Source organism: Sorex fumeus, unplaced genomic scaffold, assembly GCF_029834395.1.
Source record: "Sorex fumeus unplaced genomic scaffold, SorFum_2.1 ptg000008l, whole genome shotgun sequence".
Taxonomy (NCBI): domain Eukaryota; kingdom Metazoa; phylum Chordata; class Mammalia; order Eulipotyphla; family Soricidae; genus Sorex; species Sorex fumeus.
The window spans coordinates 76,100,935-76,245,113 of NW_026606065.1; the positions used below are offsets into that span (position 1 = coordinate 76,100,935).

The 144,179-nt window shown below is 41.5% G+C and overlaps 1 protein-coding gene across 1 annotated transcript; it reads left to right on the forward strand.

Annotated features, from left to right (window-relative positions):
* The first annotated feature begins 4,546 nt into the window (after nt 1-4,546).
* On the forward strand, nt 4,547-72,820 carry DNAJC15 (DnaJ heat shock protein family (Hsp40) member C15). Its single transcript, XM_056109875.1, has 6 exons — nt 4,547-4,742; nt 32,991-33,042; nt 43,861-43,934; nt 49,186-49,262; nt 53,958-54,028; nt 72,567-72,820. Exons 1-6 carry the CDS (start codon nt 4,638-4,640, stop codon nt 72,635-72,637), a joined length of 450 nt encoding a protein of 149 aa, XP_055965850.1. The 5' UTR covers nt 4,547-4,637; the 3' UTR covers nt 72,638-72,820.
* The last annotated feature ends 71,359 nt before the right edge of the window (nt 72,821-144,179 follow it).

Here is a 144,179-nt window from a genome sequence, read left to right on the forward strand (position 1 = left end):
ATCACCTTGTATATGTTTATTTAGAGACAAAGTCTGGAGGTGTCACAAGGAAGTGTACAGCTAGGAAGAGCATGATTGAATGTTACCTTTTGCACTGACGGGAGCTGGGGAGATGACATCATTCCATACAGTGAGGAAGTGCCTTGCTGGGACATTTTCTTTACACATATGTACATACACATTTCTTGTAAATGTCTCAGGAAAAAAAGATCTCATTTGCCTTTGTTAGGGTTTGGGGTGGATAATTTCTTCCTCTCTGAGCCACACAAAGACTCCAACCAGTAATGCAAAACACAGGCAGAGTTTATCTAAGCCAGCTAACTGGGGTCAAGCTCTCAGGCACGCAGGCCAGAGCAAGACCCTGAGCAAGAGAGATGCTTCAGGTTTTATAGTCAGTGCTTACGTCATAGCCCACGCTTATAAATTCAAACAAAAACATAAGTGAAAAATGCAAGTTTCATTAATTCAAAAGGAAACATGATTTCAGACAGTACAAACAGTCACGGACAGGTCATCTGGACACTTTCCAGGACAATCTGATGGTTACCCATCCCCTGCCCACGTCAGGGTGGCTTCTGATGTTTGGGTTATGAAACTATTTGTCAAGGCTGAGTTTTCAACCCAGATATCCTTCCCTTACAGAGGGTCAGGGAGGGGTAAGAGCCGCGTTTTAAGAAAGCAAGACAGATCAGGGGCAGGCAAAATGGAGTTGTTCTTAGGCCGCTTCGTGTCCAACACCTTCAGAGCTCTTCCATTGAAATATACCTTATGCCAAAGAGACACAATTTGGAGGGAGAAGATTTGCTCTCTTACAGGATCAAGTACTGCTCTAAAAGCTTTACTAATATCAACTAATTCATCTGCATAGGGAGAGGCTATTATTAGCTTCCACTTTACTGATGAGAAAACTGAGGCACAACTGATATCTTTGCCAAGAATCCCTTTGTTGTTGTTAATTGTAGGGGCCAAACTGGTGGTGTTCTGGGTCCCAGTATTTCTTGGGGGCAGGAACATGTGGTGCCAGAGATCAAATCTGGGGGTCTCACACATGCAAGGCAGATGCTCTGTTGTTAGGTAGAGGTGAATGAGGGACTGGATTGCCAGGCAAGCTAGTTAAACACAATTATTCATTTTCAACTGGTCTTTAAAAATGTTGGGGTCCATGCCTAACATTGCTCAAGGTTACTCCCGGCTCTGTGATTAGGGCTCTCTGATGTAGGCAGGTAGACAGGGAAAGACCCTCAGCAATGAAACTTAGGTCAACAAAACCTCTGGAAGGAAAATTCTAAGACTGATCCACCCTGTGGATACAGAAAAGAGAGACCTGATAAGACCTTCAGCAGCAGACCCTGAAGAGGTTGGATCCTCTCTCCGTGAAGTTCCTCAAACACTCAGACATCTCTCTTAATCCAATTAACTAGTGATTCAGCCCCGAGAAGACTCCAGAACTTCCAGATCAAGACAATCTCAGAAGAGACTATAAAAGCCTTCTTGAACAAAGGTAGGGCACGCATATGCTGCCTGAGCCCATGTGCTGCTTGCGCTCATGTGGCTGAGCACATGTGGTGCCTGAGCACATGTGTCGCCTGTATCTCCCCTCTTGAGATGTGTACTTTCATGTTTTCCTGTCTAATGTTGGGATGTGTTTAGGGGCTCTCTCCACCCTTAGAGAAGCCCGTGTTCTCTCTCTCTCTCTCCACTCTCTCTCCACTCTCTCTCTCACTTCCTCTCCCTCCTTCCCTTCAAAACCTCCAAATACAATCTGTCTTACTTCACTGCTTGTCTACTCCTGAAATTCTTTTCTGCGAGGTGAAACAAGAACTGAGTAACCCTGGGTCCCGGATGGCAGAGGCAGATCGGGAGAAAGTGACCATCTTTCTCTCCTCCTGACTCACGTGAGTCACCTGTGGGGTCCGCCTACATCAACTCCTGATTGTGCTCCAGGGACCGTATGTGGTGCTGGGCATCAAACTGGAGTTGACTCTGTCCAAGGCAAAAAAACAAAATACCTTAACCCCTCTACTCTAGCCCCTCAGTCATTTAAAACCTCAACTATTTGAGGAAGAGCCTGTCAGACAGATCAAGGAAGTTACCAAAGAATGGAGATAGCAAACACTTAAAAGGGGAACACAGGTCAGGCTTCATTGACCCCTGGCCTGCACAGTGGCAGAGGACAGAAAAAGCAGCATTTCTCACCCATGTGCATAGGGCTGGAGAACAAAGAAAAACTAAAGGAGGGGGCGGATCATGGGGCTATGGACCTGAGAGGCAGCACTGGAGTCCCAGAGACAAGACACAGCAGAGCTCAGACCAGGAAAACGGCAGGGCACAGGTCCTGCGCCGGGAAAGGCGCCGGAAAAGGACAAAGTGATATTGTACACTAGACATCAGAGGGACATAGTCCTACCTACTTAAACTGTACAATAAAGAACTTTCAACATCATAAACATCTGGAGTCCTGTAATTTTACACAGACTATCTCCACAACAGACCTAAGTCCAGCTTCACAGTAATATTCCCACTTGAGTCACATTCCCAGTCCTGGCCCCAAATCCTGTGAACAAGACACAGTTAATTCTTTTTTAAAACTGAGGATGTTTCAAAAATGTATTGCTAGCATCTGCTTTCTTTTACAAGGTTTATTGAACATAATGTAATCTGTCTCTGAAGTGGTATAAGTAATAAAAATAGGCCGATGAAAATTTAATGTGGCTTCCCTTTTGAGCTTCACAAAAAATTATTCCTCTTTGTTTTCAGGGAAGCCAGACAGGTGAGTTCAGCTGTCATCTCTGGGGGAGACAGAGGACTTAGTTGCTGCTTTTTCCATCCTTTCCTTGTCTGTAAGGATGACCTTAGCAAAGAAGGAACCAGGTATTTTTTTTTAAATATATATTTTTATTTAGGTAAGTGGAGAAGAGAGAGAAAAAGGAGGGAGGGGAGAAGGGAGAGAGGAAGAGAAAAAGAGAGAGAGAGACAGAGATAAAGAGAGACACACAGAGACAGAGATTAACAGAGACAGTGACTAAGATCCATAAAGAAAAGGGAAGAGAAGTTATACACTATGAGCTGGTAATGGAGTATGCCAAGACCTGAATAGATTTTATAGAAGATTTTTCTCAAAAAATGGCTGCTGGGGCTGGACTAATAGCACAGCAGGTAGGTTGTTTGCCTTGCACATGGCTGACCCGGGTTCGATTCCCAGCATCCCATATGGTCCCCTGAGCACTGCAGGAGTAATTCCTGAGTGCAGAGCCAGGAGTAGACCCCCCCCCCGTGGATCGCCAGTTGTGACCCCAAAAGCAAAAAACAAACAACAACAACAAAAAACCAACCCCAAAATGGCTGCTGCTGAAGGCACAGATGTCTGAGGCAACTGTGGAGCTAGGATTGTTGCAGAAATTCCCACCAAGAGCTCCTGGAAGGGAGGAAAGCTGCTCATGAAATCACAGAAAAGTTCCCTAAATTCTTCACTGGCATCTGCAAGGTTGTAGTTAATCAATTACTGAGAAGTCCTTATAGCTGCAACTTGCTTATTCCTGTGTCTTTCTCAGGGGCCGGAGAAAAGGTTCTGTCTTACATTATCTCTCTGTGTCAGTGCTCTCTTCCTACTAGATTATAAATACCTCCAGGCTCTAAGCTCTTAGGCTTGCTAATAACATCAACTAAATAAGTAAATGACCCTCGAAACTTAAATTAAGGTACCAAGAAGAAAAAAAAAAACCCACACCCAAATAATGTTCTCCTTGTAAGTCCTTGTAAGCAGCTTTTGCAATGTGTACAAAGGGCAAAAGAGCTGCCAAGCTGGTACAACGGGTCATGAAAACACGATATGGGTTTCACATGTTGATTAATTTTAGCTCCCCAAGGGACACAAGTTAAGAATTGAAAATAAAACTGGGCTCTTGGTCTAGATCACCAGGTAAAATGATTTGGGGTGAAGGGAGGTTTTACATGCTTTACAACTTCCTTCATGGTAATTTCATCTTAAAACGCCTATTGCCATTCCTAGGAAGGCAGGGTCGGGTGGAGAAAGCGGGTCATCGTCTCTCCTGTTGCCTCTTCCCGCTGATGGCTGGGAAGACAGGGCAAGTGTGAGTCCCACGTCTTCAGCCACTCACTTTGCCAGGTCTCACATGTTAGAACGTAAAACAGGGCCCTGCAGCACAGCGGGTAGGACACTGGCCTTGCAGGGAGGGGCAGACCCAGCTTCCATCCCCAGTATCTCCTTTGGCACCGGGAGCACCGCCTGGAGTAATTCCATAGTGCAGAGCCAGGAGTCATCCCTAAACATCCATCTCCCGGTGTGCTCCCCAGCACTAGCAAAATCTCTAGTTCTCCGTTTGATCCGCTGGGGCAGGCCGAGTCCAGCCCAGAGAGGCTCCAATTTTGCCTTGAGAGCAAGCAAAATACCTCCCTGACTCGGTGCTGGGCAGGTGTCAGCTTTTAAGACTGCGGGTCTGCGTCGGGGTCAGAAGCGGGCCACCGTCCGCGTGTCTGGGTCCCGCCCTCCGGGGCAGGCCCGCGGCGGTGGAAAGCGCGGCGGCGGGCGCGAAGGGGCCCGGCCCTAAGTATTTTGTCCCGGCGGCGCCCCGTAGGCCGCGGCGCAGCGCTCCGGAGTCCGGCCCGGCCGCATCGCCATGGCTGCGGGTGGCGGCGTCGCCCCCTCCGCCGAGGGGCTGCGCTACCCCGAGTACGCGCCCCACTCGCCCCGACGCTCCGACGCGGACATCGACCGTGGTCTGGTGAGTCTTGCTGTTGGTGACTCCGTGCTCTCGGTGGGACTCTGGCTGCCGGGCCTGCCTCCCCCCCCCCCCCCCCACCTCCATCCCCCGGGTTCTCGTGATCCCGTTTGCCCCTGGCCCTGCGGCCTGGGTCGCAGCCACCGCCACCGCCGTCCCCTCCCCGCTCAGGGGGCTCAGGGGCTCAGTGCTCACACGCGGCCCTCTCGCTCGGCCCGATCCGAGAGTTTCTGTCCCTGCGAGGAGCTTGCATTCCAGAATGCCCCGTGCAGACGTGGGCCCTTGCACATGCTGTTTTAGAGCTCCTGGGTGCGTTCCCTGGGACACCTCTGTCCAGACTCGCGGGGGGGACAGGTTACGGGGGAGACGCTTTAACCCATAGTGATGGTTTAAAACGAGGGGAAAAAAGAAAAAGAAAACCTCAGTGAACAGTTGAGGAATAACTGCAGGTGATGCAATCAGACTTCCAAGTGCCCAGCAGAAACATAATGCGTGCTGCGTTCTATGTTTTTTTATTCTTATTTTTTATTTTTATTAGTGAGACACCATGAGGTACAGTTGTAGATTTTCTGTATTCAGCTTTAAAAACAGTAAATTTAAGCTAGCAAATTTTATTTGAGCAGTGCGTATTATTATTGCTAATATTTCACCATGTAATCGACATAAAGGCTAATAAGGTATCTAGATAGCTTACCTTTCCTGTTCTTTTTTTTTTTCCCAACTAAGCCTTTGAAATTCCATGCGTATTTTATATTTATTGTTTTGTTGTTTGGACTAGATTCATTTCAAGTATTCAGTAGCCACATGGGACCTTACTGACCAGTGTAGTTCACAGGGACAGAAGGGGCTAGAAGAAAGGAAGCTTCTCACAAGCCATGTGGGAAAAAAGTTGCTATATTTTTAGGACAGTGTTTGCATTTGGATGAGTTTTATGCAGGAAAGTGACAAAATGTCCTCTCAAAATTTTCTCAGCCTTCACATAATGACTTAGTTGGAGAAAGTCTGCACTTGACACTTTTTTCCCTTTTCTGCAGTAAATTTGATGCTACTTTTGCCTGCAGTTATAAATAGCTTGGATGGACAACACTCTCAGCCATACATTTTGTTTTCTAGTCATACACTCTCCTCTGACATCTCTTATGTGGACTGGCATTTACAAACAGTGCTTTTCTTAGTTTCCTAATAACAGAGACTATATATTTACTTGTAGTAGGGCTCAATTTATGAGCACTCAATTCAATACATTTCTGAAACAGAAGAACTTTCCTTGAAAGGTTTCAAAAGCCAAATGTGCTTTTATGGGTTCTAATAGGGGTACTTTTTAGGCAGGAGGCCTGGGTTTCATTAGTGCTGTCAGGAAGATCACTGCCCCCCTCCCCCCCCCCCATGGAGTGAGGAATGTTGCCGCTGAACATTGCGAGATTTGCCTCCTTCTTCCCCCAAAACTCTCCAAAATGAGACAGACACTCAGGCAATGGTATGAAGCTACTCAGGTTCATTTACTTCATTAATGCCACAGCTAGGATTCCAAATCCTATGCTCTTTCTGCTGTAACTTGCTGCCTATCTAGACATAAGATTTAGGAGTGTTCCAGACCATCAGAACTGGAAAAGAGGTTAGATAGAAGGAATTGCTTTATGAAGAGTGGTAAAAATCTCAGCAATGGCCAAGTACTTGGACAATCTGTGGTATTTTGAAAAGCAGAATAAATATTGATATTTTTACATCTATTTGCAGGCTGGGGTGATAGCACAGTGGTAGGGCATTTGCCTTGCGTGCAGTCAGCCTGGCCGAGCCGGATTCGATTCCTCCACCCCTCTCGGAGAGCCCGACAAGCTACCGAGAGTATCTCGCCTGTACGGCAAAGCCTGCAAGCTACCCGTGACATATTCAATATGCCAAACACAGTAACAACAAGTCTCACAATGGGCCCGCTTGGGCAAATCGATGAACAACGGGAGGACAGTGTTTGTTTTTGTTTGTTTACATCTATTTATAGGTGATTTGGGGAGAGTATATAGAACGCAACATATGAGTTAGGAGACTTCTTTAGGAGTTGAGATACTTTAGGAAGACTAAAGTGTGAGCCGGGGCCCTAGAATGTGACTCAAGTGGGACAGCAACCTGCTTTATGCCGTCTGAGGCCCAGCACTCACCCACACCATCGATTCATGGAGTGTGATCCTGTTGGTACTGCTGTTGGGGCCACAATGAGCACTACATACGACTAAATGTGTGGTTACTGGACATCACAAAAATACAACAAAAATAAAGGGAAGGGAGAGGGGAAAAAAGTGTAGAGGCCAGTCCTACTTTCCACAGTCCACAGCTCCTTTCTATAAAAATCTCATCTACTGTCAAGCAGGAATAAGTGTTTTATTAGAAAATATCATGTCTACTGTTGAAAAACATGAATGGTTTGACTTGACTGCAACATTGTGAAGAAATTTGTTGCACTAATACAGAAAAGCACTGTGAATGTCAGTTACAGTTGCAGGCTGATTTCAGCTATTTTATATATTGTCAGTTCAAATACCATGAGGTCCACAAGAAATGGAGTTTTCTTCTATAAAATTTTCAGCAAAGTGGACTCTCCTCAGTCTACATAGTAGATATACTTCTAGGCAGTTCAGTCTAGGGCAGGCAGTGTGGCTCAGTGGTAGGGTTGACTGCCAGGAGGTGTGAGACTGTGGGTTCATTTCTAGTACTGCCCCCCAGTCTGCCTAGTTCTATCCCAACTCTGCTAGTTTTCAAGTATGTGAAACCCCACGTGCACTGCAACCAAGTGTGTTACATTTGGCACAACCAAAATAATAACATTGAACAACAAAGGGAACGGAAGGGAAAAGGTTATGTTTATAGTAAAATAGTGCAAAATTGATAAATACATATAGATAGATAAATAGATATAAAACAAGTTCTTGACTAATCATCAACCAGTTCTATGCTTGCTGTTGTTTGTTAGAGTCTTTTAAAATCTTGGGGGATGTAGATCTTTTTTTGTTGTGTGGTTTTATCTCATACATTTTTAAGACTTTGGGTCAATAATTGTCCCCCATTCACCAAATATTCTTTTACGTATCCAAATTATTTGAAGCATCACATGGATTATATATCATGTATCTATATTTTAAAAATTTGATTAATTCCTTTTTATATTGTAAGAGTAGGCCAGAATAGTTTTATAGACAGGAACTTTGATTATAAGTTAACTACAAATTAATGACATTTATGAATGTCTTGAGTTCTTTTTGTTTTTGGTTTAAGGGTCATGCTTGGCTCTGTGCTCAGAGATCAGACCTGATGGGCCGAGGGCCAATTTGGAGTTTTGGGAATAGAACCCAGGTTGGCTGCATGGAAGACAAGTACCACTGTACTATCGCTCCGGCCTCTCCCGTTCATATTTACACAAGCAAATGGTTGAGCAAGTGAACTCGCACTTAGTGAATGCTGTGCATAAGGCACTATGATTATCTCATGATAATCTTTATGAATCTTTTTAACATTTTACATGTAAGAAAACTGAGGAAAATAGAGATTAATTAGTTGTTTCAGGGTCACATAGAAAGCTTTGGGACTTGGATGAAAAACCAATTTCAACCTCTAAAACCCTTGGCTTTTTTCTTTTTTAGCAAAATAGTACTGTTTTGAAAATGTGAGAGAGGAGAGCCAACTTAAGAGAAAAGAGTTCTGATTATGCACCATAAGTTGGGGTGCAGGCAACCCCAGAATAAGTTTACCTAAAATCTTTGACTCTTTTACTGTAACACATTATTGCTCCATGTTTTAAATACCAAAAATTGAGGAAACCCAACTCCAAGATATGGTATGTAGTCGTGGGTTTGATGGTAATTTTTGAAATCTTTCAGATGATTCTTTTAATTTCTTAACTTCACAGCAGAAAATTTGGTTTCATCTTAAATTTTTAAAAAAGAGGAAGGAAAGAATACTGTGTTACTATCTTTAAGCTATAAGCTTCACCCTCCAAGAAATTGCTGCCTTGAAACTATTGTTAAGGGAGTAAGAGTAGCTTTCAGAAAATAGGATGATTTGCCAATTATGAATAATAAGAAGAGAGTTATATTTGTAGGTGATGCGCACATCAGATGAGAGAATTCAAAAGAGAGTTTAAGCAGTACTTGCCAGGGACTGCAAAATCTGTAATAAAAGCCTGTGAGAGGAGTACATGACAAGGAGGAGGGAGATAAAAAGAGATCAGAGTGCAAAATTAAACATAAGAATAGTAGGGAGATAGCAAACATTAGGTGCATTTGTTTTTATTGAAGAGTGTCAGGAAGAATTTGTTTTCAAAGTTTATTTTAAACTTGGTCAGAGAATTTTCTGAATCAAGAAGTTTAAAGTTATGAGCTAGAGAGATGGTACAGTGAGCAAGCCTCGCACGTGGTGGACAGAGGTTCATTTCCCAGCACCTGTATAGTCACTGGATCCTTGCCCGGCGTGAATCCTGAAGCTGGATGTGACCCCCAAACCAAACCAAACCAAACCAAACCAAACAGAAAGCCCCCCCCAAAACTAATTGAACTCCTTTCTTCACATGGGATCTTCCCAAGATGTTTGTCAATAACATTTTACATGATTTTTAAAGAAACAATTGCACAAAGCCATACAGTAACGTCTCATTTGTCCCTTATCCATGCTAGTGTAGCCCAATGGCCTCTGCTCGCTCCAGGAACACGAAGAGCCTCAAACTGTTCATTCAGGGTCTTGATGAAGAAGTCTGACCATCTTGTAACACATCATAAGACACTTAATACCCATTTTTCATTACCACACCATATTTGATGTGGTTAAAATATAGTTTGAACCATGGGAACACCTGCAAGGGTGATTAGAGGCTGCCCAAAAGCCTCTATCCCTCTCAGAGAGCCCGGCAAGCTACTGAGAGTATCTGGCCTGCATGGCAGAGCCTGGCAAGTTATTTGTCGTGTATTCGATATGCCAAAAACAGTAAATGGGTCTCATTCCCCTGACCCTGAAAGAGCCCCCAATATGGCAGCATTAAGAAAGATGAGCAAGGAGAGGCTGGTAAAATCTCAAGACCCATCTAGGCTGCCAAAACGAAGAAGGACTAAAATGACTATCTGTACTTTCAATGCATGTATGCTGGCATCGGAAACATCCATTGAGGACCTGATGGTGCACACACAGGTCAAGTACCTCATCATTGGTCTGAAGAGATGAGAAGGCATCAACCACATCATACCACTTTTGACACTGGAGAAGAACTGTTCCTCGGAACATGCGACAAAAAAAGGCATCGGTGGTGTCGGTGTCCTTGTCAACACGACCTTGGCCATGAGCATTGATTCATTTGAATGCCTAACAACCTGAACAATTTATATAATTTATATAATTGAATGGATGTGGCTTACTGCTGGCAGTTTCTATCTTCGTTGTCTATGCACCAATACCCAACTATGATGAAGAAGAAATTGAGAAGTTCTACATGGAGCTGGAGAAGTTCTATAAAGACCACACCTTCTACAAGATCATTGTTGGTGATTTTAATGCCAAGATAGGACCGAGAAGATCGGCCGAAGAATCCACATCAGGACCCATGGCCTAGAATGGAACAAAAAGGGTGAGAGACTGTTTGAGTTCATCGTATCGACCAAGACCATCCATGGTAATTCACAGTTCCAGAAGGCTGAATCTAAACGTTGGACATGGAAGTCTCCTGGTGGACAATTCCACAACGAAATTGACCACATCATAGTCAGTTGACGGTTTTGCCTGACCCATGTCTCTGTTGTCCCAAAATTTCAAACTGGATCAGACCACCGTCTCCTTTGTGCAAAATTCTACTTCACGGAGTGGGGAGAAAGGGCTGCAAAGTTTAAGAAGAGAACTCCCATAATGACCACCAACTGGGAGCTCTTTGGCACCATTGTGGCAACATGGGAAGATGCCGTCATTGACGACATTGATGAAGAATATGATCGACTGGTTACGTTAATTAGTACATATTAATAACTAAAGATTACAAAATCTTTGTAGTTTCAAAAACTACTGAGTATATTTCTTAGGTCTTCCTACTAAGTTGTACTACTAGAGAGTTACAAACCTTATAACTATTAAGGTTATACTACTAAATTTCTAAGGTTCTTTGACTAGAGAGTCAATTTAGAGATGTTTCATTGTGTGTAAACTCACAGTAGAAAGACATTGAATCATTTTCATAATGTATTAGAGAGAGAGAGTGTGTGTGTGTGTGTGTGTGTGTGTGTGTGTGTGTGTGTGTAATTTGAGCGATTGCTTTGATTTCTGGGCTTTGGTCTGAATTAGTATATTACATGGTTACAGTACAGACTCTGATAGTCAACTTTACAACTTGGGTGATACATGTGGCTTTTTAGGACCTTATGTTTTTCTTCCAAAAAGTTTGGATTTTGGCTTATTGGTAGTGTATTATTTCTTTTAGCGTTCTAACTTTTTGATATATCTTATTGCAATCAGAAATGTAAACAATTTATATAAAATATAAATACCTTTTATCGATAAAAAATATTTTTATAAAATAATAGTTTCTCTAGTCCTAGAATATTGTTCATCCTCTTCACATCTTTCAAAACATTTATTTAGAAATGGAAAATATTTGGAAAAAGATAGCAAGTACATGAATCAATGGGAGAAGTGTGTGATGGAATTATGTGTAAGAAAGGGACTAGGAAAGGCTATTTTTGAAGGTAGGTTGAAATAGCTTATATTTTACATATGTACACACACATATATACATACACACATACATATATATGTGTGTATATATATATATATGTATAGGGCTGGAGCAATAGCACAGCAGGTAGGGTGTTTGCCTTGCATGTGACCTACCCAGGTTTGATTCCTCCGTCCCTCTCGGAGAGCCTGGCAAACTACCGAGAGTATCCCGCCCGCATGGCAGAGCCTGGCAAGCTCCCCATGGCATATTTGATATGCCAAAAACAGTAACAACAAGTCTTGCAATGGAGATGTTACTGGTGCCCACTCGAACAATTCGATGAACAATGGGAGGATAGTGCTACGGTGCTACATATATGTATACTGGTTCAATGCTCTGGCACTGCTGCTTCATCACTATGTGGTGTTTGGGAAACTGGGTCTCTGGCATGCAAAGCACACTCTCCAGCATATTGAGCTATCTCTCTGACCCAAAAGAGTTTAGAACTCTTAATTCAGTAAATTGTTGAACTAAGAGATATTTCAGCAAAAGTCAACAGAACAATAATATGATAAAGGATACCCATTGGGTTAAGAAAAATCTAACTAAAGTTTGTGAATTTGAAAGCGGTACATTTAGGGCGACAGTATCTCGCCCACACGGCAAAGCCTGTAAAGCTACTTGTGATGTATTCAATATGCCAGACACAGTAACAATAAGTCTAACAATGGTGACATTACTGGGCCCGCTCAAGCAAATTGATGAACAACGGGAGGACAGTGACAGTGACAGATGTTTAGGGCCAGTGAACTAAATAGCAGTGATGAACACATTAAAGAAAACAACTCCTGAGCCCGAGAGGTGACTCAGGACCGGAGACCCCAGTTCTATTATACTGTCCCTGTCTCCCCTGTGGCTCCCTGAGCACTGGGTGTGGGCCCCACTGTCCCCAGAAGGAACTGACTCCCAGATCTCATGAACTTTGTAGTTCCTGTTAGCTTGTTTGTTTGTTTTTGATTTTGGTCACACCTGGCAGAGTTCAGGGATTACTCCTGGCTTTGTTCTCAGGGATCTCTTCTGGTAGTGTTCACAGCACTGTATGTGCTACCAGGGATTGAACTCTGGTAAGCCATGTGCAAGGCAAATAAATACCTTTCCTGCTGTCCTCTGTCTCTCTGGCCCCAAAATTTTTGAGAGCAGATTAAGCTGAAAATTCAGTTCAGAGAAAAAATATCATAAATATCCCAGGTAGTTGTCACATCTGACTTCCAGATTACATACAATGGAATGATGCAGGGCTGCTGTAGCCAGGAAGTGTTTTCCCAGGGCTGAGATATTGTTCTGGTATCATTTGCCTTAAGTTTTCTCTTGGAGTTTTACTTTGATATTCTTGCCACTGTTTGGGCTGTCTGCTTCCGGTTATTATTTTGAGACATTTACATTCTGTTAAATAGAAGAGGAGCTTCCATTTAACCAGTTTTCTGGCCCAATCTGTGTTTAATTTATCCTTCAGGTGATTAACTGATCTAATCTGCATTTAACATTCTCTGAATCCTAACTTCTGACTGTGGCTTGTGACTCTCTGGGGTTGTATAACTGAATGTGAGAATTATGAAAAATATTAAAATTTATTTTGAAAGGAATTTCCTTATGATTTATCATCAGTAAATATTTGATATGTCCACCTATTTTATAAACCTCTGTATCCCAGAAGGAAATGGCAGAACCAGGCCCTAAGCAGACCAACTGAGTCTGGAGGAGATGTAATTCAGGTGTCCGAACTCCATTATTCAGAGTCAGCAGCTTCAAGGAAGGGAAAGCTTGTATGAGAGAGTACCATTGGTCAGGGAGGAACCAGCTGTCAGGGAAAACTGAAGAGAAGGAGCAAGTTTCTAGTTGATAGACACTGTTAAATATCTTCTAAAATGATCTTTCAGCCTCTCACCTGTTCTGCTACCTACTTTGCCCGAGTTACTAACTCTAAGATCTGTAACTGGAAATTTCCCCTATCAAGTTAACTCTTGTATTAAACAAAAGTCTTTTTACAATTTTTGTGTAAACTCCAGTGACTATATTATACATTTATACACTTAGAAAAGTTTTTAGTTAGTGCATCCGTGTTCTGAATTGTCCCATCTTTAACTCAATGGTCGTGCTAAACCTAACAAAATCTGTGCTCTTGATCAGGGCTTCTTCAATTTTTTTCTACTCAAGACCCCTTTGTGCCCAAGGAATTTTTGTGCAGCTCTAGGTAAAGAAAATGGGTGTACAAATCAAATATTTGCTAATAATAAATCATACATTTACTTAAAAAACTTTCTGTACCCCCCTGAAACCCCCAATCCGCACACCTCCCCCCAGTTACAAGATGCTGTATGGGGTCATAGCCCACAGTTTTAGAAGCTACTAGATTATTTGCAGTACATTAAGAATTATCTGATTGTAATTATATAAAGCTGTGAGTCTTTTTTTCTTTTTTTCTTTGGTTTTGGGTCCATACCTGGCAGTGTTCAGGGAGTAGTCCTGGCTCTCTGTTTAGGAATCACTCCTGGCAGTGCTCAGGAGTACTGGGGATGCTGGGGATCAAACTCAGGTCTGCTGCTCCCCAGCTAAGTGCCTTTCCTGCTGTACTACCTCCCCAGCCCCAAAGCTATGTATGAGTCTTAAATCCAGTGTCTTGACAGTAGGGTGGCAACCTGAATGTACCACAAGAAGGGAAATTCACCTTGGATCTTGGCTTAAATTTTATTTGTGTCACCATTTTACTTAAAATCTGGGTTTAAGAATGGAAGTACCTTTTGTGTCAGTTTTTTTTCAGTATAATTGGCAATCAAGGGCTGGAGTGATAGCACAGCGGTAGGGCGTTTGCCTTGCACGCAGCCAACATGGCCGACTCGAGTTCGATTCCTCCGCCCCTCTCGAAGAGCCCGGCAAGCTACTGAGAGTATCTTGCCCGCACGGCAGAGCCTGGTAAGCTCCCCGTGACATATTCGATATGCCAGACTCAGTAACAACAAAGTCTCCAATGGAGACGTTACTGGGCCCGCTCGAGCCAATCGATGATCAACGGGAGGGCCTTTACCTTTACCTTTACCTAATATTACCAAAGATTTATTATCCCAAGAAATGTTTTTAGCCAAAAAATAGAATAAGTTGTAAAACAGAATTTATTTGTTAAAAGAAAATAATAAAAAGCAAATGAGTAAGTTCTAGAGGATGTGTATTTTGTTTGGGGATTGTAACTCAGAATGTAATTTGTGAAGTCATTTTGCTAAAGCTCTATCTCTAGGGAAGTTCTTAGCCTATAGGAAGTGCCAGATTAATTGTTAAAAAAAATGTTTAACTAATGAATAATGAATGGCTCAAAGTTATATGCCTGAGAGTATTGTTTTCTGGTCTAGAAATGTCAGAAAATGATTACTTTCTAGAGAACGAGCACCAAGCTGTATTCATCTGTTATGTATCTATTTTATTGTATGCCATACTTGCGTTTGTCTATTATTTATTTCAAGGAATTGATATGTGTGATGTGGTGTTATATGCTCTCAAGTCTAAAATTTGTCAGTAGGCCTGCAGGGCTGAAACTTTTGGACGGAACTTGATTAGTTTTAAGATACCATTAGATTCAGCAAGGATTTAAATTTAGGATAAAAAAAATTGTTAGAGAATGTAGATGTCCTCATTTGCCCTTATTCTAAGAATTTTATTTGTCATTTGTTTGGATTTTGCTTTATTGTGCTTTGTTTTAGTTTTTCCCTTTTGTTTTCTAGTCCTTCTCATCTGCAGTTTAAAATACATTGACTTTAAAGTGAAACAAGTATAGATGTAGTTGCTTTTGCTTTTGCTTTTTTGCTTAATTGAAGTTTTCCGGGAGAATTAGTGCTCTGAGAGAAGCTCAGTGTGTTTGTTTCTGGCAGTGGGACCATAACAGTAGAGCCCAGGTAGATTAAAGTGGTTTGATCCAATTTAGATTGGAAAATCAGTGAAATTCCTGTCAGCTTGAAGAATTTGGAAAGATAATTATGAAAATGTTCTTCCTAATGTCATTTTGTGATGTCTGACACTTTTTCTTCAATACAAATTGCTCTCCCCTCCTCCTTTTGTTCTGCTTGTGCAGTGCTGCTTTTAAATTCTGCTGATTTGCCAGAAGTCTTTCTTGTTTCCATTCTTTTTTTTTTCTCTCTTTCACTTGCTGTTGTTTAAATTCAAACAGCTTTCTTTGTAGAAAGTGAACCAAATAATAAGGCGGCATAAAACTCTGAGTTCAGCAGAAAGTGATTTGCTTGTGATTAACCCTTGAGAATTGTCACTGCAAGATAACCAAGAATGTTCTTTGAGACAGTCTACTCATTCTTTTTTTTTCTATTAGTGGGTAAGAACCTTTACCATCCAGGTATTAGCAGTTCACCAACTGCTTTATTGGAACTTAATTATCAAGCTCATCATGGCATGATTTTAGAAAACTTGGAGAACTTCTGACAATCTCTCCTACATGCCCCCAGTTCTTTTTCAGCAAAAGGCAGCTCCGTTCTTCCAGATGTTTAAGCCCATAACCTTGACATCTGCTCCAGCTTTAAGATTTTAATTGGCAAGTAAAATTTGTTCATATTTGAAGTGTACAGTATGAATTTTATATGCATCGTGAAATTATTACCACAGTCAAGCTAATTAACCCCATCACCTCAGTGTGTGTGTGTGTGTGTGTGTGTGTGTGTGTTGAAAGAGATTATGTGTATGTATGATGAGATCACTTAAGATCTATTCTTTTAGAAAAGGCCAAATATTAAAATTTATTTTTCTTGTGCTCTTTGGCAACATATACACTAAAACTTGTCTTATAACTGACCAAAATTACCTTAGTCCTTCTACCTCTTGGCCCCAGGCAACACCATTCTTATCTTTGATTCTGTGGCTTCAGTTTTAGATTTCACATATAAGTAAGATTATATAGCATTTTTTTCTATTTGGTGTTTTGGGGGTGTGGAAGTACTCCACATTTTCTCTATTCACTTATGTCCACTGATTGACAGTGATTTTTTGCTCTCTCTAATGATTACATTCTCTTGCAACAAGTCTTTTTAGCTGTATCTTTAGAAAATATCCAGAATCTGGCTGCTTTTTCCAATCTCTATCACTAATCATGGATCCAAGCTATTATTATCTCTTTCTTGAATTTTAATAGACTCCTAACTCATCTTTATACCTCTGGCTTTGACATGTCTCAACATGACAACTAAGGATTATTTTAGACTTATTTTAGGTCTCTGTTCAAAATAATCATGTTTCATATCACTCAGGAAGATGCAAAAGCCCTGATATAATCCCCGTGGCCCCACAAAATCTGCTACTCATGTTACCTCTCCTCTCATTGCCTCCTTCTCCATCCCTCTCTTCTCACTTTTTGCTCCTTGGATACTGACCTCTGGGTATTCAGACACACCTGGCATACTTCCAGGCCTGCTTGTTCCTTTTATCTGCAGGAAGTTTTCTTTTTTTTTTAACTATTGACAAAGCTTCATTTTTCTTTTTATCTAGAAGTCTCCTTTTAATGAAGCTTCCCAGATCATTGTAAATTTGTCAGTCTCAATGTGCATATACACATATTTCCTTTACATGCCTTTTTTACACATGGTGTGTTTTTATTTTAGCATTCTTTATGTGTTTTTATTTTTATATTGTTTCTTGCCTGACTCATGCTAAATTGTAGTTTTTCAAGGACTGGATTATCCTTTGATATAGCCCTAGGATTTAGGTCTCTGACTGGGACATAGTAGGCATGCATTCTGTATCTCTTGAAACCAGCTGACCAGTTAGAGATGGGAGACAGCCTTCAAAGGGCAACTTGATAAATTCTGTAAATCTCTGGACTTCCTTCCTTCCTTCCTTCCTTCCTTCCTTCCTTCCTTCCTTCCTTCCTTTTTTTGCTTTTTGGGTCACACCCGGTGATGCACAGGGCTTACCTGGCTCTGCACTCAGGAATTACCCCTGGCGGTTCTCAGGGGACCATATGGGAAGCTGGGAATCGAACCCGGGTCAGCCACATGCAAGGCAAATGCCCTGCCTGCTGTGCTATTGCTCTAGCCCCTGGGAGTTTCTTTATTTCTGATCAACAAGTCACTTACTCCTTGATGTTTTCCCAAATGGACCTATGGTTTATCTTTATTTTATTTTTGTAATAAATTGTACCTGATGTAAGGCCCTTAACTTCATTTTTTTCTTTGAGACTTTTGAGTATATTTACTTGGTTCAGAGTATTTTAAGGTATAATCTTATATTAGTTCTTTTGGAGGGGATGCATAGCTCAGGAACCTACTGAGGCACTTCTGGCAGTACTTGACCAACTGTGCAGGGTAATTCAGTACCAGAGCCCCACAAAGTGATGCTGCTTGGTTTTGACATGTCCAGCAGCACTTGGGGTCACCAAGGTGGTACCTGGTGCTCAGGAGGTCATGACTTGCTGGGGAACAAACACAAGTCTTGTTCCTGACTCCTCAGCTTTCTTTCTGGTCCTTTGATAGTTTCTCAATTTATTTTGAATTCAATCTCCATTAAATTTTCCATTTCAAGTAACAGCTTCTGTGTATAACAACACAGTACACAAAATAATACATGCAACAAGGACTCTAAATGGTAGGAAATCCTTTAAAGATGATTTCCATCACATTTATGCAAACTTCTGAAAAGATGCTGTATACCAGTTACTTTGCTAAATTGTAGAAATTCAGAGAGAGAAGCACTTTCTTCTGATTCTAAAAGCTCACATGTTAGAGATTTGAAGTACAAAGGTGAGCCATTTATTAAATAAGTATCATATAATACAGAAATCTGCTAATGGGTACTGGAGAGTGAATAAGGGAATGAAAAGGGAGTTTTATTTCTTTCTAAGAGAAGAACAGAAAAGGAGAAAATAAAGGTGTGCAAATGAAGCAAAGATAGCTTCTGCCGTGTTTTCTCAGTAAGCTGTTAGCTTATTATAACTTTATTTCATTAGTATTTATGAGCATTCTATGAGATATGAGTTCACAGTCTTCCTTTTATAAATGAGATCACAGAAAGGTCAGTTTAGGGTTGCAAAACTAAGTGTTGAGTTGGAATTAGTCTTTGAAGTCCATAGGCTAACCTTGGCAGTGTACCTCTCCAATGTGAGGAAATTCATGCACACAACATGAATGAGAAAGATCAAAATTTCAGAAAAAAGGTAAACGTTTAGAATAGAAGAGTGGCAAGGGATATCAGTTAAGGATGAAAATTATGATGATTCAAGAAGAGTAGAAGGCCCAGAAGACAGACACTATTAGGAGGTTTTTCAAAAACTGTTTCTTATAAAAATGAAGTTAATTTTGTAATAATGCTACTTGGTGTGGACGTAGACTTTTTACTTCAGCTAGACTTAGCCCAGTAAAAAGTTTCCCACTGATAATGCGCTAACCATTTTGATAGCACTTTCATGGAAATTTGGCCATTTGTTGGTTTTTCTATAGCATTAAAGAAATTTATTTGGTAGCACAAGGATTGACCATGAAGCAAGACATGCGTTCTACCTCTGAGCTACATCCCAAGCTCAATTTTTTTTAATTTTAAAATTTTATTTTCATAAAGTTGTTCACATTAATTGATTACATTCAGTATTTCAACACCATTTCCACCACCATTATTTCAAAATTTCCCACCACCATTGAAGTCTGCCTGCCACAGGCAGATGCTAGATAATTTATTTTCTATTGCTTATTATGAGTAGTATCATGAGAGGTCACGGCTGCGCACTATGGAAATTCTGAAATTGTAAATGATTTGGGTATGGAGACATCTCCATAGCTAGCTAGTCTATTCTGAGATTCATTTGTGAGTATCTGCATCAAGTCTGGTGACTTACATGGTGCCCAGAGGCAGTCCTTGGGCTTGACAGCCAGGACCCTGAGGGGTGGGTGGGGAGATGGGAAGGGGCAGCCCCTCTCTGCCACCACCACGTGGCCTGGAGTCTTCAGTCCGTGGTCCTTCAGTCCTGGTTTTTTCTTCTGGAAATTTGTGGCCACTGGGGTTCATCTGGAGTGGGCCGAGAAAGGACACCCACTCCATCTGAGGTACCCCGGTGAAGTCAGCTCGACCTGGAGTCTGGAGAAATCTCTGGCTAGCTGCAGTCTTCCGGGATTCACTGCTGAGTCTCATTTTTTTAAAGTTATTATTCATGCATTATGTACTGTCAAAGGGAATACAGTGAAAAATAGGCTTTTTGACATTTTTGACAAAAGTCTCATGAATTTCTAGAAATTAGGTCATTGTTATCACATAGATTTGTTCTGTACATTCAGTCATCCTCATTTTCCATAGCAACCATAGTAAGTTTGTTTTAGTTTTTAGGTTTGGGGGCCATACCTGTTAGTGGTCAGGGATCACTCCTGGCTGTGCTCAGTGAATCATATTGGGTGCTGGGGATTGAACCCAAGTTGTCCGTATGCACACAAAGTAAACACCCTACACACAGTGCTATCTTTCTATCCACCAGTTTGAGATTTTTAATTTTTTAGAAAAAAAGAATGATAAATTTCATGTAAATAAAATGTTTTCTATTTTCTTTATATATGCCCATTCTCACACATTATTGCAAAATTATTTTAAATTTTATAATTTAAAATATAAATTATAATTTTATATCTTAATTTTAAATTTTATAATGGATTATTGGCTGTGGCTGGAACCGGAGGTCTTCAGTTCCTGGGGCTCTGCTCGGGACGGGGAGGGAAACTCAACCCACCCTTCTCCAAGGGTCCCTGGTGAGGACAGCCAGGCTTGGGGGCAGGATACTGCACTGTTCTCTTCCAGGAGCTGGGTTTTATAGTCTCTGGGTCTTGGCCATTGATGGGATTACACGGCGCTGGGGGCAGTTGGTCGGTGTAACGCCTACATACTGCAAGGTGGGGGATCTGTGTGGAGAAGGCCCAGTCCCGATCCAAGCAGGCTTGGAGATCTAAGCCCCGGGTTCCAGGGGCTTAGATCTTAATAAGATGTGTGTGACATCTTACTATCTAGTTCTTACTCTGGAGAACCTGGCAGGCTACCGAAAGTATCCTGCCTGCACGGCAGAGTCTGGCAAACTCCCCATGGCATATTCAGTATGCCAAAAACCGGTAACAATGATGAGTCTCATTCTTCTGACCCTGAAAGAGCCTCGAATGTGGCACTTTCTAAAATCTTAGGAGATGTTACTGGTGCCTGCTCCAGGAAATCGATGAACAACAGGATGACAGTGATACAGTGATAATGGATTATTATAAATAAAATTTATATTTATGTAATGTTATATATAGTATTTAATATTTGTATGTAATTTTTAATGTATATAACACAAATTATCAAATAAGTTTTTAGTGAAATTTTTAAGTGATTTGTGAATGATTTACTTTTTAAGTAAATTTATTTAAGCTGATTTACTTTTTAAGTAGAAATATATAGAAAGATGAGTTTATTATAAGTATGTTCTGGTTTAATTTTACATAGCCAAAAACAGATGTATCCAAGAGTTAATTTAGATCTTTTGCAGGTCTACAAAATGTTAGCTGCATTTCAAACCCATATATGTATGAATCTTCAAAGAAAATGCACCAAAATGGAAAATTGCCTAAGGTAGCCTCATGAATATTCACAGGGAAAAAACAATTCGTATTTGCTATCTACTATTTCCTACATACATATACACTAATGACACTTTTGGTTCAGGTCAGCATACAGGTAAATGCAGACCTTTCTTTTTAAGTCATGCTACTTGTTTTCCTTCTTTCAGCACAGATTATAAATTTCCTAAGTCAATGAAATAGTAACATTTCTTTAGCTTCATTGAAGTCACCGATGTACCATGATGTCTATCTACCTATACCACCGATTTTAGACGTTTAACCTGGTTATTACCTAGTTGGTAGAAAATGACTGTATTTGTGGTACTAACAGTATAACTGATCCACTGTTTTGCTTTAAGATGGTCTTTTCATGTCATTTTGTTACTGGCAATTTAGTTTTAAAGTATCATTGTTTAAAAAACGTTCAAAATACAAATTGATGTCTGCCTTTGTGCTTGCTACTGGATCATACATGGTGTAGCATATATAAAAGAAATAAAATAGACCCTCTTAGCCTGAGGATACCATATTGAAGTTTAAATGTGAAATAGCATGGTCATGAGGTGATAAAGCATATGTAAAATTGCTTTCAATAGTAGTAGAGAAGAGAGGATGTTGATGAAATTCCCTGATATTTACCCAGTTATGCCAAATGAACCATGGTCTTTTTAAAAGCTCCAGTAGGTTTTAGAGGTTATTTTACTTGTAAAAATTGAGGTCAGATAAAGATATGGTCAAGATTTCTGTGTGAACTTCTTAATCTCGAAATAAAATCTCTCCTGTACTTCCATGTTTTATATCTTCAATTAGTTTCTTTTTCTTAATTGGGCTTTTAACATGTGAAGAGCTGGGGCAAGCTAGAGTTTTGGGCTTTATAAATTTGTGTCTGAAAAAAATTTTTAAAAATATTCTTATTTTGGAGTAAGGTTAATCTCTAACAGTTGTAGTATTTCTGTGAAAAACTTAATGAGAAAGACCTTTATTATTTTATAGTACCAAATGTGGTTGTTTGAGATACATGAAACTTAAATGTATGTTTTTAGAACTCTCTAGTTAGATACCTAGAAAAGGTAATAGAGGCAGAAAATAAGACTCTAATTCTATGCTATAAATGTGAAGTACAGATCTCTGGGAGATGAGTGTAAGTTGTGTAAGTGCCCCAGGCACACAGTGTTCACCGTCCTACACAGTCAGGGTATGGCATGGGACTTTGACTTATTCCAGGCAGTCTCTTAATTTCCCTTTGCTTCTGATGGTTACAGTGAGTCACCCCCTTGATACTTTAGGTGTTTGCTGGTGTAGTGCATATACCCGGTCCCACACATAGGTGTGGTGAAGGTGCTCACACATGTCTTTATTGCAATGCACCAGAAATCATACACTTGAATGTGGCCATGGCTCCTGGATTGCATGCATCACGTGCAGGACAGTGTCATGGCTTGCTTGCGCTGATGGCTGATGATCCCTGACCCCTGACTTCTCTCTCTTCTCCCCCCGCCCCCACACACATATGCAAGACAAGTGCTCTCCTGCCAAGTCACCCAGACAGAGGGGCAAGTGGATGAGGATTATATCCCGGAACCTAGTATGGTGGAGGCGTAGGCATGGAAGAGGTATCACTGTATCACTGTCCTCCCGTTGTTCATCGATTTGCTTGAGCGGGCCCAGTAACATTGTGAGACTTGTTACTGTGTTTGGCATATCAAATACATCACGGGTAGCTTGCCAGGCTCTGCCGTGGGGGCGAGATACTCTCGGTAGCTTACTGGGCTCTCCGAGAGGGGCGGAGGAATCAAACTCGGGTTGGCTATGTTGGCTGCGTACAAGGCAAACTCCCTACAGCTGTGCTATCACTCTAGCCCATGCATGGAAGAGGAGCTGCAGCTAAAAAGGTACCACAGCAGGGAAAAATTGTACTGTTCCTCTTTTCCACTCTGCTTTTTGGCTAATGCTTCCTATTGAGAAAGCCCTATTCTACAGTCCTTTTCTTCACATGACCACTTAAGCATAGACCTGGAGTTAGGGAAACTTCTCCAAAATGAGGACCCTTCCCTTGTCCCCACTGCTTGCCTGGTCTGCCATGTGAGAACCCTTGTTTTAGACCTGGAGGCTTTCCTTTGTCTGCTGAAGAGTATAATCAATCCATCACCCCAGCTCTCAGCATTTTAGACTCTTAAGTGGGATGTAGAGAGGGAGGATTTTTTCCTGCTGCAGCATAAGAAGAATGCTCACAGGCCTTTGTTGATTGCAACTGGGGGCATCCACTAACCATAAGGGTCTGATGATGAACGCAGTTGGAGCTCATCCTTCTTTTCTTTATGTCAGTAAAGCAAGGTTCTGCCTAGTGCGTCACTGTGGTGGCTTTTTCTTGACAATTTTAGTATCAAGATGCATGTGATGGGCAGAAATATTTAAAATCCTCTCTTGGGATTAGAAATTTGAGCAGGATATTGATTTATGCTTCCTTTCCTTGGATGTACCCAACCATAAAGAAGGGGGAGATGAGGATTGAATTTGAAATTCAACTATTCAGAATATAGGAAAAAGACAAAGAGTTGCCTCTCCAATTCCAAAAAGATTTTTATTTCAAGGGATTTAGTTTGTTTTTCCACTAGCCTAAGAATATATAAGACTAAATTATTTTTAACAATAAAAATCCAACTTAATTCAACAAATAGGTATTGAATACTTTATCCATCCAGATCCATTTTCCACTTGTCTGCCTTGCTCTGTCATTCTACCTCCCCTCATTGCTAAGGACCCTGATATATATATAAATTACATATATATTTATCATTGTTATGTATGGCAGATGATTTCTCCCATTCTGTAGCAGATTTTAGTTAACGTATTAAAGAAATAGTTTCAAGCAGAATAAACAAGTTTACAAGAAATGAAAATTAATTCACATGAAACGCTTGATAGCTTTGTTGGACTTGAGTATCCTTGTAGAAGGTAAGAGTGAAAATAAAAAATATAGAAATAGAGGAACTCTGCCATTTTGGAAAATGGCAAAAATAGCACTCAATATTTGACCAGTACTCACCTGTCTTGCTCAGAAATAATGGTAAAATTAACTGTAAAAAACCTTGAGGATTGTTTTGCTTTTCTGGATGATAGCTGTAGGCTTTCCCCCTTTCTATCAGAGACTAGATCTTCCTCCACCTCATTTCTGAGTTTCTGCCTGCTGGAAAGTCATGTTTAGAACTGGAGCCACGGACAAGAATCCTACACAAACTTTGTTCCTCATCTTGTCTATGAAAGCTCTAGAATCCTAAGAGACTCACCAGGGTATTGAAACGCAGGCAGTGGTTTCTGTCACTGGTCCTCAGAGCTCAACTGTTGGAAACTGTGGTTTTGAAGCTCCTCTTACAGCTGCTCAGCTCTTTGTGATCTTTGGGTTCCTGGCCCCCATCTTTTTTTTTTCTTTCTTAAATTGAATCACTGTGAGATACAGAGTTACAAAACTGTTCCTGGTAGATTTTCAGTGATACAGTGTTCCAGTACTCAACCCTCCAACTGTGTACATTTCCTACCACCAACGTCCTCAGTTTCTCTCCTGCCACTCTTCCCCCAGCCTACCTCTATGGCAGGCACTTTCCTTCTCTTCTCTCTCTTTGTCTCTCTCTGTCTCTGTCTCCCCTCTCCCTCTGTCTCTGTCTCTCTGTCTTTCTGTCTCTCCCTCTGTCTCTGTCTCTCTCTCTCTCTCTCTCTCTCTCTCTGCTCACAAGTCTTATCCAGAGTGATTATTGATTATTTCCAACTTTATTTATTTGTCACAGTGATCCCTACTCTATCCACCAACTTCACCCCCAGCACTTGAGGCAAGTTTCCAACCGTGGATCAATCCTCTTGGCCCTTGTTTCTACTGTCTTTGGGTATTAGTCTCATCTTAAGGTTTTTTTTTTAGTTCAGTCATTCTATATCTATCTTTCTCCTTCTGCACTCATTTCACTCAGCATGTGCATCCATTTATAAGCGAATTTCATAACCTCATTTTTCCTAACAGCTGCATAGTATTTTATTGTGTAGGTCTTTAGCCAGACACCTATTCTCAGATACTTGGGTAGTTTCCCGGTTCTGGCTATTGTGAATAGAGCTGCAATGAGCATGGAAATGCCGATAGCATTTCTGCTTGTGGGTGTGTGTGTCTGAGTGTGTGTGTATGTGTGTGTGTTTTAAATGTAGGAGTACTGCTATTTATCCAGCCACTGATTAGCTGATTGAATTGGGCATGAACTCCACCTTACTTTTTTTTTTTCATGATTTTATTTTTTTTCTTCTTATATTTATCTATTGAATGACTGTGGGAAAAGTTATAAAGCTTTCAGGTCATACAATGATCAAAAACCTTTCCCTTCACCAGTACTCATTTATCACCACCAAGAACCCCAATGTACCCCCCTCCCACCTCTCCCAGTGCCTGTGAGGCACATGATTTCAACTTAAACTCTACATTGATTACATTCATTATTTCGACAAAAAATGCATCATTATTGTTCAGAATTTCCCCCCCCAACAATCAGAATTGCTGAAAAGGCATTGTGAAATACTTTGTTTTCTATAGTTATGAGAATCATATAATGATTTTAGATTTCTGCAGAGAGCCAGATAATTATGAGATTGGTTTCTGTGCATCTGGCGTTATGGCTGTGCTGGAGAGCCGCTCATGGGGGGCAACTTGTGACCTCCGTAGGGTGTGAAGGATGAGCCGGTACTGCCCCCCTTCCCATGAGACTGCAGTTGCCCCGTCACTGCCAGCTCATACCTGGCTCTGCAATAAGCTCTGAGGCAGCGGCTACCTTGCTGCCTGCAGGTGGGGTCGGGGGGAGGCAGAAGGGAGCAACACCCTTTCCCTCCTGGGGAGACATGGCACCGTAGTTTAACACATGGTCCATTCACTTTTCTGCCGCAAGTTGCTGGGCTCTGGATTAAGTTCTTTTGCCTCTGGAGCCATGGCCATGCTGGAGAGCCGCTCGTGGGGGGCAACTCTTGACCTCGTTAGGGCATGAAGGACGAGCCAGTACCGCCCCACTTCCCATGAGATTGTAGTTGCCCCGTCACTGCCGGCCATACCTGGCTTTCCAATAAGCTCTGAGGCGGCAGCCACCTTGCACCGGATGCATTTCTGCCAAAAGCTGCTGGGTTTCGAGATTTGTTTCTGAGTCTCTGAGATCATGGCCTTTAAGCAGCTTGATCAGGAGCCAGAGAGGCCGTTTGTAGGCGGCAACTCAGGGTCTCTGTGGGATGTGGAGGAAAGGGCTGGTTCCACCCCCATCTGGTGAGGCCCTGTGTGCTTCGTCACTGCAGGCCCAAACCTGACTGTCCAGTGGCCTCTGGAGGATGGCAGTCACTGGGCCGCCAGGGGGAACAGGCCAAGGCACGAAACCTATTCCCACGTGGAGTGACCCAGCGCCAGTAACCTACTGCAACCTACAGGATGCATTTCTGCCAAAAGCCTTTGGTTTCTGAGATTCGTTTCTGAATTTCTGGGATCATGGCTATTAAGCAGTTCAATCAGGAACCAGAGAAGCCATGCCTCCAATTATATAATTGGCCAGAGGTGGTTTGTGGGTGTATCTCCCACATACCTAACTTTTGGCCGTTTACTTTCTTGGTAAACTTTGCCCCAAGTTTTTGGGCAGTAATTTAGGGGTATCTGAAAGTCTGACGGTGCCTTTAGGCTGCTGATACACTCGCCTCACAGGTACAGATTGACCTTCTGGCAGCACCATACCTCCCCTGCTTGTGTGTTTTGGGCTCCTGGGGTATATTCCCTTAAGAGGTATTGCTAGGTCATATGGTAGGTTTTTGAGGAATGCCTATATTGTTTCCCCAAAAGGCCAAACCAGCTGGCATTCACACCAACAATGAAGAAGTGTCCCTTTATCCCTGCATCCACACCAGCACTGGTTGTTCTTGTGTGCCAGTCTCTCTCTGGTGTGAGATAATATGTCATTGTTGTTTTGATTTGCATCTCCCTAATGATTTGATATAGAGCATTTTTTTTCATGTGTCTTTTGGCCATTTGTATTTCTCCTTTAGGAAGTTTCTGTTCATTTCTTCTCCCCATTTTTTGATGAGATTGGATTTTTTTTTTTTTGCAAAGTTCTCCCAGTGGTTATATTGCCTTAGGCTTCCCTTGAGTATGAGTATGACTTTGGCTTCCCTAGACTTGATCTACTTGCAAAGGCTGAAGGGGTTTTGGCTTCAGCATCCTATTAGTGCCAGTCTCCATCATAGAACTTCTCCTCTAATGTGAAATGAACACTTCTGGTTTTGTTTGTTTGTTTTAGTGATTTGCTCGAGCGGGCCCAGTAACGTCTCCATTGGAGACTTTGTTGTTACTGTGTCTGGATAACTATTTTAGCTTTTTTAAAAACTTCAGGATCTCAAGGATTTACTTTTTTCAGTATTACTTAGGCACTATGTTGTCTGCTTCTTCTGTTTGCTATCAAATTTTGCTGTGGCTGCATGTGTCTGAGAGTTGAACACTGGAGTGCCTCAAGAGAATGGGATATTTTTATTTTATCTCTCATAAATAGGGAAGGGCAGTTTAGGGCAGTAGCATGTAGGCCACAGGCTCCTTTCATCTCATTTTTTCCCTTCTTCATCCAAGTTCACCGCTTCCTGTATAATGTCTATAGTGCAGCTAGCCGTAGGAGGAATGGACAAGGTTATTCAATCCTGCCACATGAAGGACTCTCAGAAGCCGCACAGTCTACACAGATCCTATACCCACACTTAGTTAATGCAGCCAGACCTTCTTTTATTTTTTTTTAATTAATTTTTTTTTATTAGTGAAACACCATGAGGTACAGTTGTAGATTTACAATTTTTTGTGCTTGGGTTTGATTATAGAATGATCAGATACCCATCCCTCCACCAGTGCCCATTTTCCACCACCATGGATAATATCCCCCCCACCCCCATCCTCCCATCGCCCCCTGCCTCTGTGGCAGGGCAATCCCCTGTGTTCTCTCTCTCGTTTTGGGTGTTGTGGTCTGCAAAAGAGGCATTGAGTGGCAAACATGTTCAGTCCATAGTCCACTTTCGACATGCATCTCCCCTCCTGGGAGGATCCTCCAAACACCCTTTCTTTGGTGTTCCCTTCTCTATCTGAGCTGCCCTTTCCTCTAGAATGCCCGACTGGCCACTAAGCTATGGAGTAATCCTCCTGGTGCTGATCTCAGCTATTCTTGGGTATTAATCCCATATTTTGCTACTTTATATCCCCCAGATGAATGCAATCTTTCTATGTCTATCCCTCTCTTTCTGACTCATTTCACTTAGCATGATACTTTCCATGTTGTACCACTTGTATGTAAATTTCATGACTTCATCTTTTCTAAGAGCTACATAGTACTCCATTGTGTAGATGTACCAAAGTTTCTTTAACCAGTCATCTGTTCTTGGGCATTCAGGTTTCTTCCAGTTTCTGGCTATTGTAAAGAGTGCTGCAATGAACAAACAAGTGCAGATGTCACTTCGACTATACATTTTTGCCTCTCTGGGATATATTCCCAGGAGTGGTATTGCTGGGTCAAATGGGAGCTCAGTTTCTAATTTTTTGAGAATCGTCCATACTGTTTTCCAGAAGGGCTGAACCAGTCGACATTCCCACCAACAGTGAAGGAGTGTCCCTTTCTCGCCACATCCGCGCCATCATCAGTTGCTTTTGTTCTTTTGAATGTGGGCCAGTCTCTGAGGTGTGAGATGGTATCTCATTGTGGTTTTGATCTGCATCTCCCTGATGATTAATGATGTAGAGCATTTTCTCATGTGCTTTTTTGCCATTCGGATTTCTTCTTTGAGAAAGTTTCTGTTCATTTCATTGCCCCATTTTTGGATGGGGTTGGATGTTTTCTTCTTGTGGAGTTTAACCAGTATTTTGTATATCCTGGATATCAACCCCTTATCAGATGTGTATTTGGTGAATATCCTTTCCCATTCTGTAGACTGTCTTTGTATTTTGGTCACTGTTTCTTTGGAGGTGCAGAAGCTTCTTAGTTTAAGATAGTCCCATTTATCTATCTCTGTTTTCACTTGCTCGGCCAGTGGCGTGACATCTTTGAAGATATCATTAGCTTCAATGTCATGGAGGGTTTTGCCAACTTTATCTTCAGTGTACCTTAGGGTTTCTGGTCTGATGTTGAGGTCTTTAATCCATTTTGATCTTACTTTTGTACATGGTGTTAGGCAGAGTTCTGAGCCTATTTTTTTGCATGTAGCCGTCCAGTGATGCCAACACAATTTATTAAAGAGGCTTTCCTTACTCCACTTCACATTACTTGCACCTTTATCAAAGATTAGATGATCATATGATTGAGGGGAGATGTCAGTGTATTCAACCCTGTTCCATTGGTCTGCAGTTCTGCCTTTGTTCCAGTACCATGCTGTTTTAATTATTACTGCTTTGTAGTACAGTTTGAAGTTTGGGAGGTTGATTCCTCCCATTTTCTTTTTCCCAAGAATTGCTTTAGCTATTCGTGTGGGCTTATTGTTCCATATACATTTCAGGAGTGTTTGCTCCATTTCATTGAAGAATGTCGTGCGTATCCTTATAGGGATTGCATTGAATTTATACAATGCTTTCGGTAATATCGCCATTTTGACAATGTTAAGTCTCCCGACCCATGAGCAGGGGATATCTTTCCATTTCCTCATGTCCTCTTTTATTTCCTGAAGTAGCGTTTTGTAGTTTTCTTTGTACAGGTCCTTTACTTCCTTAGTTAAGCTGATTCCTAAGTACTTGATTTTCTGGGGCACAATTGTGAACGGGATTGTTTTTTTCATGTTGCTTTCTTCTCTCTCACTGTTTGTATATAGGAAAGCCATGGACTTTTGGGTATTGATTTTATAGCCTGCAACTTTACTATACTTTACTATAGGAGTTTTTTGGTGGAGGTTATTGGGTTCTCTAAGTAGAGTATCATATCATCTGCGAATAGTGAGAGCTTGATTTCTTCCTTTCCTACCTGAATGCCCTTAATATCTTTTTCTTGCCTAATCGCTATTGCAAGTACTTCCAGTACTATATTGAACAGCAGTGGAGATAGTGGGCATCCTTGTCTCGTCCCTGATCTTAGAGGGAAGGCTCTCAGTTTTTCCCCATTGAGGATGATGCTTGCTGTAGGCTTGTGGTAGATGGCTTTAATTATGTTGAGGAAGGTCCCCTCTATACCCATTTTGGCTAGGGTTTTCATCATAAAGGGGTGCTGGATCTTGTCGAATGCTTTCTCTGCATCTATTGATATGATCATATGCTTTTTATCTTTTCTTTTGTTGATATGATGGATTATGTTGATTGATTCCCGAATGTTGAACCATCCTTGCATCCCTGGGATGAATCCTACTTGGTCATGGTGTATGATCTTTTTGATGAGTAGTTGGATTCTATTTGCTAGTAGTTTGTTGAGGATCTTTGCATCTGTGTTCATCAGGGATATCGGTCTGTAATTCTCTTTCTTTGTGGTATCTCTGTCTGCTTTTGGTATCAGTGTGATATTTGCTTCGTAGAAACTTTTTGGAAGTGTTTTTGATATTTCAATTTCGTGGAAAAGCTTAAAGAGGATTGGGAGTAAGTCCTCTTTAAAGATTTGGAAGAATTCACTAGTGAATCCATCCGGGCCAGGACTTTTGTGCTTGGGGAGACTTTTTATTACCATTTCAATTTCTTTGATGGTGATAGGTCTGTTCAGGTATTCCTGGTCTTCTTGGTTCAGCCTTGGGAGTCTGTAGGAGTCTAGGAATTTATCCATTTCCTTGAGGTTTTGATGTTCCATGGCATAAAGTTTCTCAAAGTACTCCCTGAGGATCCTTTGAATTTCTGTAGTTTCTGTTGTAATGAACCCCTTTTCATTTCTGATTCGGTTTATTAGGGTTTTCTCTCTCCCTTTCTTTGTGAGTTTTGCTAGAGGCTTATCAATCTTGTTAATTTTCTCGAAGAACCAGCTCTTGGTTTCATTGATCTTTCGAATTGTTTTTTGGGTTTCCATCTCGTTAATCTCTCCTCTGAGTTTTATTATTTCCTTTCTCCTGTTCGGGTTGTGCTCCTTTTTTTGGTCCTTCTCCAGGCTCTTAAGCTGTGAGGTTAGGTTACTTATGTGTGCTCGCTCCTCCTTCCTGAGGAATGCTTGTAGAGCTATAAACTTTCCTCTTAACACAGCTTTTGCTGTGTCCCATAAGTTTTGGTAACTCGTGTTCTCATTTTCATTCGTTTCTAGGAATCTTTTGATTTCTTCTTTGATTTCCTGTCTAAGCCACTCGTTGTTCAATAGAGCACTGTTTAATTTCCAGGTGTTTGATTTAGTTTTCTGTTTTTGTGTGTGATTTACTTCTAATTTCAGCGCATTATGGTCTGAGAAGATTGTTGATACAATCTCTATCTTAATTTTATGGAGGCATGTTTTGTGGCTCAGCATGTGGTCTATCTTGGAGAATGTTCCATGTACGCTTGAGAAGAATGTGTATTCAGTTTTTGTGGATGAAGTGTCCTGTATATATCTACTAAGTCCCTTTCTTCCATTGTTTCCCTCAGATGAAGTATGTCCTTAGTAAGCTTGAGTCTGGTTGATCTATCAAGAGGTGACAAAGCAGTGTTGAAATCTCCCACTAGTATTGTGTTGCTATTGATGTCTTTTTCCAAATCTATGAGTAGTTGTTTTAAGTACTTTGCTGGTCTCTCATTAGGTGCATATACATTTATTATTGTAAGTTCTTCCTGTTGTACAGATCCTTTGATCAATAAGAAATGGCCTTCACTGTCTCTTATGACCTTCCTCACTCTGAAATCAATGTGGTCTGATATTAGGATGGCTACCCCAGCTTTTTTATGGGAGCTGTTGCTTGTAGGATTGTTTTCCAGCCTTTGACTCTGAGTCTGTGTTTGCTTTGACTATTGAGATGTGTTTCTTGCAGGCAGCAGAATGTTGGGTTCAATTTTCTAATCCATCCTGCCACTCTATGTCTTTTAATTGCAGCCAGACCTTCTTAAGGGAGGCTTGGGAATTCATGGCTGGCTCAAAGCTAAGAATTACTGTGACCAGAGAGATAGTACAGGGGGCTAGGTGCTTTCTGGCACCACTAGCTGAGGCCCCCCAAACAAAACAGAACAAAGTAATTTCTGATCCAATTGAAGAAATGGAGTGTGTATATTGGCACTGCCTGTTGATTTCTGCTGTGTAAACTTTTTCTGTGGTGACTCATTTATTTTCCTGACATGGTTAGGGGATATAGTATAGAGCCAGTTTAAAATGAAACTGCACAGTGCTAAGGATTGAACCCAGGTCTGGAGAGAGAGCTCAGCAGGCTGAGTTCACTGTTGCCCTGAGGAAAGAACCAAGAGCAGCCCCCCTCCCACACAGAAACTGCTGTGTGTAACCCCAAAACAAGACAATCAATAAAACAGGCCTGCCAGAATAATACTTTAGACTCTAGATCCTTGAATAGTTTTTTAATGTTTACCTTATTTTAGAAAGACCTAAATAAACTAGCTTTTAAATGTGATGTTATTACTAATTTTTGGATGTTTGACTTGTTTACTAAACATGCATTTAATGTTTTATGTTTTTAAATACAGCAGATGCCATTAAAAATCTCCAGTGTAATAGAGGAAGAAATCTGTGCCTTTTATCTTTCTAGAAGATAAATACATTTATTTCACTATTAAGAACAGCTGATAGAAAACATTTTAGCAGTAGGCAATGTAAAAGTTCTTGGTTAGAATGAATTAAATATATGGAAATAAAATTAAAATGTAGAATTATCTTCACTGACAATTAAGTTACTGGTGTGTAGCTAATATAAACCATAGACATTACAGGTTTTTTAAGGTTTGACTCACAGCAGAACTTGAAAAAATTGTAGCATTTAATATAATTATGATCACGATTTAAGAATGATCTCCTTTGAAAACTCATTGTGTAACTTTGTGGTTGATAATAGTGTTTTCTTTCGCAGGCAAGAAGTTTGATAGCTGTTGGACTGGGTGTCGCAACTCTTGCATTTGCAGGTAAGATAAAGGTTATGAACAATAAATGTTGCTGGAAAATTTTTCCAGATAGCTTTATAGTGATTCGTAAACTGACTCTCAGCAGACTGAGGTATTTGACTTTAAGACATTATATATGCCCACTCTTTGATCATTTATAGGCACTGAACATCTGTCAGTGTAGCAGAATCTAGATAAACGTTGTAGTGAAGAAAATAATACAAAAACTAGGAAAACTAGCCCCAATAATAGTTCATCTTCCAGACATTTCCTAAGTTTGAGCAATAGTTTACTATAACAGAAATCTTTAATATGAAGCAGTATAAGTGATACAGGCGTCCCTTATTTTCCGTTGTTTACTTTTTCTTGCAGATAAGATGAGACATTTCCTGAGCTGTCAGTTCTTTCTGATGAGCATAGTTGTTCCCTCCTGTGTATGTCTTACTTCATTTTTAACTTATTGCTGGAACTTCTTTGATAAGCTTGGGAGATCTTTTTCTGTTAAAAATAAGCATTTTTTAGAAAGGATTGTTATACAAATTTAACAGTCACTTTCAGTGATTATCTTCTAGTTTTAAGTCACATAACTATCTACTAATTAAGTGTTAATCTGAGAGCATTTCCATGTTGAAAAAGAGACTGTTTTTTTGTTTAAGCATTTATGTTTCTAAGTTTCATGTCTTGGAACTTGTTTATTGAACCCTTTTTTCAATGAAGCTATATTCCATGCTGGTTCTAGGGAGTTTAGATGTGGTTGAAAAATAAAAGATTATAGTTTTATTTGTAAAGTATTTAATTTTACATTTCTCATTTATACCACCTTAACATTAAGAACCTAAAAATTAGAACCAGTGGTTTGTATTTGCCTTGTCTTTTTTCCATTAAGGTCAGTGTCTGCAGCATCAGAGAGATTGTACAATGGGTAGGGTGCTTGCCTTGCACACGGCTCACCCTGGTTAGAATCCCTGGGACCAGTTCTGGTCCTCTGAGTACCACCAGGAGTAAGCCCAGAGCAATGCTGGGTATCGTCCCCAAACAAACACAAACAAAAGGTCTGTATCTACTAACCATAGTTAGCACTTATTAACCAGTGTTTAAGAAGAAGACTCTCATCTAAAAAGGAATTCTGACAAAGTTGCCCATAAAGGTAGAGAATTTTACTGTTATTATAGCAGAATCAAAAATAGTTGTTTCAGATTTAAATATAAGATTTTAAAGTTTGAAACTGGAGAAAAATAATGTATTTTTGCCAGGGATTTCTTTCTTTCTTTCTTTCTTTTTTTTGAGTACTGCTATTGCTATTTATTCAGCCATTGATTAAGCTGATTGAATTTTCATGAATTCCATATTACTTTTTTTAAAAAAAATTTTAAGTTGGATTGTCCATGAGATAGACCATTACAAAGCTGTCCATAATTGGGTTTCAGTCATACAATGATCCAACACCCATCCCTCCATCAGTGTGCATTTCTCATTACCAGTGTCCCCTGTTTCCCCACCACCATCCCCCAGTCCCCCACCACCCCTGAACCCAGAGGGAGGCGCTTTCCTTCTTGCTCTTTCTCTCCTTTTCCTTTTGTTCATTATGGTTTGCACTACAGGTGCTAAGAGGACATGGTGTTTGTTCAGGGCATTCAGTATTTTTATTGGGAAAGTAAGGCTGGAATACCTTTTCAGTTGGGTGGCCACTTTGGGGTGTTGCTATAACTGCCGAGACTTCTGGAAGTACAGGGAGGTAGGGTGAGGTAGCCCATTTCGACCTGGAGATTTAAGTCACAAAACCCACATACCAGAATTTTCAGCAGATTATATCTTGGTGAGGTCAGTCCTGAGATGGTAGAGTTAGGCCAGGGGTATGGTGGTGATTGTGGGTTGTGGAAGCAAGTGGCTGCCAGGAGCTCTGTTTTGGTGGGCCCCAGGTTAACCCACCCCCTCTGATTTACCCCTGTCTGTTCAGCCATATGTGGGTCCAAGATTAATAGCAGCTTTTGATTTCTTTCGAGATTTATCTATGGGTCTTTGAAATAAGGCCAGTAAATGAGCTTGTATAGCTGAGCTGGAGATGGTTTGTGAGAATGGCTCTCACTGTCACTGTAGCACTGCATCTCATTAATCATTGATTTGCTCAAGTGGGCGCCAGTAGCGTCTCCATTTGTCCCAGCCCTGAGATTTTAGCATCGTAAACTTTATGCCCTCTCTCCGCGGATGTGGCATGCCAACTGGATGTCCTTGGGCATAATCGTAACGCGCTTGGCGTGGATGATGCGAAAGTTGGTATCCTTGAAGAGCCCCATCAGGTAGGCCTCGCACACCTTCTGTAGAGCCACGATGGCCAAATTTAAGGAGCACAGGTTGGTCTTAAAGTTCTGTGCGATCTTGCGTACCAGCCACTGGAACGGCAGCTTGCGGATAAGCAGCTCGGTGGACTTATGGTAGCGGCGGATCTCTTTCAGTGCCATGGTGTCGGGCTAGTAGTGGTGTGGCTTCTTCACGCTGCCCATAGGTGGCCGCCTTGATGACTAGCTGCTTTCGGGGCATCCTCCCGCCTGTTGACTTGCGTGTCATCTGCTTAATACGAGCCCTCTCGTTCTTCCCAACTCAGCTGGAGACTCTTTCAGGGTTAGGGAAATGAGACCCATTTTAGCTACTGTTGTTGGCATATTTAGTACATCACTGGCTTGCCAGGCTCTGCCGTGCAGGCAGGATAACCCTCAGTAGCTTGCTGGGCTCTTGGGGGGGGGATTGAGGCTTTTGGGGTGATCTCTAATCGTCCCTGCAGGTATTCCCAGTCTACTGAATGTAAGCTGCTGGTGACGGACCTGCTATAACAATTTGCTCGCTGACAACAGGCACCTGCCTGCGTCTCCAGGCACACCTGGGGCATCTGTGGCCTCAGATTGATCTCCTTGAGGTGGATGTAGTGCGCCTGGAGGTCATTGAATAGCTGTCAGAGCAAGATCCCATTGCACAGGGTCTGTGCCAGGTCGAACACCTGTGCCGAGTCCCAAGTCACTCAGTGATTGGCAGACAGCGTCCTGCAGTGGATAAGCCATTGTGCACTCTACTGTCACTGTTCCATGCTCAATAGTGTTGACTTGGCCTGGCCAGGGGAGGTGTTGATGCTGCGACTGCCCCTGTGGTTTTTCATTGCCCTGCCGACTCCATTCTGTCTTAATCCCAGAAAGCAGCTGGTGAAGTCCAGCAGGAATCATGTGCAGAGTTCCAGCAGGGATCACACACGGAATTCCATTCCTGACTTGCTGAGTTGCACACCAGCGAGAGTGAGGTGATGAGCTGTGTTCAGGAGAGCGTGAGGGGTTCGACTGGTGTAGGCGCCATCTTGCCTCCAACTCCCACATATCTAACTTTTGACCATTTAATTGCTTGGTAAACTTGGTCCCAAGTTGTTGGGGTCCAGCCAAAGGCACAGCAGCAATATTGGGGTATCAGGAACCTGAAGGCACCATCAGGCTCCTGATGCACTCACCCATCAGGTACAAGTAGACCTGCTGGTGGCATTATACCCCCACCAGGGGGGTTATTTCTAACATGAGAAAGATTGGTGGATATATTTTGAAATCTCACAACTGTTGCCAACGTCGTGTTACTAACTATGTGCTGAATGATAGGCAAATCTCTTCCATTCAGAAAGAGGTGAGTAATAGAATTTAGGAGAAAGGGCACTTAGATTGCTTGGAATTAGGTCTTCTGGCATAAGGTTAAGCTTCCAGATGTCACCACTTTTTCTTTTAATTTTTTTATTTTATTTTTTTTATTTATTGAATCACTGTGGGAAAGGTTACAAAGCTTTCAGGTTTAGGTCTCAGTCATGCAAATATCAAACACATTTCCCTTTACCAATACTTATTTTTTTCCATGAAGAACCCCAATAAAACCCCACCCCCCCACCCCTCCCAGTCCCTGTGAGGCAGATGAATTCTAGTTAACACTCTATCTGCTTTGATTAGATTCATTGTTTCAATAAAAGATTCACCACTATTATTTAGAGTTTACCTCCCCCCCCCCAAATCAGATATGCTGAAAAAGCATTGTGAAGTGATTTGCTTTCTATAGCTGGGTTCAAGAATTAAATGTTGGTTTTGGATTTCTGCTATTTTACTTATTGACCCTGGAAGTATTTCTACTGAAAGTCAGAAATTGGTTTCTGTGCTCTGGAACCATGGCTGTGCTGGAGAGCCGCTAGTGGGGGGCAACTGGTGGCCTCGGTAGGGCGTGAAAGACGGACCAGAACGCCCCCCTTCCCATGAGGTTTTAGTCGCCCCCACACCCCCAGCTCATACTTGCTGTCCACAAGGCTCCCATGCGGCCGCCATCCTTCTTTCCAGAGAAGAGAGGGCGAATGGGATAACACCCTTTCCCCTCTGGACAGACATGATGGCCTGGATTAACGCATAGTCCGTTCACTTTTCTGCTCCAAGCTGCCGGGTTCTGCATTAAGTCCTTGTGCTTCTGGGGCCGTGGCTGTGCTGGAGAGCCGCTCGTGGGGGGCAACTGGTGACCTCGGTAGGGCGTGAAGGACGGACCGGAACGCCCCCCTTCCCATGAGGTTTTAGTCGCCCCCACACCCCCAGCTCATACCTGCTGTCCATAGGGCTCCCATGCGGCCGCCATCTTTCTTTCCAGAGAAGAGAGGGCGAATGGGGCAACACCCTTTCCCCTCTGGGCAGACATGATGGCCTGGATTAACGCATAGTCCATTCACTTTTCTGCTCCAAGCTGCTGGGTTCTGCATTAAGTCCTTGTGCTTCTGGGGCTGTGGCCGTGCTGGAGAGCTGCTCGTGGGGGGCAACTGGTGACCTCGGTAGGGCGTGAAGGACGGACCGGAACGCCCCCCTTCCCATGAGGTTTTAGTTGCCCCCACACCCCCGGCTCATACCTGCTGTCCACAAGGCTCCCATGCGGCCGCCATCTTTCTTTCCAGAGAAGAGAGGGCGAATGGGGCAACACCCTTTCCCCTCTGGGCAGACATGATGGCCTGGATTAACGCATAGTCCTTTCACTTTTCTGCTCCAAGCTGCTGGGTTCTGCATTAAGTCCTTGTGCTTCTGGGGCTGTGGCCGTGCTGGAGAGCCGCTCGTGGGGGGCAACTGGTGGCCTCGGTAGGGCGTGAAAGACGGACCGGAACGCCCCCCTTCCCATGAGGTTTTAGTCGCCCCCACACCCCCGGCTCATACCTGCTGTCCACAAGGCTCCCATGCGGCCGCCATCCTTCTTTTCAGAGAAGAGAGGGCGAATGGGGCAACACCCTTTCCCCTCCGGGCAGACATGATGGCCTGGATTAACGCATAGTCCGTTCACTTTTCTGCTCCAAGCTGCTGGGTTCTGCATTAAGTCCTTGTGTTCCTGGGGCTGTGGCCATGCTCCAAACTTAACTCTGATTTTCAGGGAGAAACGTTGGGTGGTTTACTTCCCATGGATCACTTTGTATATAGAGAGATGTCGCGCAGCCGCATAAGCGGCCGCACGGTTTGGGGTAAAAGTCCTAGTTCCCGCATACCCGAGCTGTGCTTGTAGAGGCTTTTGGTCACCGGGGTTCCATCTGGGGGAGGCGGGATGCGGTACCTACCCCATCTGGGACTTCCCGATGATCTCGTCTCTTTTTGGAACCTGTTTTTTTTTTTCCCCCTTCGGGAGCTGTGAATCCCCGCCCTCCATGTGGCTCTTCTCTTTGGCTGTATCCAGATGTCACTTCTTGAAGCCTTGAACTGCTTTTATTTTTTTTGAGACTGTCTGATCAAGGTTTTGAAGAAATTTTGATAAAACTTAAAAAATTTATGTATTTATTCTATTGTAGGATCAAAAGGAAGTTGAAATCTCTCAGATTTGAGTGAGGGTTTCAGCATCATTCAGATTCACCTTACTTAATGTTCTCCTTGATCTAAAGAGCGTTTTGTCTTATACTTAACTTATACTTGTAAACACTACTTTGTATTTCTCCCTTTCTAACATCCTGTTTTTCACTGTAACATTTTTGTTTGCAGAGGAATAATCATATACTTTGCTTATAATTTTAGAAATATCTATGTCTTAAACTGTCCCAGTGCAAATCTAGATTTGTAAAAAACAGTCAGTGTTGGAAATTGAATTAAAGTTCATAGTGTCATACTGTTTTTTTTTTTTTCTTTTCAACAAGACTTTTGGGAATAGAGTTACTATTATTGGTAGACACGTATTCCAATTAGGGTACAAAAAGGGAATTAACCATATATTTTATTCTTGTTCTTTGCTGCTGAATCATATAGAATCTGTTTTGCTATTGATCCTTAAATGTCAAGACTTGAATTTTTGATTATTAGCATGTCTAAAGAAAGGAAACACCAAAGTAAATTGTTTCTCGGAGCTAGTCGTCCCTAGTGAGAAATCAGTAGTAAACATCTTTGATAAACATTTTCTGCCTAGTTTTAGTTTTTTATTTTAAAGGTAACCCCTTAAGTCACTCCTATGTTGTATAGATTATAAACAATATTTTATAATTTTGTGCGTGTGTGTGAGACCCGGGGCTGAGATCTCCAAGCCTGCACGGTTTGGGACTGGACCTGTCAGTAGCTAGACAGTTACACCCTCCAACTGCCATGTAACCCCAACAACGGCCAGGATCCAGAGATTATCACAACAAGCTCCCGGGAGCGTGCGGCCGCATTTGCGGCCACGCGACTATTTATTTACTTTTCTCTAAGTTTTCAGGGTACCTTAAATATCCAACCCGCACGGCAGAGCCTGGCAAGCTATCCGAGGTCTATGCCAAATAGACCAAATTGATATGCCAAATCCAGTAATAAATGGATCTCATTTCCCTAACCCTGAATATGCAGAGTCGAGAAGGATATGGAAGGAGAGGCTGATAAAACACCAAGGCAGACATAGGCTGCCAAAATGCAGAAAAACAAAAATGATTGTCTGTACTTTTAATGCTCGTATGCTGGCATCTGCTGCATCCATTGAAGACCTTATGGTACAAGCACGAAAAATCAAGTACGACATCATTGGTCTGACCGAAACGAGAAGACATCAATCCCATCATGCTGTTTTCGACACTGGAGAAGAACTGTTCCTTGGAACATGTGATAAAAGAGGCGTCGGTGGTGTCGGTATCCTTGTCAACACAAACTTAGTCAAGAGCATTGATTCATTCGAATGCCTAACAACCCGAATCGGATGATTACACTTGAATAAATGTGGCTCACTACCGGCAGTTTCTATCTTTGTTGTCTATGCACCAACATCCAGTTATGGTGAAAGAGAAACTGAGAAATTCTACATGGAGCTGGAGAAGTTCTATAAAGAAGATCACACCTTCTACAAGATCATTGTCGGTGATTTTAATGCCAAGATAGGACCAAGAAGATCAGTCGATGAACTCCACATCGGAACCCATGGCCTGGAATGGAACGAACAGGGTGACAGACTGTCTGAGTTCATCATGTCAACCAAAACCTTCCATGGTAACTCACAATTCCAAAAGGCTGAATCTAAACGTTGGACATGGGAGTCTCCCGATGGACGGTTCCACAGTGAAATAGACCACATCATATTCAATCGGCGGTTTTGCCTAACCAATGTTGCTGTTGTCCCAAAATTCCAAACGGGATCAGACCACCGTCTTCTTCGTGCAAAATTCTACCTCACAGAACAAAAAATGCAAGATTTAAGAAGAGGACTCCCAGAACAACCACCAACTGGGAGCTCTTTGGCTCTATTGCGACAACATGGGAAGATGCCGACATTGACAACATTGATGAGGAATACGATCGAATGATTCAGCACCTCCATGATTGTACAAGGAATGCCAAGAAAGAGTTAACCACAAAAAACCGTCTTTCTTCGAACACTCTTGAACTTATTCGCCAACGTGGCTTGGCACATGCCTCAGGCAACCACAAACGAACATCCGAACTGGCAAAACAGTGCAGAGAAGCCATCAAGGATGACCTCAAAAACAGGAGAGCAGCAGTACTGATAGATGCAGCAGAAGCTGGGAAAAACATTCGTAATGCCCGCCTGTCCTTCACCAACTACAAAACCAAGATGACTGCCCTCCGACATCATGATGGATCTATCACATCTTCCAGAAGGGCAATGGAGAAGATTATTCATGACTTCTACTCAGATCTCTTTAATAGCCACATCCACTTGCCCACATACCACATACCACATGATGGATATGTCGTTCCCAATGTTCTCCCTTCTGAAATCCAACATGCCATCTCGTCGGTAAAGAAACAAAGAGCACCTGACCCAGACAAGATCAGCCCTGAACACCTGAAGAACTTACCATCAGTACTCATCAATACATTGGCTCGACTCTTCACACGCTACCTGTCTGAATGCAAGGTTCCATCCCAATGGAAAACCAGGAGGACTGTACTACTATTCAAGAAAGGAGACATCCATGACATTGGCAACTATCGCCCAATCTGCCTATTGTCTGTCATCTACAAACTATTCACTCGAGTCATCCTGAATAGGATTAGCAGAACACTAGATGAAGGACAACCATGTGAACAAGCTGGATTCCAAAAAGGATTCAGTACCATCGACCATATCCACACAATAACCAAGCTCATTGAGGTATCTCGGGAGTTCAAGATGCCGCTCTGTCTAACGTTCATTGATTTAAAAAAAGGCCTTTGATTCTGTTGAGACGGAAGCGGTCATGGAAGCCCTAGCCAATCAGGGCGTACAAACTCAATACATCAGGATCCTTCGTGAGCTCTATTGCGGATTCACTACCAAGATCTCACCATTCTATAAAGAAGTAATCATCCATATCAAGAGAGGGGTTCGGCAGGGTGATACCATTTCACCAAAACTCTTCAGTGCCACCCTCGAGAACATCATGCGACGACTGGAATGGGAGAACATGGGAGTGAAGATAGATGGTCGGCAACTACACCACCTCCGCTTTGCTGATGACATCGTTCTAATAACACCAAACATCACCCAAGCGGCACAAATGCTGAACGACTATGACCATGAGTGTGGAAAGGTTGGTCTACAGCTGAATCTTACGAAGACAATGTTTATGAGAAACAACCTTGTTCCTGACGCTCCATTCGCTCTCAATGGAACCACCATCTCCGAATGCAACAGTTATATATACCTAGGTTGAGAAATCAACATGATGAATGACCTGGCACCTGAGTTGCGCAGGAGGAAGAGAGCGGCTTGGAATGCCTTCAAGAGCATTGAAGAAATAACTAAAAGGACAAAGAACCTCCAGCTACGAGCACATCTCTTTGATTCCACTATTCTTCCTGCATTAACATATGCCTCAGAGACCTGGACCCTACGAAAACAGGATGAGAACACTATTCGGGTCTCTCAAAGAGGAATCGAAAGAACTATGCTTGGAATATCACGATTCACTCAAATGAGAGATAGAATCCGGAGTTCTGATCTTCGTCAACGCTCAAGAATCAGGGACGCTGTCTCATTTGCCAAGACATCAAAAATCAGATGGGCTGGACACGTAATGAGGTTTACATACAACCGCTGGACTAGAGCCATTACTGATTGGATTCCACGGGACATCAAAAGATCACGTGGACGCCCACCTATAAGATGGTCAGACTTCTTCGTCAAGAACCTAAATGATCGGTTTGAGGCTCTGCATGTTCCTAGAGCGTACAGATACCATTGGGCTACGCTAGCACGCAACCGGGATGAATGGAGATGTTACTGGCACCCGCTCGAATAAATCGATGAATAACGGGGATTAAGTGATTAAGTGATTCTTTTTTCTATATTTTTCAAAGTGAAAAGTATCCTAGGCCTGAGAGACAGTACAAGGGATTATAGTTTTTGTTTTGCATGTGACCAACCCTGGGTCAGTCCCCAGCACCAATTATGGTTCTCTGAGCACTTCAGGAGTGATCCCTAGGCCTACAGCTAAGTGTGGCTTAAACCCTCCTGGCCCCCAAATCAAAATGAAACACAAGTGTTGATTTGAGATTCAGTGAATAATTATTTTCATTCATGTATATCTTTATATGAAAATAATTTAGCTACAGTTTGTTAGCACTGTCCTCTTGTTGTTCATCAATTTGCTCGAGCAGTCACTAGTAATGTCTCACAACAAATTGTGAGAGTTGTTGTTACTGTTTCTAGAATATCGAATACGTCACGGGTAGCTTGCCAGGCTTTGCCTTGTGAGCGAGATACTCTCAGTAGCTGGCCGGGCTCTCTGAGAGGGGCGGAGGAATTGAACACGGGTCGGCCGAGTGCAAGGCAAATGTCCTACCCGTTGTGTTATTGCTCCAGCCCACAGTTTGTTACAGAATGTTATTTTCTGTATCTATTATATACATAAGCTATACAATATATATATAATTTATATGTAATGGAAATTTCTAATTTGATAATCTTTAGCTAGAATTTGATAGATCTAATAGATATGTTGATGATACTTCAACAACATTCTGGCTTTCCTTTAAAAATTAAAAATTATTGGGACTGGAGAGATAGTACAACGGGTAGGCGTTTGCCTTGCACTCGGCCGACCCGGGTTTGATTCCCAGCATCCCATATGGTCCTCTGAGCACTGAGTGCAGAGCCAGGAGTAACTCCTGTGCATCGCTGGGTGTGACCCAAAAAAGAAAATTAAAAATTGTGACTGGAACATTTTATCGTTATTAGTGTTTTTAAATTTCTTTTGTAAAACTGAATTTTTTTTTGTTGCATCACCATGAGATATGCAGTTACAAAGTACAAAGTTGTTCATGATTGGGTTTCAGTCATAATATAGTCCAACTCCCATTCCTTCACCATTCGAGTTTCTGGTGGGTATTAACAATGATTTTATTCTTGTTCCTTTCTAAGGTCGCTATGCATTTCAGGTTTGGAAACCTCTAGAACAAGTAATCACAGAAACTGCAAAGAAGATTTCAACTCCTGTAAGTTAAAGGTGCTTTTAGTTATAAAGCTCATATATTGATTTAGTTTAAATTTTTGGTGGTCACGAGGGCTGGAGCGATAGCACAGCGGTAGGGCGTTCGCCTTGCACGCAGCCAACATGGCTGACCCGAGTTCGATTCCTCCGCCCCTCTCGGAGAGCCCGGCAAGCTACCGAGAGTATTCGATATGCCAGACACAGTAACAACAAAGTCTCCAATAGAGACGTTACTGGGCCCGCTCGAGCAAATCGACGATCAACGGGAGGGCCTTTACCTTTAAAGGGCTGGAGCGATAGCACAGTGGGTAGGGCGTTTGCCTTACAAGCGGCCAACATGGCCGACCCGAGTTCGATTCCTCCGCCCCTCTCGGAGAGCCTGGCAAGCTACCGAGAGTATTCGATATGCCAGACACAGTAACAACAAAGTCTCCAATGGAGACGTTACTGGGCCTGCTCGAGCAAATCGACGATCAACGGGAGGGCCTTTACCTTTTACCTTTTGGTGGTCACATTATTTCCTTTGTTGTTGTTATTTTGGGGGGACCACTCCCAGCAGTGCTCAAGGATTACTCCTGCCAGGGCCCAAGGATTCATATGTGGTGCCAGGGACTGAACACGGGTCTGCTGTGTACAATGCAAGTGCCCTATCCACTGTACTAACTCTTCAGCCTCTGATCATATTCTTTCTATATCTAACCTTATTCCTGATATTGACATCGAATTATCCTATTTCTTTTATAGCATTATATCCATTTTTAAGACCATTAAGTTTTCTTTCTTATTTCATATGCTGGCTGGAATGATAGCACAGTGGGTAGGGCATTTGCCTTGCACACGGTCAACCCAGGTTCGATTCCTCTATCCCTTTCGGAGAGCCTGGCAAGCTACCCAGAATATCCTGCCCACATGGCAGAGCCTGGCAAGCTCCCCGTGGTGTATTCAATATGCCAAAAACAGTAACAACAAATCTCACAATGGAGACATTACTGGTGCCTGCTCAAGCAAATCGATGAACGCAGAGACGACAGTGTACAGTGCAGTGCTAGTTCATACACATTTATTTATTTAATGATTGTCTACCATATATCAGTCTCTGGCCATGATATAGGCATAGCTGCTACAGAACATTCCTGCCCTGATAGAGCTTTCCCAAGAGCTTATTTTAGCTTGAAATTTGAAGCTAGTTTCCTTGTATAGCCGTATCCGGCCTTTCCAAACATAACATTATAAGATCTCAACCCTAAAATTCTGTTGGACTTAATGCATTCTTCTTGCAGCTTCTCTGCCGAGCTGAATATAAGTCAAGAATGAATGATACCAGGTGCCTGAAAAGCTGCAGTGTGATGAACTGTGCTTTTGTGACCACTGGAGACAATGCAAAGAAAAACCATTGTGGCAGTGTAAAAGAAACATTGACTTCTGAAAATAGAGGCATGTCTGGAATAGAAGGTTGGCTTGTACCAACCTATCTAGTTTAAGATTGAATCACTTATTTCAGCAAACACATTATAGGCTTGCAAAGCTTAATTATCCATGACCAATGGCCATACTTGAGGTCACTGGTCAATTATACATCAGCAAAGGATGGCATACTGGCACATAATTAAACTTAGGTTCAAAAAAATTGCAGGTAATTTTGCAGACCTGTAAGTGCATGTCTGTGATTAGAGGGAGCATGTGTTTATTTTGTATGTTTTTAATTTTGTTTCATTTGGTTAAATTATTGATAGCTCTTTAGTATTCATCCACTAAATATTCATTAACTACCTCTGTGTGCCATTTTGTGGGGTGTGGGTCGTTCTCCTCTAGGAATATACATTTTAATAGAAACAAGAAGCTCTGCAAATGAACAAGGAAGATTGTTGGTTAATCATATTCGAATAGTTTAGAGGTAAAGAACAGCCACAGCAGAGAGGATACTGTTAGATCGGCCAGGGAAGGGCAACTCTTAGAAAGGAGAGGATTGGCTGCACAAGCAGCGGAAGTAAAATATGTGTTACGCCCTGTGAGGGCTGCACATGTCCTAAGGTGGAAGTGAACTTGGCAGCAAGAGTTAACACCGGTGGCTATACAGAAATATGTTGAAGGACGGAAGTAGCGTTAGTTTGGGCCTAGAGCACATTGGGCCTAATTGGCCAATAAAAGCATCAGATTTTACTTTCTGTGAAAAGCCTCTGGAGGGTTCTGAGCATGGGGCAGTGTGATTTGCAGATGACGAGTGTGTCAACTGCAGCAGGTACTGAACAGAGTGAGCCAGAGTAGCAGTCTGAGTGTGCTAAAGAAGGTATTGAGAAACAGCAGATAATAGATGATGGGGGCTTGAAATAGAGTAATCAATAGCCGTGGAAATCCTGGCATAGTTCTTTAAGTGAATGTTACTTCTATCCTTTCATTTTCTAATAAATAAGAAATAATTTTAGGAATCATTTTCTTCTGTTATGGTGATCCTTAGTAAAATCATTTACACTGTATTATTTAACATTGTAAAGGAAGCGAGAGCAAAAGAATGAGAGCATTTTCACTGCTCTGTGGAGGCTTGTAGATAAGGGGTTTGAGTGATTGTCCCATGTAAGGTGGACCTGGCATCTGCATTTCTTGGAGAGGAAAATGATGCAGTTCCCTCCTTTCCTTTTCTTTTTTTTTTTTTTTTTTTTATTAATTTATTTATTGAATCGCTGTGGGAAAAGTTACAAAGCTTTCAGGTTTAGGTCTCGGTCATGCAAATATCAATCACATTTCCCTTTACCAGTACTGATTTTTCACCACGAAGAATCCCAATAAGCCCTCCCCAAACCACCCCCCCCCCCCCAATGTCTGTGGGGTAGATGAATTATAGTTAACACTCTGTCTACTTTGACTAGTTTCATTGTTTTGATAAAAGTTGCACCATTATTATTTAGACTTCCCCCCCCCCCCCCAAATCAGCCATGCTGAAAAAGCATTGTGAAATGATTTGCTTTCTACAGCTGGGTTCAAGAATTAAATGATGTCGCTATTGTGGCTGTGCGGTTTTGGATTTCTGCTATTTTATTTATTAACCCTGCAAGTATTTCTACTGAGAGTCAGGTAATTAAGAGATTGGTCTCTGTGCTTCTGGGGTCGTGGCCCTGCCAGAGAGCCGCTCGTGGGGGGTAACTGGTGACCTCGGTAGGGTGTGAAGGACAGGCCGGAATGCCCCTCCCCCCCGTCTCATGAAGTATCCATCGCACCCCCACCCCCAGCTCAGACCTGCTCTCCACAAGGCTCCCATGCGGCCACCATCTTTTTTTCCAGAGAGGAGAGGGCGAATCTCCTTTCCTTTTCTCTGTGAACTTCAAGTTAAGAAACATCGCTTTCAAAAAATAGTGTCTTCCATTTCACAAAGTACTACTCTTGGATTTGCAGTGAAACATCTTAGAATGCCTTTATCATAATTATACTTCAGTGAAGCTGAGTTTTTGAGCAGTTCTTTAAATATTAATCATTCCTGGGAAACAGAAATGAAAGTGTCTCTTGGCACTACTGATTCTAAAGAGTTTGGCTTTATAAACAGCATGTTTTGGTTTTGTAAATATGATGCTGGATGAAATAAAATAGAGTTATGAAAAGTAGGGACCATAAACATGTTATGTCACACAAAGTGGAATGTTCAAAATACTAGTTCCTAAGGGTTCTCTTTTCATTTTTCCTTCAATTTTTATGTGTTGCTTTTACATTTAACCATCATCTTGGTCTTAAATCTCATCTTTGTTTTCTTCATACTTCTTCCCCCCCACTCCCCATTTTGTTGGAATACTGCTTAAAGTAGTGGTTTTCACCCACTTATTACTGAGTACTATGTATATTTAGTTTCTTGATGTAACTGTTATAACTACTCCCTTTCCTGCCATTTTTGATTCCAAAATGTGATTTGCTGGCACTTCCATTTCCTTCTCTTGGAACCTACCACTAACACACAATCTGATGGATTCCAGGCTCACAGCTCTCTTTCTTAACCCTTAGTGGCTAAGATTATTCACTCCTCTGTTGTTGGACACTTTCGGAAATCCATTTTTATCAGATTCTCCTTCCTACTTCCTTCAGCTTTTGTTAGTCTTTGATCTTTTTGATATAACTGGTGGTAAATTTTCAGCTCATGTGTTAGCTTGACCTACCAAAAGCACTTGTATTTTTTACTTCCTTACTTTTGATCTCTTCTTTATACGCCTGCTTCATTCCTGGGCTCTCTGCATTTCTTGAACGGATTCTTCTCAATTTTTATACCACCAAACATTGCAGTCTCTGAGTCTCAGTCTTTGTACTAAGCAAAATGATCTCAGTCTTTTGTCTTTAGATAATCCCAAATGTTATCTCCAGCTCAGACTTTCCCATTTCAAATTTAATGTATCTCACACCAGTTTCTGGTTTCTGTTACCTGGAACAATCCACCGGTTGTTCTCTAAGTTATTAAATGGCAGTATGGTAGTCTAGGCCAGAAGCCTTGAAGTCATTTGCAGTTTAAATTCTCTAGAAAGCAGATTTAAGAACCAGCTGTAAGTGGTTGAGGAGTGTTAGGATCAGTGACTCCAGAATGTAAGAAAAGAAGGAAGGCTTGAAGTATAATTTGGACCATAGTACAGTTTTAACCATGTCCTCAGCCATCTACCTGGGGAGTCCTGGAGCTTGAATAGAGAGATAAGAAATCCAGGGACTGAAAGTTCTAGAACTGCAGTGTTCATAACTCCATTGCCAATCATTTGTTAGGAGACTACCCCGGAAAGGTGTAGTTTCTTATTGTCTAGTTTCTTATTGTCTCTTGGTCCAGACATCTACTGTCCTGATGTCCTCCACACTTTGTCAGCTCTTTTCAGCTAGTCTATTAGGTCAAACAGATGTCTGTTTTATGCTTGTATTAGTATTAACATTAAGTGATTTGTTCAAGGTCAATGAAAAAAAATTACTGCAGAGCTTAAGAAAAAAAGTTTAACTTTTTGTTTCCACCAGTCTCTTATTTTTTTGGTCATAATTATATCTCAGTGTAGAAAAATTAATATATCTGAAGGTGAGAAATTGTTAGTAGTTTAAAAGTTTTCCTCTTGGTCATTGTATCTTTGTATTTTGTAATATATCATTGTTTAATACTTAATACTTCCCCTGTGGATCACCCACTCCCCCCATAATTTCAAGCTGACTTTTAATAAAAGGCATTTCTGTGACTGCAGCTATGTGATGAGATTGAGGTCATGCACCTAATATGTGGAACTAATTATTTCTTTTTTTTCTTTTCTGTGCAGAGTCTTTCATCCTACTATAAAGGAGGATTTGAACAAAAAATGAGTCGGAGAGAAGCTAGTCTTATTTTGGGTATAAGGTATGTATTCTGCATAAATATTATTTTGTTCTGTCTTTGTCTTGAAAAGTGGAAAAATATCATGATACACTTATCCTTATATTTTAAGATTATGAATGGAAGAGGAGAAAATTAATTTTAACATTTCAGATTTAAGAGACAGTCTCGTTACTCCTAAAAAAAATCAAAGTTGTGGTATTTATTCTATTAAAAAGGGCTATTATATTTGAATAGTGCAATTTCAAAGTATTCCTTATTTGAAATGGATTCATCTTGAATCCAGTTCTGTAAGTTGTCTGAATCGTCTTTTAAATTAAAGGATTTGCTTCATGATTCTTTTCTAATTTTACAATTTAACATATAGAATTTTGTTTGTTTTACCTTATTTGTTATCTAACTCTGGTCATTAGAAAGTTAATATGTGTGTGTATATGTGTGTGTATGTTTTATCATTTAATACTTACATTAAGACATCTGTTATTAGACTTACCAATAGTAATATTTTCATTTGTTCACTAAAATTTTTGTAGAGTCTGGTTATCTTCTGCTGATTTAATCAACATAGCTAAGAAGACTTTTGATGGGAATTATTTTAATTCCATGAGACATAATATACATTTAAAAAAATTTGATTTTCTTGGCTATTTTTACTGAGAGACTGGGATTTCAATACTACTAATCATGTTTTTCATGCACACGTCATTCCAGCATCAGAGTCATCATCACATTAAGAGCCCTCTTCCCTCTGCCAAGGTCCCTAGGGCCCTCCCAACCCCCGTCCACTCCTGCCATGTAAGCTCTATTCAGTAGAATCTTAAGTTCCGAAGACTGTGATCATTTGCTTCTCTATTCTCTCTCTCTCTCTCTCTCTCTCTCTCTCTCTCTCTCTCTCTCTGTTATGTGGAAGTGGTGACACACCCATTTAGATGAATAGAACTCATCTCTTGAATTTCCACAGAATTGTAAATCAGTGATAAGTTGATGAAGTAAATTTTTTTAAAAAAATGTATTTCTTAGAGGTATATACATTTAAATAATTAATATTGCGGACAATTCTGTGCAATGCATTTTAGAGTTTACATGAAATAGATAAACCCTACAAATGTAAAATTTAATAAGACTGAAGAGAACCAAGATAATTCTGAGAGCTCTTAGCTATGATTTTTTAAAACTGTTCGTTCTTCATCAATGTGCCTTCCTGATTCAGGGACTCTGATGATTCTTATTTTGTTCCTTTTGCTCCCGTTCCATAGTTCTCTGGTGTGGTGTCTTTTCTTTTCACTTATTTCCATCTTTTGTTGTTTTCTAGAGGTTTCTTCCATTTCATCTTGGAGCATCTCCACATTTTTCTAAACTATTGTTATTCTGCTGCTTAGAACTTCAGATGAATTTTTTGTATCATCTACCACACTCTTCCATTTTCTTTTCATTTCTACTTGCAGGTCTCATTTTGGCTCTCACATTTTCTTGTACTTTGCTGACTACCTGTGACTCATTTTTTGGGTGTCATTAACATCTTCATCCTTGTGTCATGAAAGTCATTTTCTGCCGATTTACAGGTCTGGGTGGTATTGGTTGTGCCTCCCATTACTGTTTTCATTCCTTTAGTTTAATGGGTTTCCCATGAGGTTTCTCCATTGGTTTTCCACTGTTCCTGCTGTGCTGAGGCTGACTCTGTGTAGTTAGACCCCTGGGATATTCTGAGGGATTAGGCTATGCATTGCTCTCTTCCTTCACTGCCTGTCTTCACTTAGTGACAGAAAGTATAATCGAGCAGTGTGGAATTTGCTGAATAGATCTGTATGCAACTGCGCATTTCAGGAGTTGTGGTGCTGTGCCTATTAATATGATGGAGGTCAGATGTGACGGCTACTGGGACCTAGCCAGAAGGAGGGGATCTACTTCTGTTCTGAATAGAGCCAGGGATGTTGACAATTCCTTTTTTTTTTTTTTAATCTCTTCTGGATTAGCAGATTCTTAAGGTGCAACAGGGTATATCTGGTAATTTAACAAGAAAAAAAGGTAGATGTGGCAATGTGGAGCCGGGGAAACTGCTCAATTTAGCTTTTGTGCTTTAATTAAGTATCACAAGAAATGAGATCTCTTGTGGAATACAAAAAATGGAAATGATTTTTATAAGCAGGGGAACCAAGTTAGAAAGAAAACTATTCCCAACTTTCCTTTAGTGTTTTTCCAAATGGCATTGTTGTTTGATCAGATCCCCCACCTTATAACTGCTCTTTTAGTCTAAAAATGTGAATTTAAAGCATGACAATTCAAGCAAAGGTGTTTGAGATGTTATTTATTGTCACCATAGTAGACTGGATCGATAGCACAGCAATAGGGCATTTGCCTTGCACGCAGCCAGCCCGGCCGAGCTGGGTTCGATTCCTCTACCCCTCTCAGATTGCCCGGCAAGCTACTGAGAGTATCTCGCCGCACGGCAAAGCCTGGCAAGCTACCTGTGACATATTCGATATGCCAAACACAGTAACAAAAGGTCTCAAAATGGAGATGTTACTGGGCCCGCTCGAGCAAAATCGATGAACTACGCGAGGACAGATAGACAATATCATCCAATGCTCTCCTATTAGGAAAGATAATTAGGTGCTAACTTAAAGATAGAAGGATGGAAACTTGATCACATTGGAAACAGCAAAATTTGACAAGTAAAATGTAAGCATAGACTTTGACAACAAGTAAGTCTGGGTGAATACCAATTTTACTACTGACCATATTACCTCTTTTATCAGTCATAAAATAGAAATAATGCTTGTTTCTGTTGCACAAATGAATTTACATATAAATTCTTTTCTTGGGGGGAAAAAAGTGGTGGTCAGAGCAAGACTCGTTTTCCCAAAAGATACATGCATTTGAGTCTGCAGAATGTGTATAAATATATGACATTAGGAAATTAGATCATTGTTACTTAAATGAATTAATTTAATGACTTGTGCCCCCTCAAACAATTCTTTCCTGGGGGTAGTTTTATTGAAAGAAGTTCAGAGATGTGTGAAGAGAACAAGAGAGAGAGATACATGTTCAAGACAGAACATGGGCTTCTCCAAATAGAAAGAAAGTGTTGCTCTCCATTCTAGGGGAAAAGGCAGCTCAGCTAGAGAAGGGAGCACCAAGTAAAGGGTGTTGGGAGGATCCTCCCAAGATGGGAGATGCATGCTGAACGTAGTTAATAGACCGAACATGATTGCCACTCAATGCCTCTTTTGCAAACCACAGCACCCAAGAGGAGAGAAAATAAAAAGGAATGCCCTGCCACAGAGGCGGGGGCGGGGGGATGGGAGGGATACTGGGATCATTTGTGGTGGAGAATGGGCACTGGTGGAGGGATGGGTACTAGATCATTGTATAACTGAAACCCAAGCACAGGAATTTGTAAGGCTACAACCTCATGGTGTTTCACTAATAAAAATTAGAAAAAAAAAGTCTTGCTCTCTGTGAATCAGTTTTTTCTATTCTTGCTTTTCAGTGAGAAAACTGACAAAATAGTTGCTTAGAAATTTGACTAAGATTACCCAATCCTGTTTGCAAAGCTGGGCAGTCTGGTAACTCTGGAGACCAAGTACCTATTTACCTATGACTATATAACTCTCCCCCCAAATAACTCGAAGGATCCACTGTCATTTTCACTGTCCTCCCATTGTTCATCGATTTGCTCGAGTGGGCCCAGTAATGTCTCCATTGTGAGACTTGTTGTTATTATGTTTGGCTTATCGGGGAAAAAAAAAAAGTCTTGCTCTCTGTGAATCACGGGTAGCTTGCCAGGCTTTGCCGTGTGGGTGAGATACTTTCGGTTGCTTGCCAGGCTCTCTGAGAGGGGCAGAGGAATTGAACTCAGGTCGGCGGTGTCGTCTGCGTGCAAGGCAAACGCCCTACCTGCTGTGCTATCGCTCAAAGTATCAAATGTCTATTATAGTTCACAGATGTACTGTCCCACCCTATATATTGTTTTAATTTTTTAAGTTGATTGAGAACAAGGACTGATACTACAAAGGACTAAAGTAAAATGCAAGTAGTATTTGTTATATAGGAATCGATGAGGGAGGAGCCAGGTAATCAAGATCTAGAATTTGCATTATCTATCTGATTCGTCAGTTCCACAAATCCTCATTTATATAGTGTGTTACCAATCAGATAACAGAAACCGGTAAATAGAGAGATACAGTAATACATAAAAGCTCAGGTTACCATGTAGTTGGTTGCTATTATTGTACTTGAAGTTTTACAGTTGGGGTTTTGCGACTACTACTATTGTTGTCAATTCCATTAAAGAGTTAGTCCATGAATATATATATACCTATGAGTGTTTACACAGATATATATACAGATATATATATACACACACACACGCACATATATGTGCATACATGTATGTGTGTATGCGTGTATATATGTGTTTGTATATGCATACGTATCTCTAGAGAGATTTAACACTCAAGTGTTGATCATCTGGTGGTCAGCATGCTATTCTTCCTTGTGTCCACAAGTACCTGAAGCTACTCAGACCCGCTAAAATATATTGAGTGATAGTTTATTTTGGTGTTTGGTAGAATTAAAGGGGTAAGCTGTAGTTTCATATTTATCCACAAGAGGGTGAAATGCTCATTAGTTTTTAATTTCTTGAAATCACATAAATTTTTAGCTTATAAATATATACCATTTATTATAGGCACTTTAATTTTTTTTTTTCTGTTACAGCCCATCTGCTGGTAAGGCCAAGATTAGAGCAGCTCACAAGAGAATCATGATTTTAAATCATCCAGATAAAGGTAGATAAAATTTCTGTTTTTCATGTTATCTGAGTTCCCTGATTTATTTCAGTTTATTTAGACTAATTATAAGTGATATATGATTGAGATAGAAACTTATGTGCTGATTTTGTTATAAGTATTCTGATTTTCTTATAAGAAATAAATGAGTCAATTATAAATAAATGAGTCTTTAGATTGGAGTTCAGTGAATTATAACAGTAGTGGATATAGGTCATCAACTTCTAAGAACTTAGGTGCTAATTTCTGTAGTTATTGTATTTAGGTTCTGACTTTTATATACAAGTTTGTAACCACTGTTTGTGATTGAGGAACAAAACATGATATGAGGGTTTCTTAGATAAACTAAATTCTGAGTTATATTTTGTTAACCTTAAACACAGAAACAAGTTTTTAAAAGATACCTTCTAAATCTATAATATGTCACAGATGATTCTGAATTTCTTTTATTCTGGAACGGTCTGAGACTGGGCTGCTTGTTTTTAACTGACCAGGTTTTTAATGTAAATTTATCTTATAGAAAGACAATTATTATAACTTTAACTACACTACAGCTGCTTGAAAGAGAAAGCCCATATGTTCATTACTGTCTCTTCTCTAAAATAACAGATGGTAGAAAGTTGCATTGTATTTTAAAAGTCAAGGGGTGGGAGTGGAGAGTGAAGAGTTTTTTTAATTCTTATTTATGGATCTTCGGTTTTCTCATTCTGAAAAAAAATTAAGCAAATTTTGGATTCCTTCTCATCCTTATACCAAAATAGGGTGTGCTTTCTCACTTAATTAGTTACTATGAAAATTCTTACTAAACATCATCTCCTTTGTGTTTTTGCATTTGCTGTTTATTACTGTGAATAAACAAGAGAATCATCTTTGAGAAAAGGTTTTGCTTAAAATATTTAAGATGCTTCAACAGTTACAGAAAGAGCGCTCTACTAATTTTCTTTGTATTATGGCTTTTAGAGTAATTGACTCAGAAGGAAATGTGTTTAAGTGCCTCCTTGAAGCCCTCTGTCTTCTAAACTTCCTTTGTCCCTTCCAGGTTAAGTATTTGCCCTTCTATCATTGATTGCTTAGGATCAAGCACTCCTGTCTTTCAGATGATTGACAGGTTGTGATTATGCCTGCTGGCGGGGAAGCAAGTTCTAAAAGAAATTTGTATTTTTAGATTCCTTTATTATATAAAAGAAAACATTTGATAATTTGAGCCCATATTACCTAAAATTATATCTTGATTTATTCTGAGTTTGTATATCTATAGATACATTGTTGTTGACTGCCTTTATTGTGTTTCTGCCTTCTAGCTAGTAGTGTAGCCTTTAACCCCCTTAACTTTCTCTAAATGTCCATTTCATTATCTATAAAAGGACTGGCATTTTTTGTGTGTGTTTTTGTGGGTTTTGTTTGTCCGTTTTTGTTTCAGTGTTTTGGGGCCACACCTGGTGGTGCTCATGCTCTGGCTCTGGCTCTGTATTCAGGGATCACTCCCGATGGTCTTGGGGGACCACATGGGGGACCACATGGGATACCGGAGATCAAACCTGGGTTGGCCATGTGCCAGGCAAGTGCTCTACCTACTGCACTATCGCTATGGTTTCTAAAAGGATTGTTTTTATTTTTTTGTTTTTGTGGGCCACACCCAGCAATACTCAGGTGTTACTCCTGGCTCTGCACTCAGGAATTACTCCTGGCAGTGCTTGGAGGACCATATGGGATGACAAGGATCAAACTCAGGTAAGCTGCGTGCAAGGCAAGTGCTCTACATGGAGTACTATTTCTCTGGTCCCAAAGGATTATTTTTAATAACCTTTTTGTCATATGATACAAGTATTAGGTTTATTGGTCTATTAATGAATACTGTTCTTTATATTCACATTCATTCACATTTTTGCTGTAAGAAAGGTGCTTTTAATCTTTTTGGATTATTACACCCTCTGGCCAACCCAGGTTCAATTCCTCCGCCCCTCTCGGATTGCCCGGCAAGCTACCGAGAGTATCTCGCCGCATGGCAAAACCTGGCAAGCTACCTGTGACGTATTCGATATGCCAAACACAGTAACAAGTGTCACAATGGAGACGTTACTGGGCCCGCTCAAGCAAATCGATGAACAACAGGACAGTGACAGTGACACCCTCTTAAGAATGCATTGATATGGGTTGGAGAGATGGTATAAGAGTACTTGATTTGCACATGACTGATATGGGTTCTACCCTAGTACTGTATCATGGTGTTACCATGAGCACTGCCAGGAGATTACCCCTGAGCACAAAGCCGAAGTGAGCATGGAGCCTGAGTAAGCCCTGCTTATAAGTTGGGTATGACCCCAAGCAAAACGAAAAGTGTTGCAGATATCTGTGGGCACATTTAAACAAGAAAAAGACCTTGGTGTTTCAGAGTTTATAGACTACCTGAAACCTCAGAGCTCAAAGCTCCTTCTTATAAAATTATGGTAAATTAAAAAGAAAAAAAACATTGCTACTACTGAGTTAAAACTTTGTGTCTGGTGAATTTGGGAGATGGTAACTCCTAAGAAATGTTGTTAAGAAATTTGTGGGGTTTTTTTTTGTGTTTTTTTTTTGTTTGTTTGTTTTTTAGTGAAAAGAAGATAAAGCACATGCCTCATTGTTCTTAGAGAAAATCCGAAGCATTTAGGGGTGAGAAATGTCATTTTTGTATAAGAAACCTTTTTTTTAAATTCATATTTGCTTTGTTTGGGTCACCATTGAGTACTTCAAGTGGCTGCAAAAATTTTAATTTTTTATCAGGTGCTCTTGAAATTCTTAAATGTTCTTTCTATCCCAGTATATCAGCACAGTTATGTTTCTGTTTTTGTTTCTACCCATTGGTAAAACAAAGTAAGAACTTCAAATGTGTGATCAACTATAATTTGTTACACATTTCATTATCAGCTTGTGCAAAGAAAGTGACACCAGAAGATTAGGTGTGAGAAATGGCTAAAAATTAACTTTTTGTATCCAGTTTTTAAAATGAGCATTCAGATATGGTTTTGGTAAAAAATAAAAGTTTGACATTTTAATTTAGTGAGATAAAACATGAATGCTGTAAGAAATTTGAGGTCTTTGATCTCATGCTTTCAGACATAACTTCTAAGAATATGCTTTTTTAATTGCTATAGAAAAGGTTAGTTGTTAAGCAATTACTGGTTTGATATTAATATTCAATGAAAGGAGGACAGTGAGGTAAATTTGAAAAACTGTAGAATCTCAGAGTTCTCTTAAAGGCTTTTTAATTCTGTGATACTCGAATTGTATTTCAGGACACAGTGTGTTACCTGACTGTGCTAAAAATTGAAATTAAAAGTAAGCCTTTAGACAGTTGGGATCGAGAAGGGACCATTAAGTCAGTGCTGGTTGGAGGGATCGCTTGGAATGGGAGATGTGTACTGACAGTAGACAAAGGATCAAACATGATGACCTCTCAGTATCTGTATTATAAACCAGAATGCCCAAAGAGTAAGAGAATAAGAGAGAGTAAGAAGAAAGTGCCTGCCATGGAGGCAGGGGGCGGCGTGGAGTGGTGGTAGCGGGGGGAATACTTGGGACATTGGTGGTTAAGAACACTACACTGGTGGAGGGATGGGTGTTGTATCATCGTATGACTGAAACTCAATCATGAAAGCTTTGTACTGTGTATCACGGTGATTCAATAAAAAAAAAAGTAAGCTCTTAGAAACCGTAATTTGACATTTCAGTGTCACAAAATAACAAATGTCACATTTGTGTTTTGTAAACTTTTACCAAAAAGAAAATGTATACAGAATTATACCACCACATTGGATTTTCTTTTTGGAGCCCTGTCTGCTGTGTTTAGAGATAATTTCTGGTGGTATTCAGGGACCATAAGTGATGCCAGGCATCAATCCTAGGTTAGTTGTACAAAAGGCAAGTACCTTATCCATTTTACTATCTCTCCAATACTGCTTTTTGGGGGGGAGGTGGGGAGTGGGGAGGGAATTCCAAGTGGTACTTAGGTCCCGTAGTTTAGTTGGGGGGAAGTTTCCAACCTGGAACCAGAATTTTTTAAGTGTTTCTTAGCGTAGTTTGAGATCTACTAGCATAGATTTAATTGATCTGATTGAACTACCTGTTTAGCTAGATTGTTTCTGCTTAATCTTGGGGGAAATGACTTGTAAATTTCCTGGCGCAGTGGGTAAAGCATAGGGAGTTTGCCTGGCATGCACCCACTTTTATGGTCTCCTGAGCACTGACTGGAGTGATCTCTGAGAACTGATCCAGAATTAAGTCCTGAACAGGACCAAGTATGGAATATGCCCCCCACCCCACAGAAAGGGACAACTTAGCAGTTGAGAGCTCCTGCTTTGTATGCAACTCTAGTTAAAATTCTTCCTAACATTTAGCTGAAATATTCCTGTCTTCAGTCAACAGACTTTTACATTTATGACCGAATAAACATATAGTATACCCACTCTTCTTTAATAGTATTTGACATGCAAATTAAATTAACTTTTTGTATTAAAAAGAAATCAGAGTAATTAAACTGTTGAGTGAATTTTCCCTAATTACTTTTATAGTAGAAGCAGCCAAATTTGACATGATGCCTGGTAAGAATATACTATAATTTATTATGATATATTACATTTAAAAGATGTATTATAAACATTTAGAAAAAGATATGAGCCCTCCAAAATAAACATGGATTAACTAATGAAAAGTGATGCCTAATTAGCTTGATTTCTTTTTGATAAATGTACTGGACTATTATTTGCTTCTAAGGATTTATCATTCTTTCATCCATATTTCAGTGTTTCTACTCAACCTAAGTCTTTGATTTAAGTAGTTTTTGATAAAAATATAATTTAAAACTTATCAGATGTTAATTTTCCTTAATAAATAGTAAGATGTTTAAAAGTAAAGTGACTTATTCATATTTGTATCTGGGGCTGACAATACACTCTATAATAAACTCTAGGGTTTTTTTTTTCCGATTGAATGAATAAGCAAAAAGATAAAAGAATACATATAGATAAAATAGTGTGATAAAATTGAAAATAAGGTAATGATAAAAATTTTAACGACTTGTTTAGATTATTATAAAATGATCATGACTATACGTTCATTCATTCAGAGAGATTATTTTTCAGCATCTACAGTGAGTGTGCTGGGTACTGTACTAAATATTGGGGCTTTACATATATAACATATATAACATAAGACAGCTAGATCATGGTCGTCATAGAACATATATTCTATTAGAAGGATAGACAATAAATGAATAAGACTATTTCAGGATGTGAAATTAAAGTAGCACTGTAGCACTGTCCTCCCATTGTTCATCGATTTGCTCAAGCAGGCCCAGTAATGTCTCCATTGTGAGACTTGTTGTTACTGTGTTTAGCATATTGAATATGTCACGAGTAGCTTGCCAGGCTTTGCTGTGCGGGCAAGATACTCTTAGTAGCTTGCTGGGCTCTCTGAGAGGGGAGGAGGACTCGAACCCTGGTCGGCCGGGTCGGCCACTTGCAAGGAAAACGCCCTACCGGCTGTGCTATCGCTGAAATTAAAGTAAGTAAAATAAAAGAATGTGAAGGAAAAATACAACAAAATGACCTGACATACAGAATATGAAAGAGACAACCTTAAATCGAGGAGGTTTTTCTAAGGAAACCTAAAAGATGAAAAGAACCCGTTGTGACATGTGCTTGGGAACAAAATATTATTTTTATCCTTTATATATTTATTGAAGTTTTTTATGGCATAGTATACAGACTTTCTTGAAAGGAATGTTTATTCTGTTGTTGCAAGGTGTGATCTATAGATGTCCATATAGAGTAGTTAAAGTGTTGTTTACAGCTTTTATTTTCTTGTTGATGTTGTCTGTTTATTCTATTGGTTGGTAACAGTGTGATAAGTTTCATTGTTGAAATGTTTATTCCTGTTTGTTTTTGTTTCGTACTTTTTTTGATCTGTTGTCAGTTTGTTGTCTTTTTACTTGATTGACTCTTCTGTCCTTTTACAAAAGATTTACAGTGTTCAGACTTACAGTGTTCCAATACCACTCATCACCCCAGTGTCAGTGTCCTTCACCAGTTTCTCGAGATCTCCTTCCACTCTTCATCCACCCCACTCCCTCAGTGAACAGTTCTGTAGGCTGACTCTCAGAAATTGTTTCCATTGACAATGTCACATTCCCTTACCATCTTTCTTTTTATTCCACGTAGAGAAAGAGACTCACATAGAGAAAGAGATTTTGCCCTCTCCTGACTAACTTCATGCAGCATGATACCTGCTAGTTCCATCCACATAGTAGCAAATTGTATGATTTCATCTTTTTACAGTAGAGTAGAATTCCATTGTATACGTACCACTGTATAATCTCTGGGCGGCTAGGAGAAGCCACAATGGTACTCTCTCTCTTTCTCTCTGTTCGGGTTCGGTGGACTTGGGCCACTCTCCACTCCTGGGGTGGCCCAGGCCGTGGGTGGATGAAGGAGGAAAAGAGGGCTAAGCTGGTTGGTGATCAGTTGCCATTTATCCACTCTCCCAACAGGCCTGTTCCAGTCTCACTAAGCTCCCCATTCTAGTCTCACACTGTCCCTCATTCCCATCTCCTCCTGTCTCTCCGGCTCATCTCTGTCTGCTCCCTCTCACAGCCGCGTCTCTTATTCTCTCTGTGCACTTGCTCCTGTATTCTTCCCCTACATTCTTCTCCCCACGTCTCCCTTGCTAGTCTCTCCGCGCTCCATCGCGCTCCATCTCTCTCTCTCTCTCTCTCTCTCTCTCTCTCTCTCTCTCTCTCTCTCTCTCTCTCTCTCTCTCTCTCTCCAACTCGCCAGCATTGGGAGTAGGCACACACCCTGTCTGGTAGCAAAATCAACATATCAAAAGCCTGGGTTTTTTTCTCCTCTCCTTAGTTCAGTAACTCAAGTAACATCTTACTTAACATCTTAATTCTATTTTGTATGGACACAGAAAGAGATGCAGCTTGTAGGGTGGCTCTCGTGGGGACATCTTGCCACAGACTCAGACTACAGTGCTCAGGCCGGATTAATCATTCCTGACCCTAGCAGGTCCGAATCTAGTTATTGCTTTTTCTCATGACAGCATTTGTCCATGACCATGATCTTAACTTATGGCACTTTGGCCAGGCCCATTTTGATGCCAGAGTAGCACATAGCTCACATCTTGCCTTGGGTCCATCCAGTCCCTCATCAGGACTCTGCCTTTTGGGTGCTAGGAAGTAAGGGCAACTGAGGCTTAGGTTGAGTAATAAAAATTAATGTTTTTATTCATTAATCTGTTATTGAATACTGGAATTGCTTCCTAATCTTGGCTTTTGTGAATCATGCTGTATTGAATATACAAGTGCAAATATCTTTTTGAATTATCGTTTTATGACCCTGGGATTAGATGCCAAGAAGTGTACTATTCTACTGCTCATTTGTTTTGTAGTGCAGAAGCATCTTAATTTTCTAACCACTGTTGTAGCCACAGCCACATGCTAGGGAAGTGTCTTAACCTTTGCGCTCTTTCTGAACCACAAGTTTCTTAATTTGACATGGTACCATTTGTTTGTATTTTGCTCTTGTTTGTTGGCCAGTTTATTGAGTCATTTAATTATTGGCTGGAGCGATAGCACAGCAGGTAGGGCGTTTGTCTTGCATGCGGCCAACCTGGGTTCGATTCCTCCACCCCTCTCAGAGAGCCTGGCAAGCTACCGAGAGTATCCTGCCTGCACTGCAGAGCTGCAAGTTCCCTGTGGCTATTCGATGTGTCAAAAACAGTAACAATAAGTCTCACAGTGGAGAGATTACTGGTGCCCTCTTGAGCAAATTGATGAACAGTGATACAGTTTAATTATAATATACTATTGGTGTGTGTGTGTGAGAGAGAGAGAGAGAATTTTGTTTGTGGATCTGGGTGTCTGACTGGCTTCTCAACTTTGGAAGTTCTTGGCTACTGTTTCTTCAAATAAGAAATGTATAGATTTCATCTCCTTTTTCTGGAGTTCTGTTGATGCAGCGAACACTTACCTTGTAACCATTTCATTTATATGGCTCTTATATTATTTTTGTTGTTTTTAATTTTTTCCCTTCTTGTCTGTTGGATGGTTTCCACTCCTTTGTGTTACAGCTTGCTGGTTGGACTTTTACCCTCCATTCTGCTGTTGAGCCCCTCTGTTGCATTTGTTAGATTAGCAGTGACATGTCTTAATTCTGTGACTTCCTTTTGGCCCTTTCTCACGCTTTCACCATGTCCTCTGCCTCCCCGTTCATGATGTCTGGCACTCCACAAACATCAGGGAGGGGCTGTGTAGGGCAGGGCCTGTGTTTAAGTGAGCCTGACTGTGACCAGGGCTTCAAGACGAGCAGAGCCCAGCAGTCACCAAGTTGCTAAGGTCTTGCAGCCCAAAGCAGGGTCTGGGAATCTGTCAAGAGGAGTTTCAGAGGAGTTTCAGGGCCTCTGTCTCAACTGGTGAAGGAGCGTGACCACAGGGTGGGCTGCCAGGGGAGCACAGTAGGGAATGGTACCCTGTGGCTAATGAGCTGTTCTCTGGGAGGACCAGGGAGTGTGTTTTGACTCTAGGAGATGTGTCTAGTTCAGACTGTAGGAGATGGGGCTTGCATGTGAGTAGTCGAATGCGGACTGACAGGGGCTAAATCCGTTTGTCTGGCTAGAGAAGACATTCTTGACAGTTATCTCAGCCCCTGGCTAGTTCATTATTTGCTACAGTTGAATGGAACTCCCCTTAGAGATTTGCCCGCAGCCTTTGTTATTGTGGAGAGATCCAACTTGGCATTGACCAGCAGTGTTATCAGCGGGGTGTGTCTGTCAGTGAGCATCTTCTGTCAGCTCTAACCCTCAGGTCTCCCGTTCCATTCTTAGGGTCCAGTACAGGATATGCTTAGGTGTAGGACTCTCAGATTGGGTGCTGAGTATTGAGCATAGTCGCCCAGCCCTCTCTCAGGATAAAGTTTCACACCTTAGAAATCTCTTTTTCATTTAGCTTTGTTCCCTGCAGTGGGGATGTCTTTTTTGTCTCCTACTTTATGGCTTTATTCCCCAGGTGTGTGTGTGTCTCTCTCTCTCTCTCTCTCTCTCTCCCCCCCCCCCCCCCCAGAAACATCAGACAGCAAGTGAGATATGTGTTCAAGGGAGAACATGGGTTTGAAGAGCAAACCTCGGCTTAGTTTCCATACAGTTGAAGTGATCCAGGAGAGCGTAGATGCAGGTTCTTGGTCTGCCCAGCCAGACCTTGCCCCAGGAATGTTTTGTGTTATTATAGAACTTTCCCCTGTTTCACTGGTGCAGATTACTGTCCTCCTCATCAAAAACATGTAACTAAAGTCAGTTTTCTGTCAGCCTCCACATGAATTTAACATTGTCCTTTAAAAATGAGGGATGGGTGCTCGATCATGTATGACTGCAACTTAATCATGAAAGTTTGTAACTATCCCACAGTGTTCCAATAAAAAATTTAATTTTTTTTTAATTTAAAAAAGAACTGTAAGAAAGAAAAACGAAAGAATGTTTGTGGGGTCCAGAACATTAGTACAGCAGGTAGGCACTTACCTTGCACATGGCTTCTCCAAGTTCAATTCCCCGGAACCCGATTTGGTCCCTTGTGCTCTGCCAGGACTAATTCCTGAGCACAGTGCCTGGAGTAAACCCTTCTGAGAACCACCGGTTGTGAGCAAAAAAGAAGAAGAGAAAAAGAAATGTGGGTGGCTTTTAAGACTTTCTTTTTATATCAGCAGATGGCAATACTTCTTACTTCTAACAGACCTGGAATCTAGGTATTCATATATGTTTTCATAGAAATGTAGGGATATAGAAAAGTCAATTATGAATTCTTCACTGACCCAAGGATAAAAAATAACTTGTGTCTTAGTCCTTAAATTGGTGTGCTAACTAAAAAACTCAGAGTAGTAAATTACACCAAATTTTGAAACAATTATTAATTGCAGAATTTGTTTATTTTTCTATGGTTATTTTAATAACTATAAATCACCTGAATTTTATTCAGGTGTTTTATATTTATTTATTTTCAGAGCACTCCTAGTATATTTCCTTACCTGTTTTTTGTATTTCTCCAGTGTGTTTATTTCTGGGAAGTTAGTATTTGATGCAATAAAATAATACAAAAGTGTCTCAGTATTTTCTTCCTCCTCATCAAAAACATGTAGCTAAAGTCTCATCCATTTACTTGGGAGTCATGTTGATAACCGTAGAGAGATCTAAAGGATAATCACTCTTCAGGTTGTTATATAATGGAAACATAGTCCTATACTCAAAAATAAATTACTCAGAGTGACTTAATCTTCTCAAGGAGGAGGCTCTGGATTGGGATTAGAGACCTGAAGTCAAAAAGGTTTTAAAAATAACCAGGTGTTTAATGTGGCAGGAATCCAATAAGCAATAAATCCTATAAACAAAATAAGAAGCGTTGTGTTGTGTTGTGGTGATTAAGGAGAATACAGATTCAGGAGCCAGACCTCTTGGGAATCATGGAAATTTTCACTTCATCCTAAATCTGTCATTTTGGTCAAGTTACTGAAAATTTTGTGACTCGATTTCTTTATATAGTGAAAAGAAGAATGGAGGGTAGGGCTAAGATGGCCCCCTGAGAAGGGTCCCCTGTGAACTGCACCAGTTCCAAAATGCAGTGAAACACAGAAGTGACCAAAGGATTCTGCGAATGGCCCCAGAGAGGGGGAGTACAGGAGAGAGTGGCACAGCTCTTGGAGGGATTTTTTTCATGAGGAGTAACTGCTTGCCCAGCGTTGGCCGGGGTGGGGACTAAAGCGAATGGACACAGCATGACCAAGGGAAGAAAAGGTCTGACTGAAAATTCGCCAACTGACCTAGAAATCTCTGCCCACAAAAATGCCTGAGCAGGGGGCAGGGCCTGGCAGGGTCCCAAGCTGGCGTTTGTATATGTAACCCCAGACAGGGAGGCAGCCTACCAGCACTCCAAACTGAAGTTGCAGGAAGACAGCCCCTGGGGCACCAGGTGAGGCCCTGTCCTCCCGGAGCACACTTGGGCTGAGGCATTTACTTTACTTTGTTTCAGAGAGCAATGTGCACTGAGGAATAAACAGAGCTGGTTCTGGAGGGCCAGCTTCCCCAGGGCAACGACTGTGCGGCCACAGTGAGATGTCAAGGACTGCAGAAGCAGGGAGGTGGCACTGATTGTACAATGAAGTCTCAGCAGTGGTCGGAGATGACACAAACAGCACCACGGGCTCTGTGTGAAATGGGGAATTGCAAGCCTGCATAAAAGCAGACTCACCCATAGCCCGCACAGTACAGTAGACACCAAGAGGAGTGGAGGAACCCGTCAAGAGTATGGAGTGCAGACACAGCCTGGAATGGTCTCCAAGCACCAGGAACTATACAATATCTCAGATGAAGACTTCAAACTGACTGTGGTAAATTTGTTCAAAGAAGTGAGGGAAACAACAGTCCTTTACAAAGAAGAAGCGTGAGAAGCAGATGTTTTATCAGACTGATTTCAGGGGCATCTTCAGTGATTCAGTGCACCAGCAAAGAAAATGAACAAAAATAAGCAGATGGGATCACATTAAATCAAAATATTTCTGTATTGTGAAAGAAACAATGACTGACATATGAGAATATCTTGGAATAAAAGAACAAAATATTCACCTACAATTCATCGGAAAAAGTTCTGGTATCCAAAAATTATAAGCAATTTCAAAACTTAACAATCTAATAAAAAATATATAGGAAGAGAAGCTGACTAGGTATGTCCTCAAAGACATGCAGATAACTAATAGGTATATGAAAAAGTGCCCATCACTTTTCATCTGGGAAGTACAAATTGAAATGGTAGTGAAAGTCACCTCACATCAGTGAGAATAGCTCAAGATTGGACACAAGCCATGCTCCATGGTTTGAGGTGAAAAGCGAACCCTTATGGGAATGTCTGACTCAGCCTCTTTGGAGTATAGTATGGAGATGTCTCAAAATATTAAGACTAGAACTTCCATATGACTCAGCAATTCCACACCTAGGTATCTAAAAGATGTGTTTACTTTTATGGTTATTTCAGTCTTACCCACAGTAGCCAGTTGCCAAGATCTTGAAATAATCCAAGTGCCTAAAAGCAGATGAATGCAGTGAAAGAAACTGGTAAATATACACAGTGGAATACTACTCAACCATTAGAAGAGATCTGATCCTTCAGTGTGCTGCAATTTGGATAGAACTAGAAGGCATATGTGAGTCAAGGGGAGAACAATACCAAGTGATTTCTTTTGTTGTTTAAAGAAACATAGTAAAGGAAAAAATAATGGACAATGATATCAGACCTTCAGAGTCTACATATAAAACTGAGTTCAGTCAGTGATGGTGGGGTGGGAAGGCACCAAGAAACATTGGTGGAGAGATGCAGGTTCTCAAGTGGTGGAAGTGGAGTAGTAACTTTGTATTCCTAAAGCATTAATATTAACAGTAATGTAGATCATTGAGCTTAAAAAGAGAATTGAGAAATTGTAAGAATACTTGGAAAAATCAAATTATATATTGGAGTGACACCCAGTGACTTTGCTCATCATCATTGTCCTGATCATATTAGGACTATTCTTGCTTGGCTCAGCCCCAGTGACCTTCAGAGTATGACCTTCAGAGTATCCACATTTATCAAATTGCATGAATTCAACGTATCTCTAGTTTTGCATTTTAGGGCCTGCTCGAGCAAATTGATGAACAACAGGAGGACAGTGACTTACAGTATTTTAAATATAATATACAAAATTATGCAGATTATAAGTGTCAACTTAGTGAATTGTAATTCACATTGCACATTAACAAATAGAATCAGATTAAGAAATAGAACCATGACAACAGTGATTATTTTGAGTGTGGGTATGGGTAGAAAAGGAACCCTCATTGCTCTTGGGAATGTCACTTGGTTCAACCCTTTTAAACAGTGTGAATGTGGACACTTCTCAAAAAACTAAAAATTGTGCTCCCATATGTCCCAGCAGTTCCACTTATAGGCAAGGGCCTGAAAACTTATTCAGAAAAATCTATGTTCATTGAAGCACACTTCAGAATTGCCAAAACTTGAAAACAAATGTCCAAGAACAGATGACTGAATAGTTATGTTCATATGCACAATAGAACACTACTTGACTATAAGGAAAAGATCTCATGTAATTTGCCTCTGTCTGATTAGAACTATAGGGTATCATGGTGAGTTGAGTCACTCAGAAGCTTCTGAGAGACAGATTCAGAATAATCTCTCTCAGTTATGGAGTATAAAGAAGCTTTGCATTGGATGTAGCAAATGGCCAAAAGCAACAGAATCTAAAGATTAGTCTGCAGAACTGGGTTTATCACGGTGGGGAGACAATGGTGTGTGTTGTGGGTGGCACCCAAGGTAATGGTGGCTGGAAATGGACGTTCCGGTGGCAATGTGTGTTGTATAAAACCCTGTCATTGACAATATTCTAAGTCATGGTTACTAAAAGTTTTTAAAACAAATAGAACTATACAAACTTTCCCCTTATTAATTTTTTACTCACTTCCCCATTCCACGATGATAAGCATATCTGGCTTTTATTATGATAGATGAACTCAGCTGCTTTTTGAACTGAAAGCAGAATTATGTTTTGTATAGTGTTCCATATTTATCTTTGTGTGTGATATATTCATCTAGCAGTGAATGTTGTAGTGGTGAGTTGCTCTTATTACTATTTAGTATTTCATGATACTTATAGGCTTAACATTTTTTAAATAATTTTTTATTCTATTGAGCTCTTTTTTTCTTGAAATTTGAAATACATGTTGGGTATCCGGGCTGGAGCGATAGCACAGTGGGTAGGGCGTTTGCCTTGCACGCAGCCAACATGGTCGACCTGAGTTCGATTCCTCCGCCCCTCTCGGAGAGCCCGGCAAGCTACCGAGAGTATCTTGCCCGCACGGCAGAGCCTGGCAAGCTCCCCATGATGTATTCGATATGCCAGACACAGTAACAAGTCTCACGATGGAAATGTTACTGGGCCCGCTCGAGCAAATCGATGAACAACGGGAGGACAGTGACAGTGACAGTTGGGTATCCTAGATTGAAGTCTTTTGTATTGAGAATGTCTTCATTTTGTAGTAGTTTCTATATATTCTTACTTCTCAATCATAAGCAGGAATTCTTAACTTATTAATAAAGTTCATTTTTTCCAGTTTATCTTTTATAATTAGTGCTTTCTTGCTGATTTTTGCCTATCTCAAGGTCATGTAGATAATTTCTGAAACCTCTATTTTACATAATTATATTTGCAGTAAACAGGATTGATTTTTATATATGATTATATAGAGCTTTGGTTATTTTTATTTAGATATCCAGGTATTCTGACAGTTTTTATTGAAAGAACCTATTAGGTTTCACTTTGTTATAAATTAAGTATTCGGGTATTTATAGAAATTGTTCCTGTACTCCCTTCTTCTGTTATTTAATTTCTTTATGCTTATGCCAATACCACATTGTTTAGATTTGTGTAGCTTCATAACAAGTTTTTGTTTCTGGCACTCTAAATTCTTGATTTTGTTTTTTTTATTGTTGTTAATTTTCAGCTGTATTTGACAAATTGTCTGCTTACTTATAAACATTGCAATTTTACAGTGCACATTCACACAAACCTCCTAGGGTTATGAGTTGGGAATGCAATAAATCTGTATATCTATTTGGGGAGGAACTTTTGTCTTTTAAATATTAAGCAAGATGGGCCTTCCACATATTTAGTCTTCTTAATAATTAAAAGTTGTATTCATGTTCCTAATTTTAAAATTTATTTTTATATACTGATTATTTTTTTAAATGCTATTATGTAGCATACATAAATACACACACACTTTTCTCTTTTAGGGGCTATCCCTGCCTCCCTCCTTGCCACTAGTGGTGCTCAGTGCTAGGTGGGTTGAGAGTTATCCCCAGTAGGACTGAGAAGCCACCAGAGCTGCTGCACATGGAGGCGTGCAGGGTCAACATCCACACTGCAGGGAACCAACTTCGTGTCACTTGTACTTGTGTTAAACTTGAGTCACTTGAGCTACCACCCTGGTACCATGATCTATATTTAAAAAATTTTATAGGGTACCTGCCTCATATGTGGCCCACCTGGATTTCATCCCCAGCACCACCTGTGGTTCCCCTGGCACCACCAGGAGTGATCCTTGGGCACAAAGTCAGGAATGAGCCCTGAGCACCGTGGAATATGACCAAAATTTTTTTGTAATATGTACTCATTTTTTATAAGTTGTTATAATTAGATTTTGTACATGTCACTGTTAGATCTAGCCACTTGTTACATTAATTTCTTAATCCTATAATTTTGTCTTTAGAGCCTTTGGATTTTCTTCTAGATTTCCATATATCGTCATATCATTTATGAAAGATGACAATTTTATTTCCAATTCTTTTTTTTAATTGAAGCTAGAGGAGATCATTTATTATAATGACCAGAATCTAATATAGTGTCAAATAGAAATGATGATGGTAATCTCATAGCCAAGGGTTTTAGCATTTTATTACTACATATTGTGATTGCTTTATCTTTATAACTTATATAGAAGTACCCTTCTGGTTGTTAGTTCAATGAAAGTTTTTATTATTATCTTTTATTATGAATGTGTGTTCTCTTCTAAGCCACAATTTTTTTTCTTATTGGAGTCTGCAAATATATGTTAAATGCTGCGAGTTGACTAATATTTTCTTTTTCTTTGATTTGGTGTTTGGGCCACACCCAATGGTGCTCAGGGCTTTCTCTTGGCTCCAAACTCAGGGATTGCTCCTGGCAGGCTCAGGGGACCATGTAGGATGCTTGAGACAGAACCCGGGTTGCCTGTATGCAAGGCAAGCTATCTGTACTATCACTCTGGTCCAACATGATTGTTTTCTACAGTGTTTTGCTAACAGCAGTTAATTAGGAGCCCTAGCAGGGAAAGGCATTTCCCTTAATTCTTCATTCGATATCACAAGCTTGTCCTTCATTGATAAATCTAGATTTGAACCAACTCTCTTGAAGGGAATATAGGAGATGTAGTTTCGGGTTTAGAAACTTCTTAGTTTTATTTATTTAGGTAGTCTTTTTTTTTTTTTATGGATCACAGTGGGGTACAGTTATACAATGATCAAGTGCCCATCCCTCCACCAGTGCCCGTTCCCCACCACCAGTGTTCCCAGTATCCTTCCCCCCCACCCCCCCAAATAACTTCTTAGTTTTAGAATATTAGAATGAGGGTGAAATGAAAGCCAGTACAACATTTTTAACATATATGTAAATTAAAAAGTCATTGTCTTAAAGATGGTGAGTGGTAATTCAGTATTCTAAATAAATTCTTATTGCTTAACATTGCCAATAGTACATAATATGTAAGACTTTTTGATCTTTTGATTTTTAACTTTTTTTTTTTTGATAGCACAGTGAGTAGGTCATTTGCCTTGCACGCGGCCAACCTGGTCGACCCGAATTCAATTCCTCCACCCCTCTCGGAGAGCCCAGCAAGCTTCTGAGAGTATCTCGCCTGCACAGCAAAACCTGGCAAGCTACCCGTGATGTATTCAATATGCCAAACACAGTAACAACAAGTGTCACAATGTTACTGGGCCCCCTCCAGCAAATCAGTGAACAATGGGAGTGACAGTGATTATGGCCGATGATCCAGAATACATATCAATTAAAGTTTATGTTTGACTTACGTTAATATATTAATATTTTTAATTAATATTTTTAAAGACATAGGAAAATCTGGGAGTATCTTAGTAACTAAACAGTTTAACAAGCTTGTTACTATGTAATTCTGAGATTATTTACAAAGATAATCATAAAATCAATTTCTTGCATAACAAAGTACATATGGAAACTTTTACATTTCTGTTTCATATATTCAGTAATATGCTGTTTTTCATAAATGTTTATAACTGTTAAGATCTTTTTTTTTTGCTTTCTTTTTTTTTTTGCTTTTTTTGGGTCACACCCAGCAATGCTCAGGGGTTACTCCTGGCTTTGCACTCAGAAATTACTCCTGGCGGTGCTTGGGGGACCATATGGGATGCCGGGGATCGAACCCGGGTTGGCCACATGCAAGGCAAATGCCCTACCCGCTGTGCTATCACTCCGGCCCCGCTGTTAGGATCTTGATACGTGAATGTCATGGAACCTTTAAGAACACAAAGCCTAATATAGCCTCCTTCATTATTGCCCTTTTGTGCTCCATGCTATACCACATTTGTAAATCTTTTCTCTGCTTTCTCTTTCTTTATAATAATGAATGATATTGTACCTGCAAAAGACCTGAATAAGGTCAGGGCAGTTGCACTAATGCTATCTAGAGTTGTTATTGGAAGCTTCTGATGTCCTGGGGTATTTTTCCCCCAGGTTTGGGGTCACACTTGGCAATGCTCAGGGTTTACTCCTAGTTCTGCACTCAGGAATTACTCCTGGTGGTACTCAGGAACCTATATGAGATGCCAGCGATTGGCCACATTTAAGGCAAACACCCTTCCCACTGTACAATCATTCTGTTCCTGTTTTCAACAGCTATATAGTTTGGTTACTCAAGTGGAGAATACAAATCAAAAACAAACACAGGAGAAATCGGTGAACTGTAATGTGATGATTAATTTGAGCATTAAGGAATGAAACCACTCATTTAGGACTGAAAGTTAGAAGGCATGGGACACTTAAAGAACTTTAATGTGACAGTTTGGGGTTAATATTTTTGTATGTCAAATGATACTAGTTGGGTTTATAAAGATTTTTAATTTGGGGGTCACTTCTTTTTTTTTTCCTCCCTCTCCTTGGTATGTGCATTAAAAAAAATTCGTTAAAAAGAACTCTTCAAGAAATCACTAAAATTTTACTTTTGGGCATAGTGAATCTACACTAGCTTCAGATATATATTCTTAACAGGATCATTTCAGAGCCAGGGAATATTTTCTTGAACATTTTTACTATCATTTGTTGATTCTTCTGTAGTAGCAAATATGATTTTATGGTAGTACATAGTTGTGTTTTATAGATGTTTTTATGCCATGTTTCGTTTTTTTTTTAATTTATTTTGTTTTTATTTGTGAAAATATAAAGCTTGATAAGACTGACAGATTGTGTGGGTTGCTTTACTCCTTTATTTTTTTCAGAGATAAATATTCTTCCTTTAGAGAAAGTTTAAGAAGATTTAGTTTATTTAACCTGGATTTATTTTCAGAAAATTCTGGGTTAAATATTTCAATGTTAATGTCTTGTAAGTGAAATGTTTCAGTGTTTTCCAAATGATCCTTCATCATATCTTGCTTCCATTATCTTTTTCAGAGGTTCTCTCTTTGATTATTTGGTATCTGGAGTGCTTCACTAAACAGTTTTAGTGGAATAGTTTTAATGTCTGCTATTTTGAAGTCTAGACAGCTTTAAAAAAATTCTTCAGAAGTTAAATATGTAGGAAATGCCAGAGGATTATAATTGAGTGTTTTTCTGTATTTGACACTTTGAACAATGTCAATAGTGAAGTGCATTTTAATCCACTTGTTTTTCTTTTGTCCTCTCAGGTGGATCTCCTTACTTAGCAACCAAAATAAATGAAGCAAAAGACTTGTTAGAATCAACCACCAAACATTGATCTATGCCTAAGGACCACCCTAAAGTGGAAGAAAGGATAACTCGACAAGAAAAATCCTGCAAACGAAATGACACCAATGTTTCATAATTTTCATAATTGTACTGACCATAGTTCATTTGTTCATGACTAAACTATATAATAATAAATGATCAGTAACCTCTCTTTTAAATTATTTTAAAGGCATATGTTAAGCTTGTGATCTTTTGTCTTTATTTATTTTATTTAGACATTCTCTAACAGGCACACGTTTCAAGGTTCTTGTTCCTCCGTACTCATTACTCCTCTTCCCACACCAACACAAAGGCATGCCAGAGGTACGATCATCAGCAGTATGACTGGGTTTTGTGAGCAATGAGTGAACATTTTCTTACCACTTATAATTATATTCTCACTATCTCTTATTTCTGCAGAGGAATTTCATAATCTGCTTCTTCTGCAGGGTACTTAAAATGTCTTGAAATAAATTCACTGCCACCCCAGGAGGAAATATCAGAATCTTAATGGCATTTACTAAATAGTGTTTTGTAAAGTAGTGGTAGGACTGATTTAGCAAAGAACTCTGCTTTCTCTGAGACCCTATAGCTAATGCATGAGAACTTGGAGGCCTACTAAAATGATTAAATATTTAAGAAATAAGCCCTAAGAGGAAATGCAGAGAGCTGGGGAACTCTGAGTTTGTGTTTCTTTACCTATATTTTTTATCATATCATTTCTTCTGATACTGTATGTTTAATTCTATGACTATCTCTTGGTCACTTATAATGTATATGATGGTATAGTGTGCCCTCTGAGGGTCCTAGGTGGGACCTTTTCATTATCTGACTGAAAGGAATTTATGTTTAGAAGAAAGACAAATAACATGAATACTACTTGGAACTGATCGATATGCTAAAGAACTTTCAAAAGAAAAAAAAAATTAGGTGATGCCTCAGGGGGCACTTCATTGAATCAGTAGGATAAAGCTGAGCTTTTTGGAAGAGGAGGTTGGTATTGTTGCCCTGAGCGGAGTTAGAATAGAAGAAATGGGGATATATTAATTAGTGTGATTGTAGTGCGGTTTCTCAAAAAGAAGAGATCAACACATACTCTTGAAGGTTCAGCCTATGATTTACGTGCATTAAATTATTTTTCAAAATAGCTCCCAGTCATTATTCTTCAAAGGTGAGAAAATAGTTTCAGACACTGAGTACCAGTGTTATTTTCCAATTCTCCTTTATGAGTCATGATTTCACTCTAGGTAAGCTGAACAACTGTGTTTTATCTATTTAACAACTTTTAAATATTCTAGCTGCATCTTTCCATTTCTGACATCCACCAGTTCTTAGTATTGGTAATATTGACATATGGAGGTGGAAAATTCCTTTCTGTGGGAAGCTATTCTGTGTGTTGTAACGTGGCTAGCAACATCCCTTCTTACTACTCACTCATGACCAGTACCATCTCTTCAGTTCTGACAACCAAAAATGTCTGGTCATTGCCACATATCCTGGGGAGGACACAGTGCCCTCTGGTTTTATATGTTCAGTGTTTATTTCCTTTTGCTGCATAAAATAATGGCATGGCATAAATTGATTAAATCTGAGTCAGTAAAATAGTTTTTGCTCTAATATGTCCTTGCAGACCTACATTCTGTCTCTGCATCTGTCTCTGTCTGTCTGTCTGTCTCTTCTCCCCCAATCCCCCTTCTCTTTTTCCTGTTTTTCTTTTTTTTTTGCAGACTGTTATCCTGGTACCTTGAATGTCCTCTTAATCCCCGGATCACCACATGCTCTTCCCCTAGCAGTAGTTCAAGGCCAAAATAGAATGTTTTTCTCCTTTCCTGGTGATTCCAGCAAAGGTGACTTTATGAGTCATCAGCTTTCTGAAAGCAGGGATCCTATCTATCTTGTTCACTGCTACATTAGCACCCAATAAATATTCATTAAATGAATGAATTCCCATGGCAGTTTATTTATCTCTCACGGTACTTAGAATTCCGTATATTGTACAGCATGCCATACTGCTCTTTAAGGACAAGAACCTCTAGATCAAGAACTTTATCATTGTTCTTTACTATGGGACAGTTTCACTTAATAGATATTGTGAAGTTGTAAGTACAAATATATTCTGAATAACATGCTTCAAAATATGTTACTTCTTTTGGACATGATACAGAGACATATCAAGGCTACCTCAGGACATCTTCTAATTAATACCATGTTTTCTAATCTGCAACCTATTCAAGAGAATGAGTCTCCAGCATTTGCTTGGAATTTCATTCCTATTTTCTTGTTAATCAAGTGCCTTCTTTCTGAATACTGTTCTCCTATTATATGATCTTGAACAATTAATCTGCAAGTGTGTGTTGCCTAAACTATAAAGAGAAAAAACATTAATTTTTTTCTAATAAAGATGTAGGGAATATGAACAACAACAGCATTCATTCATGTAGCAAATGCTAAAATTTTTAAGTTATTGTTCTTTTGTTGTAGCACATAGTAAAGAAAATATTTGTTGTTGTTCCTTGAGTTGAGGTTCGAGGTGTGTCCCAGTGATCATTTACTTAACTACTGAATCTGCAGCTTACTTGCATGTGGTGGTGATAGCTCATTTCTGTTGGACACCAAATGAACTGAAAGAGCCTCTCCATAGGCTGACAAGCTGGTATTGGCGATTGTCTCAAAGGTAACTAGAATGTCATCTGGGTATCTCAGTCCCTCTCGAGATCTACAGGGCTGCTGGACTGACATTACACAATGGTAGCTGTGCTATGAGAAAAAGTACCTTCAGAGACAGAAACTGACACTTATTCTGGCTCCTGAGTCACAGAGCCTTCATAGAATCAAAAAGGGATGGAGAGACTATAAAAGAATAAGTGGGCTGCTTCAATATGAAATATAGCAGGGATTCGATTTTTTAACTGTTATTCAAATTACTTAACTAGAGCATTGCTTTCACATTTTTGGTGGCTTTTTTTTTTAAGTAATGTAGAATTTACAACTAACTGAAAGAATGTAGAATTTATAACTAGCTGAAAGACTTTAAGGTGACACCACTGCTATTTTAGATAGAAATTCAGCAGTTATTTCTCTAAATGGCAGTATACTTATGAAAATGGGTTCTAAATAGCTACCCACCCTCAATACCTTATCTGTTAAAACAATGCTTATTTGAATGGTTACCTGTATGATTGTTTTTACGTATCTTTGTTCTTACATATTCTGCTTACTTAAGTTCTTGTTGGTATTGTAATTCTTTCTTACATGCAGTCTGAGGAATAGGGAAAGACCTTTTAAAAATAAAGTTACCAGATTTCAGAGAAATTGTAAGTCAAATATAAGTCACATAATTCTAAGGTAGCACAGTGCCATTGATGGCAGTTGATGGAACCAGTCTCTAGCATTTGGGGTCAAAAATCGAGAGTTAGTAAAAAATAACATATATACATATATATATATACACACACATATGCTGATTGTGACATGTTACATAATCTTCAAATAATTTCCTTGTCTTGAAATACATCTTAGACATTCAGTAAACATTGAGCACTTACTATGTTGGAAAATAAAGATGTGTTTGTTTTAAAAATATGTCGTGTGCTCAAATTAGAAAAAACCTACATAGTTAATTTTATTTTCCTGATATTTTGTATGAGCAAAAAATATCAAGAGTTGTATTACTGGACATGCTTTATAATTTACCCAGCAGAGTCATTAGAATTGATATGTGATATTAACGTATAAAATTCTTTAGTTTTTATGGAGAATCACAAACACAGAAAGGAACTTTTCATGATGTTTGTTCAATACATCTGGCAGTGAACTTTGGTTGGTTTATTGACATTTGTGGGAGATGATGAATCAGCCAGGACCTTAATATTTCTCTGACTCAGTTCAGGATGAACTATTAAGGCTGGAGTGTGAAGTTATTTCACACAGTGGGAACTATGCCATCCACAGGTGTTCTGCACTTCACCTAGCAGTCACCTGAATTTGACTGTGGTGAGTGAATATGTTAGCATTACCCAGCCCTCCGAATGGAAGAGCAGTCCAATGCATGCAGCCTAGTTGATGCTAGGTCAGCATGATCTGCTTGTCACATATACTCCATGAGTCATAAGTCAAATGTTTATTTGTGATAGAGTCAGACACAAATTAAAATTTTTCTATGATAAAATTTATTAGCTGTGAAAGTTGAGAAGTTCTCTGGTTGGTGCTTTTTTTTTTTTTTAAGGTGGAATCTAAGTGATCTGGATCATTGCCTACTAGTGAAATTGCTGGGCATCGTAGACAAAGGAAATGTTCCTTCTAATGATTTTTATGAGCTGAGAGTAGCTGTTGTTCCCAGCTGAGTGCTCTTTTCCTTTTTCTATTGTTGCTGAGCAAAAGACTTTATAAAAAGCTTTTTTTTTTTTATTAAAAACTGCTCAGTTGAAATACAAGTTCATTAAATACTGTTCATTTCTCTTTTTGCCATAAGGGCCATTCTTTGTTCTATAGAGCCTAGTATCACTCTTCAACATTTTAAGTCTGGATAGACATAGATAGATAGATAGATAGATAGATAGATAGATAGATAGATAGATAGATAGGTGAGATGGGCTTTGATTTCAAATGAACAGAGTCATCACTCAGGCAAGATGCTTCCCATAAAGTACAAGTTATGCCTTAACTTCAAGGGGGAAGATAATCTCTAGAAAATTCAACCCGTAGCAGGAAACTTAATTCTCTTTTAGCACAATGAGAGTCACCTTGCAGTTGTCTAGTCTTGGGGATGGCACTGTCTTGGCTCTTTGATGATTGTGATCTCTGGTTATAGATTGCAAAAAAATAGGTCTCCTGAAGGACTGGTATCACTTGGCATTAATATCACCTTGAGATACTGGTTTATTGACATTTATATTATAATACTGTGCATTGACTCAGGTTCCCTCCAATTTGTACCACATGGTCCCTCAATCCCACTAGGAGTAGTAACTCCTGAGTGCAGAGCCAGGAGTAAGCCCTGAGCACCCCTGGGTATGGCCTCCAACCCATAAAATAACCAAACAACTATAATGTTAATAATCAAGAAATTAGTATCAGCTCATTTTCATAAATTTACAATTTTTTTTTAGTCATAACAATGTCTAAATCAAAATCCTACTACTTACACTTGGGTGCCTTGTTACCTACATTTGGGTGCCTTGTCACCTTAGCTTGCTACCTACATTATCTTACATCTGTAAGAGGACCTATCATTGTCCCTATTTTGCAGATTAAGAAATAATCTTTCCAGGGCCAAGAAATAGCAGAAATAGTGGAACCAGCCCTACCGTGCATGAGACCATTCAATAACTGGCACGCATGTCCAGTGACCCCAAACTTAATTGCTGGGGCCCCTATCATTTAAAATAAAAAACAGTTAAAACTGAAGGAAGAAAATAATGGCTCTGGAAAAGTTAGGAACTTTTTAAAGATTATAGCTAATAAGTGGTGAGTCAAATCCAGTGTGACTGGGAGCACGTGCTCTCTCTCTCTCTCTCTCTCTCTCTCTCTCTCTCTCTCTCTCTCTCTCTCTCTCTCTCTCTCTCTCTCCCTTTATATTGTACTAATTTAGGGCCAGAGTGATAGTAAACAGGGAAGGCCTTGCATGTTGCTGACCAAAATTTGATTCCCAGTACCATTATGGTCCCTGAGTCCGCCAGCAGTGACTCCTGAGCATAGAGCCCTACCTAGCACAGCCAGGTATGGCCCTAAAACAATAAAAATCTCTATTACTAATTATGGATATGTGGGAACCATGGTAGAACAAAGGAGCTTGCTCTGCCACTCTTTGATGGTTGTGATCTTTGGTTATAGATTGTAAAAATAGGTTTTCTGAAAGATCGGTGTCACCTGGCATTCAGGAAAAGAAATACCGGATATTTTTAACTCTTCCCTGGGAGCTTGTGATGTGCCTCCAACTGCATATAACAAAAATCCTGTTGTAAAGTGTAGCAGCACGGATTTCTCTGACTGGAGAAACTTTCATGAGATTTTATTTGAACCTTAATGGACAAGAGCTTTCAAGGAGAACATCTAGAGCCGCTCGGAGGGCAACTCTGAATGAAAGTGAAGCCACAGACCTTGGGCAAGAAATAAAAAAATTGCTCAGTATATTAAAGATGAGAACGAGAAGGATGAATTTATTAAAAGGAGAAGAGAGGCAGTCTGGGGGGTTGAGGAAAGAAGGTTGCAAAGTGAGAAAACCAAAACACAAGATAGCTTATAGCATTTGAAAAGGAATTTTAGTCCTTTAGTAGAAGTTTTGAAAATGACTTTCTTATGTGCTCAGTTGTGGACTATTTGTTAATGCCATGCTTTTACACCAGGTTCCAGAGTATTTTTACATTCTGCACAGTTAAAGGGTTATAAAATAGAACTCATAAAACTTCTGTCACCTCTCTAATAAAAATATGCCTCTGAGTTGATCCCAACTCACTCTGCTCTCAGTTGCTTAATCATTGGTGAAGTTTCTAATTCCTCATGATTGTCGCATTCACATGTTTGGTCTTGAACATTAGAAGCACTATTTCCATGAAAAATGTGTTCCAGTGTGGTCATTTCAGTTACCATTACGTGTATCTACTTCTGGATTATGGATGCCTTTGTTCTATCTTTGAAGGTGCCTCATTAAGAATAGACTTCCTTGTCATCTGGTGTTGAGATGTCAGACTGTGTTTGCATTGTCTGTGTCTCTCGGGCTGACCTGGACTGTTGGACAGTGCAGTGCTGCAGAAAGAATAGTCTGTGCCCACAGAAGTGCTCCCTTACCTAATCTCAGATCTGATTTATGCTTTGTCTCTCAGTTCTTGGTACTGAATTATACATTCTATTCTATTCTATCCCATCTTTTATATACTATATACTTACTGCAGCTCCCTTTCTGCCCTGTGTAAATAGTATTTTTGAAATATACACAATGTGAACATACAGAAATACACGCCTGCTTACATATATGCTTATGTGTTTGTTTTGCTTTAAAATTGTGAAGGATAAATTAAGATACATCCATTTTCACCATATATTTAAAATTAAAACTCACTTTAACCTGGGACTCTGTGTCAGGATGTTTTCACTCAGGGTGCCCCGGAGGAGAGCAGGCTAGAGCCCTTTCAGACCCAAGGGACCCAGCTCCGGCAGCCGACCTCCACTACCCAACCGCCTCCACGCCCCAGGCCGCTTTCCGGATGCTCAGTAGAGCCTCATGTAGGAGTGAAGCCCCATGGAACCCAGGTAATGCCGAACTTTTTGACCTTGGACTCTGGACTCAGTGGGACCCGAGAGCAGAGATCCTCTGCCTGCTTCCCCCAGTCTCCGATGACCCAGGAATCACACCCATAAGCCACACCTCCTGGCCTCGAGATACATCATAAGACACTTCTTACCCATTTTCCATAATTACCACACCATGTTTGATGGAGTTCAGACAGTAGGCAAAAAATCATAGAAATTATATATATATATATATATATATATATATATATATATATATATATGCCTCTTGGAGAACCTGACAAGCTACCTAGAATATCTCACCCACATGGGCAGGCAAGCTCCTCGTAGTGTATTCAATATGCCAAAACCAGTAACTATAATAGGTCTCATTCCCTTCACCTTGAAAGAGCTTCCAATCGTTGGGGAAGACAAGTAAGGAGAGGCTGCTAAAATCTCAGGGCTGGGACGAATAGAGACGTTACTGGCACCAGCTCGAGTAAATCAAAGAACAATGGGATGACAGTGACACAGTGAAATCTGACTTTGCAAACTAAGATGTTAACTTCATGTGTAATGTAACTTCAACACATGAGCACTCAGATGGCCACTTTTTATATTCCTTTTAGAATTCCATCTATTTCATGAAAGGCCTGGTCCAGTTTTCCCTCAGGACAAGTATTGATTGGTTTACTTCTAAAGGCAACTGTCAGTACTCCTATCATAGATGTGGCTTTTCTTAGGAGGAATTAATGAAGTTGTGTCTTGATGTCTCAGACCAAAATAAGGGGAAAAATAGAAATCACAAAAAAAATACTTTACAATTGATTTTTGTATTTATCTTGTAGTGAAAATACCAAAGAAAAGCACCTGGTATCTTGATTTATTTACTCACTCATTTCTTGCCTTGTGTGTCTTCATAGCAGTTTTTCACCTGCAGCATTTTTGACTATATAAAGAACTCTAAATATAGACATTGGTAATAGAAATGCTGACACAACTGAACTACCACCCCTAGAATGTGTTAGTGACTGTGTCTAGATCACACGCACCATATAAGTGAAGAAGAGGACTCACTTTCCAAATTCTGAAGGAGAAAGATGTGCCCACCTTCCTTCCTCTTCTCTTTTTGTCATCTTTCCCCACCTCCCCTGAGTTCTTAAATGTTCATGTACACAAACCTTGCCTAGGAAGGAGTCATGTCCCAAAAACCTTCCCTACCAAGGCCAGTTAGACTGTTAGTGGGCACAGGGATGTCACAGTTCCTTTAACTGTCTTGGGAGGGACTCATGTCTTGAAGCATCATCTGTGATCTGTTTTCAGATCAGCAGAGGAAGGAAGACTGACAGTGTTGGGTTAACATAGCATAAAGAGTCTGTCACCATAAAATACAACCTTGGATTTTGTTTTGTCAGGGGAGGAATATATTTTTTCACAGCAGTCTGGTGAATTAAGAACAATATATAGCATCATACAGTGAACGAGTTATATTTGACTCTGTTGATGGGATTTATGTATGGAACATCAATTTGCTGTGCAGGCATAATTGAGAACATATTACCATGATATGAAAACTGCCAGAGTATGTATGGTGTGTGGGATGTTAAATTTTAAGAAACGTAATGAAGGGGAAAATCAGAGAAACCCTGGAAATGTTCAACTGATGAAATTATTAATTTGAATTTGGGGCTCCAAATATAAAAGAAGCAGCTGTTTTCTTTCATATGCTCTGTGTAGGCATACAAAAGAGAATACAGTTTTCTTTCTTGAAGATTGAATTTCAAATAGAACAAAAACTGAAGGGCAGTTCTTAGGGTCTGGGGTGTCACGGTCTTCCCTCCAGGCCCTGAGTAAAGATTCTGTTCCCAGCAGGTGAGTCCTCTTGCGTTTCTTACTGTGAAGGGAATGGGTGCATCTCCAAAACCTGACTGGCAGGTACTTCCGGGGAGTAAGTCATCTGGCTCTTAAATTTGTCAGTAGTCTAAATTCACCAGAACTCTCGGAGCCCTGAAGGCCTTTTCAGTGGCAGCCAGCAGAAACTCGGCATTGAAGGTCAGTGTCTTACTGGCTAGTGGTGGGCTTACCATAGTGTCAATTGACTTTAGAGGACACATTGATTAAAAAGGGTTTAGAGATTTTGCGTGCAGGTCATAGCAAGGGTGCCAGCTTTCTGGATTCAGTGATAAAATGTTTGGTGATTGATTCTGCTCAGCTTGTGTTATTGTGTGACCTTCCTTTTGACCCCGCACAGCTATGCTTCTCATATTGCTTAGCCTAAAACCATGTTTTGGGTTTGTCTATCTGGGAATTATGAATCCACAATGCAATAAATATTTTTTATATTTTCTTTTTTATATAGGGGCCACACCCTACAGTAATTATCTTTGTGGTACTGGGGATGGGGTCCTAGGGTCACATCTACTAGTGCTCATGAGTCCTGGTTCTGATGATCAAACCCAGGACCTCACCTATCCAAGCAGGCATGTGCACTGCTATTGGGGGTATATTGTATATTCTCAGCCCTCTTCTCCAAATTTGCTAACCTGCCTGTGTCCTCTCCACTTTTGACCTTGAAATTTTCCCATCGGTAACTTATACCTGCATCAGTCTTTGAACTATTCACAGCATCCAGGTGCCGAGCTGGGATTTCCACAGAGCCAAAAGTCACCTCTGGGTTCCCAGCTCAGGTCCCCACTGGCCTCATCTTGTTTTCTCCTGAAATACCACCCACGGCCTCCTGAAAGGTTGAGACTGAGACTGAGAGGTTAAGACTAATAAGAATGAAGTGGGAAATAAGAGGAAGAAATTCACTGGATGTTTCAGACTCCTTGAAAAGAAGGGTTTGTTCAAGGCATTATTAATATTTTTGCTCAGAACAGCAGCATTTTTCATCCAAGTACCGTCTGCATTCACAGTCAATAGAATGCTGAACCTTTCTCTTTCTTAAATGGAGCACATGCTTCACCCAAGGCCCAGACTTTGAAGTTGGTATTCCACCCCCGCCCCCCGCCCAAGTTCTAGGCATTCAATCTTGTCTCCATTTTGCAGGTGGCTTGCAAACCACCTATTTGTTTAATCTGTCTTGAGGTGTACTGTTATTTTAAGTTTCTCTCTGGGTATGAGCTCACTCAGTGGTTTTCAACCCTTTTACACCCGTGAACCAGTAAAAATTGGAGAAATAGCAAACTGCCAAAACAGGAATAAAAAGTATCAATTTGTAGTAGAATTTTGTGTTTGTTTTAAAATCTATTATAAAATGAAAATTATAAATCCATTTAAAATAACCAGAAATGGAGCAATAACAAAGTGCTAATAATTAAACTTTGGAGACAGCAATATTCAAATCAAACCAGATTAGTAGTGTGAAGTTGTCAGCTGCTATTTTGCTAGAGTGTTTGACTACCATGGCTGCAGTGATGGTTTAGAGGATGGAGGTCTTATTTACACTCATTCAGGGTCTCCTTTGTTTTGGTTTGCTTCCGTTTGGTCTAGTTTTTTGCCAGACACAGTAACAACAAAGTCTCCAATGGAGACGTTACTGGGCCCGCTCCAGCAAATCGACGATCAACGGGAGGGCCTTTATCTTTACCTTTACCTTTACCTTATCACAGGCAGGGCTTAACATTTCAGCAGCAATAACTTTTTCATGAAGTAGCAAGAAATTTCTGCAGACCAATGATTGAAAAACATGGAGCACTTACTCTCTTGCATCTAGAACATGCTAATCAGGGTCCATGCCACAAACTTACCACACCGATACACTCAGGTTTTCCTTTGCCACTCAGTCTATCAATTGTCTAACTGTATCTCAAAGCCAATTAGTGTTTTACATAGCCAGGTGCAGAGCTGCTAGGAACCAGCTGTAAGGGACTCACATTGCTCTAATGGGATCTGCATATGTTCTACTCTCTATGAAGACGTTTGTCACTGGACATGGAATCATCTTGGGTCTTGTTCTCCGCCCACTCCATTAAGTAGACACACCTACCTATAGTTCCAGTTTGATTCACTTTGCAGAGGAGAATGGTGCCTAATATTTCTCTTCGATTACTTGAATTTATGCGGATGCCTCTTAAACTACCCACTCAGAGTGCTTTGGAGAGCAGGGACAACATATCATTCTGTGATCATTAAGTCTTTTTTTTTCTGATGATACTGTGTGTCTGTCCTAAATAATCTAGTGAACAATTGTAGGTTTCATGTTTTATTTTTTAAAAAGTTCATGGCATTTTCTTTTTTCTCTAACAAATAAAACACTCTTGCTCTCCTAGAACTTTGGGGACCGAAGACTTGGGCTCTGATCCCATAGCTCGGCCATTGAAATGGGATCTGGACAGGCATTTTTTGCTGAGTCACTTGGATTAGTCACTTTATGGGGCTTACAGCTATCGAAAGACCATGCATCCATATTATTTGGAAATAGTCCTTGACCCCCTTGCTGTCCACAGTGATCTTGTGGTAAATGTGTGTCCTCATTTTTGTTTCCTGACCTGTAGGATGGGTATAACAACACGGACTTTAGAGGAGGGTTGTTTGGAAAACTGAACAATTTCATAGATGTAAATTTGTCTGCCTAGAACTTACACACATTTGCTTTTCCAAAAACGTTTCCTGTCTCTTTGGTTTTGAATTTCATGTACTACATTGTGGGTAGGTTGTTTGCCTTGCATGCAGCCAACATGGCCGACACGACTTAGATTCTTCTACCCCTCTCGGAGAGCCTGGCAAGCTACCGAGAGTATCTCACCCGCACGGCAGAGCCTGGCAAGCTCCCCGTGAAGTATTCAATATGCCAAACACAGTAACAACAAGTCTCATGATGGAGACGTTACTGGGCCTGCTCGAGCAAATCGATGAACAATGGGAGGACAGTGACAGTGACAGTACTATATCTATATTCATGAATAAGCAGTAACAACAATAATAGATGAAAATTTGCCAGTAATTTCACCATGGACCAATTTTTTTCTTCTGTGACCCTTCCCAATACATCTTTTAGGTATTTGATATGAAATAACTGTGAACAGATACAGTGGTTGCAGATAGCTCTACTGTCCCATTTGTATTCAGTTCCTTCAAGAGGATCATTTTTAGACTTGCTCTTATAGTGTGATAGTTAATGAACTAAGGAAGTCCATGTATTGCTAAATAATTTTTTTGTTTTAAGCTAATTGGTTTATGTAATTTCACCATGCACATTTGATCAGTGTATTCTGAAAAATTATCCAGAGGCTTGTAGCGCGCGCGCACACACACACACACACACACACACACACACACACAAGAGTTTAAGAAACTCCCCTCTTGAGTCTGGAGAGATAGTACAGGGATTAAGGTGCAGATCAGTACCCTGGCACCATGTGGTTCCCTGAATATCACAGGATGCAGCCCTGGAGGCCCCCAAACACCACAAGTGTGGTTGGGGAAGTTTTCGACTCAGCAGGGCCTGTGTAGCACCACATCCTTAGGCCCCACATTGAAACATTGTTGGGAGGGGCCCTGGGCCTTCTGAGCACTGCTTGGAGAGATGGAGAGGAGGAGGGGGAGGGGAGTGGAGGGGAGGCCCCCTCTCACCTTGCAAGTTGTCGTGATGATTGAACGAGTCAAGTATGTCTGACATTTAGCATAGCTATGCCCCATGCCGTCCTTAACACTATTCACCCTAAACCTGGAGTGAAGGATCCTGCAGCCTTTTCTGGGTTTGATTCTGAATGCACTCTCTAATTAACTTTCCTTGCAGGCACTTTCTCGGCTACGGCTGGTCTTACTGAACAGGAGATAATTGCTAATAGTGCTTGCTCTGTGTCAAAGATGAAGTAAGCTGTGTGGGGTGGAATCACACAGGTGGTCAGTGACAAAGCTAGTGCTCAGCTTCCACTCTGCCATAAGAACTCCCACATCTGAGGTTCCTGCATTTTCTGATTAGTGTGTGTGTGGGGGGGGGGGGAGGGGTTTAGCCTGGCTCACTGAGCACTTTTCTCTCCATTCTTATATTCAGCATTATCTGAGAATTCCCCTTCTGCCTGACCCTGTGCCATATGGTTGAATATTCAGAGACATGAGTCATAAGCTCTGCTTCCAAGAAGGTTCTGTGTGGTCTAGAAGCACCTAAGAAAAGTCTCAGCCCAGTGTAGACAAAAATAGAGATAGAAATGATGGTCCCTAAGCATTGCCAACCAGTGTGCGATTTGTGAAGGTTCATATTCTGTGTCGACTTGACAAGGTTACTCCAGCCCAGATATCTAATGAAACATTATTCCAGGGAGGGTGTTTTTCAGCTGAATCTAAAATTTAAACTGGTAACCGAGTAGAACCAAACTGTTCGTGGTAATATGGTTAGGCCCTTATGTAATGAAAGAAATAGTGGTACAGAACTGACCTGAGCAAGAAGGAATTTCAGACTTGAACTCTAACTTAGTCTCTTCCCTGGGTCTCCAGCTGGATGGCACCCATTAGATTTTGTATTTATCAGCATCATAATCAAGTGAACTAGTAACGAAATTAAATCCTCTCTACCTACATATGCATCCATTAGTTTGTTTCTCTGAAGAACCCTGAGTAGCATGAAGTTCAAATGAAGCAGCATGTCCAAATAAACATTGTTCGTCCTATACCCCTTCACAATCTACAAGTGAGTTGACGGCTGGGAATCCATCCTCATACTCTAAGGGATCATGAGGGACTCTCCCTGAGGATCAGGGAATAGGAATCCAAACCTGAAGCCCAGCTAGATACCCTGAAGTGAGATCCTGCCCTAGCTGCTGTTGGTGACAGGCCCAGGAGAATATTGATGCATACAGTCCCCCAAAAGGTGGAAGAGACTTTGTGGAAGTCTATCGAAGAAGTGGGCTGGAGTGATAGCACAGCGGGTAGGGCGTTTGCCTTGCACACAGCCAACATGGCCAACCCTGGTTCGATTCCTCCGCCCCTCTCAGGGAGCCCAGCAAGCTACTGAGAGTATCTCGCCTGCATGGTAAAGCCTGACAAGCTACCCTTGACGTATTCGATATGCCAAACACAGTAACAACAAAGTCTCACGATGGAGACGTTTATTGGGCCTGCTGGAGAAAATAGATGAACAATGGGAGGATAGTGACAGTGATTGAAGAACTATAAGCATGTCCATAGGGGAAAAAGTCAATCTCTGAGGCTGAATACATTGAAGAGGGAAGAGGAATCATTTGACTTAATCTGCATTAATACTCTCTCTTCTTTGGCATATCTCAAAACCAAAGAAAACCCTCCTTGACTGGTGGTTTCTTCCAGAATGGAAAGTGAGAGCACATGAATGAGGGTTTGGCCTCCTCAGCTATGTAGGATGTACCCAAAGTTGTTCTCTCACCCACCCAGAGTACTGATTTACGAGTTGTATAATGAGGCAGCAAGTGAGAAAAACACCAGGATTCAAGACAGTATATGAAGGATCATGATACGCCTAAGCATGTTACCAATAGGCAATCCACCTAAAGGTTCAACTTATGGGACTCCCTATTCATGAATCTTAAGCTGACCCTGAGTCATTCCAGTGCTCTGAGAACCTCTTGCGCACACACACCACAAATTCAATGCTAACTCCCTGGCCCTTGGGTCCCAATGGTAAGAGTAAGCTTCAGCCTATGGCTGGTAAGCACATGCTGGGTGGTCGGTCATCTCGGTCCCCATGTCTAAAGAGACCACACATGGGAGTTTGAAGAGATTCCTGCATTCCTGTTTCTTGCAGCATTATTCACTATTATCAAGCCATGGAAACAATGTTCATCATTGTTCATCAATGTTAAATGTTCATCATAGATCAACAGATAAAGGAGTGGGATATTTCTAAATCCATAGTAGTCATCCCTTAATAATGGCTTCATTTTTCATGCTTCAATAGCCCATAAGTTATTTTGAGAGTCCACATTCAAATAGCCTTTATTGCTACACATGTTATTACTGCAACTTATATTTTCTATTTTGGTTATTGTTCACCTCTTCCTGTACCTGGTTTGTAAACTTTATTATCTTTGTGTGTATATTGTATGTAGGTGCTGTGCTTTCTGTGCCATCACTCATCTGGGGATCTTGGAACCGAACTTCTTGATGCAGACAGTGGAATCATGCTTAGCTTTGAGATGGAAAAAAATCTTGCCATTTGTGGCAACATGGATGGGCCTCGGGGCATGGCTAACTCATAATTCAGAAGGAATTCAGCCTTCAGAGAAAAGGAGTACAACTCTGAAACCATTGCCCCCCACCCTGCCCCCACCCCCTCACCCCAGAAGAGTTTCTCAAAACCAGAGGGCCCTGCACCACCCCTCTCCCTCCCCCCTCTGCCCCTCCCACTACACACACACACACACACACACACACCATGGGACAAACTTGTCTTCATTCTACTGGCAGCCCCGAGGAAGGCCAGCACACCACCAGAGGCTCGTCAGTCAGCTCTCTCAGGACAGTCTTGGAAACAGCCACATTAATCCTGACCCAGACTTGGGCTTTTCCCAGGACTCTGGGCCCCCAGCCATCATGCCCAGAAAGTACCTCTTGGCCCCACTATTGGCTCCACTCTCTCAGCTGGTAACACTCACCCATGACACAGAGCTGAAGACTACCTGCCGCTGGCCCCAGAGACGCATCTAGCGCTTGTTTGCTTATCTGTGTATTCCTATTTTGTTCTGTCACAGGAGGAAAGGAAATTGGTCAGCACCATTTGCGCTGCAAAAAAGCTGCTTTGGCTGCTAAATCTCCCAAAGAGGGTATATTTATTTGGTTGTTTTCTCTGCCCCCACCTTGAGAGAAAGGAAAAGAAAAACCTTTCAGAGCCACCCACAATTAGCGGAAAGGCCTGAGCTGCTTGCCAAGCTCATCTGTCAAGGAGATGATGGTCAAATGGGGCACCTGGGATCCAAGCAGAACCAGTAGAGAGTTGCTTCATTTAGCCTTAGAGCCCCTTTCCTCACTGCTCTGTCTTGGAAATTAATGGAAGGCAAGAACCCAGGTCAGAGAAAGTCATTCAGGAACCTGCGCGTTAACCTCCCCTCCAAATTGCAACAGGGACCATTTTAGGGGGAAAAGGCAGACAATAAAATTTGCTTTGGTTTTGCTCATGCTGCCTTGGAAGGTTTCCCCTTGCCTTTTCTTTCTGTGAACAAGCTTCCCCAGCACTGCTTTCACCCCTTGTTCACCTCCATCCCTCAAACCTTGCTGGCCCTGCTTTATACAACCCTTCCGCTGTAGCACATTGAAATGTCCTATTGGCAAACTATGGGTTCATATTGCCAGATCTTTTTCTTTTGATGTGCTCCCAAATGGAGGTAAAGTAGACTACAAATAGACATGCAAAATAATCCATTTGCCTTCAAGGAGGTGGCACAAATAGGGACAGGAGAATAAGGATTAGTATGGGAAGACAGAGAATGAACTTTAGGCATCAAATGCATAGCTTAGGGTCTTCTACTCAAACTGCTGGTGGGCCACGGCCTTGACTACAGGTCAACCAAAGATGGTGTCAATCAGTAATTTGACTCATGGAACTCAGGAGAGAGTTTCTCCAGTTATAGGAGCCTTTGATGAACTTTCCCTCATGTTTCACATTCAAAAGGACTCTACACACGGATGTAGCAGGAGTAGCACACCATATTTGATGGGGTGCAAAGTAGAAGGCAACCCATCTTAATTCAAAAAAAATTATTAGGACGCAAGGCTCAACCTGTAACCAACATGTTAGTAATCTCATAGAAGAGCTTAATACCTCCAGGGTGAGATACAACAATCTTTACACACTTCCCTCTAAAGAAAAATTTTTGGATCATTTTTAGAGCATTATTCATAACAAGCAATACAAAATAAATTATATTGGATCTGCCTTTGGGGTAGAATTGGGTAGTGTTGGGAAAATTCGAAATAATGGTGGTGGGAAGGTGTTATGGTGGTGGGATTGGGGTTGGAAAATTGAATGTAATAAATTACTGTGAACAACTATAAAAATAAATACTTTTTTAAAAAGGGCTCTACAAAGGATCACAAACAAGGTCCTTGACAATGTCCTTAGAACTTATCTACCTATCTGCCACATAGGTAGGTTCTAGTGTGCCAAAGTGCCTTGAGGGAAAACATTTTGGCAGGGCTAATGGGGAGATTTGGCTGCACAGTCTGTTACATGGTGGTTATGAGTGTTTGCTCTTTTCATTCCTGAGCACCTGTTTTGACTTTCTGGCTTTGTGGAATTCCCTGGGCTAAGGTAGTTTTCCTGCCTCTCAGAAGTTGCCAGTGGCAGCTGTTCTCTTTGCTAGCCTCATTTGTGGCTTAGCAAGTGGGCAGTTGACCCAGATACTACACACCTGCCCCAGAATTACGGGGATTCAGTGCTGGTGGTGACTCAGTGGAGGAAGAGCTCTGCAAAGCAGCCCTGGCAACCAACCAGCATGCATGGTGGCATCTAGTGAATCAAGTTGCAGAATCAAGAATGTAGACTGTGTGGCCTTTCCATTCTGCTCAAGGAACTGTCTTGACTTCAGGGGTCTGAACCTGGTTCTTTGCCTTCCTGGTGATCCGGTGTGGGTCTCAATTTCCTTGGAATGAGTTCATTTTCTGCTTAAATAAGCCTGAGCTGGTTACAATTGCTTACAGGAAAGAACCTGCCTAATGCATGGGGCTCTGATACTCTGTCTTGCCACCCGTACACAGTGCCAAGGAAAGTCAGAGTGCTGTGAAAACCAGGGCTGCAGAAGGATGCAGAAAGGGAAGCCAGGTCAGCCCACAGAGACTTCCCAGAGACATGAAGAGATGGCTTGTAGCTCTGCAGCACTGCCCCCCGCCAAGACAGACTATCCTAGTACTGTTCCCCTAGAATCTCAAATGCATGGTGCAGTACGGTAGCCAGAAGCCACATGTGGCTGTTTGAACATGAATTTTAATTAGCTAAAATTCAGTTCAATTAAAAATAAATTTCTCAGGGGCACCAGCCTTGAATTATATCAAGTGTTCATTGGAAGTGTTCCGTAGCACCTGGTGGTCACCATTTCTTACAGCAAAGCTGTGGAATATTTCGGTCACTGTCACACATTCTGCTGAACAGTATGGGTCTAGAAATCCCTGGATCTGTGGCAGGATAACTTCTTGGGTTAGTTGGTGCTACTCTGTCTGGGAGTGCCAAGGTAGTGAGGCAGCAGTTCTGTGCTAGTGGATATGAAATCTGCACCAGCCGACAGGGAGCTCCCTTTGGCATTTTCACCTAGCTTTGTCCATTATACTGCTTGCTATTAAAGACAATATTGAATTTTGTCCTTGTCATAATTTCTCTTTGGGTGGGATGAAGACTAGGTGCTAGTGCAGAGGAAACTGGATTCTGGGGGGAGGGGGCAGCAGTGAGGAGGGTGTAGGCTTGGCACATTGGGAGAATGTAGCGTATAGTTGGGTTTAATGCTGATCTCAAGGACCTCACATTGGTCCAAATATCTCCCCTCCGATATAAGACATCATTATCACAATGTTAATGGATGATGGTACATTATGAACACAACGGCATCACCGAGTTTGGGTTTATAATGATTTTTTGTTTGTTTGTTTTTCAGTTTGGGGGCCACACCTGATGGTGCTCAGGGCTTAGTCCTGGCTCTGTGCTCAGGGATTACTCTTGGGAGGACTCAGGGGGCCATATGGGGATCAAATTTGCATCAGGCATCTGCAAAGCAAGCGGATTCAAATTATGCAAAATGTAGGTTATATGTGTGAAGATATATGAAGTGATGGAAACTTTTTTCTTTGAAAATTCTTTGAATCCTGTTAAATATGAGTGCTTATACAGGACTTGGTTGAAACACAGTGGTATGCACACGCTGAGGACAGACCCCTGCACCACATGGCCCTCTGGGCACTGCCAGTGTGCCACTCCCACTCCCACAGCAACAGCTAAAAAGGACAGATAAAAGAATATAGTCAGACAGATGTGATTCTAGCTATGAAGTGGGAACAGTAACATTTCTTCCTCCTTGGGAAGAATGCACATAATAATGCACATAATAATGCCAAGTACCAGATAATAATTCTTTGTGGCATAATAAAAGTGATCAGAAATCTTGGTATCTCTGAATTGTTGTGACCTTGGTTCCCTTTCCTGGAGAACAGGCTCTGGGGAGTTGGAGGTGGGTTTCTGGATCCCAGTTGGCAATTTTTTGTCCATAGGGCAGCTAGTTGAAGCCCCATTGCGTGTTCCTTGCTTGAGGTCACTGTCAGCCTTCCCAAGACCTTCTGTGTCTTTTATTTTTGTTTTGGTGCCACACCAGGTGGTGCTCAGGGATCTCTCCTAGTAGAGAACCTTATGTGGTGCCAGGTACTGAACCTGGGCCTGCTATGTGCAAGGCAAGCACTTTACCTGCTGCACTCTCTCCTTTATGCTTCTTGATTTAAGCTACAGGGGTTTTGAGGAGTTTATGAAGAACATTCCACATCTGTCATTTTTTAATTGATTTTGCCTTTTGCAGCAGTTCAATATAAAGCAAAGACATTCTGTTCATGTCCTTCCTGTGATGTTTTTTGTTGTTGTTTTATGGGAGTAGGGTCCTTTTTTTGGAAGGGGGCTTCTGCTTTTAAGGCACACCCAGCAGTACTCAAGGGCTATTCCTGGTTCTGAGCTCAGGATTAACCCTTGGCAGTGCTCAGCAAACTTATGCAGTAGAGGAGTTCAAACCAGCACAGGGTCCTCCATTTTCCTTTCTGTTGCCTTCAGTCCTTTCTGTTCAAGTTCTGCAGTTACCACTGAGTGACTTCCAGAGGTAGAGCTGGTTCCATTCTCTCTCTGTCTCTCTCTCTCTGTCTCTCTCTGTCCCTCTCTCTTTCTTTCTCTCTCTCTCCCCCCCCCTTATATATCATACTTTGAATCTTAGGTCCCTACCTGACTCTGAAGTGCAGACAATTGGTGGGACATTGATGAAGAGACACACTAGGGAATCAATCTCTCTTCCCAAAGCCTGAGATGAAATGCATTTCTTTCACTTTTTATTTATTTCTGTTTGTTTTGGTGCTCAGGGCTTACTCTTGGCTCTGCAGTCAGGGATCACTCTTGGTTGGGTTCTGACTACCATATGTGGTGCCAGGGATTGAACTTGGGTCTGTCACCTGCAAACAAGCAAACTACCTGCTGTACTATTTCTCTATCCCATAGTCTCCTTCCTTAGAACTTATTCCTAAAGAGAAGAAACTGTATAATGGGCTCCTGTCTGGAAAAACTGGGGGCAGAGGAATCACATAGCACTTTAAATATTTGAAATATCAACTGTTTCAAAACAAAATTTTTGGTTTTAATCTACTTTGTAGATGTGTAAATGAAGGATGTTTATCATTGAACTCTTACCCTTTATCTTAACCCTATCACAATGTATTTTTTTTTTTTTGCTTTTTGGGTCACACCCAGCGATGCTCAGGGGTCACTCTTGGCTCATGCACTCAGGAATTACTCCTGGCGGTGCTCGGGTGACCATACGGGATGCTGGGAATCAAACCCGGGTCAGCCATATTTGCTGCGTGCAAGGCAAACACCCTACCCGCTGTGCTATCGCTCCAGCCCCCACAATGTATTTTTTGATAAATCATGACAGAGTTTATTCCACTATTTTATTTCTCAGTATACTCTTGTTGTGATTGGAAGAGTGACTTCTTTATTATGATCCCTGTTTACCCCCACCCCCAACCCCACTCTTGGATTTAACCTATAATAAAAATGCAGGATGAAATTCCTGAAACAAGAGTTTTTGGTCTGCCAAGGGTTGCAGATTTGGTGTAGGTGTGGCTGTGTCCAGTGTCCAGCTCAGGACCCCCGCACGCAAGTCAGGAGCTCTTCCACTAAGCCTCATCTTGGGGCCCCATTATCTCTGATCTTTACACGTGAATCAGATCAGTGATTTTAGCTACCTAAAGTTAGTTTCATTACTCCAAGACTCATAAGACTCAATTTCAGGGAATAATTTTTTTCTTTTTGGGTCACACCCAGCAATGCTCCGGGGTTACTCCTGTCTCTGCACTCAGGAATTACTCCTGGTGGTGCTTGGGGAACCATATGAGATGCCGGGGATTGAACCCGGGTCGACTGCATGCAAGTCAAGTGCCCTACCCACTGTACTATCACTCTGGCCCGATCTTCAGGGAATTTTGAGTTCCCTCTGTCAGCACCAGGGTTCTGTGTTTCAGACCATGAATTCCATCCAACTCAGAACAGATTTGTACAGGAGAATCTGTGTGGATTTGAGGCACATGGTGTCCTCTAGAAATCAGCTCCGTGCTAATTGGTGCCCAGGCTTTGCCAGTCCCTGAGAGCAGATCATGTCCTCAGTCTTAGTCGCCACAGTGAATCTCAAAGCAGACAAGCAAGTGCTAAGGCAGGAACCTTCGTGACTGCAAGAGTGCTTGGAGGGTTATCTGGAATGAATTCCTCTTTCTAAACACTTGGTTTTCTATAAAGGTCCTGAAAGTGGCTTGCTCTTAAAACCCATGTTCTCCCTTGAACACATATCTCATTCATTTGTCTCTGTTTCTGTGCTTGTTTATTTCCACTCTGAAGAAGTCCATGTCCTCTTTTAAGCACATACTTCTTTCTTTGTCTCCCCTCACATCTTTCTTAATAAGTTTCAATAAAAACTATCTTGCTTCACACACACAAAAAAGTCCTGAGACTTAATTCCTGGTTTGATACTAGATAAACAAAATGTAATCTTCAGCATTGTCCTACCTCGTCCAAATCTTATCTGCTTCCTTCATATAAGTAATTAGGAAAAATATTACCAAGACCTTTTGGAGTATTATTATATTTGAATCTGATTTTCACCAGAACGATGAATATTTTACAGTAAAGACAAGAGTATCAGTGGTATAAATGCAGGCTGACTTGAAGGTGGAATAGCTCCCCTGTACAATCAGAAATGCAAATGTTTAAAGCTGCTCAACAATTTTCCCTTGCAGCTGTCCATTTTATCTCTTGCAAAACTAGTAATGATACAAGCAGTTGATTATGGTTTACAATAGCAATAAACCTCTCACAATTGGTTGTTTCCAAAATAAATAGCCATTCTGTTAAATGTTAAATAACAAGTCATAAGCTGCTGAAAACAACCAATTTCTTGTGGATTATTGCCTGAATAAATTTCAGTAGCAACACAGATCATTAAGCTGTGAACGCCACTAATCAAAACCATCGAAAAATATTATAATCGATCAACTAATCCATCAAGAACTCCCACTTTACAAACCAGATCACAGCACAAAAGTGTAATATAGTCTGTATATCTTTTCTATTGTCGGTCACATGTAGCTCAATTCCTCTCATACTTTCTCAGAGATTAAAATTTACCTAATTCAGTGGTTAAATTGGCCTATTCTGAGGATATGTAGATATTCTACATAACTATGTTCCTGTTTACAAACACCCACATACTTAGCTGCATTCTAGAAGCACATACTTAAGTCTTACTGGACTTAAATTGATAAAACACAGACCTGTTCACTAAGTAAAACATTTGAGTTGAAGCTCAGTATTTTTAAACTGCAGCTCTAATAAGAAGCTGATCTCCAAAGAGAAGTCAACTTCATGGGAGTGATTGACAGAAGCTTCCTCACCATAGCAACCAGGGTTATCTCTCTGGAATAACAACATTAACCTCTTTCATAACCTGTTTTTCATTCTTAGGCATAAAAGGAAGTTACATGTATCTCGTCCGATCCTTTATTTTTGATTTTTGAATGAGCGGTAAGCACTTAGATAAAAATAGGGCAAGATGCAGGGAAACTGAATTAATTTTGAATTCTTCCTTAAAAATAAGGAGAGCCACTACAATGGGTCTTTTAGGCATCACAGTTAAAGGACAGGAAGGGTCTTTGTCTCTTCTGAGCACAGGGTGATGAAGACAAAGAGATTTCTATTCATCTGCTGCCTCTGAAATAGCCTATTGCATTGGATTTGCTTTGTGCTGTCACGGGGGCTAGGTTGAAGCTTTTTTTTTTCCCTGCAGCTTTTACTCCTGCCTCATTCTTTAACCTCATAACCTCATAATCCCTCATACATGCACACACACGTTCCACATATCCCTTAGCTGTGCTCAGGTACAAAGTAATGAATGGTTTGTGGAAAATGCATATTCTATCTAGAAAAAAAGGTGCATTCTGTCACCTTTTTGAATATTCAGTTACCTTTTTGAAAGAAATGACTAACTGGACCCCAAATTCTCCCCTTTATATAAATGTATGCATGCACGCACACATAAGACACACGTCACACACACACACACACACACACACACACACACACACCTTCTATCTAGTGTTCTGTGGAAAGCATAAAACTCTAAAAGTCACCTAACTATCTCACCAAGCCCTTGATGACAGGCTGTGTTGATGCACTAGACCTTACTTTAAATGCCTCTCTGTGAAGCAGTCCAGCCACAAGAAACAGAGTTCATGGTAAGGAAAGATGGGCTCAAAGCCTGGTTGAGCAATCACCCAATCATGCTCCCTTGTCTCTGAAGCTTTCCACTGAAATGAATTTAACTGCAATCACCATCTTTCTAGAGACGTGCGTATCCAAGTCACAATCTTGAAAGCTAAGACTCCAGTTGTACTCAGGAACTTCAACCCTCCAGCCAGGGAAAGGCCAGCTGAAGAGGAAACCAGGTTGCAGCTACAGAGGCAGAGGAGTAGAGGAGCATAGGACTAAACAGAGCAAAAGCATGTGGGGCCTGAAAGAAAGAAAGAAGGTACATCTAACACAAGGTCACCAAGTGAATCCCTGACCTTGTTGGGATTTAAGCAAACTCGTCTAAAGTCATAGGAACTGGGTTTCACCAGATGATCTGTGAATCACGTCTGGGCTAAGCTGAAGAGTAGGAAGGACTCATTAGGATTCCCATGGTACTGGACACAGTGAAAGCCTCCCCTGACCCCTTCATGTAACTTCCTTCCAAAGATGCTGCCCATCCCCACTCCCTTCACTATGCCTTGGCCAAGCTTGAGAACTGCCTGGACTGTCAGCAGAGGCCCTGGGTCTCATCTGAGTCCATTCCTTCGCAGGTATCTAGTGCTCTAGGTTTTGGGTGCTACATCCTAGCCACATGTGGCTTCCTTAGCAGTTCCTCAGGGAACCAGAATGTTCTGGAAGGGAACTATGTTGCCTCCCTACGTACTTGGAATGAGGCAAATGGAATTAGAGAAACTACTCTCTCTCCTCCCTCAGGTATGCTTTCTCCTGGCCAACATTTTGTAGCAGTTCCTCCTGATGTAGGGAATATTAAGGAGTAGGGAAGAAGAGAAGGGTAAGATCGGGGAGCCTGGAGAGTGGAGTGAGGATGGAACTCCATGCCCGATAGCACAACACCCAGGCCATAGCCATCCTCAGCTGCTGCCTCTGTCTGGACAGTAAAGTTAGAGGGAGCCTAGATATGGAGCCTGGCCAGCATCTGGGCTTAATGAGGAGATTAACCAGCGCAGGCTCACCTCCTTAGTTAGAAAGACTTAAGAAGGAGAGAACAGGCCCTCGTTGCGGGATTTCCCTCTTGGGATCTCCCCCTCCCATTATGTAGAAGTCATCTTGCTGGCTTGCTGAATTTTGTTTTCCTAATCAATCTGCTTTTTTCTCTCTGGACTTTTTCACTGTATCTCTTGTTTCTAATCTGCAGGAGCCAGAGACAAGACCTGCAGAGCACCCCCTGCTGAGCAGGAGACTTTGGCCGCTCACTGAGCAGTATCCAGGGCAGCCCCGTTCTATTACCTGTTTCCCATCTTCCCTGCCTTTCTGGGCACTTCCTTCTCACCCTCTGCAGGGTTGCGGTTCCCAATAAAATTGCTGTACAACCCTTGCCTCAGGCTCTGTACCGGAGAACACAACTGAGAAAAACACTCATGTCTCTGCTGATTTTCTCAAAGCAGCATTTTAGGCAAGGGTGAGAAGCATGGCCCTCCTCTTCAAATGAGCCAACAGGCTTCCCTTCATTTGCTAAATGACCCCCGACTTTACAGCCACCCCTGGAAACTGCAAGTTTCCTGAAGGCTAAGGTTTAAGAGACAGTGTAATGTTAATGCTTTTTAATTCAGCAACCTAGGGTTGAACTAGGAAAAAATTAAGACTCCTTGCATCCAGTGTTTGCAGTTTTCCTTTTAGAATAGAAAATGAATTTCTTTTAATAGTAAAAAAAATGCCCAAAGGGGGGACAGAGAGACTTCTGGGATCAGCCCCCAGCACCACCTGATCCCCTGCCAGCCCCTGAGCACCAGGTGTGGCTCAAAATCTAAATCAAACCCAAACCAAACCAAACTCAACAACAACAATAACAAGAGCAAGAGCTGCAAAACCCCAAGAAACAAAGTGACAGTGTCATCAGACTAAGGGGGACTTTATACCTGCTCTAAAGCTACTAATTAAAGTATGGGGATAAGGCCTTGCCTCACAGACTACTGACCCTGCTTCCATCCCTGGCACTGCATATGGTCCCATAAGCTCTGCCGGAACTGAGCCTTGAGCACCACTGGGTGTGACCCCAGCCCCAACCCTGAACAAACAAGCAACCCACCACCACTTGAGGATAACAGAAATAAGCAACCCACCACTAAGGCAGGCCAGCCTTCCCTGGCTGGAGCTGGCTAAATCTGAGCCCCTGAAGCTGCTTTTGTTATTTACAGGATGTGTTGGTTTATTCATGGCCAGCTGGCCTGTGATCTCTCTCTGACTTGTGGCACCTGGGTGGGACTGGTTGGCTGCAGTTGGAGCTAATGAGGCGAGAGTCTGGATTCAATACCCAGGGGGCCACTTAACTTCTTTCTGCTCCATGGCCAGAGGTTGCACCCCACTCCAAGTGCTCTAACTGAAGCTTGTGCATTGCAAACTGGGCCAAGGACAACTGAGAGAGGGTCTGCCTCCCCCCATCTACTGGGGAAGGAGCTACTCTCCTGTGGCGTCTTCACCCTCTGCAAAGGTCAGCACTGCCTGGTTTTCTCCAGAATTATTGTCTGATTCTGTCTGAGGGGTGTGTGTGTGTGTGTGTGTGTGTGTGTTTAAAATTTCCCCTTTCCTTTCAGTCAGCCAGGATCTTTATCTAGCTCCAGTGGGGCCGCAAGGGTTGTGCTGCACTTCTACCTCCATTCCCTGGTGCCTTCATTCTCTGTGTTGTTTATGTTTGGGGGGCATGCTGGGGGTGTTCAGTGGCTATTTCTGGCCATGCTCCTGGTAGTGCTCAGGAAACTTGAATACTTCTGTACATGCCTAGGCTTTGGCCCGGAGCCAGCTTTGTTCTATTCCCTACATTCCCCTAGACTGCAGGGAGTGGGGCTGGAGAGACTAGTCACTGCAGGAGTGCAGTTAGCTAAGGGGTGCACCACTGCTCAGAGCTACCCCCAGCCACAGAGATGAGACCAGAATGCCTGGGAAGAGCAGAGGAGGTTGCTGCTGTCCCCAGATCTTTGTGTGTGTGTGTGTGTGTGTGTGTGAGAGAGAGAGAGAGAGAGAGAGAGAGAGAGAGAGAGACAGAGAGAGAGAGAAACAGACAGACAGAGTGCTTAAGGCTGTGGGGGAACCCCGGAAGCCAAAGGTTATCTCCAGCCACTAAATGCAGAGCCGTGGAATCAGAAGTAAGAGGGAGAGAAGCAAGCTATTAAGGGCACTTCTGCCAGAGAGGCTGCCTTAGGAGATCCTGAAACAACACACAGGGAAGTGAAACGACACACTTGCAGGGTTCCAATCGGTCACGGTCCTCCTGTTTTTTATCGATTTGCTCGAGCGGGCCCAGTAATGTCTCCATTGTGACACTTGTTACTGTGTTTGGCATATCGAATACGTCACGGGGAGCTTGCCAAGTTTTGCTGTGCGGACGAGATACTCTCAATAGCTTGCCGGGCTCTCTGAGAGGGGCGGAGGAATCGAACTCGGGTCGGCCATGTTGGCTGCATGCAAGGCAAACACCCTAACGCTGTGCTATCATTCCAGCCCGAAAGTAGTGAGTGGTCGCAAGGTCAACCTAAAGTCAACCTGCAGGGTTCCAATAAAGATGTTCAATTCCAGGTGCTAGAGTGCAGTGGTCAGGGCAGCTGCCTTATAGTTGACTGAGCTGGGTTCAAACCCCAGCACCACATATGGTTCCTTGAGTACCGCCAGGAGTGATTCCTGAGCACCGTCAGGTGTGGCTCCCAAACAGTGAATAAATAAAGCAGAGAGAGGAACAGATTGCAGGGGAGGAGACTGTGGATGGGCAGTAGCCCTTGACCCAAAGCAGTGCAGTGAGGAATTAAAGAGGAGACACAGTGAGTCTGGGCAGTCACAAAGAGGGCATCGCAGGCAGAGGTCGGGGTCACACAGAGTGGACCTAGTGGCACATTTGCAGAAGGCTGTGGGCTAAAGTAGAGAGACCTAGCATGAAGAGATGGAACAAAGCAGCGTGCCCACACGCATACACACACACACACACACACACACGCACACGCGCACACACACACACACCATGGTGTGTGTGTGTGTGGGGGGGGGTGGTGCTCAGAGCTTACTTCTGGTTCCGTGCACAGGGATCACTCCTGATAGAGCTTGAGACATCTTATGAGGTGCTGTGCATTGCACCTGAGTGGGCCGTGTGCAAGGAAGATACCTCTGTGCTCTCTTGGGCCCTAAGACCCTGTATGTTGCTTGTTGAGCTGGCAGCCCTCCCATCCTGCTAGCTACCTGGCCCACATAGCGGGCATCATTGGGGAGCTCCCCGCGTTGCTACCATCAAGTGTCTGGGCAGGTCTCTGAGTTACTTGTGAGAACAATGGGGCCTCTAGCTGCTAAGGATCAGCTCCAGCTCCCCACACCTGCCTCTTGGGATCTTGGAGAGGAATCCTGATATTTGCCAGCACACAGCTGTCGCAGCACTGACAATCAATAGTCAATCCTCACTGCGGGACCGGGCGCGGGGAAAGCACTGACCCCCGCTACTATCCGGAGACAGTATTGATCTCTCTAGCCGTCTCTCTGAGCCGCAGGCGTGCTAGGCTGCCTTTCCCTTCCTGGGGGTGACACCCCAGATATCCCTTATAAGTGTGGCAGACTCAAAGGGAGAACCAGCAAGCTCATTTCCTTCATAAATGCAATGCCAGAGGGACCTGCATTATTCATCCCTTTCTTTTCTTTGGAAATGCAAAGTTGAAAAGGAGCAAGCCCCACTAATGTCTTTTCTCCAGGACTCTGAAATATGGTACATCCTTCCATTTAAGAAGCAAAATTCAAAATTTAAAAATCGAATCGTATGGGGCTGGAGGGTTAGTACAGAGATGAAGAATCTGCTTTGCGTGTGATAGAGCGGGATTCAATCCTGGGTACCACAAATGGTTTCCCAAGCATGACAGGAGTGAGCCCTGAGCACAGAGCCAGAAATAAGCCCAGGTGTGACCAAACAAACAGAAAAAAAGCCTTTGTTTAAAAAAATAAACTCTAATAGAATTGCATTGCAAGTCTCTTATATGCTGAGCCTTTTGTGTGTATGATGGAGTTTCAACCCTGCAATAAGCTCCTGGGATAGTTATGACTCTCCTCATTTTACAGATTCAGAACAGAAACTCCCTAAGCCTAAGTGCTTTGCCCAGAGCTGTCCACCCTATTGATGGGGCAGAATCTTGTTTCAAGGCCAAGTCCCTTTGCCTTACACCATACCTGCATGCTCAAGAGGGCAGATTTGCTGCATCCACCGTGGTGGTGGCAGACAAGCTTATCCCTTCAAATTTTTGAGTGGTCAGTACTCTTGGAGAAACTATCCCTGGTAACTGAAGAATTTCTTGTACCTCTTCTTCTGCTTTTAGGTGAGTTGTTTTCACTTGTGTTGTAGAATCTCCCTTTGGGCTGCAAATTCATTCACCTTTTTTTTTCTTTTTGTGTCACACCCAGCAAACTACAAGGATTCCTCCATGCTCTGTACCCAGGAATTACTCCTGGCGGTGCTCGGGGTACCATATGGGATGCTGGGGATCGAACCCAGGTCAGCCTCGTGCAAGGCAAATGCCCTAACCTCTGTACTATATAGCTCCAGCCCCATCATTCACCTTTCTGTGCCACATTTTTCTCAAGGTCTGAATTAAAGTCTTCTTCTACCAAGGGCATGCCTCTGTGAGGCACATAAATGCCTGCTGTCGGGTACCAGCATATCTCATTGTCTTTTCCAATTTCAAGATCTTGTTGTGACCACATTGGTCTGCATTTTCTCTTCATTTTATTTTATTTTTATTTCGGAGAGCACATGGGAAATACCTGGAGATGCTTAGGGACCACTCTGTCTCTGTCTCAGACAATGCTCAAGGGACCATGTGTAATGCCAGGAATTGAATCGGGATTGGCAACATGCAAAGCAAGCACCTTAACCTTTTAATTATCTCTTTTTTTTTTTTTTTCCCCTTTATTTTATTTTATTTTTTTTAAAGTTGTAGATTTACAATTTTTTGTGCTTTGGTTTCAATTATACTATGATCATCTTGCCTTATTTCTTTTTTTTTTTTTTTTTTTTTTTTCCCCTTTATTTTATTTTATTTTTTTTAAAGTTGTAGATTTACAATTTTTTGTAATTATCTCTGTAACCTTGGTCTTCTGCATTTTTAATTGTGTTTTTCCCAACAAATTTTATATTTGCCTTCCTTAGGACCCCTCTCACAACTGATACCAGTAACTATAGAAGGGTCTTCCATGTTTGAATGAATGGACAAACCTGGTTGCTATGTTAGCTTTATTTGCAGAAATCTAAGCTGATCTTTCTTTTAAAAAAATACTGTACTTAAACACCAAATTTTACAAAGTTGTTCATAATACAATTGTTATAGGCTTTTGATGTTTGAACACCAGTCCCACACCAAAGTGACCTTTCCTCCACACTGTCCCTATTGTCTGAATCACTCCTCAAGTCGTTATCAGGCCCAGAGTAATTTATTTCATATTGCTTGTTGCAACCAAGTGGCAAATAGAATTATCAAAAATACTTCTGTCACTGTCACTGTCCTCCCATTGTTCATTGATTTGCTTGAGCGGGCCCAGTAACATTGTGAGACTTGTTACAGTGTTTGGCATATCGAATACATCACGGGTAGCTTGCCAGGCTTTGCCGTGCGGGCAAGATACTCTCTGTAGCTTGCCGGGCTCAGTAAAAAAAAAAAAAAAAAAAAAAAAACCACAAACACACACACATGAAAATTATTGTCTCATCATGAGACAGTTAAATTATTGTCTAAGGATTTACTAAGTTGTTTGTTGCTAGTTGAGCCTTCTGTGTTATTGTTTTTGCTTGTTGAGTTTAATTGGCCTCTATGTTACTTTCACATCTAATTTGCAAATTCCAGTACTGAGGAATCTGGAGGTGTCACGAGGTCATGTATGTGGCTATGTGGTCCAGAGATTTCAGGATCTACGTTCTTGGTCAAGGGGTTGACACGGTGGCAGCTGTGAGGGTGGGCGTGGATGCTGGAGCTTCCAGAAGTTAAGGTGGTGTGGGGGGAAGCTACCTGCTCTCATTCCAAGGAGACCCCAGAGTTCTCAGCCTGGGTACCAGGGTAACTGAAAATTTTTGTAGTTTGGTATCTCTGCAGAGAGTATTAGTGAAGTGGTGGAGTTGGGTGTGAATGCAGCAGTGGAGTTGCCTGGGCTTTGGCAGGGTAGAGACTCGGCTTACTCCTCCCTCCCTCCCAGCCCCCCATCTCCTAAGGGCACCTCAGAGTTTTCAGCCAGTGTGTCCATGAATTTTAGCTGCTTGGCTTGCATCTCCTCGGAGATTTAGTCATGAATTGGTAGAGCAGGGCCAGTGGTGAGTCAACATGGTTGTGACTCTGAGAGGTGGGCGTGGCTGCTGGGACTTCCAGAAGTAGGGGACTGAGATAAGGTGAGGGGATAAGCTGATCTTTTCTTTCTAATTGTTATTCTCTGTTATTGGGTGTAAGCAGACTCAATGGGAAATCCTAATTTCTAGGATTTAGGATCTTAAAGTTGTCATCAGGTATGAGAATCAAGACAGAAGGAAGGGCTGGAGAGTTTGTCTAGTGAGTAGGGTGCTTTCTTTGCACATAGCAGACCTGGGTCCGATCTGTGATCTTTGAGCACAGAAACAGGAGTAATCCCTGAACACAGCTGGGTGTAACCCACTAATTGCCAAAAAAAATTTTTTTTTTAATAGGAAAAGAAGATGTCCATAAAAGAGGTTGACAAATATTCTCTGATGCTATCTCACCATGAAAGCTTCTTTAAAAAAGTCACTCAGTTTGGAAAGCACACCTATTCTCACAAGACCTTCTAGGAAGCAGATAGGTGAATTTCGTCTCATGATTCTGTTCCCAGAGAGAATCTATGTGATCACCCATGTGTGCTGGCACAGCGTGGATGAAGGTAGCTATGAGGCTGAGAGCTGAGAGTGGGCTTCAACAGTGGACTGGGTGGTGACCGAGCAGCGAGACCTCATGGGATCCAGCCCAGCATCCCCAACTCAAGCAGGAAGAAATTCCATGAATGAGCTTGAAGACTTTTCCATCTGCAGTTCTTTAGCCAGACTGAGGTTCTGCAAGGAGTTTCCTTAACCGTCCTCTGTGACACAAGTTCTTCTCATACAGACTGTCTTATAGGTCTTGTCTAGGGCAATGGTGACTGGAAGAGAAAGCTGGGTCTCTTCTTGTTGACTGGGTTACATTTTGTCTGTGATTCTTCTGCATGAGTAAAGGAGCCTGTACAGAGTTAGCAACAACATTTCAGGCACATGCTGCGCCAGGTTTTGCTTCTCTCCCTCCATCCCTTCTTTATTTTTATTTCAGGGATATTTCAGGGATCTTATTTCATGCATGCAGGGTTTTTTTAAGACGCTATCTTGGGAGAAGCTCAAGAATTGGTGTGTGGTAGCACTAGTGAGGCTCAGGCAGTTTTATGTATATAAGCCCAGCAGTTTATTGATCTCATGAAATGAGAAACTATTTGGAAAATCCTGGGTATGAGAAATAGAGCCCTGGACCAGCCAAGGTCATTTGTCTGCCTTGCTTGTCGGGAGAGAAACACATTGAAAATTCCTCACCTGGGAGGAACTTCTTGGAAAGAATATTTCATAGAAATGAATCTTTGGACTTGAATTGCAATTTGGATTGGGGGAGGGGCTTTTTAAGCCTGGGCATATATTTTGTTCGAGGCCATCTTGAGAATGAGAAGGGGTCAACATTCAAGGGGGTCCTTGATTAGCTTGTGGATAATCTATATCTCATATTCAATTTGAATGTATTTTGTTCACATCCTTGGTGAGGGGGTTGTGATGGGGACTGCTGATACTGTTAACTTAAAGCTGTAAGTATGATGCCTCAACAAAGTTCAGAGATTTGAACCAAAGTATTAAACTAAGTTGGGAAGAAACCAAAGTATTAAAATACGCTGGAAAGAAACTATTAGGTCTCAGTTCCCATCTGGAGAGCTTTTTGGACTTTTACTGGAAAACAAAACAACTCCAGAAATTAAATTTTGTAGTTTTAGATATTCTGAATTTCAGAGAATGTTACCTTTTCTTCCAGAGAGGATTTGTTTTTGAGAAGTAGGAAATAGAGGTTTTGGGTTTTATATGGGGTGCAAGGGATTAAACCCAGGTTGCCTGCATGCAAGGTAAGCATCCAACCTGCTGTTGTCTCTCTTTCTCTCTGTGTCTCTCTCTCCCTCTCTCTCATTGATTATTTTTTATATTTTAATCTATTAAAGCATTTAGTAAGGTAGAGGGACCAGAATCACCAGAGAAAGTTCATAAATTAAAGTAGTTTATGTTATTCTTTTCCTTATAAAGTGTAATTTTTTTTACCTTACACATCATTTACTGCTGCCTTATAGGAGGGTGCAGCTGTCCTTTTAAATATTACATTCTAGAGTCTAAGACAGATATGGACTGTGGTATACTCATCTGTCCCCTGAGAGAATCTTGGGTGGCCCTGTACAGTTGACACTTTAGTCCACATGGAAGATCTCTTTCTCTTGCAGTCATGTGTCCAATAATTCTACTTACAACAGAGTTTTGGCACAGTTTTGTTGCAAGTTTATTTTGAGTAAATATTGTTTTTTTTTAAAAATTATTGAATCACTATGGGATTGTTATAAGCTTTCATGTTTGGGTTACAGTTACACAATGATCAAACACCCATCCCTCCACCAGTGCACATTCCCAACCACCAATATCCCTGGTATATGCCCCCCCCCCCTTTCCCACTCTCCCTTTGACTCCATGGCACACATGATTCCCCATAATCTCTCTCCATTTTTGGGCATTATGGTTTGTAATACAGACCCTGAAAGTTTATCATGTCTGGTCCTTTAATCTGCTTTCTGCACACATCTCCCATCCTGACTGATTGCTCTAGCTATCTTTTTCTTAGTGATTTCTTCTCTATTCCAGCTGCCTTCTCCCCTTCGCTCATGAAGAAGGCTTCCAGCTATGGAGCAATCTATCTGTCCCATGTATCTACTGTTCTTAGTCGTCAACCTCATATTATGTTGTTTTACACTTCATAAATGAGTGCAGTTCTTCTATGTCTGTCCCTCTCTTTCTGACTCATTTCACTTAGCATGATACTCTCCATGTCTATTCATTTATAAGCAAAGTTCATGACTTTATCTTTCCTGACAGCTGCATAGTATTCCTTTGTGTAGATGTACCAAAGTTTCTTTAACCAATCATCTGTTCTGGGGCACTTGGGTTGTTTCCAGATTTTGGCTATTGTGAACAGTGCTGCAGTGAATCTATAGGTACAGATGTCATTTCTACTGTGCTTTTTTGCATCCTTGGGATATATTCCCAGAAGTGGTATTGCAGGGTCATATGGAAGCTCAATTTCTAGTTTTTGAAGGACTGTTCATTTTGTTTTCCAGAAAGGCTGGACTAGTGGACATTCCCACCAACAGTGAAAGAGCATCCCTTTTTCCCCCACATCCACACCAGCACCGGTTGCTTTTGTTCTTCTGAATGTGTACCAGTCTCTGTGGTGTGAGATGATATCTCATTGTTGTTTTGATTTCCATATCCCTGATGGTAGCGATGTGGAACATTTTTTCATGTGCCTTTTGGCCATTTGTATTTCTTTTTTGAGGAAACCTGTACATTTTTTCTCCCCATTTTTTGATGGAGTTGAAGGTTTTTTTTCTTGTACAATTCTACTAGTGTCTTGTATATCCTGGATATTAATCCCTTGTCAGATGACTATTGCGTAAATACTCTTTCCCATTCTGTAGGCTCTTTCTGTATTTTGGTCACTGTTTCTTTTGACGTGCAGAACTGCTTAGTTTGTTGTAGTCCCATTCATTTATGTTTGCTTCCACTTGCATGGTTAGTGCTGTTTCATCCTTAAAGATGTTTTTAACTTCAATGCCGTGGAGAGTTTTGCCTACATTTTCCTCTATGTACCTTATGGATTCATGTCTAATACTGAGGTCTTTAATCTACTTTGATCTGACTTTTGTGCCTGTCATTAGACAGAGGTCAGAGTCCATTTTTTTTTGCAGGTAGCTATCTAGTTTTCCCAGCACCACTTGTTGAAGAGGCTTTTCTTGTTCCACTTCACATTTCTTGCTCCTTTGTCAGAGATTAAGTGGTAAAATATTGGGGGTCTGTGACAGAATTTTCAACTCTGTTCCATTGGTCTGCAGGTTTGTTTCTAGCCCAGTACCATGCTGTCTTAATTACAACTGCTTTGTAGTACAGTTTGAAGTTGGGGAGGGTGATGCCACCCATCTCCTTTCCCCAAGGATTGTTTTAGCTATTCATGGAGGTTTATTGTTCCATATGAATTTCAGGAGTGTTTTGTCTATTTCTTTGAAAAATGTCATGGGTATCCTGGTAGGGACCGCATTGAATTTGTATAGTGCTTTGGGCAGTATTGCCATTTTGATAATGTTAATCCTCCCTATCCATGAGCAGGGGATGTGTCTCCATTTCCTAGTGTCCTCTTTTATTTCTTGAAGTAGTGTTTTGTAGTTTTTCTTGTATATGTCCTTTGCCTCTTTGGTTAAGCTGATTCTGAGGTACTTGATTTTCTGAGGTACTATTGTGAATGGATTTTTTAATATCTCTTTCTTCTCTTTTGTTATTTGTATATAAGAAAGCCAGGGACTTTTGGGTGTTGATTTTGTAGCCTGCCAGTTTACTAAACCAACCTATTGTTTCTATTGTTTTCTGTAGAGTCTTTAGGGTTTTCTAACTATAGTATCATATCGTCTGCAAATAGTGATAGTTTAACCTCTTCTTTTCGTATCCGTATTTCCTTGATACCTTTCTCTTGCCTAACTGCAATGGCCAGGACTTCCAGTACTATATTGAATAGGAGTTGCAAGAATGGGCAAAGTTGTCTTGTGCCCAATCTTTTTTTTTTTTTATCATTTTTTTTATTAGTGAAACACCATGAAGTACACTTATAGACTTACAAATTTTTGTGCTTGGGTTTCAGTTATACAATAATCAAGTACCCATCCCTCCACCAGTGCCCGTCCTCCCCCACCACGGGTCCTATCATCCCTCCCACCCCCCATGCCCCCCCCCCGTCCCACCCTGCCGCTGTGGCAGGGCATTCCCCCTTGTTCTCTCACTCTTCTTTTGGATACTGTGTTTTGCCAGAGAGGCATTGAGTGGCAATCATGTTTGGTCTATAGACTACTTTTAGCATGTCTCTCCCACCATGGGAGGGTCTTCACAACACCCTTTATTTGGTGCTCTCTTCTCTATCTGAGCTTCCTTCTCACCTAGCACATGTGGCTGGCCTTTAAGTCATGGAGCAAAATTCCTGGTACTAATCTGAGCCATTCCTGGGTGTTAGTCTCCCGTTTTGTTGCTTTATGTTCCCCAGATGAATGCAATCTTTCTGTGTCTATCCCGCTCTTTCTGACTCATTTCGCTTAACATGATACTTTCCATGTAGTACCACTTGTATGTAAGTTTCATAACTTCATCTTTTCTAACAGCTACATAGTACTCCATTGTGTAAATGTACCAAAGTTTCTTTAACCAGTCATCTGTTCTCGGGCACTCAGGTTTTTTCCAGATTCTGGCTATTGTAAAGAGTGCTGCAATGAACAAACAATTGCAGATGTCACTTCGACTATACCTTTTTGCCTCTCTGGGATATATTCCCAGGAGTGCTATAGCTGGGTCAAATGGGAGATCAAATTCTAAGTTTTTGAGAATCGTTCATACTGTTTTCCAAAAGGGTTGGACCAGCCTGCATTCCCACCAGCAGTGAAGGAGGGTCCCTTTCTCGCCACATCTGCGCCAGCACCTGTTGCTTTTGTTCTTGTGGATGTGGGCCAGTCTCTGTGGTGTGAAATGATATCTCATTGTTGTTTTGATCTGCATCTCTCTGATGATTAGTGATGTAGAGAATTTTCTCATGTGCCTTTTTGCCATTCGGATTTCTTCTTTGCGAAAGTTTCTGTTCATTTCCTCGCCCCATTTTTTGATGGGGTTGGGTGATTTCTTCTTGTGTAGTTTAACCAGTACCTTGTATATCCTTAATATCAACCCCTAGTCAGATGTGTATTTGGTGAATATTCTTTCCCATTCTGTAGGCTGTCTTTGTATTTTGGTCACTGTTTCTTTTGAGGTGCAGAAGCTTCTTAGTTTAAGATAGTCCCATTTGTCTATCTCTGTTTTCACTTGCTCGGCCAGTGGCGTGACATCTTTGAAGATACCACTAACTTCAATATCGTGGAGAGTTTTGCCAACTTTGTCTTCAATAAACATTATGGATTCCGGTCTGATGTTGAGGTCATAAATCCATTTCGATCTTACTTTTGTGCATGGCGTTAGGCAGAGATCTGAGCCCACTTTTTTGCATGAAGCCATCCAGTTTTGCAAGCACAATTTATTAAAGAGGCTTTCCCTGCTCCATTTCACTTTTCTTGCCCCCTTATCGAAGATTAGATGATTATATGTTTGGGAGGAGATGTCAGTATATTCAACTCTGTTCCATTGGTCTGCATCTCTGCCTTTGTTCCAGTACCATGCTGTTTTGATTATTACTGCTTTGTAGTAGAGCTTGAAGTTAGGTAGGTTGATTCCTCCCATTTTCTTTTTCCCAAGAATTGCTTTAGCTATTTGTGGGGGCTTATTGTTCCATATAAATTTCAGGAGTGTTTGCTCTATTTCTTTGAAGAATGTCGTGGGTATCCTTATAGGGATTGCATTGAATTTGTACAGTGCCTTGGGAAGTATTGCCATTTTGACAATGTTGATTCTCCCCATCCATGAACAGGGGATATTTTTCCATTTCCTCGTGTCCTCTTTTATTTCCCGAAGTAGCGTTTTGTAGTTTTCTTTGTACAGATCCTTTACTTCCTTAGTAAAGGTGATTCCTAGGTACTTGATTGTCTGGGGCACAATTGTGAATGGAATTGTTTTCTTCATGTCACTTTCTTCTCTTTCACTATTTGCATATAGGAAAGCCATGGATTTTTGGGTATTGATTTTATAGCCTGCCACTTTACTATACAAGCCTATTGTTTCTAGGAGTTTCTTGGTAGAGGTTTTAGGGTTCTCTAAGTATAGTATCGTGTCATCTGCGAATAGTGAGAGCTTAATTTCTTCTTTCCCTATCTGGATGCCCTTAATATCTTTTTCTTGCCTGATCGCTATTGCAAGTACTTTTTTGAAGGGGCTGTGTGCTTGCAGGATTGTTTTCCATCCTTTGACTTTGAGTCTGTGTTTGTTCTGGCTGTTGAGATGAGTTTCTTGTAGGCAGCAGAATGTTGGGTTCTGTCTCTGTATCCATTTTGCCACTCTGTGTCTCTTAAATGGTGAATTTAGACCGTTGACATTGAGAGAGAGTATGGTTATGGGGTTTTGTGTCATTTTCTGTAGGGTGTGTTGTGGTTGTAGGGTTTGTCTAATCCATCCTGCCACTCTGTGCCTTTTAATTGGTGCGTTTAGCCCATTGACGTTGAGAGAGATTATTGTTATGGGCTTTTGTTCCATTTTTTCTGTTGAAATTGGTGTATTCGAGGAGCCTGGCTTGTCTTAAAGTAATCCACTTAGTTGTTCTTGTAACCATGGTTTTGAGTCTATGAAGTTCCTGAGCTGTTGTTTGTGAAACTGTGTGTTGTTCCTTCTGTTATGAATGAGAGTCTCACTAGGTAAAGTATTTTTGGTGAGGCATTTATTTTATCGATTTTTTTTCACTATATCCCACCACTGTTTGGGGGCCATGAGGGTTTCATCAGACAAATCAGCTGTGAACCATAAGGATGCTCATTTATAGGAAATTTCTTTCTTTGATCTTGCTGCTTTCAGAATCTTGTCTCTATCTAAGGTTTTAGTCATTTTGATCACAATGTGTCTTGGGGTATTTTTATTTGGATTTCTTCTAGCTGGTACCCTTTGGGTCTCCTGAATGTTGTTGCATGTTTTCTTCAGCTCTGGAAATGTAGCAATGATGTCTTTGACAGTTTCTTCTTCATCAGGGTTTTCTTCCTGTCCCTCTGGGACTTCAATAATTCTTATGTTACTCCTCTTGGCTTCATCATGATCTTCTCTCCAGAATTGTGAGTCTCTTCCATTTTCTGCTCTTTTCTGGAGAGTCTTCATCTTTGAGCTCACTGATTCTGTCCTCAGCAGCTGTTACTCTGCTGCTGAGGCCTTCCACTGAGTTTTTCAATTCGCCTACCAGGTTTTTCAGGTCTGACATTTTCATTTGTAATTTTGTTCGTATTTTCCTTATTTCTTCCTTCAAATCCTCTTGTCTTTTATTGGCATTGCTTTGCATTGTTTCTTTTAGCACTTCATTACTGTTGCTGTCTTCTGGGCTAGCCTCTTCAAGAAGTAAGCTTGGTGGGCTTCTGAGTTGCTTTGCCATTGTGACCTGTGTGGTTTAGATCTTCACACTCACTTGTTACTATTCTGCTTGAGATGCAGAATGAATTGAGATGGGCTTAATGAATTATTGGCTAATGTATTTCTGGTGGTTAAGCTGATCTAGTGAAAGTTCCATCTAAGAGGGTAACTTATGGTTCCTATGAGATATGTAGGGGGAGAATAACTCTCAGCCATGTTAGCGGCCACAGTTCTGGGAAGGGGCCCTGCCGCCGGACGTGTACCTGGATGAATGAGCAGAGGGTGCCCGGAACGGTTCAGCTTTGTTTTCGCGCGGTGTGGCTCAATTCCTGTCCCCTGCAGACCAAGGGTGAAAACCAGCCGTTCTCAGGGGATCTAGTTAGCTGCGAGCCCCCGGGAAGGGGCCCTGCCACAGGGTGGGAACCTGGATGAATCTATTTTGAGTAGATATTTCGAGAAAATTGACTTCAGCCAGAACTAAACATTTCCAAGATTTTCTGGAAAGAATTGGTTGGATAGTGTCTGAAAGTACACTCTAGGCTTCAGAATGAGAGATGTGAGGAAAAGAAAGAAGGGAGGAAAAAGAGGGGCCTCTGCGCCCTAGCAGTTAGGCTTCACTTGTTTCCTTCAGAGATCTGCATTGATGGGGAACAGTGCAACCAGGTAAGCTGGGTTATGTTCTTTCTTTGAGTCCTGCTCACAGTTAAACCTTAATACTTTGTTCGTGCTCACAAGAGAATATGAGGGTTTGGGGGAGGGGCTCAGAGGCTACTCCTGGCTCTGCACTGAGGGATCCCTCAAATATTACAAATAATTGGTTGAATGATTTTTTAAAAACTTTTATGAGTCACTGTGAGATAGACCCTTACAAAGCTGTTCTTGATTGGATTTGTCATACATTGTTCCAATACCTATCCCTCCACCTATGTACATTTGCTACCATGAGTGTCCCCAGGTTCCCTCCCATCATATTACCCCACCCCCCCACCCACTGCCTACCTCTTTGGCAGGCGCTTTTCTTCTCTCTGTCTCTGTCTGTCTGTCTGTCTGTCTGTCTGTCTTTCTCTCTCTTTCTCTCCTTTTTGTCATTGTGGTTTGCAATCTTGATACTTAAAGGTTATCAGGAATATCACTTACCTACTTTTAACCCTCAAATCTTGTCCAGCATGACCATTCTCAGCTATTATTATCATAGCAGTTTATTCTCTGTCTTACCTACCTTCAGCCTCCCACACACCTGTGACTAGAGTGAACAGATTTTAGGAGTATTTTTTAAAAAAATATTTTAGTATCAGGGATGAAATCTGAGAGTCTCACACATGCAAGGCAAGTTTTCTTCTGTTGTGACATCCCTGGCCTTAGAAGTTTTATTCTTAATGGTACATTAAATAAAAACTAAACATAATAATTAACCAGGGGGAAATGCCTGCCTAGATTTCTGCATGTATTTTATTCATAATGACATTGTAGAATCTCTTTTATGATTCATGTGAATGAGCTATTATATTATAATTTGACACCAAAATCAGTGGCTTTCCTCTGCTAGGAGCATGAAGAGGAACCAGAGACTTAGAGCCTCCGGAAGATTCGAGATGATTGCAGTGTACATTCAGTGACAGGCCCTGGTCTATACCACCCATGCACTCCCCAGCATCATATCCACTTTCTTACAAGCGCTGGAATGGCTGCCAAGGGACTCTTTCTGCCTGTGAGATTTACATTATTGGAGATTTAAAGCAAACAGTATTTCAAAACTAGCAGTAACTTCAATAATTGACTGAAGTTAATGCCCCAAAGCGAAATCTCAGATCATCAATTTAACTTACCTAATTCTTAATCGCTGGGCAATGATTGGCCTCTGTCTGACTGCTGGATTCCCCGGGGGCCAGACCAGGCACACCCAGAGCCTTGGAAGAGATTTGTGGTGTTAATCCTATTGGGTCTTTATTTCATCTCAGACTCTTTTCTAACAATTTAGCAGGTACTCAAAGAGAGATACAGCCAAATGGAGGGGTGTGCTTGTGTGCTCCTACATGAACTCATGACAAGAAAGGAGCCAGGGACCCTTTATTTAAATGACTTCTGGAGGATGCATAAGGAAATATATGGGAGACAAGACAAAGAAAATCCTGGCCAAGAAGAAAGGTTTCTGTCTTCTTTAATATTTTGTCTTTCTTTTTCACAACTCATTTTTTTATACTTGAAAATTTTGTTCCATTTGTTGATGTCATTTGCTTCCTATTCAAATGAGATGGGCAGTGACATTTGAGAGACTTTGATATACAGTGTTTTTATTTCTCCCCTTTCCTCTGTTGATGCGATGAGGGCAGGTCACATACATGCTTGAGTATAACACTCACAAATTTGGCTGTGCTGCTCTCTGGATGTGGGACCTCATATTGGGTTGCTCACATACTTGCCCGTACTTCTTATTTGGAGCTGTACTTTTTTTAGTCATGATGCTTATTGGGAGTCATGTCTGCCAGTAGTGGTGCTCAGACACTGGTTGTGGAGCAGCCAAAACATGGCTTTGGTGTCAGAGATCACAAAGAGCAGAGCTTTCAGGATGATTCTCAGTGCATGTGGTGGTATCAAGAACTGAACTTGTGATTTCCTATTGGCAAGTCAGGTGCCTTAGCATTGAGCCATCTCCTCATTCCCCATGAAATTGCTCTCTTTTTTTAAAAAAGAGTTGAACTTGAGAGAGTTCATGTCATTTAACTTCAACTTTATTATTTACAGACACATCTTATTTAATCTAGCTTTCATTCAATCCAATAAAATGAATAATTTTATTCATTGTCAAGTATTTGACAAATTCAAATATTTGATAGTCCAGTATATAGACAAGTAAGGTATAATACCAGATAATTAGAAATATATAATCTGAAAAGGAGACCACGTGCAGTACCTAGTCAGCTAGTGTCCCTTTATTTTCTATCTTTAATTGTTCCTGGTAGAACTATTGTCCAGTTTAATTGCCTTGAAAAAATGATTTAGAGACTTTTCAAAAATTAACAATGGACATACAACCCAGCAGTTCTCCTCATGTTTTCTCCAAGATGCCACCGATACTTTTGGGGAATGCAAAATATTTTGCATTCGATATTTTGAGTAAAATATTTTTGTATTTCCAAGAATACAAAACTATTATTTTGAAAAGACATATGACTATCTATGATCACTACTGCATTATGTACAATAGCCAAGATCTAGAAACAATCCAAGTGCTCCACAACAATAATAGATGAGTGGATAAAGAAATTATAATACATTTAAAACATGAAAAACTACTCAGATATGAGAAAATGTGAAATCTTGCAGTTTTCTTCAACTTGAATGGAATTGGAGGGTGTCATAATAAGTGACTTGAGTCAGGAAGACAAAGACAGATACCTGATAATCTGCTCATATGTGGAATATAAGGAAAGAAAGGGATAAGACAATTCTCAGTGGAAATACATCCGGAGACATGATCGATCACTTGATCACTTGATCACTTGACTTCCCGTTAATCATCAATTTGCTCGAGTGGGCTCCAGTAACATCTGCATTTGTCCCTGTCGCGTGCTAGTGTAGCCCAATGGCATGTCTTCGCTCTAGGAACATGAAGAGCCTCAAACCGATCATTCATGATCTTGATGAAGAAGTCTGACCATCTGGTAGGTGGGCGGCCACGTGGTCTTTTGACATCCCGTGGAATCCAGTCGGTAACAGCTCTAGTCCAGCAGTTGTCTTTAAGTCTCATTACGTGACCAGCCCATCTGATTTTTGACACCTTGGCAAATGAGACAGCGTCCCTTATTCTTGATCCTCGACGGATGTCGGAACTCCAGATTCTTTCTCTCATTTGAGTGAAACGTGATATTCCAAGCATAGCTCTTTCAATTCCTCTTTGGGAGACCCGAATAGCGTTCTCATCCTATTTGCGTAGGGCCCAGGTCTCTGAGGCATATGTTAATGCAGGAAGAACAGTGGAATCAAAGAGATGTGCCTGGAGCCGGAGGTTCTTCGTCCTTTTAGCTATTTCTTCAATGCTCTTGAAGGCATTCCAAGCTGCTCTCTTCCTCCTGCGCAGCTCGGGTGCCAGGTCATTTGTCATGTTGACTTCTCGACCTAGGTACACATAGCTGTTGCATTCGGAGATGGTCGTTCCGTTGAGAGCAAATGGGGCATCAGGAACGAGGCTGTTTCTCATAAACATTGTCTTCATAAGATTCAGCTGTAGACCAACCTTTCCACACTCACGGTCAAAGTCGGCCAGCATTTGTGCCGCTTGGCTGATGTTTGGTGTTATTAAAACAATGTCATCAGCAAAGCGGAGGTGGTGTAGTTGCCGACCATCTATCTTCACTCCCATTCCTTCCCATTCCAGTTGTCGCATGATGTTCTCGAGGGTGGCACTGAAGAGTTTCAGTGAAATGGTATCACCCTGCCGAACCCCTCTCTTGACATCAATGATTGCTTCTTTGTAGAATGGTGAGATCCTGGTAGTGAATCAATACGATACAATACATGATTGATAGAGCTGGGAATTGAGGCGGCTACTGTTGGGGATTGAGAGGACCTTGGGATAAAGACAGAGGGATTCTGACAGTTTGGTGGTGGACAGCACCATGGAGAACAGTGTTGCAAATATGAAGCAACAAGTCACTACTACTGCAAACCATGATTCTTCGATAAAAAACCGATGCAGGGGAAGGATGATTTTTTTTTCCAGTACTGAAAGACTATCAACTTGCTTTGCCTTCCAAATCTGATGTCTTTCTTCATAGGTCCTGGGGTATGAGTCTTGCCCTTTCAATAGTAATATCAGAATTTACCCCAAAGGCTGGATCAGATTCATCTCTTTTTATGCTTCAGCAACTATCCTAACAGTCAGTCATCTTAAAATCCACAATATCACATCTTCATACCACCTGGAATTCTTTGCTGAATGATTGGAAGTCACATTAAGTTCTATCTGGTCCAGAGATTGTATAAGTTGCTACCCCAGGAAATTTTTTTAAAAAGGGATTCACTATATTGTGGTTCTAGTAAATGCTCAGTGACTTTGAGAATATACTAAGTACTCAATGTTATTGATGGTTCTTGAAAACTATGACTACAGGCTAAAATGTTGTATAATAGAGGCGGCCCCTCAAATAATACCATTTTGTTCAATATTGTCCAGGATTCTTGCCGCTGTTGTTTTTCTTATCAATGTCTTCATAAAATTTTATTTGAGAACCTGTGGAATATAATTTTGGGCAATTCTGGACGGTAGCATTATGGAGTACTTAGGGTCAAATATGTTTTTTATTCCCTCCCCCATAATCAAAGTTGCAAGACTCCAAATTAAGGCCAGTTTAATCTCCCCCATTGAGTCACATATGGAGGAGGAACTAAAAGAGAACACTGGGTAGATGCCTCCCAACAGCTCTTTGGTTTGACACTTCCTCCACATAGTACCTGGGAGTCCATTGGAAAGTTCTACATAATTTGAATTCAGACCACAGTGAGTTTCTGTCTACTTTACATTTCTTCTGAGTACAGACAGACCATGAAAGCAAGAAAGGGCTCAGCCCATTCTCTATTTCTAAGGCCAATATCCCCTCCATTGGGATGTAGCATGAGATTCTAGAAATTTCTTCCTATCTTCACTCATCAATTAGGCCAATTCCTCTTCCTCTTTTGGGCAGACTAAACAGACTGTGAAGAAGGGGCAGCAAAGTGGGCATAGCCAATATTCCTTTCTGATGTTAGAAGAAATCCCCTTTCCTCCATGAAAACGTGTATGTGCAGTAGGTGGAAGAGGCAGCTGAAAATGTTCCTGGCAATGAGGCAAAACAAACAACTGCCAGACAAAAATCTCTGAAGAGTCTTTTCAAATTTGTAGGGAGGATTAGAGATGAAAATCTAGGTATGTTTTCTTCTCCCTCACTTTCCAATTGGTTCCACAGTAGAAAATTATTCCCTTATATACCATAGCTCCCAGTTCTGGTCTTGAGTGTGTTTCCTCTGGTCATCCTCCCACCCCATATAGAGACCACCCCAGGTCCTGTAATGTGGAGAGACCCCACACCCACGCTGCTGGGGAAATGCAGTATCTTTCGGAGGGTTTCTTTGAGACTACTGTGCTCTAGAGCTCCACCTACATGTGCAGTGATGTTTCCTGCACAGTCGTCACAGATGCTGTACGGGATGTGGGCTGAGGACCGAGGCCCCAGGGAATGGTGTGGGAGAGTTGGCTCACTGACCAGCTCATCTCTGAAATTGCACTTAGCAAAAAGACACAAAGTTCCCTCCGAGAACACAGTTGGAGGATGAGAAGTAGCTCAGTGGCTTGAGTGCCGAGCTTTTAAGTGTAAGGTCATGGGTTTGATTGCTGGTATAGCCACATATACTGAATGCAATCCTGGCAGTTCTGCTGATTGTGATCCCTACTGCTTCAAGCAGTTTCTGGCCACACAGTATCCAAGTACATATCAACACAGCAGTGTCCTTCCCCTGCCCACCCCATAACAAGCACCACAACTAAAAGAGGATAACTTCCTGAATAGCATGTCAGTGGGTGTATGAGCACCATGAAGTGATGTGGACCCTAGGCAAGCACTGTAACCAAATGTACTAGTACCACAACCAGGCACATGTGGCCCCAATTGTCCAATGTGGAAAGGGAAAGGAAGTAGAGGGGTGGGGGAGGGGAAGTGTACAGCTGAATCCTACATGGAAGAGGATGCATTTCCTATGGGCCTTTCTTTGGTCTCAGAGTAAGAGCAGTGCAGCTGTTTCCCACTCCTACCAGGTCCTATTTCCTTGAGAGGCTACCAAGATGAAGGCCACATTGTCTCAGAGGGACACTTGGCAGGCACCTGGCTTGGTGCACCACCTCAGATTGAATTGTTTAGATCCAGGAAGAAAAGTGCCCTTTACCTTTTTTTTTTCAGGTAAAAAAAGAGAGTAAAGTTTCCATAGGAATTGTTGAGAAACTTGTTGTCAGAGAACCAGTCTATGGCAAACCACAAGAAGTAAGGAAGTAAATGGCCCCACCAGTCCTGCCGTGGCACTTTTAGGCTACACTCAGGTCTACTAGAACTGCATGGCTGGGATCTTTACCTGAAATCCTGAAGTCCCTTAATCTAGAATTTATGAGAGATGTGCAACTTGAGTCAGGATGAGATTTTTTTTTTCTCTTTCTGGTAGAAGAATCGGAAAGCAAAAGATTTCAACCCGGTTACCAGGTTCTCTGTCAAAGAGACAAAGAAATCAAGGACAACACAGAGTGGGTATGACAAGTGGAAGGTACACAGGAGAGAAATGAGCATGGTTGCCCCATGCTCATTTTCTGACTACAAAACACCAAGCTGGCTCCTGCTTGATGGATCTGGGGGGGGGGGGCAAAGACTCTATGGGGTAAACTTCGTATGGGATAAATGTTCTTGAAGAGGATGGCTTAGTCTGGGTAGTACTGGGGTTAGTAGGCTTTTGGGAATTTCAGGTTTGTGCAAATGTCATTAGCATTTTATCACTCAGTCAGAGGGCATGTGAGTTAATATGGATTTCAACTTTAATGAAGGAAAAGAGGTGCAAGCAGGGTCAGACATTCCCTTTTTAAAGCCAGTACTCATAAAATGATGAAAACTGTTTCTGAATTCCCTTCTTATCAGAGACCAATGATGGAAAGAATGTTGGGCATTTTTAGCCTCTGTGTAATTTTCTGCACAGACCATGCTACCTCAGTTTTAAAGACTTCTTGTAGGTGGGCCCCAACGGATGCACCTCCAGAGATAGCTCCAGGGGAGGTAAGTGCAGACAGAAGAAGCTGCAGGCTCTGAGGAAGACAGGTGGGAAAAAACACAAATCCAGACTCTGGGGGGAGGGTGGGAACAAAGGTCAACATCACCATTAGGCAGTGCTGCCAGAAATAAACAGGGAGGAGGGGAGGCTGGAATCCCTTCGGGCTGAAAGCCAGACTGTAGAGTTTGTTCTTCAGAGGTGAGGCTTCCTTCCACTCCTGCAGTTTCTGAAGGTGTATGCCTTGAGCGATCTGATCAAAGTAGCGTTCTGAGAAGGCTAATCCCATAGCAGTCTGTAAGAGGGAGTGGAGGAGAGGACTGGAAGAAGAGGAACTCTTAAAGATAATAATGAGGAAAGGGAGGAGACAGTGATGGGGATTAAGATGATGACATGGTAGTAGTTTAGACTAGTAATATTATCTATTGTTTTAAGCCTGTTATTTCAGGTGCCGAGTGCTTAAAACGACTGTTATTTCTAATGAGGGTAGATGCCTGTTTTCACTGTTGTATAGGAAATAAAACTAAGGAACAGAGAAGTTAGGTGACTTGTCCAGGATGACCCAGTTATTAAGTGAAAGGTCTGGGGTACAGTTTAGTGCTATAAATTATTCATCTGGGCAAATAAGAAGGAGTGGGCTCCCTGGCTGTGAAGATCATCTATTCAAAACATGGAGATAATGGCATCTACATCTTTATAATGTAGATGACATTGGCTCCTGCTAGAACTTTTCTGTTTTTGATCTCAGATTTCAATTTTTAAACCCAGACTCTTCTGACTACAAAACACCAAGCTGGCTCCTGCTAGTCCCTCTAACGTTAGTCCCTCTGATGTCATCTCTGATGTTAGTCCCTTTTCTCCTTGGCTTTCCTCACTCTCCACACCCAGGGAGCCTTGCCTGAGACAGCCGGGTGCCAGTCATTTTTTTCTCTCCTTCTTTCCAGCTTCATTTGTAGAAATGCTCACTTGGAGAGACCCATTTGTGCTGCCTGAGCTCTGGGTTCTCAATGGACCCCTCCAGTCACCATTTATCACATCTGCTGCTTCTATCCATCATCACGAAGACAATCATGTTTATATATGTATAATATATAGCACATATATAAATTGTGTCATATGTTAGTTCCCTGTTGCTACAGAAGCAAGTTAGCATATTCTTGGTGGCTTGAATCACACAAAAATGAGTTCTTTTGTGGTTATGTAAGTTAGAAATTGGAAATCATCATCATGGGGCTAAAATCAGAGGTCACCTTATGGGAAAAAACTCACTCTGAGACTCTAGAAAAGAATTTATGCTTCCCTCCTCCACCCTGTATGGCTGTTGGGATTTCTTGGCTTGTGGTTGCATCATTTTAGGCTCAAGGTCAAAAGCTCTGCTATCTTCTATCTTCACACTGCTGTCTCGTGTGTGTGTGTGTGTGTGTGTGTGTGTGTGTGTCAAAATCTGTCTCTGCTTAGAAAAAGACACATGATTGCATTTAGAATCAGTCAGATAATCTAGAAAAAACTCACATGTCAAGACACTTAACTTGGTTTCATATATAGTCCCTCTTACTATGTAAAGTGACGTTTATAGGGATTAGGGATTAGAATCTGATTTTTTGGAGGGAGGTTATCCTTCTCACTATATATTACCTCCTTCAACTTGTTAAATAGAAAACATATGTTACAGGTACCCTTAGCACCCAGAACCAAGTCTAGAATGCAGATGAGGGCCAGAGTGATAGTACAATGGGTAGGGCATTTGCGTTGCTTGTGACCAAACTGGATTCTATATGAGGCATCCCATACAGTCCTCCAAGCACTGCCAGGGGTCATTCCTGAGACTAGAGCCAGAAGTAAGTCCTGAGCATTCCCAGGTGTAGCCCAAATGCTGCAACCCCAAAGGAATATAGCAGATGCTCAATTTTTTAATTAAATGAGTAATAGCAATAACCATCAATAAATAATTACAACTGAGTATTTTTTCTAAAGAAGTGTTTTTCATTATATGTTCATAATTTATAATGATCCATACTATTCTAATTTCTATAACAATAAAATAGCTTTCATATGACAGTCATCTTACATAAGTGAAAACATGATTTACGGAAATGGCATTTTATGAGCTTTAGGCAATGCAAATGTTTGAATTATCTTGTTTAAATTAAATGGCTCTTTTGTGTTCAATAGTAAGCATCACTAAATATAACTATCTTGCTAACACAGCAGCACCATTATATTCTAAATTATACAATTTAATTACATGTAACTTGAAATTTAAACTGAAATCTTGTTGAGGTACAAGCATGACCTTTACATCCACTCATGGAAGTTTCTTTCAAGGGTATGGCATGCTGATAAATTTATCACAACCCCATGGGATTGTTTGTTTTTGGTTTAGCTTGCTTGCTTGTTTTTTCTTTCTCCCTCTCTTTCCCTATTTCTTTTTCTTTCTTTCCTTTTCTTTCTTTCTTTCTTTCTTTTTTGACTTTGGGGCCACACCTACTGGCGCTCAGGGCTTACTCCTGTCTCTGCACCCAGGGATCACTCATATTAGTGCTTGGGCAACCATATTACATGCTGGGGATCCAACTGGGGTTGGTCACATAAAAAGCAAATGTCCTGCCCACTATATTATTGCTCCTGCCCCACAATCTTGTGTTTTTAGTGGATACAGTACACCTTAAGAAAAGGATTACCTAGGTCTAACCCTGCTTTACCATTTACTGACTAACCTGAACGGAATATTCCAGCAATCTTAAGTTCATTGTCCCCTCTCTATAAAAAGGGTTTTTGAGAAGAAGAAGCTAAGTTAAGGGCCTGAAATGTGCCTCTCAGCTGTGACTGACAGTCAACATGAGCTTGGCTTTCCTCTGTTCTCTTCCATGACATGCCAGCAGAAGAAAAAATAAATCCCTATTTTGATCTACTCCACTCCTCTTTAAACCCACATGTGCCATTATCTAAACCTATTGGCCTATATGTCTATGCAGCAGAGTCAGAAACTGGAGCACTTCCAGCACTGTGGATGCTTCCTTTTGCATCCTACTTGGGAAATAGCCCCACATACCCTTGGGTTTTGATGCCTGGGCCAAATTCCAGAAGGAGAAACACTTTTCATATGGCATCTGGTATAGAACCCTTGGCATCTGGTACAGAAGTTTCACACTACAAAAATTCAGACTGTTGACAGTTCATACTGTTTACAGAGCAAGAAGGGAAGCGTGATCTTCTGAGGTGCACAAGAGACAGATACAGAGAGAACAGCGGGGGGACCAGAAGGGGAATGGTGAGAAAGGGATGAGGGGACATAGAGAGAGGGAGAAAAGGAAAAGAAAGGAGGTGGGGGCTGGAGAGAGAGAACAGCGGGTAAGGGGCTTGTTTTATATGAATCTGACCCAGGTTCTATCCCAGCACCCATTCAGTAGTGATTTCTGAGCACTGCTGGTGTGACCCAAGGGCAAAGACAGAGAGAGAGAGAGAGAGATACAGATAGAGACAGAGGAGGAGCAAGGGTAGAAAGAGAAAGAGGATGAAGAAGGAAGGAGGGGAGAAAAGCAAGGGGAGAAGAGGGAGGACTGAGACATGGTGACAGTCAGGTTGTCTCTGAGGGAATAGAACTGAGTATCATGCACACGAGGTGAGATGTGGGAAACCATTTGCCATCCTGAGCTGGTAACATCCTGTGCTGGTAAGCAGTTGGTGACAGAAGTCAGGCAGAACTGAGTGGTCCCTCATCTCCTCTGTACTCCCTTTAATCACTGTCACTGTCACTGTCGCTGTCCTCCCGTTGTTCATCCATTTGCTCGAGCCGGCCCAGTAACGTCTCCATTGGAGACTTTGTTGTTACTGTGTTTGGCATATCAAATACATCACGGGTAGCTTGCCAGGCTCTGCCGTGTGGACGAGATACTCTCGGTAGCTTGCTGGGCTCTCCGAGAGGGGCGGAGGAATTGAACTCAGGTCGGTCATGTTGGCTGCGTGCAAGGCAAACGCCCTACCACTGTGCTATCGCTCCAGCCCACTCCCTTTAATGGGGGTGGGAACTCATGGTTCATTTCACGGAATCTGGGATCCTGTGGAGTCCCTAAGGGAAGCTGGCCCTAGCTTCTCCATGAGGAAATCTTGAAAACAGACGTTCACAACAGATGTCTTTCTTCATGGTATTGCTTTTGCTATCATTTGTTTTCTTTAATGATATGTTTTTATAGAACATTGCTACGGTGTTTATTCCTCAAGTCCACACTGAAGTGGCATTTGCCTTACTGTCTCTGTGTGGCCCTTATCAGATCAGACTTGACTTGGACTTCCTGCCTCCTGAGGCTTCGGCCATTAGCGGAGGCAGAGAAGGGAAAAGATTTCTTGGCTTTTCAGGCAAGACTCAAGGGGAGGCTTCAGCAGAAGAGAATGCACAGGCAGGAGAGGACCAATGAAAAGAAAGCTCCCAATTTGAGAAAGGCCTTTCTGAACTTCAGTGCTGTTTTCTTATCAATTGTATCAATTGAGATCTCCTCATGAAGTAATCTAGAGTCAAAGAGACTCTTTAGGGACTGGAGAGCTACCTCAAAAGGCTGAGCATATTCAGAAGGCCTGGGCACTGAAGGCCCCAGGTACCACCAGGAGTGATCCCTGGGCACAAAGCTGGGAAGTGACTCTGAGCACTGCTTGCTGTGCCTGAAGGAAGGACGGAAGGGAGGGAGGGAGGGAGGGAGGGGCAGACTGGAGCAATGGCACAACAGGCAGGGCATTTACCTTGCACGCGGCTGACCCGGATTAGATTCCCAGCATCCCATATGGTCCCCTGAGCACCGCTAGGGGTAATTCCTGAGTTCAGAGCCAGGAGTGACTCCTGTGCATTGCCGGGTGTGAACCCCCCCCCCCCCAAAAAAAAAGAAAGAGAAGGAAGGAAAGAAAGAAAGAGAAGGAAAGAAAGAAAGGAAAACATTATAATTTTTTAGAAATACACAAAAATTATTAATATTTGAGGGTTGCATTTTCCATTTTATGCACTTTCTATTATGTTGTGGATATTTGCCCTATTGTTATATGTTCACCCACCATGTAACCTCTAATAATCCCTCATATTCTACTGTATAGCTATAGAGTTCTTCACTTAGCCAGCCCCTTCTGGTTCTGCTCACCTCTGCCTCCTCATGCTGGTCAAGGAAGCTGCCTCTGGCATAAGCACTTCTTAATCTGCCTTGACTTTCATCCAGACACACAAATGTTTGCCCCAGTGCACTTGGATGGGATGATACAATTACAGTGTGTTTCCTAAGAGTAATCGCTGTGGTGCTGTGGAGTCTATCTTTGGGCTTTGTGCGGATGATATGTTAATTATACTCTGTCAAGCCACACACTTCTATTCCCCTAGCCTCTCTCAGTAAGTACAATCATTTGTGTCTCAGGCCACAAGTGAGAAGAAGTCTAAATGGTCCCACTAAATCAGCCTTGGCTGCTCACCGAGACTCCAGTGGCTTGCTACAGTCAAGACTAAGGCCGCAGCAGAGCCCGCAATCTCAGTCTGGATTAGACCAGAATGGGCTTCAAGGAGCAAAATGAATGATTTAGTCTTCTATAAGAATCAACCCAAAGGACTGGCGAGGTAGCACAACTGGTAGGGCGTTTGCCTTCCACACGACTGACCTAGGTTCAGTTCCTAGCATCCCATATTATCCTCCGAGTACTGCCAGGAGTAACCCCTGTGCATCACTAGGTGTGACCCAAAAAGCAAAAAAAAATAGAAAACAAAACAAACAAAGAATCAACCCAAGCTTATAGATGAAACCAGGGTTCCCGTTCCAGAGCAGGCAGTGCTGCTCACATACTCCCAGTTACACCCCACCTGGTTCCTGCTTCTCTAATTCAAATGGAGTGCTGGGATGCTCTGTTGTGGCTGATGAGATGTGGCCATTGGACTGAGAGAGATGGGATTCCAGAACTGTTGTTATGGAGGCTCCCATATGATGCTTTGAGGAAGACATAAAGAGTCAGAAATCCTTTAGTTATTAAATACATTTGTTTTGTTTTGAGGGGACCATGCTGGCAGTGTTCAGCACATACTACTGGTTCTGTGCTTGGAAATAATTCATGGCAGACCGTGGGAGAACACAGTTCCAGGGATTGAACCCTAGTTGGATGCATGAAATGGGTTGGGTAGAGGAAGTGTCTTTATTGCTATATGCGTGCTCCAGCCCCAGTTAAAGAATCTTCAACATAAGTTTATTCATTTGTGTTATTCAACTCTGTAGGGACGCCCCCCCCCCCCCCCCACACACACACACTGATGCTTAAAATAAATCTTGGGAAATTAAGTGTCTACTACTGGTTTGATCTCTGAGTTACAACTCTATTGCTTATTTGGTGATCAGGGAAACCTTAGTTCTTGATCTTCTTGATTCTAATAACCTTCATCTCCTCTTCGTGTAGATCTATACCCTGGATATTGCTATTTTGTTACTTTATCCTCTTTCTTCCCAAATTTTGTGCAAGATGTAACTGGTGACTTTACCAGGATTCCTTAACTATCAGTCTATCAGTGTTTCACATAAAAGAAGAGTCTTCTTCTCAATGAAGCTCTTTGTAACCTAGGCTGCTCTGTGTCATCTTGGGCTGGCATTGACCATGATGGGATTTTTCTGAGGCTTTGGAGGCAATGGATTTGAACATGTTAGAAAAGGATGGCAAGTGAAGTTGCATGTGTGTAGCTTCTGTGGTCACTAGAGACTGATTTCCATGATCTCCACCTTGTAATTGACTCTTCTAGTTGAAGAAATGCATATGACCTGGACTTAGTAAATCATAGTTCCCTCTTCTTCTGAACACAGGATTCAACTCCGACATGAGTTTGAGACCTGTATAGAGTTCAGCAGAGATTTTCCCTGGGATTGATTCAGACAGGTGTTTTCTACATGTGAACAAGGAAAGAAAATAAAGTCAGTGCATAAAGAAAAATAAAAACAAAATAAATTTAAAAATAAAGACAGTGCATAAAGATAGTAGAGACGGTGGGGGTGGGGGAGGGAAGAAATGTGGTGGAGCATGAAGTGTATGTTCTGGTCCTTGAGGCTTAATACATTCAATGTCATAAAATCTTCCTTACAATAGAACCAATCATTCTCTATTCTTGCATAAGCCTAATGGACTTTGACACACATGGTCAAAGTGTCCCTGACTAATGTTCTTTCAGATTCCGGTTGTAATTAGTAAATACAGATAGAATAGCCCTTCAAGAGCTTCTGTAAATAACACAGGGAAACTTTGAGGAAGACACATTTACTGCAGTCCAGCAGAATGAGTTCTCCTGTCATAATAATTTGAATTATAAAGGGAAGAATGTCTGTCTATGGTCATAGGCTGGTGAAGCCAGGAATCTGTAGATTATATCCTCAGATTTGTTCAAATCCCTTAGCCAGAATGGTTTCTGACTGGGTCTCTCCCACCTGCCTGGTGCCTCTATGCATTTGGCAAGCTCAAACCCATGGCTAAAACCATGTTGTGGAGATTACAGGGTTCTAACTGTATGGACACACACACACACACACACAACTTCTGCTACACTTGTGGAGAAAATTTCCTTTTTGGAAGAGCTGTTATCAGGGCTTATTTTTTGGGTCTGTGCTTAGAGATCACTCCTGGTGGTACTTAGAGAAACATGGGGTGCTGGGGATCAAACTAGGGTTAGGTGCAAGGTAACTATAGAGTTTTAAATTCTGTACTAACTCTGCAGTCATTCTATGGAGATAAATTTCTAAGGGATAAGGCTTTTAGGCAGTACAATTAAATGCAGAATATGGAGATGGAAAAGAGGAATAATGATTGATAATTCATAATTTAAAATCAAGAGCACCAAGGAAGTTGAGAGAGCAGGTGACTGGTGATGTCATTAGTCCAGATAAAAGATTACCATGGGAAGAGCATATACTTAGAGTGAGGCATGTTTCATAGACTGAGCATTAACCTCCTGGGACCCACTGTTTCTGTGGTTACAGTAGGTGCTTGGAAACACTGGTCTAGAACCCAGGAAAGAGTGTCATGGCATCACTTAAAAACTAGACTTGAATCTGGAAAGATAGTACAATGGTTAGAGTACATACCACGTGGCCAATATGTGTCTTATCTCAGTACCTCATATGACACCCTGGAAACTGCCAAGAGTGATCCCTAAGTGCAGAGCCAGTGTTGAGCACTGCCATATATGCCCCCTAGCCCCCCCCCCCCATAATTGTCACAGATATGTCAACGAGATGATGTAATGAGGATTGGTTAAAACTATTTTAGAAGATGATGTTTGCATTGGTTTCCTAGAGCTTCAAAAACAAATCACCATCAATGGTTTGGTGTCAGTCGGCATAAATGTTGCCCTCTACAGGCTCCTCTGAGCTTCAAGGTTGCAGGCATTGATCAACATCATTGTTGGTATTTGTCATGCTGTTGCTCACTCCAATCTCTGTTTCTGTGCTTAGGCATGTGTCCTCCATGTCAACATCAGTCATATAAAATTTGGCATCCCAGGCTGTTTCATTCTGGGCACCCCAGAAAGTGGCAAGTGAGACCCCTCCCTGCTCCAAGGGACCCAGACCTGGCAGCCGAAACTCCCGGAACCCAATTGCCACCATGCTCATGGCCGCTCTCCACACGCTCTGGCCGAGCCTCACACACACCGCACCCACTAGTGAATCTATTCCTGGACTGTGCGGCTGCACAACACATCATGAGACACACTCTACCGATACTCCATGAGTACCACACCACATTTGATGGGGTTCAAACAGTAGACAATCATAGGGAAAATATGTATCTATATATATCTATATATCTACCGATATATAGATATATATATGTTTATAGATGCCAGTGTACATGCATTGAAAGTACAGACAGTCATTTTAGTCCTTCTTCGTTTTGGCAGCCTAGTTCGGCCCTGAGCTTTTATCAGCCTCTCATTGCTCATTCTTCTTAACGCTGCCATATTGGTCGCTCTTTCAGGGTCAGGGGAAGGAGAGCCATTGTATTTACTGGTCTTGGCATATCAAATATGCCATGGATAGCTTGCCAGGCTCTGCTATGCAGGCTGGATACTCTCGGTAGTTTGCCGGGCTCTCCAAGAGGGATAGAGGCTTTTAGGGCGGCCTCTAATCTCCCTTGCAGGTGTTCCCATTGCTCAAACCATATTTGAACCCCATCAAATATGGTGTGGTAATAATGAAAAATGGGTATTAAGTGTCTTACGATGTGTTCCCACACACATACATGTCTATATATATGTATATATGAAAGTTCACAGGCTCAACCTTTAACAATGTGTTAGTGATATCTTATAAGAGGTCTTAATGGCCCCTGTCAAAATAGAACACTCTTTACACTCTATGGATACTTTTTTGAGGCATTTCCAGTGGTTTTTCATAACAAACAATACAAAGTATATTACTGGGTTCTGCTATGGGATAGGGATTTGGGAATATTTCTGTCATCCATTGGCCAGTAAGAGAAAGCTGCCTCTGCACTCTCCTTTTGTTTCTACTTCCTCTGGCTGCCAGATTGGGTACACTATCTGCAGGAAAGATTTTAACTGAGTTAGGAGAGATTTTGTCAAATTTGGAGCATTGAGATTTTCTCTTGCCCAATCCTACTTCCTTTACCATTTCTGCTCATGGATGATAACACTGCACCATCATCAGAAGACTTTCCATGCTGTATTTCCTTCTCACCCTTTGTTGGTGGGAAGGTGTAATGGTGGTGAGATTGGTGTTTGAATATTAAATGTGATCAAATACTGTGAACTACCTTATAAAATAAAAAAAATTTTAAATAAAATAAAAAATACAAGTGAAAAAAATGGCACTCGCCTTCTTTCAGTAAGACTTCATCTTAATATATTACATCTGACTAAATTCTAATTTCAATTACAGCAAATGTGGACTCATGTTCATTCTGAATTTCTGAGTGAACATGGATTGGGGGGACATTATTCAACCTAGCATAAAGACAAAAAAAATTTCCAAGGGCAGAATCATCAAAGACAGAAACATTTGAGATATTAGAAGGGAAGAGTTGGCAGAGAAATGAGAAGAGGTTGGGGAGAGAGAACAAGGGAGCAAGAAGGCAAGAAAGTCGAGGGGGAATATTCAGAGCCTTCTTGAAGCACAGGGATGGTCCACATAAATAGACATTGAGTGGTGAAATGTGAGGCAGATCTGATGGTCACGGTCCATCAGAAAGCACAGGTAGCCTGAGTGAACAGGGTGATCAGCTGATCCTCTGCACCCTTGACTTGGGGGAAGAGGGGAAATTTTGGTGCAGGGGCCCTGGGAGAACTGGTTCACTCGCCATGGTATCAGCAGTTATAGTCAAACTGAAGGTGGAGAGAGAGGAAGAGTAAGAGGGAACTTAATAGATTGAGGAGGAGCAGAAGTTAAGGTGTGTTCTTGCCTCTTGCATGAGTGTGGCTTTGATACTGCTGGTGGTGTATTTTTAATGATAATTCTTCTACAAGGGGGGATTCCCTAGATGAAGACATGGGCTTGGGTTTTCAATCCAAAGTCAAGTATTCAGGTAAGGTTAGCTCAGTTCCTAAGCACCAGACATCACGAAACAAGCAGTTTATTACAGATGAAAGTGTGCCTTGCACAGGGAAAGCCACTGGACCCTCCTTGTCTGGCAGAACCCCTCTGGGGCCTGCTAGTTAAGTGAACCCAATTTTGAAAGTCTGCCTATCTCTACTAAATGTGATAACGATCTCTTCTCTCTGCCTTCAGAGCACTTATCTTCAAAGCGTTCGGCACCAGGCAAAGCGTTGATTTTTTTCCTTCAAAAAAAAAAAAAAAGAAGAAGAAGAAATCAGTAAGAATGTCTGGCTCCGTCCAGACCTCTGGAAGTGTGATTTCATTATTCATGGTTAGCTCTCCCTCCTCCTCTGGCTTTTGATCTATAGTTTACAGAATATGTGCATAAGGATTCTCTCTTTTCCATAAACTGATCTCTTTACCCTCTCAGCCAGAATAACTTTCCATTTTTCCCTCTGATAAAGTATGGACGCTGTGAGCAAGCATAAATTAAGTCTATTATTGTAGTGGTACAGCAGTGCTAGGCTTCCCGTCCCGTCCATCCTCATCAGGAGTCAGATTGCTGCTAGGATTGCTCAAGGGTTGTTGATGAGGAACAGTGAGAGGAAATGTTCACAATTATAAATTGGGAGAAGGAATCTTACCTGATCCTGTGCCAGCTTTCCACTCATCTTCCAATTCTATTACTAGTTTGTCAAGGAGTTAAATAATCTCTAATCTCAGTCTTAGGTAACAACAAGTAATTGAGCACGCCCATAAGAAGGCTTGCTTTCAGTGTTCAATCTTCACTGACTTCCATCTCTTCTGAAGATCAACATTTCACATGACTTCCAGAAGCCTTGCCTGTCTCTCCAACTTCGACTCACCCTAGATATCCCATTTGCTTTGCAACCTGCAGTTACTGAAAATTCCAGGTAGCTGTTGGGGTCTTTGGGAAATATATGTCAAATTCGCACTCAGAATCCCAGGTGTCTGGGGGAATTTACCAATTATTTTATAGACTAAACTGTGAGCTGTAGCTATTTTAGTCAGGTGTGACACTGTTAGTCTCATACTATTTTGAGTTCATGCAGCTCTGGTCTGAGATGCCCAATATATAAAGTCCAGATCTCACAGTGGTGGTCTATGGTGCCCAGTGTTCAAAGGTTGGCTGGTCTCTCTTTGTTAGTGCTCTCTGTTCCACTGTCTCTTTGTTCTCTGTTCACGTATGTGTTTCCTTTTGTCATCCTTTGGTCAGTAAGAGAAAGCTGCCTCTGCACTCTCCTTTTGTTTCTACTTCCTCTGGCTGCCAGATTGGGTACACCATCTGTAGGAAAGATTTTAAATGAGTTAGTAGAGATTTTGTCAAATTTAGAGCATTGAGATTTTCTCTTGCCCAATCCTACTTCCTTTACCATTTCTGTTCATGGATGATAACATTGCACCATCATCAGAAGACTTTCCATGCTATATTTCATCTTTACCCTTTTAATTTACTCAAGTAATCCCTCCTAAAAAATGATCCCTGGGTTTTCCTAGCCCCATCTCAGTCTTGTTCTTACCAAAGGACTCAAACTGAGATATTGGTTGCAGGAATTAATGAGAAGTAAGACATCTGAAGAAACTGTCTTGACCAAATGGGAAAGGGAATCCTTGTTCTTATGAGAACTTTGCTAACAGTTCTACTGGTAAAGAATGAGAGGAGTTTGGAAACCTAGTAAGTATTATGGGTATTGTCTCTTCACTTCCCTGTTTTTGACTCTAGCAAGTCTCCAAATTATGGACTTCTCAGTGTAACTTAGATGACTAGTTACTAGCTAAGAACATCTCAGGAGAGGTCTTTTTCTTTTTCTTTCTTTTTTTTTTTGTTCTCACCCTACTGACAGCTCTTCTCTAACTTCTATTTAATTTTCCTTGTAGGAGCTTGCCAAAATCTTCAAGAAATCACCAATATAATTTCAAATCCTAGATGTTTTTCAGCATGTTTCTTGACACTAGAGCCTCAGGAGACTGGAAATTTGGATCTGAAGGCATGACAAGCCAAGAATTTGAGACAAAAGTCTTGCCCATGACCCTGCCTCTATAGGAGGTCCCACCTGCCACCTGTCCTGCCATCTTGACCCAGCCTCTCTATGTCCAGAGAATTATTTATGAATGCTTTATTTACTGCAGTGAAATTTAAGAAGAACACGCTTAGCAAGAGTGAAGAGCAACCCAAATAGAGATGCAAACAATAAATATGTTTTTATCTGTTCAGTATCCAGAAAGTCTGGATGTAGGTGGTTCTAGGGTAAGTCTAGCTTTTCTACAACATAAAGACACCAAAGATTTAAGGTGTCATTACTGCACCAAATACTCTACAGTCCTCCAGCACAGCTGTTTGGGAACCTAGCACCACATCAAAGCAAAAGAGTACCATAACAAGAGTTCAATTCACCCTCCCCACCAATCCCTACAGCAACCACAAAGGGAAAGAGGAAAGGATTCACCAGATTGATACTTCATTTGGGTTTTTGTTTCTTCTTGTTGTCACATACTGACTGCCATCACTTCAGGCACTAGATCCTTACCTAAATATCCAAAGATCTTGAAGGAAAGGTACACGAAAGTGTTCTCTCTGTCTTCCTTCTTTGCTGAGGAATGGGACTATACTCCACTCCACCCCCATTTACTGCAAAGCATAATTCATTCAGAATTTCCTTCCACTGTGCTGAAGGAAGGCTAGAAACATGAGTATCTAGCAGCATTTTCATTCTTTGAAGAAGGGCAAAAGAAAAGGTGGCTTTGGAAAACAGCCAGAGAGCAGTATTTGCCCTGAGATCATGCCTATTGATCTTAGTCCTTCAACCTCCAACTTGGAAATAGATAAGCCATCTGTTTTCTTTTCCTGGGGAGTTGCAAGTTATGAATAAATTATGCTGCCAGAGCCCAGAGAGTCCTTAAGACAAAGTGCTGTCATTCCAAGGTTCTCATTTCATTAAGCCCATATTAGTTTCTATTGCTCATTTGATGGTATCTAAGTGCTCCCTAGCACAGGAAGTGTTGACAGTCTAGGAGAAAGGAAGAGAACCACTCATATCTACTCTACCATCTTTCTCCTTTTTCCTGTCCTGAATAATCATTAGACCCCTGGATATTCCAGTTCCTTCTGCTAACCAATAAATCAAGGGAGAAGTTTCAGTATGATTGCTATTTTCCACCCCCTCCCCACCCTGCTCCCTCCTCCTATGCTAGTGTCCTGGAGAAGGTCACTGGAGAGATGATACATTATTGATAAAGTAAATTGAGCCCTGGTGAAGAAGTGATAGCACTGGAGAACACAGAACCTTGATGTGCCTCTGGGACGACACCTTTGAAAGTTGCTGAGCCACTAGTCTGCCTGCAACCCTATTCTCATCTCACTGTATTTTCATCTCCCAAATTTTCTCTATCACCGAGGATCCCAGACAGTGGGGCTGTCTGGATTGTTTCTAGTGCCTTTCGTTCATGTGGAGAACCAGGGATTAAACTCATGGCTTCATCCTTGCTCTGGGCATTTTTTTTTACTTTATTTATTTTATTTATTTATATTTTAATTTTTATTAGTGAAACACCCTGAGGTACAGTTGTAGACTTACAAATTTTTGTGCTTGTGCTTTTGTGCTCAATTATACAATGATCAAATACCCATCCCTCCACCAGTGCCCATTTTCGACCACCAAGGGTCCCAGTATCCCTCCCACCCCCGTCTCCCCCATCCCACCCTGCCTCTATGGCAGGGCATTCCCTTTTGTTCTTGACCTTATTTAAACACATGCAGCAGTCGTGTGATGCATGGGAAATTAAATGATCTATTTAAGCTATATTTTCAGTTCTGAAAATGAAGTTGAAAACATAGGATAGTTTTGGGAAATCTGTTAACTTAATGAGATTTCTTGGCACTCAGTGTATATTTATTCCCTTTATTCTACTTTTGTTATCTTATTTAAATTTTACTGAAACTGATCATGCTAGTTCTTCAGTATTTATTTCTATGGAGAAGAAGACATTAAAGTGGGAGAAAACTCAACATTGTTTCCAACCTTAATGGAAACTGAAGAAATGAATTTAAATTCCTGATAGTATCTAGTCTCATTGTGGCTAAAGCAGAAATCTAATTTTACCATTTTACATATAGAAAGACCATAACATGCCCCCTCTTGAAAAGTGACTCACTTTTTTTTTCAGATTACTTACCTTAAATTCAATCTTACTATCTCTGCATTGTTTTGCTTTATATTAAAAAGGTGACTTAGTGAGCTTGTTTGTTCATGTTTTTCTGGTAGTAAAGCTGTGAAAAATTCATAGCTAAATATGATTCAAAACTCGAAACTTCTATTGTCCTGGTAAGTGAAATTCCAGTTTATGTCAATGAAGATTGTTTTCTTTGATAGTGAAACATTAGAGTCAACATTGTCAAGGATATCTAAATTTATAGGTAGCCTTCTCTAACTGCTGAGGAGAATATTTAATGTATAAAATTGGTTATACTTAAAATTGTAGTTTACGGCTTATTTTTAATGCTCAGCAATTTTCTCTACACTCTTTCCTCATACTTATTGTTTAATAGTGTGACCTTAATTTAAATATTTATCATGTCTTTTCATCTTAATTTATTTTTAATTATTTTTATTGGGGTACCTAGATTTACATACTGTTAGTTATATTCTTCATGCATGCATTATTCCAATACCACACTCATCACCAGTGTCCCAAGGACCCCTCCATTAGAGTCCCAAGGACTCCTTCCAGCCACCCCTCTCCCATGTAATCTCAGTTTCTGTAGTTAGATATTTTTATCTTTATTTTAGATATAGAGGACATTTATTTATTTGTTTCTTTTAAAATCTGTTTTGGGGTCACACCTGGTGGTGATCAGAAGCCACTCCTGGCTTGATACTTCAGGGTCACTCCCCATGGGACTCAAGGGACTGAATCCAGGCCTCCTGCATGCAAAACATGCACTCCAGTCCATAGAGTCACCTTTCTGATCCCAGAAAGAAGACTTTCAAATAAGAAAATGACATCATGAAGAACATTTGGGACTATCTTCTCAACAGGGGTGTATCATCTTTCCAAGTTCTGAAGTTTGAGTCTTGAAGAGTAAAAAAGAAATTCCTGTTTTAATATGTAAAGGACAGATATGTAGATAGTCTATAGTACATGTCAAGTATGTATGTACTTTTAAAATTTTATGGAGGATGGTTACAAAAAAGTCTGAAAATACCCGAAGGGTGTTACTGATGAAATAAAAAAAAAAAAAGGTTAGGAAACACTACTAGTATGGAGCCAAGAAAGATGTTTTATAGTTCAGTGTAGTATGAACTGAGAGAGACTCAGAATACCTGCCTTTGTTAACAAAATCCATTTTACCTACGCTTAGACTGAAAAAAGCTAAAAAAAAAAACCCAGAAATTTAGTTGTCAATTTTATATTTTCTTGTGTTTTCTAATTGATTGATTATTGTATCTTTTGTTTTGTTTACTTTATAGCCTATTCGTTCTTCTGGTCATATTTTACTGTTTAACCAGGTAATTCTTACATGTTAACAAGATCAGAGCCTGGATCCTCTGAATTGTTGGACTAGAGTTTGAGGTTAGAATCATCTGTCACTTTGCATTCCATCACAGATGAGTACTTTCTTCTTCTTTTTTTTTTTTTATAAATGTGCCCAATTTATTTAATAAAACATTTTTTTAAATTTTTTTTTGTTTCTTTCTTTTTTTTTTTTTTTTACAGTTGTAGATTTACAATTTTTTGTGCTTGGGTTTCGATTATACAATGATCAGATACCCATCCCTCCACCAGTGCCCATTTTCCACCACCATGGATAATATCCCCCCACCCCCATCCCCCCATCCCCCCTGCCTCTGTGGCAGGGCAATCCCCTGTGTTCTCTCTCTCCTTTTGGGTGTTGTGGTCTGCAAAAGAGGCATTGAGTGGCAAACATGTTCAGTCCATAGTCTACTTTCGACATGCATCTCCCCTCCTGGGAGGATCCTCCAAACACCCTTTATTTAGTGCTCCCTTCTCTATCTGAACTGGCTCTGGGCATTTTTTAAGCATTGGTGCTTGCTTTGGGGCCTCTCTACAATGTTATGAACCATAAGATTCTTTAAAGGTTTTGAGAGACTTTAAGTTCTGAAAGATATTTCCCTTAGTTTTCTAAAAAAAATAAGTTATTTTTATTGAATCACTGTGAATTGCAAAGTTACAAAGATATTTGTGATTGAGTTTGAGGTGTACAATGTTCCAACACCAATTCCTTTACCAGCGACCACTACCGTCTACCAGTTTTTCTTCCCATCCCCTTACCCGCCTCCCCCAACCAGCCTGCCATTGTGGCAGGCACATTTCCCCTGTGCAATTGTCCTAAAAGCCACTTCCTTTGAAAGCAGATCTGACTGCTGACTGCTCTGGACAGCCACAGCAGTTCATAAGATCAAGTCCAAAGATCTAAGCCTGGACCTTGAGCAAACAGGAGACTGAGTAAGGAAGAGTCTTATTGCCACTCAATATCTCTTTAGAAAACCACAGCACTCAAAAGGAGAGAGATAACAAAAGGGAATGCCCTTCCACAGTGGTAGGGTGGGATGGGGGATAGGGGCAAGGGGGGTAGGAGGGATACTGGGACTGGTGGTGGTGGAGAATGGGCACTGGTGGAGGGATGGGTATTTGATCATTGTATAACTGAAACCCAAGCACAAACATTTGTAAGTCTACAACTGTACCTCATGGTGTTTCACTAATAAAAATTTAAGGAAAAAAAAAGGAAGAGTCTTAAAGAACCTGATGCTACCTTGCAGTCACTGGAGCCACTTCCGGCTGAGCCCTGTAAACTGGTCCAGTCTTCCCAACCCAGACAACAGCTGGTACCTCTGCCTCTCCCTGTACTTTTCTTTCATTACTTCACCTGTAATCCTTATCCTCTTCTTTTGTTGTTTCTTTTTCTTACTCTCCTTTCCCTTTTGTTGTTGCCTCAGTGGCTAGGGAGTCACACACCTGGTGCAGTGTAACTGGCCATTACACACTTCCTCTGGAGTGCTGGCCAATACCAATTGGCTGTACACCTGAGATCACACACAATTCTGTGGTACTGATGGAGCCCACAAATCATAGTGCTAGTGAGTGCACTCAGCATGTGGGGTTTAGAGATTAAACTCAAAAACTCATAACTGCAAATCCTGGACTGCTTGGAATCTCATTATTGAGGAAGTCTTGCTTCACTGTCTCTGAAATGATTAGTTTCTTTCTACTGGTACTTGGGGTACCAAGAAGTCCCCACACACAGAAGTCCTCACCGAGCTTTCCAGGACCTAAACTCTCCACTTAGCCTACTTGGTTTTCACATCTTTCATTCCTCACCAAGAAAAGGAGTCCTAATCATAGATATGTCCTGAAACTTGGAGGCTGCTCTAAACTTGAATGGGCTCTACAGGAGTATTCTGGTTTTGTCTGTATCTTTTTTGGACAAGTCAGTTCCCCTGTTCCCACATGTGTGCTGGCAAGTACTGGGTTGCTATGTAGAAATGCGAATGATGGTGCCCTTTGTGTTCAGTCCATCCCAAAGGCCTTCACCTCCAGGGATTGCTGGGCTTTTGTGAATCCTGTCTCGACATCTAGTGTCCAAGAATGCCAATAGATTCCCAGTACCACAGAAACTTAACCTGGCCCCAACTGAACTAGTAGTTTGAAAACAGAATCATGAAGAATTTGCAGTCCAGAAGCTAACTGGGATGCTTTTGACTTTTGAGACTTAAATTGAAGTTGGTGCCCCCCGACCCCCCGGGTGGCTTATGTGACACGGGAAGGAGAGAGATGATCACTTCCTACCAATCTGCCTCTGCCACCCTAGGATTCAGAGTTACTGGGTTCTTATCTGGCCTCAAAGAAAGGAATTTCATGAGTAGATGAGCAGTGATGTTAAAAGAGATTTTATTTAGGAGGCTTTTTAAGAAAGGGAAGAAGGGAGAGATAGTGAGAGAGTGTAACATGCTCAAGAGAGAACATGGGCTTCTCCAAAGGCAGAGAGAGCCCTTACACCCAGGCATTAGATATGGAAGCAAGAAAATACACATCTCAAGAGGGAAGATGCAGATGTCACATATGCTCAGGCGCCACATGTGCTTGGACACCATATGTACTCAGCCACGTGGGCGCAAGCTGCTCATGGGCTTAGGCAGCATATGCACACCCTTCCTTTGTTCAAGGTGGCTTTTATAGGGTTTTTCCAATGGCCCCCTCGTGAAGCTTCTACCTAGGTAAAAATACGTTGCTAGGGTGGTTGCCAAGGGGGGTAGAGTTGGGAGTGATGATGATTTTCTTTAAAATTCCTTTCTTGGCCTTTTGTTTCTGCTGGAGCTTCTGTCATAGGGGGGGTCCAGCCTTCTCTGGGTCTGTTGCTAGTGCCAGGTGAAAGTCTTTTTTTTTCTGTTCTTTTTGGGTTATACCCAGCAATGCACAGGGGTTACTCCTGACTCATGCACTCAGGAATCACTCCTGACAGTGCTCAGGGAACTACATAGGATGCTGGGAATCAAACCTGGTCAGCCATGTACAAGGCAAACGCCCTACCCGCTATGCTATCTTTCCAGCCCCAACCAGGAGAAAGTCTTCTCAGGCCTTAATTCCTGTTCTCTGCAAAGTTGACTTTTTGCAACTTCAGGGCTATTGATACTATTCCCCAGAAAATTTATTACCATTGCTGTAGGATAACATTGGTTTGTCCTTTCTGCCTTGTCACAAGGATCTTAGGTTTATTGGGTTACTCTCATCACAGTGCTCCCATTCCTCTATGTTTATTTGTAACTTCTTTCTTTGTGCTCTGTGACTTGTAAACATTGCTTTCCTCTTCTCCTTATGTCCTTTGCATAATTAATTCAGAGCAATGTCCTTTCTGTATGGACACAAAAAGACAGTTTTTTTGTAACATGGGAATTAATGGGAATTAATTAACTCTGATATTTTCCTCCTGGACATCTGTTCTCTCAACTTAAGACTCAGCTGCCCTTACTTCCTAGCACCCCAAAAACAGGGTTCCGGTGAGGGACTGGATGGACCTAGGGCAAGCAGTGAGCTATGTTGCTGCCCTGGCATAGAAATGGGTCTGGCCAAAGTACCATAATGCTTAATTATAAGTTAAGAGCATGTTCATGGACAAATTCTGTCAGGATCGAAAAAGTAACTAGATTTGAACCCTGCTAGGGTTAGGAACGATTAATCTGACCTGAGCACTGTAGTTTGAGTATGTGGCAAGATGTTCCCAGGAGAGCCGCCCTATAAACTTCAATGTATCTCTTACTGTGTCCATACAAAAATAATATTAAGAAGTAGAATTAAGATGTAAATTAAGATGCTAATTAAGTTATTAGAATAAGAAGAAGAGGAACTTCCTTAGGTGGTGTTTCCACCCTTGATCCTGATGGGCAGTCAGGAAGAGGTTTTTTATGTTGATTTTGCTGCAGACTGGGTGTAATGTTCACCTAGAGTGCTGGGGGTGAAGAGATGGGAGAGTAGGGGGAGAGATGAGAGAGAGGGCAGGGCAGCAAGATGGAGTGTGGAGGGACTAGCAAGGGAGTCTGCGGGAGAAGAATGTAGAAGAACGCAGTAGCAGGTGTGTGGAGAGAGAGAGCCCTGGCTGAGAGATAGAGCGCAGAGAGATGAGCGGAAAGAGACAGGAGGAGATGGGAATGAGGGGTGGTGTGAGACTAGAATGGGTGGCTTAGAAAGACCCGAACAGGCATGTGGGGAGAATGGATTAAACAGAAACTGATCAATCAAGCGGCTTGGCCTTCATTTCCTCCTCCATGTGCCCAGTGACATGGGCCGCCCTAACTGGGGGAGAGGCCTGAGACCACCCAACCCAGGCAGCAAGGGGGAGAGCCATCGGGGCCTCCCTTGGCCGTCCCGGAGATTATACACATTGCCTTGTGGTAGGGGGCTTCCTTGTCTACCTCCCTGCCTATATCAAAATGATACTGATTTCAGAGCCCAGTGAACTAAAATATGGGTCCTTATCTCCCAGTCCGCATTATTTTCATTTACTGTGTTGTTGTGCTGCTGTTTTTTTTGGGGGGGGGGGGTTCTTACTCTGCAGTGCCCATGGTTTACTCCTGGTTGCTGTATTCAGGGACCATTCCTGGAAAGACTCAGGGGATCATATGGGGTTCCAGGGGTCAAACTCAGGAAGCAACCCCCCTCTATATACTTTCTTTCTCTCTGGGGTTTTCCACAGGTGACTTGCCTCTCTGTCAGTAAATAGACTTTTTTTTTTCTTTTTGGATCACACTTGGCAATACTCAGGGGTTACTTCTGATACTGCACTCAGGAATTACTCCTGGCGGTGCTCGGGGGACCATATGGGATGCTGGGAATCAAACCTGTGTGGGCCGCCTGCAAGGCAAACGTCCTACCCGCTGTGCTATTGCTCCAGCCCCAATAGAACTCTATCTTAAATGCATTGATTTCTTCTTCCCTTCCTTTGCGCTTACTGGGTTTAACAGAAATCACACATGCTTGCTTGCTCACAGTGCTGCACACTTGGTTGTGGTGCTTGTCAATGTTCACACATTTGGCTTGACATGCACTTGCTGGGGCTTGCTCTCATTAACTCTGGTGCTCACACACATTCCGACTGCAGTGCTTCTGGGAGTCTCTGTAGTGCTCCTGCACATTCAGGGTTTACTAGGAGTGGCCGTGGTGCTCACCAGGGTTCACATGCCCGTTGTGGTGCTCACATACCATTTTCCTTTGCATGCTGGAGGCTGCTGACACACACATGACTGCAAATCAAAATTGCAGTCTCTTGAAGCAGGCGGACAGGTTAGGGTGCCCTGGGCAGTGAGTTACAAGAAGTCATAACACCAGGATGTGATCTAAGGGAGTTCTGTACCAGCCCCTAGCTCTGGACCGAGAAAGCTAGCCCCAGCCTGAAGGCTGGAGCCCATGGGAGTTGGTTCAGCAGGAGCAAAGGCTCTGATCAGTCTGAATGGAGACCAGAGAGATAGTACAATGGGGTGGAGGCTTGCCTTGGGAACTGCTAAATGTGACCTCAAATAAACAAAAACACTGAAAGGAGATCACCTGAACTCAAAATTCTTTTCCTTGACACTGCTCTAGCAACAGGTCTTAATCAGCACCAAGGGGTCCAGGCAGAAGCAATTAGGAAATGGCCTATAAAGTCAGCATGTAAAAGGTCAGCAAGCATGCTCCACTTTGCTCACATTCCAACTTGGGGTGTGTAACTTTCTCCATCTATTTTATGCCCTCTTCTCTCCCCTGTTTTCTCAAGAAGCCTGCATTCTTTCTCAGGTATATTTCTGTTCTCCCATTTTTTTTTTAAAGCAGAGTCTTGGGTCAGACCCATGGTGCTCAGGGCTTACTTCTGGCATTGTGCTCAGTTATCACTCCAAGCATGGCTTAGGGGCCATATGTAGTGCCATATGTGTTGGGAACATGTAATACAAGTGCCCTACACCCTGTAGTATCTCTCTGACCCTGACTTTTTCAGTCATACAGCTACTTCTCATGTCCTAAAAGGAATTCAAATTGCAGCTTTTTTAAAAATTAATTTTTATTGCTCGAGCGGGCCCAGTAACGTCTCCATTGGAGACTTTGTTGTTACTGTGTCTGGCATATCGAATACTCTCGGTAGCTTGCCGGGCTCTCCGAGAGGGGCGGAGGAATCGAGCTCGGGTCGGCCATGTTGGCCGCTTGTCAGGCGAATGCCTTACCGCTGTGAAACACCATGAGGTACAGTTGTAGACTTACAAATTTTTGTGCGTGGGTTTAGATTATACAATGATCAAATACCCATCCCTCCACCAGTGCCCATTTTCCACCACCATGGATACCAGTATCCCTCCCACCCCCATTCCCCCATCCCACCCTGCCTCTGTGGCAGGGCATTCCCTTTTGTTCTCTCTCTCCTTTTGGGTGTTGTGGTCTACAAAAGAGGCACTGAGTGGCAATCATGTTCAGTCCATAGTCTACTTTCAACATGCATCTCCCCTCCTGGGAGGATCCTCCAAACACCCTTTATTTGGTGCTCCCTTCTCTATCTGAGCTGCCCTTCCCTCTAGAATGCCTGGCTGGCCACTAAGCTATGGAGTAATCCTCCTGGTGCTGATCTCAGCTATTCTTGGGTATTAATCTCCTATTTTGTTACTTTATATTCCCCAGATGAATGCAATCTTTCTATGTCTATCCCTCTCTTTCTGACTCATTTTGCTTAGCATGATACTTTCCATGTAGTACCACTTGTATGTAAATTTCATGACTTTATCTTTTCTAACAGCTACATAGTACTCCATTGTGTAGATGTACCAAAGTTTCTTTAACCAGTCATCTGTTCTTGGGCACTCAGGTTTTTTCCAGATTCTGGCTATTGTAAAGAGTGTAAATTGCAGATTTTTATTCCCTTTCTTAGAGACCTTTATTTATTTTTGCCTTTTATAAAAATAATTTTAATTTTTAATTGATTTATCATGAAGTACATAGTTATAAAACTGTTCATGATCAGGTTTCAGTCATACATTTACCCAACACCCATCCCTCCACCAGTGTTCATTTTCCACCACTAATGACCCTTCCTGCCACCCCACCCCAGCCTGCCTCTATTATTCTATGGCAGACACTTTTCTTCTCTCTCTCTCTCTTTCTCTCTCTCCCCCAACCCTCTCTCTCCCTCCCTCTCTCGCTTTTTCTGAGCACTATCATCAGTTGACACTTTTTAAATAACGAAAGTTCTCTTTATAATTTGATGATGATAATTGTGACATGCAAAGGTTAAAATGGGCCCTATGAACAACTATCAATGAACAACTATCATTAGCAGTTTCTATTTTGCAGTTTCCAAAGCATTTTCAGATTCCTTCTTGGGAATGGGTTTTCTTTTTCTGTCTATGCCTGGAGGGTTTACAATAATTGTTTCATAGCAGACGAGGGGCATGGGAACATGGTCACACACCCACACTTATAGCCCCTGCTTTTGTGTTCTGTGACACATAAAATCCCACGAGAGACAAATCACCAGATCAATTCATAGACAAAGTCATTTGATGAAGTTTTTATTGATCCCAAATCCTGGCCTGGAAATCCTTGACATGGAGCGTCCAATGAGGAGCTATTACTACCCGGCTCTCTTACTGGATACACATATTGGGTTCCTGAAAATTCACAGAATGAATGGGCTCATCTTCCTCTGGGATTATTGGGTCATTTCTCAGCATGTCTAGAGCTTGAACTGGAGCGAGACGCTGATGAATCACGCCCAGTATTCTTAGTTCAAGCAGGAGAAGTCTGAATTTTGAACAAAGATTTAAATACTCTCAAAGACACAGCCTTTCATCTTTAAGGACTAATTATAGAGTGCATTTCACATTTTCTATATCTTTACAGAGTTATATTGTGTTGCCATTTCTGGACCTTATCTCTTAGTAGATGGGGCATGAAGTAACATAAGTGAAAGCATTTAGTGGAAGAGTTTGCTTTGACACATATTTCAGTGGGAGGGGCAATAAATATTTTCTGCACATATTGTATGTAACTGTAACAACAAGTCTCACAATGGAGACATTACTGGTGCCTGCTTGAGCAAATCGATGAACAATGGGAGGACAGTGCTATTGTTTATAGGCATGGAGTTTCATTTTGAAAAGCAACAACAACGTTGTTGCATTATTAAGCAGTGGAGAGAATACTGTGTCAGCTGGCCTGGTGGGAAAAGCAAACAAAAATCATCTTGTCCAGTCATACAAGGATTGTGCTTTGACACCAGCTGTCTGCTTGCTTGTTTTTCTTTCTCTAATTTTGTGAGGATTGGAGGGCTCCCAAGCAGTGCTCAGGGGGGCCCAGTATTCTCTCCCGGCAATTCTTGGCCAACCAGGTCAGCTGCTATTCAATGAGGGATTGAAGGGTGAGGTAATGTTCTTTCTTGCAGTGTCAGAAACTACCTGGGCCTCCAGGCAGTGCTGAGAGCCTTCAGGGCCACACTGGGCAATGTTCTGAGACCTCCAAGGCTGCACATACCCGAGCATAGGTTGGTTCTGAAATATTTGATCCAAGACTTCTTACTGATGTGAAATGCGAATCTCATGTTCTGATTGGCGTTTCCCTGAAAATCAGTGCTGAAGATTTTTTTCCATATTCTTCTTAGCCATCTTTATGTCTTCTTTGTAGAAGTGTCTGTTCAACTTTCCTGCACAATTTTTAGGAGGGGGGATAGGAC

Bases quoted from the DNA above. Each gene is read 5' to 3' on its own strand.
- DNAJC15 (XM_056109875.1), top strand. From the start codon at position 4,638: ATGGCTGCGGGTGGCGGCGTCGCCCCCTCCGCCGAGGGGCTGCGCTAC. The intron at 43,935-49,185 runs GTAAGTTAAAGG...TTTTCTGTGCAG, and splicing joins CAAAGAAGATTTCAACTCCT to AGTCTTTCATCCTACTATAA. The intron at 49,263-53,957 runs GTATGTATTCTG...TTTCTGTTACAG, and splicing joins AGTCTTATTTTGGGTATAAG to CCCATCTGCTGGTAAGGCCA.